At 41.9% G+C, this 130,599-nt stretch overlaps 2 protein-coding genes across 6 annotated transcripts; one reads left to right on the forward strand and one right to left on the reverse strand.

The window, feature by feature from the left end:
- Positions 1-1,337: 1,337 nt before the first annotated feature.
- On the reverse strand, positions 1,338-42,103 carry MTHFD1 (methylenetetrahydrofolate dehydrogenase, cyclohydrolase and formyltetrahydrofolate synthetase 1). Its single transcript, XM_069018477.1, has 28 exons — positions 41,948-42,103; positions 33,888-33,972; positions 31,516-31,575; positions 30,778-30,831; positions 30,278-30,414; positions 30,056-30,156; positions 29,592-29,728; positions 28,055-28,166; positions 24,113-24,240; positions 23,361-23,458; positions 22,471-22,644; positions 21,822-21,958; positions 21,486-21,532; positions 19,103-19,210; positions 18,927-19,001; positions 17,067-17,169; positions 15,827-15,903; positions 14,711-14,851; positions 12,098-12,166; positions 11,453-11,564; positions 11,124-11,263; positions 10,635-10,676; positions 9,515-9,615; positions 8,605-8,782; positions 8,128-8,235; positions 6,780-6,932; positions 2,647-2,755; positions 1,338-2,465 (listed from the first exon to the last, which is right to left on the reverse strand). The coding sequence occupies exons 1-27, from the start codon at positions 41,986-41,988 to the stop codon at positions 2,666-2,668; spliced, it is 2,808 nt and encodes a 935-aa protein (XP_068874578.1). The 5' UTR covers positions 41,989-42,103; the 3' UTR covers positions 1,338-2,465; positions 2,647-2,665.
- Positions 42,104-81,920: 39,817 nt separating this feature from the next.
- On the forward strand, positions 81,921-128,232 carry ESR2 (estrogen receptor 2). Of its 5 annotated transcripts, XM_069018483.1 has the most exons (10): positions 95,364-95,584; positions 98,231-98,343; positions 98,890-99,362; positions 103,567-103,742; positions 106,543-106,659; positions 114,924-115,223; positions 119,772-119,910; positions 122,493-122,626; positions 124,734-124,908; positions 126,077-128,232. In XM_069018483.1, the coding sequence occupies exons 3-10, from the start codon at positions 98,929-98,931 to the stop codon at positions 126,264-126,266; spliced, it is 1,665 nt and encodes a 554-aa protein (XP_068874584.1). In that variant the 5' UTR covers positions 95,364-95,584; positions 98,231-98,343; positions 98,890-98,928; the 3' UTR covers positions 126,267-128,232. The 5 variants fall into 5 exon arrangements, with proteins under 5 accessions (XP_068874582.1, XP_068874579.1, XP_068874584.1 ...); XM_069018481.1 differs by lacking the exons at positions 95,364-95,584; positions 98,231-98,343 and adding an exon at positions 81,921-81,997; XM_069018478.1 differs by lacking the exons at positions 95,364-95,584; positions 98,231-98,343 and adding an exon at positions 83,505-83,572.
- Positions 128,233-130,599: the final 2,367 nt, after the last annotated feature.

Genomic DNA, 130,599 nt, shown 5'->3' on the forward strand with positions numbered 1-130,599 from the left:
GAAATAAAAGACAGGGTCTGTGGCAAGCCAAGGATCAGGTAGGTCAGAAGTTGGGTAAACTGGACAGAAGATCCTGGCCCAGCTGGATCCTGTTTTCTTTCTGTGGTGCTGGTAACATGCAACAAGTCACCCAAGCAACACCTCCTCTTTCTTGTCCCTAGCACCACTTAAAAACATAAATCTGTGTTTTTTCTTACAGGATGTGATGCAACGCTCTCACAACAGCACAGCGTGGGGGACGATGGCCATAACACCAGCTAAGGACTAGGCCCACAAATAGCCCACAGAGAACAAAATTGTACATAATTAGTTTTTTCTCTAAGCAACAGGAGGAGAGGAGAACCATCCAGTATTTAGCTAGCAGAAATTAAGTGTCCTCTGTGTCCTATTTGATAGGACAAGACCTAGCTGGCACCCTTAGCTGCAAAGCAGAGTGTTAAAAAAATAACCTATTTATGTATCCATCCTGCAAGAGAAGAGAGAGATTGGGAGTGCAGGTTAGAAAACATTCCCCACTAATCTCTGGAGATGCTCGGGGCTATTTTTTGGCCCTTGTGCTTTGTTGTTGTGTAGCAAACCCTTCAACAGCTCGTGCCTGATCCGGCGCTGTGCCTCACTGCAGGAGGGGGACCAGCAACCTCTTGAACCATCTCTCTCAAGCACATGGCTATGATCTCATGCTAAACTAAAAGGAGGCTAATCTTAGCATAAATTTGCACTTATCCCATCTTTCATAAGCATAAAATGAAGGTGGAACACAGAGCACTCGCAGGAAAGCAGTGTAGCAGGGAAGATTAAATGTAGGAACTGACAGCAGACTTGGCAGCATCCACTCTGGCACCCTGCTTCCAGGAAAAGCTGGGCCCAGGAGCTGCAGGTGAAGAGGCACCCACATCCAGGCAGAGGGGGCTGGGCAGCAATGGGAGAACCCCTCCCAACCCCCTGCAAGGGGACTGAGCCTGCTTTGCTGGGTGCCAGGAAATCCTTGGCTGGGTAATATCCAAAGGAACATTTTAGGAGGCCGTGAATGCATCTCAAATGCTCTTTTGACTATTTAAAATGTTCTGTCTGCTTGTGCCAGAACCAGGTAACTTTTATATAATTATTCCCCCCTCCTGAATAAGGGAAGAGATATAGATCTCTCTTCCTCTCCATATATATATATGTATATATTCACACACAGTATCTGTGTACTACCTACATTGGTGCACACCTACATCCTGATCCTCCCAGCTCTCACCAAATTTGGAATGTTTCTAGATTCAGTTCTGATACAAGCAGATGGGCCTCACGACTCTTAATTCAGATATTCTGCAGTCAGCTGCAAGTATCTCACATTCACAGAATAATTCAGGTAGTTTATTTCCTACAGACAACATACATCATCTAGGGAAGGAAACCAGATTAAAATACACACACCCTGGTGCATTGCAGGCTACTTATTACTGCAATAATCACTCCTACTTGTCAATACAAGGATTGCTGTTGTGTGCAGTTAATCACAGAAATAAATTCTAATTCAGTAATCTCACTGCATACATTAAAACCCAAAAAGCACTTGAAGCATTTGCCAGTTTATTTGTATTAGTTAAAAAATTGGCAGCAACGCTATCTTCATGTTACAAAATTATTTTTGGCCTGCTGACAAAACCTGCTACAAGTCACTTGATCACTATTTATGTTGTCTCTATTGACCAAAAAGGTACCTTCAGAAACAAGGCTTGTCAATGGTGTAACTGCACTTATGGTTGAGCAGAAAATGGTTCAAAAGACATGTGGTAGAAGCCACAGATATGGGCCAGAGACCCAGTCCCCCCAGATCTGATATCCAGAGGTTTCATTCCATTGACAGAAGAATACAGTAGTCACAGCTGGGCTTGGGGTATCTGATGTGGCTCAGGTGCCTGCAGGAATAATTCACAGCAGAAGCCACTTCTGGAGAGCGCTGGGAAGCGAAGGGATTCCTCCTTGCTCCTTTGAAATGACACTGGTGCAGTGTCAGGTTCTCCCGTAGTGCGAGAAGTGGAACAGAGAATTCTGTGTGGCAAATGGGAAACAGCAGCCAGCAAGACTTTCAAAGACAATATATGCTGCAAAACCCCGATGGTTAAGACAATTAAGTCCCAAGACTGTTTCAAACAGCTCCAGCTTTAGGATTCTTAATTATTAAAAATCATGTCATTGAATCAAAAGAGGTCATTAAACCCAAGCTTCTGTATTCTGCTTCAGCTACAATTACGAAGCAGGAGGTCGGCAGAGGAAGTATGCTTTATATGCTCAGTGTCAACTAGCTTGAATACAGCAGTTTAAAAATTACTACAGATTAAAAGTTAGTGGTGGATTCTTCAGCACTCCTCCTTCCAGTCACTTCTTGCATGATAGTCTCACTCATATCTTGTTCTGACTTAAAAAGAAGATCAGAGCACAGTTCCATTTACATGACTCATCAGGTGTTCTTCTGGGAGCTAAAAACAACAAAAAAATTTAATTACTATTATATAGTACTGCAGGCAACTTTCAGGCTGAATTACAATCAAATGTCATTTGGAAACATATGGCATAATATGGGATTGGCTTAACTCCATTATCTCAAGATTTTTGGAAAAATAAAGCTCAAATATTGAAGGCCTTCAAGAAGGCACTGACCTTTGGTTAATCATTCCTTTCAGAAGAGCCCATTAACTCCTCCTGACACTGGGTCCAAGTCTATATCATAGAAGCAGGGTCTGGTAGGAAGTCCTGGCATAGTGCTCATCTGGACAACAAGAGACAGAATGTTAAAATGGCAGCAGCAGCACTTTGTGCACAAGATCCAAGAGTGAAGACTTTGATGGCAATAGGCAATGCAGCTCCTTGCACACGAACAGACCAGAAAATGATGGTCATGGACTGTTTTGAAGAACCCCATGGGAGTCAGGAACTCCTGGCTCAGTAGACAGATACAAAGTTTTTGCTTTTTATGATGAGGATTAAGTTTGGTTTCTGCAGCTGCCAAGTGACTGAGCCCAAGATTTGGCTACATACTTGGCTATCCAGCTGACCAGTTCACTGTTGGAGGAATGTTCATGGACTATGCTGTGATGAGACAATTACTTCTGGCAGTTTTCTGGGTACTAAAGTGAGGATACAATTTTTAATACAACTTTACCAACTGTAAAGTCTCAGTTGATGACTGTTCTTCGAGAGTCTAGAACTAGACGTGCTAAATAATTAGGAGTAATTACTGTTGAGAAGACAGTTTAAATAGTTTGGGGTTTGTTTTGCTTTTTCTAAACTGGGATAAAGCTTAAACAGAGATGAACAAGTGAGTTCTGACTGGAACATGCTCAGAAGGGCTGTGCAGGGGCAGAACTGAAGCTCACAAAGCATCTGCCAGCACCACTGCCTCAGGCCAGTCCTCTCCACTTGTCCCACTGCCGAGTACCCAGTTTCAGGGATGCAGAACACAAGGCTGGCAGAAACTACACTTGGCCTGATTTATTCTTGCAGCCAACAGCATTTCCCCTCCCCTAACTCAGCATTTAGCACAGCAGCACACACAGGCTGAACACGGAGGGCTCTACAAAGGTAGACAACTTGTGACCATGTTCGGTAGTTTGTGTCAGTGGTCATTAAGTGCTTTTATAAAAAGGGAAAACTTGAAAGGTCTCATTTTCTATCTGCATCACCCTGCCTCAGCTTTCACAGTCAGTATTGTTATGCCTGTCTCCATTAGATTAAAGATCTCTTTGGCAACCTGGTATTTTCTCCCTGAGCAAGTATTTTGCACGTTAATCAAATTACCTCCCCATCTTCCTTTTGATAATAAGCTAAGCAGCAAGGAGGCAAAACTCTGTTGGTGAGGCCTTTTCTGCAGTTCTCAAAACTGTTCAGGGAGCTTCTGGAGTCCCAGCCCATTTTCCTAAGCCATTTACAAGTGCTAACACCAGTCCCACATGTACTGTACCACTGCAAGTCTTTCATGGCTTACACAGAGGTAAAAATCACTTAAAAAGCCTCCTCTTTATAACGAATTCCAGGGCTGCACTAGCTTTTTGTGAGAGCCACTGCCTTCCCAGACAGAGAAGAGGGGGGGGTCACAGAAAGGACCCCCATTCCTTGTCTTTGTGCTCAGCTCTATGAATATTTTGCTCTCCAGAACCTCTCAAGCAAGTATTAAGAGGTTCAAAGGGCCCAGAGGGGTTTTCCTGTTCTCAGCTCCCAGTCTCTGGCCACAAAGAGCAAGAAGCTTCCTATTTATTTATGTACTGCTGAAGAATCACGGAGCTTTGCAGATCTCCACCTCCAGATTCAGAGGGCCACAGCAGGAGCTGAGAGAGTGACACTCAATAGAGTAGGAGGTGCTGAAAATGTGCCTGACTTTGCCATTTCTTGCACTTTATTTTGAAATGAACAGTCAATTTGTCCTCCTTTCCTATCCACAGGGCAGCCCACAGTGGCTACTCTGCTATCTATTACTTAAAGGCAGTCTGCTTAAAACCCAAATTTCCATGCAGTGCAGAATAATTTCCATCCACGATACTAATTTTCTGTACAAATGTCTACAATGCTTCATGCACTCAGTTATTTTCAGAGCTGAAGGAATGAACTTTTTCTCCTTTATCCTCCTCCCCTGTAATACCACATGTGCTCAAAAAGAACACAGGGCAATTCACACTATTTACTTACAAGAAAAACATAGCCCACATGGGTATAATCAAACCCCTTGCAAGATTTCAAATAAAACTAATACCAATTAAACATATATTATTTGTTGCCCTTATGGATCTTTCAAAATAAATGCCATTTAGGATCTAAAAAACCAGAGCTGAATAAAGGAATTGTTTTCAATTCAGCAGCAGCACCAGAAAAGAAACCGAATCAATCTGAGTCCAATTATTTATTTCACTTTAAATCCAGATAACCTTTGAAATTTCCTTTAAAAGCTCAAAGTGTTTTATTGAAGTACAACAGTTTTGACTTTGAGCCAGAAAGGAAAAATCCAAAACTCAGAAGCTGAGAAAAAAATAAAATGTGACATGCCTTTGTGATTAACTTCAGATAACAAGAACAGGCACACACCAGTGATTAATTTCACCTCACATTTATCCTAAAAGCTTCTGCATAGAGCTACATATTTGTTGCATTTTCAGCTCACAGTTCAATGGGTGCTGCCAAAAATTTATTCTGAGGCTAACACATCCCCTCCTGAATGGGTTTAAAACAGTGATCTGATGCAAAATGCCCCAGACTGCTTCTCGAAAGGCCATCCATTCCCTGGGTTTTAGACACCACAGAAGAGTGATCGTGTCCCAACCAGAAGACTTATTGTTAAGTCGGGCAGAATTAACACCATGATTCGCTACATGGCCAAGAAGACATTAGCAAACTGGTAAGGGAGCAGAAAGGAAAAAGTCCAACTCCACAGAAACTGAAGACATCAGAAAAAAAACCCCAAAATGTTAGTTTTAATGTCTGAAAACATCTCTCTTGTTTACTCATTAATGCAGTGTACTCTTTCCTTCTCCAATGCTTATGAAATAAATAATAAAATAAATCATTGTTTGGACTAAATCTTGGCTTGCAAAAAATGCCATTTCTAACAGGAACAGGCATGCTATCTTTCATTCTATCCCAAAACATACATTAATCTTTAGAACATGGATGAGCCAGACTTTAATCAGGATGCGGTTACCTTATTTATGCTTGGCAATCTGGAAACCTTAACTACCTTTTTTTTAAAAAAAAAATAATTAAAAGAAAAAGGCAGCCAATATTTGGCTCTAGCTAGCATTGGAAGAAATAGAGGACCCAACTCTTAAATCAGCAAACTTCATCAACTGAGTCATGCACCCCTAATGCTTCTGAAAATTTATTATAACAAACATGTTGCCATGAAGATTTCATAAAAAGGTTCAGGCCTAATAAACAAGAAAAAGAGCTGCTTGCTCCAACTGCCTCATGCCCTAAGGTAATCTAACTAGTTACTCAACATTTGCCCAGAAGAGATTCCCCAGGTAAGATTTCCAGTGGGATCCTTTCATCCTAGTGTTGTTTCTACGGATGCAAACCTGAAAGTGAGTTCATTTTGCAGATAGTTCCTCTTTCTGCCAGGCAATTCATATCAAAGCTGTTCCAGGATCCTGTTTCCATTGTTGCTACTCTCTCCCCTCTCAGCTGACATTATGCCAATCACATCAAAGAACAGAAACTAGAAACTCAGGGGCACAGTGAAATGAGTTGTTGGAATTGTTGCAGGCTGAACAGCAAACAGATGGTCAGCAAAACCATGAGAACTGAGGAGGAGGGGAGCCTGATAAATGATTGATAGCACAGGTCAGCTTTGCTTTGGGGCTGTCTCATCCAGAGGCATCTGCTCTGTAAGCTTAGGAAGGGTTGCCTTGTTCTGCCCTGATCCACAGGTGTACACAGAGGTCACCTGCAAAGTGCTTTCACCAGGAATGCGAAGTCACAACAGCAACCAGGTGGGCCAAGGATTTCTCCCTCTACCAGACTGCTGTTCCTAGAATTCAGTAACTACAGAGCTCACCCTTTTCTCAAAATTGAGGAAAAGAGAGATGTAGGTCCTGAGGGATATAGCAGGGGCTTGCTAATTATTCACATGTCATATGGCCTATCTCTTCCCCCTGAGAAAAATCCTTATTAAGGCATCTGATACACTGGACTGCTAAAACACCAACTGTAAATAACAAGGACTCTCCTAATTTAAGATACATAATAGTAAGTGATCCCTGGAATGCACGTGAAGTTTTTTTCCTCACCCCACAGCTATCACATACCGTTCCTACCAGTGGATACAAGAATCCAGCCCCAACGCTGGCCCGAATGTCTCGGATTGGCAGAACAAAATCTGTAGGTGCTCCTTTTTGTTCAGGGTCATGAGACAATGACAAGTGAGTTTTAGCCATGCAGATTGGCAGGTTTCCAAATCCCTGGGAAAAGAGAAAGAAAAGGAATGACATAAGTGGAAAAAACAGTAATTTTTCCAGTACAAAAATGTAATTGCTCTATTGTGCTATTCTCTGCAGACATCAGAAATTTTATTCCCCAGCAAGTGCTTCATCCACAGCCTATCAGATCCATTGATCATTCTGCATCCCCATTCCTTCTCTCTCAAACTCCCTCCCCACCCCCCATTAAGAACTAAAGAAAGAACCACCATGTCCCTTGGCACATCCAACTGAGGAAAAAATTAATGGTATGGAAGTGCTGGATATACAACCGTGATAGACAGCTTACTTTCTACTCTCTTCCCAAAATGTTCAACAGCTCAGAGTTACAACTTTTGTTCAGACGAGGTCAGTTAATTAGAAATGTTTGATCAATACAACTGCAGGTCGTGAGGAAGTGGCAATTACATGCCTTTGGGATTTTGATGGATTTATAGAGGAATATACAAGCATGAAAGTGAGAAGCTATATACACCAGTAGTAAATGGACTGCAAAAGGAAAATTGGTTACAGCAGTCTGCAACCAATGAATTGCCAGTCCTCACGTTGCTCTTCTCTTCAAAGACTTTCAATAATGCAGAAGCCAGTAAATTCACAACAATGTCATGCCAGAGAACAGCAAAAGCAACACAGCAACCAGAAAACATAGAATTCAACAACCAGATGGCAGGTTCAAAACTTTAAAAACTTTCCACAACAGGTCTTGTATAATCCACAGAACTCTTTCCCCAATGTAATTGTGACTGACAAAAATCCACATGGACTCAAAAACTAATTAGTGGAACTTGATCCCAATGGAACAAGATGAAAAAATAATCAGAGACTATTTAAAACCAGCGTAATGACTTGTAATTCCCTAATTCTCTAAATGCTGAAAGACTGGAGAGTATAGTAGAGAAAGATCACTAAATCCTCCTGCCCTTTCTCCCCAAAACTATCACAGATGGTTACTGGATGGTCCTGGGCCACATGAGTGAGTTCTGTCTTCTTCACCAGAAGACAGAGTCAGTTTCTTCTTTCCCACATCCTCTTCTTCCTCTGCCACAGCAGCATTTAATGACTCCCAAGGACATGATTTGAGTGAGGATTCCCTTCAAACACAGCTTGAACACTACTGTTTAGTATGATAATTTTAAATGAAAAGCACCACTGCTACCAGGTGATGTGGAAAACTCACCTGCTTAGTGTACAGGGCAACTTTCTCCTGTGCTTCTGGAAGCAGCTCAATGTCTCTTGCCCCATAGACCTGCTGGGCAATAAGCCTGATCTTATCTACAACAGGCAGCTAGAAAAAAAAAAGACAGGCAAATCAGTGTAGCCAAAGTACAAAGACCTGCAGCACCACAGCAGTTTCAGATCCTCCACATGTGTTGTGAAGCGCCCATCTGTAGACATAAGGCTTAATTCCATTTGCTGTAGAGCAAAATATAGAGTAATTTGAGTGTTTTCAAAACGTGTTTCAGTATTTCAGTGGGTAGCAAAACAGTAAGAACTGACTAACTATGTCTTTGAGACTGGTGGAATCAATGTTACAATTCTAACGCCACATTTCTACTCAATTTCTCAGGCAGCCTTTTAGACAGCCCCAAGCAACTTAAACTAGTGAAACCAACTGATACAAACAAAGCATTTCTGTAATAGTGCAAGTTCCTACCTCCACATTATAGAGGAACCTGAAGTTGCTGGGTGCCTGGGATGCTCTCTGAACAGCTCGGGCCAGGGCCAGGGCTCCTTTCCCTCCCTCTGCCCAGTGAGTGCACTCCACAGCATCAAATGCTCCTGCCTCCTTTGCATGTTGTACTACAAGGGCCAGTTCAGCCTTGGTATCCGTCCTGCAAAGAAGAAGTTTGCATGTTTGTACCAGAATGCACACACAGTAAACGAATGTCTGCTCTTGACAAGATCCAAAACCTGTCCAAAGAAATCACAGCTTCCAGAAAGCTGCTCAGGGGTTATCCACCACAGCCTCCTCCTTGGCTGGCATTTAACACCACATCTCAAAGTACTTCTGCTGCACAGAAAGACCACACAGTGGTTGTTTCCTGCACAGTACAACATGCAGAGCCCAGTTTATGCATTTTCCAACAATGCAAAACTGTGGCATTCCAGTATCTGAAGGGAGCCTACAAGAGAGCTGGAGAGAAACTTCTTACAAGAGCACGTAGTGACAGGACAAGGGGGAATGGTTTCAAACTGACAGAATAGGTTTAGACTGGATACTAGGAAAAAATTCTTTACTGTGAGGGTGCTGAGGCACTGGAACAGGTTGCCCAGGTGTTGAAAATGTTCCTGGAAGTGTTCCAGGCCAGGTTGGATGGGGCTGTGAGCAACCTGGTCTAGTGAAAGGTGTCCCTACTCATGGCAGGGGACTGGAACTGGATGATCTTTAAGGTTCTTTCCAACCCAGGTCATTCTATGGTTTTATGACTCTATCTGCATTCCCATTTGGAAATGCTGCCAAGAACACATCAACAGCACTGAAAACAAGAGTCTGTGTTAAACACAGTGTATGAAGTGCTAAAATGTTACACCTCTGCATCACCTCCCCATCCCAGCTCACTTACTTGAAAGCATTGACAGCCACGACCACTGGGACACCAAACATCCGTGCGTTCTGGATTTGTTTGTTTAGGTTGCTGCAGCCTTTTGCCACCAGTTGAAGATTCTATAAAGATGACAGCAAGCAGAAAGCCGATTTTATCAGGGACAGGGAAACTTTTGTTCCAAACCCACTACATCTAAAAGCTAATGGTAAAAATGTCAAACTGGGAATGAAACCACAAAGGCAAATCCCCCAGTGCTGCTTTCTGAACAGTCCAGACCACTGCATGCTCTTGGGCAGAAGGCAGGAAAAAGAGTGACTGTTTCTAATGATCACTGGTTTCAGCTATCAAGCCAAGATAAGGGAAATCCCTTTTTACCACTTTTTGTTATTCTTAAGAAGTTAATACCTGTTTTCATTAACTCCCCACAGTAAAGCCTCAGTTTCTCTCCGACACATTTCTCTTTATGTATTAAATATCACCAGCAGTGAATTTCATGACATCCGTTTGAAGTCTGTGGCAACAGCTTTCAGTTTACATATATTTACATTTTGCAGCATCAGAGACTATTCCTGGAAATTCAGACATTTCATCCCTTCCTATGCAAAGGATAATATATACAGTAGCTCTACGAGTGAAAGAGCTGCAGCAATGTAAAGAGCCCAATAAATTATCCGAGTGTATGTAACCATTCAAGGCACAAGGAGGGAAGGTGAGACTTTAGTTCACTTTCCTCACTTACTTGCAAAAACCGCTGCTAAGGAGAGAGTAATTAGAGAGGCACTCTGAATATTTTCAGAGACAGTATTTCAGCCAAGTAACTACTCCACACTGAGAGGGTTGGGGAAACAGGATAGGTATTACTATGAAAAATTGAGCACACAAGCAACTGTGTGAGTTAAGGAGGAAAAAAGAGGCTCTGAACATTGGCTAGGTCAAGGACAATAAATGCTTGAAAGAGCAGAGCCAAAGTAACATCATAAAAAAAAAAAAAAAAAAAAAGAACATTACAGCTTGTATGAAGCAGCCTTTCTGTGGCAGCTAAGTAAGTGACACACTAGTAATCCAGGCAGGCACTGCATGACACCATCATGCCATGACCACAGTTAGCTGGTCCACTGTCACAACAGCTTAAGATTACCTCTTCTGTGTATTCCTTTGGCAAAGGTACCCCAGCAGTGACCTGCAATAAAAAGGGAAGAAATGGAGCCCCATTAGACTTTTATCCATTACAGCAATCCGTGCTTGACTCTTATTAAACGGTATCAAGATACAACATCCTACTCCATGCTGATCCCTTTCATTTGTAAGAAAAAAAATAAAAGGAAGAATAACAGACTGCATGATAAAACACATGACTGACTCTGGGACTGTCACACTTGGCCCAGCATGCAGGCACTTCACTAGGGCAATAAAACCAGCAGCTATGAACCTCTAATACTCTACAATGAAGCTGTTGACAAACAGGGAAATATCAATTCCTTTTACAACTGTGAATTTCAAGACAATTTCAAGCTGATCAAACCCCACAGGGTTCTAAGTGACTAAGTGATCTAACATCTAACATCTAAGTGATCAGAACAACAGGAACAGCCCCTCAGGCCTACTGAAAACCTTCCCCAGTACTTACTGCAGGTCCTCCCCCGTGCATTTTCAGAGCTCGGACAGTAGCAACCAACACCACCACGTGAGGCCGGAGACCAGAATAGCGGCACTTAATATTAAAGAATTTCTCCATGCCTATGTCTGCACCAAATCCTGCTTCTGTAACTAGAATAGGAAATAAAAAGAAGTTTGTGAAAGATTTCTGGGTGGAGAAATCATACGCTGATCATATAAATCAGAATGTTCTTCCAAGAAAAAAAAAAAAGGGCCTAAAGACAGTTATGATAAAAAAAAGCAGATCCCTCCCTCCAACATAAAAAAGAAATAAAAATACCCCACACTCCACACACTTACCAACAAAACCGTCTTTCCCCACAAGCTTCAGTGCTATTTTGTCTGCCAACACAGAGGAATTCCCATGTGCAATATTGGCAAAAGGTCCAGCATGAACAAACACTGGTGTTCCCTAGAACAGGGGAGATGTGGGAGAGAAAGAGAAAATCAGAAAGTGCAATTTTGCAAATATGAAACACGTCAGAAGCTAAGTACTGTGGTGTCTGAAAGTAAAGAAAAACACTTTTAGAAGACAGATCTTAAAGCCTTCTGATCAGACATTTGTTATCAGCAATAAGGACTACAGGGCAAACAGGATTATTATAATCTCCACAAGTGGAGGTATTAATCCTCTTAGGAAAAGGATGGCTAAATCCCAGCAACTCTTCGTCATTCTCCTTCATCCACACCATTTAAATTCCCAAAACACTTCTTGACATTAAAGACAATGGAACAAAGACATAGCAAAGTTTAGTGCATTTCCTCAGGGTCATCCCACACGCCAATGGCAGACCTAGAAGTACCCAGCCCTCTCCCCTAGCCCTGAGGAGGAAACCACAGTAAACCCCCAACTCTGAGCTGAGCAGACCCACACTGTGATGAATGAACTAAACCACTTGCTCTAAGTGCCTTCTCAGAGCCAAGAAGCAAATCATCTGTGCTCACCTCTAGTGTCTGCATGAGGTTTGGCTTAACAGCATCTTTCATCAAGACAGCCAGAGCTCCAGTCACTCCCTGAAACATAAAAGGACAATCAGTTTCCAGCTGTACCAAGACCTTGAGATGGTTCCTATGCAGTGTCAAGGCTCTGATTTTGTCCTGGTGGGCTTTTGGTACCAGAACCAGAAGTTGCTTAACACAGAACTAACTTTAGTCAGGGCAAAGCATTCCTGTAAGAGGAGCTGTGATTTCTGGTGGGAGCAGCCTCTTGGTTGTGACCTTGCTGGGCCATCACTTCATAGCAAAGGCACAAAGAACAATTAATTCATGTTTCAATGCTATGGCAAGGTTAGCAGATAAGAGCAGCAAGGGAGTAACCTTTCAATAAGTATGGTTTACTGTAGCCCATTCAGCAGCACAAAGCAATGTTCTTAGATCTTGCTGGTGGATCTATCTTGGATTTTCTTCTTTTCAGCAACTCTGTCTACATACTGGCCTCAAAACGTCGTAACAACCTGCTACATCCTGCTCAAATCTCTTGTGCAGAAACAACTTTTAAAGTGAACCTCTGTGCTGATAAGAACAACCAGGCTGACATGAAAGGCAAACACTAGAGCCCATATTTCCTCCCAGGTGCAGCCACATACCCTGCTGAATTCTGCTTCCTGTGCAATGAAAGCCTTGTGATTTCATTCCCATATGCTTTGGGAAGAGAAAATGTGGACTTGGTCATTCTTGTGACTGACAGTCCAGTGGAAACCAAACCAGCTGTTACCCAGCACTTGAAAAAGTAACTAAATTGCAGTCATGAGTCCTGAGCCAAATGCTCACAGCAGTTATGAAAACCTTGACCCATAATGTCTTTTTCTTCCCTTTCAATTTCAACTGAATTACAGCACTCAAAGATATGAAAGACTATTTCTTTATAAGACATTCACTGCTTTGGTTCATTACTTTCAATCTTGCCACATGAAAGCTTATTTAACATTTAATGTTAAATAAGACTTCACTCATCTCCACAATAATGAAAACTACAGAGCGAGATTTCCATGGCGACATTTCAGACCCGTGTCGCTCAGTGGCACTTCGATACATCCCATCTCTAAAAACCTGTAGTCAGTTTTTGATTCCACATTTCTTCCCAGATTTTTTTTGCACTTGCTGGTAGCACAGTCATGGCATTGGTTGCATCACAGCAGTAGGACCCAGCCAGGTCTCTGCAATCACCACATTTCTGCCTGCATGAGGAGTGTATAACATGGTCCTAACAACACAAGCCACTGGCTGCCATCAGTGCAAACATGTAACAGACAAGAGAACCTGTTGGATGTCTGATACCATCCCATTCTGCAGTTGGAATGGACAGAATTAGATATAATTAGATTTTTAAAAAGTTTAAAAAAAGTTGAGATGAAAGACTTCCATCACCTGGACTCTGCAGAAAAGTCAAGTAACTCCAAAGCCAAGCACCATCTGCCTACACAGCTGATGGGCAGTAAGACTCCTGTTTTCCAGAAAAATGGTTTAACTCAGTTACTTAAGTTAAACTGGCAGCATGCTAAGTGCAGGAATTAAAATCTCAAAGCTGCCTACAGAACTTTGGCACATGGTCTTTCTCATTCCCAACAAATGTCTCACATAGGGATTTACAGATAAATGGTTCCAGCCTGGCACTTCTCCTGCAAGGTCAGAGTCAGGCCACCAATCTACTGTTACTTAGCCTTATCCTGGGAGGAAGTAAAACAAATACACAACACTCCCACATCCCCCCAAAACACAAGAAAACAAAAAACCTGCAGCAAGATAGCAAGAGCTGGGTAAGCCTTAGTGCCCTGTCCCACCCAGCTGGAAACCCAGGTCAGGAAGAAGTGCCTGGGACACAGGGCATTGCCCTGAAACCACACTGAAGCACCATTTGGGAAAGTGTTATTTGACACACTCCACAAACCTGCCAAGAATTAACAATTATTGGAAGGACAGCTGCAAAACAGTGCTGCAGCTTGCAACTGCTGCTTAGGGATGCTTTATACACTTTATAAACTGGTAACAGGCATCACCAGTGCTATGACATTCAGCATTTCATGCAGTGGAAATTAAATATTTGTGTCCCTCATCAAAGGCTGCCTTACAGAGAACACACACTTTTTTTGCAAAGGCTTTGGGTTTTATAGCATTCACAGACTCCCAGAAGAAGGTATTTCATTGTCTGTAATTAAATTTGCACGAGGCTTTGTTCCTGCTCAATGTTTTCCTCACTCCAGGGAGCCTAAGAAACAGGATGGCCAGCAGGATGCATTTTGAGTTCTTCTGATTCATAAACATGCTTTTTATGCAGAAACCACCACGTATTTCCCCCGTAACTCCTGTGGTGCCAGTTTCAACTTGACACACAGCACATCACACAGGACCCCTGTCCCTGCCCAGGTCAACACACACACCCTCTCTAGATAAGGTGGCAGCCACACTGAAGTAAAAAACTTTCATTAACTGCAGGGGCTGGGATTTTATCTTTGATCTTCTAGATGTTAAATTTTTTCTGCACAGAAGCATCTGTCTGCCTTTTAATCCAAGGACTTTCAGAAATAAGAGGAAAAAGCATTTAATGACAATGACTCTTACAAGGTCATCTGCTGTAACTGGTTGTCCTTTTTTGCTGGAAGCTACCACCATTCTGCCAAATCGCTTTTTCATATCATCCAACCCATCAGCCAGGGCTAGGACTGCCATGATTTCACTGCTCACCGTGATGTCAAACTGAGCCTGCAAGAGATGAATGAAGGACGTGAACTCATTAAGATTCCTTCCCAGCAATCCTTACCCCCGTTCAATTCTTGAAACAAGGAAAATCATCACCATCACAAAAAAAACAAGAGAAAGAAAAAAATACAGACATACAATATACAAGAAATCCAAAGCACTGATCTCAGAACATAGCTCATTTAATTTGGCCATTTTAAACTGGATTTTATTTCTGCAAAATTAAGTAAAACCTACTCATTCTGTTGCTATTACGTGTCTCTCCTGGCACGTACATTAGTGATTCATGTAAGAACACTCAACACTAACAAATTCTGGTTTTGAACACTGAGCTTACTAACTCATCTGATTATTGCTAAACAATACAGTAAAAGACAAAAAACTCCACCAACAAAAAAACCAGATTCTATAGGAAATCAAGGGTAGAATTCATCTGACATAATGCAGACACTTACACCTTAGGGAAGCTAAGCACCCTAAGGACATTTCAAGTCAAAAGAAACAGGCTTATCTGAGCACCGTTCATTTGAACTATAAATTTGACAGTTACTTAAGGGATGAGGGGGGAGTCACAGCCCAATTGCCTCTTTTACTCTATTGATTATACAGTTAATCTAGACAAGCTCAGATACTGTGCCTAGTTTTGGCCAGATACACCCCCACCCAAAACACCTGCAGTAGTGAAGATGAACCATTGTCATGTACCATCTTTAGAAAGGGCACTTGTGTACCACTGTTACGCCACAGCCATCCCAGTTTGGGAAGACAATATTCAGAAGAGAACAGGAAGGAGGGAACAGACAATAAAACTAAACACAGCACTGGTAGCAAATTTAACTGTTTGGTTGAGAAGACTTTTTGCTTTCTCTTTAACAAGACAGAGGTAAAAGAAGAAAATAGCTGGAGTTACAGAAACTTGCTTTAGGAACACCTTTTCCAAAGTACTTTTTAAAACATGCAAGAAAAGGGAACAATTACCGTTCGTGTGAAGCCTTTCTCTGTTGGAGACTGTCCAATAGTGATTTTCCTAAGGAACCTGTCATTTGTATCCAGTACTGCAAGGAATGCAGAGAAGTAAGATGTCACACTGCCAAGTCATAAATTCACATCTAAGCCCCGTGACAAACACCCAGCCAGGTCACCAATGAAGAGAAGATGGCAGTTAGAGAAACCATCCTCTCCTAAAGAAAGGCAAGTGCTTCTCAACGTGATAGTTACACAAAAACTGCAATGAAGTTAAGATACCCACAGATACACCAGACTCTGCACTGCATCCAGAGGGAGTCTGCATCCCTTTGTGTGCATTAACCACCAGACCACAGGTTCTCTGAAAATCAGAGCTGCTAATATTATTACAATTGATTTTTCACCATCATTAACCAATATGAATTCAGGAAATCACTGCAGTCAAAAAGAAACAAAATTATCACTTTATAAGTTAAGTGATAAAATGGTCAGATACTATAATTTAGTGAGAATTGTTTCACGTAGCTCCATTAAGTCAAATTACCTTGGAAACACAAACTATGAAATGCTGGCTTAAATTTGCTGTTTCTTTCTATATGCTTGAAATATTCCAAGCATTTTATGAAGTATTTCCCATGAGGCAGACTACTTTAGCCTCGTTACAGGTAATGAAGCAAATTCTGGAGAATACATGTCACGCTATATTTTAAAAGAAAGAAGAAAAAGCAATATTCATGGAGCCTAACTCAGGAAAGAAGTCCACTTTTAAAATTCTTTTGATAGTGAAATATTAAATCTGCCAGACCAGAGAATGATCTTACCTTCAACTATCCTTAGAAACCTTTAAAAAAATCTGGCCTTCATTTGCTGTCAGTCCCCAACAGAGCAAGTGGGCAGACTAAAACTGAGTTTAATCCCAGAGCAGAACCCTCTCCTTACTCACAGAGCAGCCAGGTAAAAAGGCTGTCGGCTACAGCTGCGAAATTCAACTCTCTCAGTGACTGACAAATCCAGGAACACTAACTTGCATCCATTAGCCAACTCTTAATGTTTGCAAATTCAGAGCAGATTCAAGACCTTGTGTTAGACCATTTAGAAGTGGGATCCCAGCTGCAGGCAACTATCCCACCAAACTTAAGGAAGGAGGGGCCAGCTCTGCTCTCTTTCCCATCTTCCCAGGAAACACAGTTTCAGCTGCAATTGCAAATGTCTCTTTCGACACACGTTTCCTTTCATTTAACGTCTCTAGTACCTCTTTGCCATGTTATGGTGCCTGGGTCTATGTCCAATCTCACAAATGAGTTTACTTCTTCCTTTGTCAAAGCCATAGGATCAGTTTTGTTAATGCCCAGTTTCTATGGGAAGAAAAGACAAATAAGAGGTGTAGTGAGAAGATTCACAGAAATGAACCTTATACTGCAGCACTGAGGCTTTGGCAGCAGCATCTGCATATTCAGAAATAAGGAGCCCTTTTTGGGGCCCTTTCTCCCAGACCCCACAACAACGTCAGATGATCCATATCAGCACATACTGGACAGAGCTTGCTGCTGTCCAGCTTGTAAAGGGCAAGGCAGACAATGGAGCTCATTAGGGCAGGTTGTCACCAAGCTCTGTGCAAGGCACCTACAGAAAGAGCAAGAGACAGCTCTGCAGTTCCTTCCACGCCTTGTTCTCGTCATTAGTCTCACATGCTTACATCCATTTCTCATTAGTTTGCCTGGGGTCACTGCACACAGCCACACATATTTAAAGCCATTGCTTTCAGCATGCTGGTTAAGCAGCACAAAGGAGGAATTAAACAATTCAGTCACAAGGCTGTCAGCATCCCAGAAAGCTGATCTTGAACACACTGAGAGGATGGGCAGTTTGCCAAGTTGCTTAATTGAGAGAAGAATTATCTCAAGAAGCCTGATACAAGCGCAAGCTTAGGCACGAGGGAAACGATTCAGTTGATTTATGAACGAGTAAGGTTTTCTTAATTAACTAGACAGTTAAGTCGTATTTTTCTCCAGAAGAACAGCAGGGAAGAAGAAAGTCTGTTCTTTTCCTCTTCAAGCATATCATTTAGAAAAGGAAATAAGCAACAACAATGACAGAGATATCATCTTTCTGGAGTATTAGCATCCTGTGCACATCTTGACATTTAATAACCAGAAGAGTGGTTAGGGTAGAGTTCCCTCAGCAGTCCATCAGGAACACCGTGCAGTGTGACATCATTTCTTGCTCAGCAGTGGAAGCAAACCACACATTCTCTAATGGTTAAGACATTATAGCCAATTAATAGATCAGTTTTACCTTCCCAAGTGACTATTGCTCCTGACTTGCAAATGGACAACTGATCCAGCCTGAATACAAAATAGGCTTGTACCTTGAAGAAGCTCAGCAGAGCCCAGTCTGTCCTCCTAGCTGTAAGGTTCGAGCCCAGTGCAAAACCATTCATCTGCTAATCCTCATTTTTGCAGAAGTCAATGAGAACTTGCACATGCCCCGAAGTTTCGAGGATCAGAGATGCTGTGGGCTGTTCAGGGACTGCCATTCAATGACAGGGCTACTTATCTAACTGGGAATTATTATTTTTTTTTTTTGCAGAGGAGAAATTTGCCATGTAGAAAACAGGTGTTTTTTTCACTTTTCTTTGTTTTCTCAATCTGGGTAAGACAAAGAATATTCTCTATGTTCTCTTTTTGCTGAATTTTATGAATTGCCTTTTTTTGTGCTGCATTATCTGCATAGCTGCCACATGGGTACCACTAATCTCTAGCTGTAACTGTGTGTTAGGTACAGAGAATAATTCTGGTCTTTTCTTAAACTGCGTTAAGGACACTGAACTGACATCACTAATAAAGGACACTAATCTCTGCCTCTTCCCACTGTGTTAATCACAGAGTGATTGTGACAGAGTTATATCAATGATTCCTCCCCTTGGGGCTGCAGCTCACTGTTTTCTGTGCTGTATGAAGGGTTACCACACTTCTGCACACTTTATGTAAAAAATAATGCCAGTAGAATGACCTAAGGGACAACAAAGGTTTCTGTGTAAGGTAGCTCTGCCTACCTGAAGGACGAGTAAATGGAAGAGAACCAGAAACCAATGAGAAAGCACAGAGCTCACCTGTAGTCTTCGGATCTGAATATCTGAGAACTTCCTGACACCATTAACAGACGGCACCAAACGGTTGTAGAGAGCCTTGGAGAATGAAACAAATACTTAATCAGCACTGCTGGCACACCCAAAACAGACTGGCCAAAGCAGGCTGGGATCAAATGCATGGCAAGAAAGGATTGTACCTGGTCAGACTGAGTCAGCTCGTGGAATATACGCGCGTCAATAGCAGCAGCGACCAGATTGTTGGCTGCAGTGATGGCATGGATGTCACCTGTGAGGTGAAGGTTAAACTAGAGGACAGAAAACATATCAGTTACCTCATCCTGCTGCAATTTTCATTTATTCCAACTCACCGTAGACAGATGGAAAGAGGAGTATTAATAGTAATGTTACAGTGGGTGAGGGTGGAGGGGGAGCGATTGCTCAGTGCAGTATGTGGAAGAGAGGAAAGAATTTCTCTAAAACATAAAAATGCCTCCCCCACATCCATGTCATTTTACAAACTTCTAGAACAAAGCTCCCAAATAAAAAGTTGTTTGTTTTTTTCTTTTACCCTCTACCAGAACAGTTCTCACAGGCTCCTTGACACTTAAAAAGACTCAACTCAGCACATTCTGTGATTCTGTGATCTGCATAGCTCCTCCTTCACCTTCCTCCTGACCCCCTCATTTGCACAGCAGGTTTCACACATACATTAGCTGAAGTGGCTGCTGCTCCCACAAGGGAATCTGAGCTAAACTGGAACTAACAACCTTGTGCAGCACTAGCAGTGGAGCTGTGGTTGCACAGAGTTCTGCTTAAGGTAACCACCCAAACAGAGAATCACAGGCAGAACTTGTAGACCACATACTACACAGTGACACTGCTAGTAGTTTTCTTAGTTCTATCTCATTAAAACATAGTTTGAGTGGGTTTGCCTACATGAGTTATCTGGCTGCACTGTAGCTGTGAAGCTGGTGAAGGATCTAGATTGGGTATGAGGGAAAATTTCTTCATGGAAAAGGTTGTCAAGCATGGGAACAGGCTTCCCATGGAAGTGGTGGGGTCACCATCCTTGGAGGTATTTAAGAAACATGCAGTGGCACTTGGGGACACAGTTTAGTGGTGGGCTTGGCAGTGCCAGGGGAATGGTTGGATGTGGTGATGTTAAAGGCCTTTTCCAACCTAAATGTTTATGGCAGGTGAGTAAAAGGTGTGGTTAAAACAACCCTCTTCATCTCTAGCAAAGCAGCAAAGAAAGAAGATGAAAAGGGGATATTAGAAAAGGTGATATGACAGAATACCTTACAATACCATTTTATTGAAGCCTTTTTACTGTGGTCTCAAAACCCACAAAGCTGAAACAGAATGCAGCTAGTCACACACTGATTATAAATCCTAATTCGTAAATGCTAATTGTTGTCTCATTCTGCATACATGCAACAAGAAGCAATTATTATTACCTTGGTTCTGAAGTATGCACTCAAAAGTTTTTCACTGGCTATATTTTTTCATAGGATGAAAGCTGCATGCAGAATTATTAAATGATGTATCAAGGTCATTATTGTAACTAGTGACTCCAGATTCTTTAATTTTACCAGATGTGCATTTACTAAAACACCCCCCCAAAACTATGTGTATTTGTACCATGTGGACTATACTTTAAGAAAGTCATTCCAGCCAGTTTGGCTCCTAGAGCGTGGCTGTTTCCCACTGCTGCACACAGTCAGGTATTTTGGCTTGTCTTACTAACACTCCCAAAGAGGAGGAGGTTATTTTTCCTGTCACATCTATCCTTCGCACATGTTCTTGGCACATGACTAAATCAATATTCTGCCTCCTGAACATCTTTATCTTTTATGGACTTGCTGCATCAATTAGAACAAACAGCCCTTTTGATCATTTCTGCTTTTCTTCCTGAAATTGTCCTGTGTCAATCTACAGTGCATGAGACAAAGGTACAATTCTACAGGCAATTACTCTGAGAACTGAGAGAGGCACGAGAGCACATGCTACACGTGCTTCTTAATTCCCTGCCTCCAGACACAGAATTTTACTTGTTGCCAAGTCACACCACAAACATGCTCCAGTGCCAGCCCCCCACAGGCTGAGGTCTCAGCATTGCTGATTCCCAAATTCCCTTTTCCCAGTTCATGACAGTAATCTAAAACACAAGTACACCAAAATAGCGCATGGAAAGAGTCGGTGGCCACCACAGCTGACAGAACTATGCAATATTCTTCCAAAATGCATTAAACCATTATCATCTTCATTTCAGTGCTGGGAAAATGAGGCACAGGATGTACTTTGCTCCAGGCTATACAGCAATTCACGGCAGAGAAGGGAAGGGAACAGAGGAACTGGGAATTCCTGGCTCTATGAAGTTCCCTTACCATGAAGGCACACTTCTGAAACAAGCCAAGGATGATTGTTTGCTAAAAAAAAAGCTTTGCTGAAATCAAGGACCAAGTTCTTGCAAGTGCTACACTAGGTCATCAACTTATAGATTTTCTAAGTTATCTGACTGCAGTATCTCTCCAAGGTCTGTGAGCTGTAAGTGCAATGAGGCTTTGTATAAAGAATTACCTCTTCCATGGGGACAACTTGACAATAGCCACCACCTGCAGCTCCACCTGCAGAGAGACAACAGTCAGACCACACCAATCCAGGTGTCTCCAGCCCAGAGTGCTGTTACATGTTTGCTTAACAGCTCCAAGAGGGCAGCTACCACTGGGCAGCTGAGTTTAAATCCCAACACAGTACCTCGAAGACAAAACTGAAGAACTTACCTAAAGCTCTTTTTTTCTTAAAATAAATGCAACTATAACTAGAAATAAGGTAAAACTACAGTGCAGCAGAATAGTAGTTCTGAATGTCATCTTTGCCCATTTAAGACAACTGCAAGCAACAGAACAATCATACCTTTTATGCCAAAAGTTGGCCCCTGAGAAGGCTGCCGAACACAGGCAAAGACGTTCTGGTGAAGGTGTGCTCCTAAGGCTTGGACAAGGCCAACAGTGGTGGTGCTCTTCCCCTCTCCCAGGGGAGTGGGAGTTATTCTGCAGCAACAAAGCAGAAGAGACACAATTACACTCTTGTAGAGGGTGAGAATCAAATCCCAGGCATAAAACAGTCACCCAGTGATTGCAGTTGTTAATGAGAATTCAAATTCTGAACAGGCTCAGACTTCAGCTAATGTTCATCAGTTCAAAACTGGAAAGAGATTGGCAAATTATCACATAACCGCTGACAACTTTCCTCTGAAACAATTTGCTTGTTCCTACTGAAGGCAGGCTACTAGACCAGGAGAAGTTTGGCCAGCAACCAGTCTACTCTTCATAACCCTGACCTGTAGACCAAAACAATTCATCTCCTGGAGAGAAACATTAAGCTACATTCCCACTGCTTGCCACAAGTCATCAATCTACTTCCCAAACTACTACATTTTCAGTGTGATTTATGAAAACCCAGAGCACCTCATATAGTCACCCTACCAAAAGAAAATACAACAACAAGCCATGCTCATAAAATCTCTTTTCATCTTGTAAGTGATGTCTCAGGAAACACCTACCCAGTAACAACGACGTATTTGCCATCTGGCTGGTTCTTCAGACGGTTCAGAGCTGAGAGCTGAACCTTGGCTTTAGTTTGGCCATAGAGCTCCACCTCATCAGGGAAAAGGCCAACTTCTTTTGCAACTTGATCAATGGGCTTGGGCATGCAAGACTGTGAGATTTCAATATCACTTAAAGAGAAAGAGCAAGATGAGTTTATAAGTAAGTCAAGGACTTACCCCAAATTCCCTGCTTCTGGATGGCATAAACTACAAACACCTAATCTATATTTTAGAACTCAACCTTTAAACCCCTTAGTTAAATGAATCAATCCCACCAATATCAGGTACATTAGAATAGACACATCTTCAGATTCAGAGTTGCCTTTTTAAAAATAAAGAAAAAAGGCAAAACGCAAACCAAACAACAACCCCTCTCCCCAAACTCCCCATTTCCCCAAATCCCTTTTGTAGGCAATGTGTTATGATCCCATATGGTATTTTACATATTTTCAGCTGCTCCTTGGGGACTTGACACCAACAACTTCTATTTGAAGATATTAGGATTTTGGCATGCCAGATTGAAAATTTTCCAAAATACAAGTTTTTCACTATCTCCTGGATCAGCAACCATCTAGCTGGCCTGAAGTCTGCGAAAGTCCATGTTTGAGCCTTAGCATTATCAGAATGACCCCAGTGAAGCTGACTACACTTCAAGAGATAGCACCACTGCAGGTTAGCTCTGCTCCCTCAAGAAGACTCAAGAGTGCTTTCTCTCTAATTCTCTCCAAACTTCAATCCCAGCTACAGTCTACATACATGTAAGCCCTATATTACACAAAGCCCGAGAAGAGGAGTGAATACTATACTGCATCAACACTGCCAGCAGCTTGATTTGAAAGCATTACCTTGGAACAGGCATCTTCAGGGTAAGCTGGTTGTATTGGATGGTCCATTTTCCAGGCTGGAACTTCTCCAGAAAACGCTGGGCACTCTCCACAGTGCTCTAAAACGAGCATGGGAATACATTAAAGCAACCACCACTGCATGAACCACACTGGTTAACAAAGAGACCAGAAAGGTGTGCCCCTCCTATCTGTCTCAGTTTGGGATTAAACCAAAGTGCTTTCGTTGAAGCGTTTGCTAATAATCCAAAACGAGATTCTGCTTGCAGTTTTCTTAAGAAGAAAAAATCCCACCATATCTATCTCTCTACCAATCTTCCAGTGTGCTGGATTATTTTGGGTGTTCTGTGCCAGCAGGGTCTCTTAAGCAAAGCATGGAAACAGAGGGAGCTGGTTTATACTGTTACTCTCCTTTGTATCCAATCACCCTATGGATAGTTTCAGAATTACAGCCAGAGCATTATAAGACAAGCCCATTTCTTATGGTTTTGAGCAACCACGCTCAAAAACCCCTAAAAAATCTGCCAAACCCCCAAAAAACCAAACAACTAGAAACCTTTCTTCTAGCATTTCCTTGAAGTCCATCTTCTTCCTCAGTTAACTGAATCCAAATTGTCTGGACTAGAAGTTAGAAATCCTAACTAGACCTCTGCAAGAGCAAGAAGGGAGTACCAGCTGCTTTGGTAGTGTGCTGATGGTCAGCAGCAACATCCCTCAAAGCAAACACAGAGGAGATGACCACAGTCATCTGTTACCTGCATTAACATGGCCACAGTCATAGGCCCAACACCACCAGGAACTGGGGTGATGAAGGAAGCTTTTTCCTTTGCTGAAGTGTATGCCACATCTCCCACAACTCTTTTTCCACTGGCCTTTGTGCTGTCTGGGGATTTAAGGAGAGAAGTAAGTTACACATCACAGTTCACCACAGCAACAGAGGAGACAGCACTGACTGAAGCTGAAGTCTTTAATTCTGCTGGGGCAAACAAAATAGAAGCTGAGTACCCAGGAAGCTGCAAAGAAAGATTAAAAAGCTAAAACAACATCACAAGATGAAGCTGTTGTCACCATACTTCATTCACAGAGTGTCAACAGCTCATATAACACATCCTTCCATTAAGCACCATTTATCCTCAGCCAGACAGATCTCCCTTTCCTGCAGGATGCAAGTCTTTTCTCAGTGGCTCATGGCCCACAGGGCAGTTTGAATGAGATATAAACCAACAGTCTAGAAGAGGTGAGAGATGAAACATGGCTGACTGCTTCCAAACCCCCAGGTTTACATTTGCTCTGTTCCATTTTGGAGGACATCTGGACATTATTATTGAATGAAATCACCTGCCTTTACAGAAACTGAAGGCAGAAAAGTGCTGAGCTTTTCAATTATCACTGCTAGTTTAATGATGGACCAGTAAATACTGCAGTTCACAGATATCAGTCTTGTCAAAACAAACATCACAGGTGGTTTAAGAAAGATTATCCTACTGAAGCTTTTTCTCAGGCAAAATATTTTGCTATATCCTGCTGCACTACGTGACAATTCAGAAGCAGACATAGCCCTTTTTTCCAGTGGTGACCTTTAAGCTCACCCATAAAAAGAGAAAGGGACAAAATGTACTAGTAAACTAGCACAGTCATCTAAGGAAGTCACTGATTACAGCACATAAAACCAGAAAATTTGAGTTGCTCCCAGAATGGCAGATTCTCACTTCAGATAAAGGACTCTAGGGAGCTTCTAAACAGTGTGGAAACCTGAAAATAGATTTTAATGTTGTTATATTGAAATATTATATTGCATACAATCAGTGTATGTTTGAACAGAACACAATAACTTTCATATACATCTGGTGAGGGGGAGGAGTGGAAGAGAAACCAAACTCCTAAACAGCTGATTATGTTAAAACCAAAGAGAGAACAAAAGCAGCTCCTGCCAACATTATTTCTTAGCTGCATTGTTACTGACAATTAGCAGCTTGGATGCTTTGCTGCTGTGTTTTAAGCAACACTGCTTCTCCCTAAAGCTCAAAGCCTGAACAACGTCGCAGCTGTTAACCAGTGTTTCTGCAGCCGCTGTCAGCCTGGCTGCCTGAACTGCAGACCAGTCTGGCCTTCCCCACTAGAGACCAATCTAATTAAGGCTGCAAAAGGTAAATAATGTAATTTTATTTTCTTCCAAGGATGCCAAGCAGGCTCAACAGCCATCCTGGCCAGGAAGGCTCTTGGCCCAAGAACGAAGAAAACAAGCTGGCACTCCAAACTACCTCATCTATTACACAGACATAGAGATGAGCACACACCAAACAATCCCCCAGTCCCTGCTTCTGCATCTCACACCAAGCACTGCCGAGCACAGCCTAGCAGCTATTCAACTACCTGCAAAATATTCTTTTGAAAGAAAGCTCACATGCAATACTTGCCATCTCTCCCCATAATTTCACCTTCTCAGTATTCACCATCCTACTCTTAAAAAATACAAACTAGTTACAGGGAGTATAAGTGACACTGTAACCATGTTGCAAAAAGCCACCCTCATATTCCACTTTCAAGGCTCCTTGTTAGCAAGGGCTGCAAAATCCCATAGCTGAGAATTTTGAACAAAGTTGCTTCCTCCATCAGGAGTCAGAAAGGGACATTCCAGGGACTGCCATCTCTGGGAATATCCTCTACCTGCACTGCTTTCCCTTTCTGTAGCAAAGCAACTTCTACAGGCCTGGGATAAGGCATCCAGAGTATTTGCTGGACCAGCTCTCCAACTGCAGCAGTGAGGAGAGTCAAATACAATACAGGCTGGAAAGTAAGAGACACTTGTCTGCTCTAGTACAGGTTTCAGGAGATCGTTTTTTCCTCTCTGTCTACCTGGAGACCTGGAAGCAATTCTGTTCATTGCAGTAAACATGAACACAAAGCCAGATGTGGCTGAAGTGTCTCTTCTAACCTCCAAACCAGCACCCTTGAGAGTATTCAGGCCACCCTCCATTCAAAAGCACAACAGCTGCAATTGTATGGTGCTACATGGCCATAACTTGTCCTAACTCCAACTTGGCAAGACTGCAGGAAGTTAATGTACTCATAAATCAGATTGGCATCTGCCTGACTAGCAAACCAAAGGCATATCCAGAGATTGCCATGTCCTCCAGCTGCAACTCACAGCTGCACCTGGGAGGCATTAACCTGGGTGCACTCACACCTGTGGTAAGATGTATGTGCTCTCTCACCCTATCACATTTAAAGCACCATCACAGCTAGCAGCAATATTCTATCTGCACAGTGACTTTGCTGGAGAAGCCAGCAAATAGGCTGCTGTTCTTTCTGTAGCACTGCAATTCCCACAATTCTGGTACTCATTTCCCAAAAATCAATCTGGAAACGTTTTGCAAAAAGTCTCTCATACTAGAGAGAAAAAAAGTCAGGAAAACTCAGCAGCTTCAGAAAAAAAAAAAAAAAGTCTGTGGCATCCATCATTTCAAAATGTGAAAACTTCCATGATACTCTATCAAGTCTCAATTATCAAATCTCAATGCCATTAAGTGTATTCCATGTGACATTGACTGGGCTGGGTGCACAAGAAGCTCAGATGTCAATGCACTGCTCAAGGCAGGCTAATTGCTCAGGAACAGGGATGTGTCCTCAGAGCTCACATAAAGCCTGAAAAAAGTCATACCATCATATATCAGAAACACAATGGGGATTATATGTGCAACATGTCAGTTGGGGAGACTCCAAACCATTCTGCTTCATGCACATCAGCAGTGACCCTGTGGGTTTTGGCAAATGGCCTAAGATTGGGTAGCTTGGAACAAAAATATCAAGCAACAAACAGCAACAGCAGATGACTTTTTATTTTTAATTAGATAGAGGACTAATGTTTTTAAATGCAGTCTAATGTCAACTTTGAGTAACAGGACCACTGAACAGAAATTTCTTTACATTCTGTTAAATAATGGCAACAAAATGACTGATTAATTATGAAAACTACCTTTTAAAAGCCTTGTGGGTGTAGCACAGAAAGAGTGACTAATTTTCCATATCATTCAATATCTGTAATTTGGATTTTAAATGAGATGAAAACAGAAATTGCCAGACTGTCTGTACCATCTTTACAAGGAAGGAGCAGCTAAGTGAAACCCTACCCTAAAACCCATTATGTTAAAGCACTTTATTCTATGCCTGAGCCATTGTCACCAATACTCTTGCACAATCTGCTTTGTTTCAAGACAACAGCCATTCAAGCCTAAGAAGTTAATGCTGTGATTCAACAAATCCACAGCTACTTTAAGAGACTGCTTGTCATTTCTGTATTTCAAAGAGAACAGCTTCTTCAGATCCAACCACGAAGTAATGACAGCAAAGCCGAGTGCTCCGAAGTGACAACAGTGACAAGACTTCACCATGTAGCTGGGGCAAATTAAATGGATATTCTGTTGCAATATATCTTAGGCCTCCTCCTTCCTCTATTAATCATCAGCCTTGTTGAAGGCAGAATCAAAACTGCCACTGATCTCCTTTAGGAGAGTACTTCAGACCAGTGGTTCTTGACTTTGGCATGGTCAGAGGTTGCCATCACTAATTAAGACAGACTTACAAGAGAAAGAAGTCCATATGGACCAGAGACACCAAGGAAACAGTATTCATGAACTTAGCAACTGCATTTACATACAAACAAAGACATCCCCACTTGTTATACATTACCCACGCACCTGGCACATGGTTAATTCCACAGTCTATTACAATTGCACCAGGCTTGATCCATTCACCTTTTACCATTTCAGCTCTACCAGCTGCAACCACCAGGATATCAGCTTTGCCAACCTATAAAAAATTTAAAAAACAACAAACAACTGTGTATCACACTGGCAGTGGAAAAATGCAGAGCTGCTCCTGCAGCAACTTAGATCAGCCTCAGCTGCAGTGAAACTGTGCTCACCCATTGCCTTGGGAGGCATGGAAGGGCACTGTCAGCAATTAAAGGTAGCTGCCAGTTCCTTGGCAAGGACAAATTCCTGAAGCTAGAAATTATGGCCTATTTTCACACTCCTACCCTGAACTATTGCTAGTCAACACTTCACAACCTCCTCTGAACTCCTCCATGATTCCCAAGTGGATCATACAGGCTACATTTAGATAAAATTAAAGCCTTCTGAATATTCGTCTCTTCCTCCCTTCAAATATCCCTGCACATTCAGTGCTAGAAATATACCGAGCACTCATCAGACAGCAAGAACTCATCTTGCTCAGCCAAGAACAACCCCTGCACAGAACTAAGCAGCACTTCACTTGTGACAGCACTGTCTTGTGCTTTTCATGTCCAGGACTGCATAACACACAACTCCAGGGGAAGCTGACTGTATTTCAGCACTAATATTCATTCAGGGACTACTCAGTAAATTTGACAAATTCAGTCATGAAGCTCGTGTTAAAGACTCCGACTAAAGCTTGTTGTCAGTTCCTGCACTGCTTCATTCACATTTGCTTAGGAAGCTGCTATCCCTTGGAATTTTTTTTCTTTTAATCTTCAAGGGAGGTAAACTATTTTTAAGATTTCATTAAGTATTAGTACACCAATTTTTAATCAACCTAATGATGGTCTTACTGAACAGCAACTTAAGGGCATGAAGCATTGCAGTGTTTCTGATATACTTTGTGAGTTATATTCAAACACTCCTACTCCCTCTTCAACTTTAATACTTGCCTACAGAGCCTGGCAGTGCTGATAGCTCTACGAAATCCAAGTAGGTGGCAGCACAGCAAAACACTATTTCTGTCACTCTCACTGCTCAAGAGGAAAATGGTACCAACTCCCTGTCATAGAAAATCGACCGAAAAAAACAAACCAACTGAAAAATCATCTGGCCTAACATTTCTCAGCCATTAGAGCAGAAGACCACCTGGCCTTTTTGGTAAAAAAAACAAACCCCAAAACAACAACAAAAAAATGCTGTTTTGCCTACCCCTATATGGAGATTAGGAAGGGATGATTAAATTCTCAGCACTTGCTCAAAGACAACAAAAATAATAATTTTATTGTTATAACTAAACCCCTCTACTTAAGTGTCAAAAATAATCAAGATCCTATTCCAGCAGAAGTATTTACATAACCACGTAACGAGCAGGACTGGGAAACCAATTCAGATGAAAGACACCCCAGACCTAATGACCCACAGCAGCAACACACTGAGCAGCAATGTGCATGGAGCAGCAGTGGCCAGTGAACAAGTAACTCCAGCCTGCCCTTACCTCCTCAGCCAGGGTGGAGGTCTTGGAATGGCACGTGGTGACTGTTGCATTATTCCAGAGCAGCAGGTCGTGCATAGGAGCACCCACGATCTTACTGCGACCGATCACCACGGCTCTCTTCCCTGCCACCTGGACACCTGCACCACAGAGAGTCAGCAGAGAGCAAAAAAGAGGTCACTGTGCAGCCTGGTACACACTAACTCAGGCAGCCCTGGAGTCTTGGTCAGTTTAAGTCTGGCCCTGGTACTTCAGAATACTATTTTGCTTTGCTGTGTGTGGTAGGGAATTGCAGTTGGGAGGGAGGAAGGAAAGACCATTTTAACCTAGTTCTTTTACTATCTAAGGCAGCAGAGATGAAATGTGGTATCTCAGCAGAAGCTGTGAAGCTGAGCCTTGCAATGTGTGTAATTTCTACACTTATTGAAGACTACTGCACTCATGAATAATGTATGAAACCTCCTTACCTGTCTGCCTGATAAGTTCCATGCATCCCTTTGGCGTACAAGGAATAAAGCAGTCACCGAGGTCCCCTCTAGAGAGTTTTCCAGCATTGATGCTACTCAAGCTGTATTTTGAAAGAATAAAGGCCAAGTAAGATATCCAACCTCACTGTTCAAGAGAAACTAAAGAAAAGAGGTTTCTTTCTGGAGTAGCTGTCATGCTCTCCAGGGGTGAAGTCAGTTTACCCATCCACATCCTTCTCAGGTGCAACAGCATTGGTTATTTTTTCTGTGTTGATGGGTTTGTCAGAGTCGAGCGGCAGCTGCACTATAAAGCCATGGACAGCTGGGTCTGCATTCAAAGAGGCAATGCACTTGAGCACCTACAACAGCAAAGACCAGAAAACTAATGGCTGATAAACTGAAATATGACTGATGCAAAGGAAAAAACATAATCCCACCTGGATTAAAAGATATGCACTTTATGCTTAGTTTTTCCACCGAAAAGTATAAACCACTTAATTTTTTTATTTTAAAAAAATAGCTCTTAAAGTCTCTAAATTTTACATTGTAGTGTTTTAGTTTTCTTTAAAAAAACCACAAAAACACCTCACCAGGTTCCAACTCTTTTTTCATGAGTTAATATTGATGGGCAAGTAGCCCTTTTTTATACAATGACGGGGCAAAGATATCTTGAGCTCAACACTGAAGTTAAGTATTTTTTCATCACTGGCTATATTACTTACATCAGCTTCTGTTGCTGTGTTTGGCAGTTTTATGTGATTGGCACTGATCCCAATCTGCAAATGAGAATAACAAGAAATTATCTGATTTCTGAATTGACATCCAATTGATCTGGTTAATCTCTCTATCCAGCTAAATCACAGCTGCATTTTGTCACATTTCCCAGGTCTATCTCCTGTTCCTGAGGCTACAAGTTCTATGATTTAGAAATACCATCAGAGAAAGATCAGTGCTTTGCCTTCTTAGTCTGTCCTTTAACCATCCTATTCACCTTTTGACATGAACAACATCAACTTTGCTTGACAGCACACTGCCTTGAAATGCCAGCAGAAATGCCAGGTACCACCTAGGGAAAAAAGGACTCATCTGTGTTCCTGCCTTGTTGTAGCATGTAATGTTGTACCTGTGACAAGCACAAGGCAACTGCAGGTACAAGGCATTCAGGGAAGATAAGGACAAGGCCACAGGTCAGGAAAGACATCAGCACCTCAGACAAATGTAATCTGTGATGGTCACACAAAAAGTGGCACCAATCCACACTGCTGTGACCAGAGCACCCCACTTGGCTTCAAGGTTACACACCTACACTACATCCTTGTAACGGAGAACTCAGGCCAGCACTGGTTCCTCCAATACTGGAAAAGCTTAGACAAAACTATTTGACTTGCATCTGGTTTTTCAAATTCAGATTTGACCGACTGTAGGAGGGTAAAAAGTAGTCCTGAAAGTCCAGGCATTACCTCAGCAGCAGCCTTCAGCTTCATGTTAATATAGAGGTTCGAATCATCCCGATTTCCAACCTAAGGATGAAAAGACAGTTGAATTACAGCATAGAATAGAGACACAGGCTGAGATGGGCTTAACCCTCAGCTTCCTTGGATCTACATCAAGGACACAGAGTTATTCCTGAATAACTGTAAAACACACTGACAGAGGATATAAGTAGCTGTAGCTAACAGGAAAGTTCTTTCAAGTAAGAGGCAGCTAAAGACAAGCTGTCTGATCTCCTGCACGAACACCATTTGCATCTGTTGAAAAACCTTAGAAACACAGTGGTCTCCAAAGCAGAAAATACTGCCTGCCATCTGATCTGAGGAAGTTAAATCCTCAGCTAATTAACATGATCAGCAGGTGCTGATAACATTCAATTATCTGATTACTGCTTTCAGAAAAGTTGGGCCTCTTTGATACCCAGGAATCTTAATTTTATGCACATGTGTGCTTTGATGGAGACATTTCTTCCACTGCTGTTTTGAAACTTGAGAATTTTCCTGCCAAACAAAAAACAAAACAAGGACAAAGTGATGCACAGAGAGAAATCAGCAAGTAGAACAAATGCCTGCAGTTTTTGGCAGTATTGGGTGCTTACAGTACAGCTGCATTTCAGGAGACAACTTGCATCATCCAGTATGTTTTGTTAAAGGTAATACTCCTTCTAACCTTAAAAAAATAGGGGTCAAATAAGGAAAAGCTGATAAGGAAGCTCTTGAAACCCTGTTCCCTGGTACCTGGGAGCTATCCCAGGTTCTCACATAGATTACAAGCTGCAGGGGTGACTGCATTACCTGACCCCCCAGAACACACTGGTTCTTCCTCCCTAGGTATAGATAAAGGGGCTGTCTCCCTGTAAAGTCTGCTGGATTTAGGAAAAGGTTTGCCTCACACAGGACAGAGAAGCAGGAGATGGCAGCAAACATATATTGTGTGAATAAGGAATTACTGACTTCAGGACAAAAAGCCAAAGGTTAACTGACTCTCTGAGCTCAGAGGACACCAGATGCCTCCCAAGTAAAAAGTACATAATGTGTGGGGTGCTACGTATCAGAAACAGCTCATTGTCCTGACTTCACTGAAAAATAGATGGCTGCAAATATCAGTATGAGGAGATGAACCCCAAGCCCAGACTTTGGCAGCTTACAAAAGTGTCAGACAGCCAAACAGGTCGTAAAGGACTCTGAGACAATCCAGGACTGAATCCAGGCCCACCATGAAAATGATCCAATAATGCTACAAGACAGCAATTTTTGAAGACAGTTTATGAGGTCAACAGTCCAGCAGCTTTCATCAAAGCACTACTAAATTTTAAATAAAAGACGCTCCTTCCTTCCTTCTAAGCACCCGCAGACAAATTTTCTGTAGAGACAATCTTCTTAAAGTTAATGGAAAAGAAAACCAGAAAAAAAAACCAAAACACAAGCACAAATTTGTTCCTGGCATCAAAGAGGAGCATGGCCTTTGTGTGCTATGGTGGTATTAGCACTGGAATCCACAGACAGGCACCAAAAGCTCTGCAGGAGCCCAAAACACTGAATCAGGACAGAAGTCACTTCTGTAAGTAGCCACTTACATTCCCCCAATCCTTTGTGGACACACAGTTCCTTCCTGTTACATGACACTTGCTACTGCTAGCCACCTTCTGACCTAAGCACAAAGAGTTCCCACTTTTTATAGCTGCAGAGGAAAAAAAATCTGCCAAACACAGGTCAAACTCCTGTACTTGACAAGTGCTTTTCACCTCTGCAAGCACTTCTCTGTAGACTCCTAACATTTACTTCTGAGAGATATCCAATTCTACAACTGGATGTTGTTCCATCCTCTGCACTCAAAGTCATCTTGGCCAAAGGTAGTTTTAGTTTTCTTTGGGTTCCCTCCCCTCCTCTGCCCCTCTTATCTCTCCATATTTTGACATAACAGCAGACCAAATCACTTAATAAACATCCCAGCTGGAGGATTTCTGGTACAAACACCTCTGAAAGCTGCCAGACTTCGGGGCTCACTCAAGTGTAGAGATTTGGAATAGAGTCTACAAGCATTGCTTGCTCTTAATAGGCAAGCAGCTTGATTTCACTATTTCACAAACACAACACTCCAACAGAGAACAGGGTCTGAAAAGAGAAATAAAACAATTGAAAAACCCAAAAAAATTTTGGGCCCTGATGCTTGGCAAGAAGGTGTAACAGGACTGTGTTACCATCCCACAGAGAATTCAGGGCTTCTGCTCCTTATAAAATGCCACCAACTGCAAGGCAGCTTTGATGAAGCTCATCAGCTGTGCCCTTACCACTGCAAAGCAACTTGCATTTTCTGTAGTTGTAATTAAAGAAAACAATACCTGCAAAATGGCAAGTCCTGGTCTGAAGCCTGGAAATTTCTCAGCCATCTCAGCAACTTGCTGCTTTAGTCTGTCTCTCACTTGCCTGAAGAGGGGAAAAAAATGAAAACAAATACAAGGTAGAAGTAATCACAGGGTTGAATTCTGATACAGTGATTCTGATACAGACAGGAGCTGGAAAGGTGACAGATGGGCAGACTGGCAAACACGTAATTATGCCTCAACTACACAGCTCCCAGCAATCTCCAAATAAGATTGATGTTCATAAATCACTAAGACTTTTTGGAAACAGGTTCATTCCAACTTATTTAAATAATTTTATTTTATTAAAGTCCACATTGTGCTTCTTCACTCACCTCTTCATGGTCTCATAGGACACAAGGGTAAAAAAAAAAAAAAGTTCAAAATTTGGCATGGAAACTCCTGGGATCTTCAAACACCTTTCTAAAAAGGAAATCCTCTTTCCACCTATGCTGTACTAAAATTACCTGAATCCCACAGGCACCCGTTGTCAGTGTCACACAAGCAAGCTGTCCTGGTAAAGGATTATGAATCCACAATGGTAAAACTCTGGGATATAACTAAACAAGCAGGAGGTACCCAAAGATAGAGCAGGGAGGAGAATGGGAGGTGGAGAGAGGGGAGGAAAAGTCACCAAACCCTGGTACACAGCTCAGGTCAACTCTTTAGTAAAGGCAAGTTGAAGGATACAATTATAGAAAACATAACTTTGAAACAGAGCACTGATTAGCTGTTCTAGTTCACATGTGAATTCATACCCAGTTTACTATGGAATGTTTTAATAATGAGTACCCAGCACTGAAATTAGCCACTGACAGCTTGGAAGCCACTGTTACCACCTCTCTCCAGCCTCACACTCCTCTCTAATTTCTCAACCACTCTCTGGCCCCACAGGCATGATCCTTCAGCAGGGAAGGTGCCAGGCCCAACTGCTCTGTCTCCTCACCAGAAGCAGTCAGGATTCAGAGAGAAGAACTGACCAGTTGTGTCCATCTCATGGGCTCGTGGCACTGGATGGAGGCTGTGGCACTGCACTGCATATGTAAGAGACACTCAAAAGCAAATGCCAGGTAAGCAAAACCTCACAGAACACAAGAGGCTTGACAGGTCCATCCTCCATGTGATCTCCATCCTGTGTCCCACCCCTGTTCTCAGAGATGAGAAGGTGCTACCATCACACTCAGCAAATCTACCCTGAACCAAACACCCTTTTGTTTAAAACACAGATGGTCTCCTTGTGCTCATCTATCCTCAAATCAGTATCACCAGGTCTTCCCAAGTGGAACCAGACTTCTCAGATGGGAGGAGGTGCTGTTGGTGCACATTTAAAATGTGAACAGCAAGGGTACAGGGACAGAGTACATGGCTGATGCTAGCTGGGAGGCTGTGATTCCTGCATACAGGGAAACTCCAAGAAAACAGATAGCCAGTGAGGCAGCTCTACCCGTCAACTGTGAACTCCAAATTAGAAATGCCAGAGGCAGGAAGACAGGGAAATGGAAGCAGCACACAACTCTCTCAACCCAGCAGCACTGATCCCAGGGGACAGCTGCAGCTGGCCCAGCTAGAAGCAGCCCTAAGGCTGTTTTAAGTCTCATCTCAGAGGGAGTCACAGCCTTCAGCTACATCCCAAATCATGCATCTCTCCTGCTGCATCCTGAATCACATGGTCAGAGCTCTGCTGTACCTGAGGAGTGGGTTCAGAGTATTTATAGGTGTTTGCATCTGGTCAAGTGGTTCAAAGTCTCTTAACAAGTTTCAGTGGAAGCAGCAGCTTTCAGCCTTACTCAAGAAACAGTAGTTCTGAGCTTTCCTTTGGCTGTCACCTCTGTAGAAGACTTGACATCAAGACCAGCTGATGAGTTCAGAAAACAGTGTCATAGAAAACCTTATCCCAGCAAATCTTTGTGCTTAAGTGACAAAAATTCATCTGCTGGGTAGCAAAATCTACAACTGCCTCTCCTTACACTCCAGCTGGAAGCCCCTAGGGAAGGCACCTGAGCTGGCTCATGAGCCTGTAACAACAACACAGCAATCTCAAGGAGCATCAGAAACCCCCTGCACGTGGGCTGTGAGTGGGGGCTGTGGGCAGCTCTCGAGGGAGCTATGTCTGAGAACAATCTCCGGTGCTCCAATAATGAAAGGGAAGCACTGGTTTGAAAAAAGAAATGCAAACAATTATTAAATGTAATATAATTTATGATGCAACAAAGCCCTTGTAAGGGATAACCAATTAGAAAGGGCCCCAGGTTTAGTTACTACTTTTATTCCAGTCTTCTCAGCTGAAGAGAAATGAGCCCACCCAATTTCCTCTGTCCTCTGTGAAGCAGGACTGTGGTGTGCTTTTACGCCCAGCAGCCACAACTATTCACACGTTACATTGTTGTCGTTTTCTGTAATTAGGCACTGGCTCGCTTCCCCTTCAGCAGAAGAAGGGTAAAACACAAGCATACAAACGTGGTGCTGTCAGTGCTGATTTGCTTTAGGAGCCTTGCATCAAGAAATCACTTGTTAGACAGCCACCTAGCGTTGGGTACCACTGCTCTCCAGTGTCCACAAAAACCACAGGGGCAAAGGTTTGAGAGAAAATTCAAGGAAAAAAGAAGAAATCATTGTTTTAACTCCACAGACTCACCAAAACCATAAAAAATAATCTTTACAAGCCAGCAGCTATTTAGTCACACAGTCTGCAAAATTCTATTGTGGACCTCAGGCCTACCCCAACATAAAAGTTCATATTGATAAATCAACACTTTGTTACTAACTGTACGAAAATTCTTTTAAGTCTTCAAACAAAAAAATTTGCAATTCTATGTGGCCGCTTCTCCAAAAGCCTTCCCTCTGGCTCTTAAGCCTCCTCCTGTGCCCACGTGCCCTTCCACAAACAAACTCATGCAGAAAACAAAAGTCCAGGGTCCACACAGGTTAAGGACAGCACATGGTTTTAAGCATACACTGCAATAGCCAGCTCTAAAGATTAAAGAACTTGTTAGCATTTCTTTCTGTAGACTGCAACAATGAGCTGAATTTAAATTTATTAAGTTAATTTCCCAGAAATTCAAACAAAGGACAAACCACACTGCTCCAGCTCTGCTGTAAATGGAGAGAACATGGCTCCCACGTCAGCAGAACCCCAAAACCTCCTGTGGTATTATGGACACACACTGCTCAGCTGGTGAGCACACACAGCACCATACTGAAGATGACACCAGGCTGTGTTTCTGTCCCTTCTGTGAGTAACAGGGTCCATGCAAACAGTGCCAAACACAGGACCTGGCAAATACCTGCTCAGAGACAGTGATGATCCAGAAGATTCCTGTCCCCAAAGAGGAGGGTTTGGCTTTACTGCCTGGATCACAGATTCCCCAAGGGTTTCATAAACATGCAGCAGAAATGCTCCTGCTGCAGCCCTGCAGAAATGGCTGCATGAGGCTGATGGTCCTCCCCAGGTCCTGCACCATCCTGGTCAGAGTTGTTGTCCCTGCAGCCATTCCTCCTAGCAGCCTGCAGCACTGCCACTGCTCACCTCCTGCTGCTCCCATGACCAACACCATAATGTGGAAAAACAAGCTTTCCCATCTCCAAACCACCATGGCACCATGTCCTAGGCCAGGACAACTGCATTATCTTAAAATGCTGTGAAGGAGCTGCAAAGAACTGTCACAGAACATCCCACTTGTACCCAAAGGAGGCACAGAGGAGTCTCTCCTCAGGGAAGTCACAGGCTGGCTCAATGAAGTGGCAGTGGGATAGGAAATACCTTGGGAAAGACCATTTGAACACTGCTGGCAATTCAACAGATGGCTCCAGTTGCAGGAAGACATCATTTAGACAACAGAGCTGGAATGAGTTCACAAGTCTCCCACCCTCTTGTCTCATGCTCCACCACTGCATGCTCCTGGCACACTGTCATTATCTCCTAGGAAAATTGCCTGCTACTTTCTACCACTTCCACACTCACAAGGTTTTTTAACCACCTTTTTGGTTGTGTCAGCTCAAATACTTCAATAAGCTCTCTTCAGACCAGATAAATACAGGAAGACATTTCTGCTTTTTTAAATGCCTCTTCATCATTTCCAGAACTTCAATCCAAGGTGGGTCTGAGAGACAGGCAGCAATTGAGGCACTTTGCAAATGTAGATGGCTGATAACAGAACAACAGCATTTAACACAAAGCTGAGTCTTTAAAACTTAAAAGAGTTTTCCCCAAAGATGAGTTATGATACCATGTTCCCATGCTGCAACATCTACGACACTAATCACGTCTGCTTCCCAAAATGGATACTGCATACAGTACCCTACTATTGGGTGATTTCATCAAAGGGAAACACAAGAGCAATAGGAAAAGACTCAATCCACCTTTGTGGGGCTGCAAGCACTCCAGACAACACTCAAGACCTATCTACAATGATTTGTCTACACAAGGAGTGATATCGAGATTTTATTCATTCCAAAAGGGGACATGGCAGTCCCCACTTGTTCTTTGCCTTTCCTGTAAGCTGGTGCTGATGTGCACAGATCTGTGGCCCTGTTGTCCACCAGACAGTGTTCTCTCCTCTCTTATCAAGTCTTTGGAGCAGGGTCCCATTTTTTTAAATTCAGTGTCTCCACAGCCCTGAACACAAGGGGTTCTTGCTCATATTTGGGGCCACCCAGTGGCACTAGCAGTTCACTTTAACTCAGCCTATTCACAGTGTGGGACCCTCCAGTGCAAGCCTGAAACATGGTGGGTAGGATCTGGTAAAAGGGAGCTCAGAGATTGGGGAATTTTTTCCACTTCAGACTAGACTTACCTGGAGTTTCAATAGGAACTCAAAAAAAAACCATTTAAGGCCCAGATTGAAAAGGCTGAGGAGTTGTTTACTGCTCTGTTATCTCCAGTTATAAGCTGAGCCTGATCATCATTTTATTGAGCACTTTAAACCTAAAGCACTACCTGGCCCATCCCTAGTGGCTGTGAGGGGTGTTAAGTCTTCCCTGCCATCACAACTCATCAGCCACTCTTCCAGACCAGAAACGTTGGTCCACCCCTGGTGCTATCAACCACTTCAGGCCAAGCCAGAGGTGTCCAAACCTGGGCTCTTTCAGATGGTAAAGCCTGAACACACAGCTCACTGCAGTGGACATAAACTGTAAAGAAGAGCCACTACCATGTTTTGCTCTGAGTATCTCTTTTAGATACAGAAACAGAGATTGTTTTTTCATCAGGGAATACCAGCAATAAAAGGTGGAGAATACTGCATTTTTATTACCTTCAACCTGCCATATCATGCATACTTAAAGCACTGCTTCTCTTCCTCTTGTTAGTCATTTGTTTACTGTAGTGTTATACAATAACTCATATTTTGTAATTCATTTGCCAATGAGGCAAATTTAAATTGTCACAAAATCTAAGGCAGGATTACTAAACAGCCACTCAGAGAAGTAGAGGAAAGCCACCCTAAGGTCACCAGCCAACTCAGACTGATGCATAACCCATCCAACACTTAATGTATTTCACACACTGTCCAGGCTTCTTGCTTGTACTGACAGAAGCAGACTTACAGAGAGATGCATTAACATCAAAATCCTACACAGAAAACAATGTCTGCTGTGTTCTCCTAACCATGCCCAGCCTAACTACATTCTCCATCCTCACAGGTAATAATACTCAAAGCCACTGAAAATGTCAATTTTCCTTTGTACTTCTTCTGAGCCTTCCAAGACTTTCTAAGGTGGGAACGAGTTTTATCACCTCATCAAGTTTTCCTTATTTATGGAGGCAAGGAAACTCTCTGAAAGTATTTATTCTCTTTACATGTTTCACAAGAATAAGAATGCCAGTATCTACATGATTTTTGTTTAAATAGCTGCCATGACTAAGAATTAGGTATTTTTTTCATCTCTTTTGAGGAAGGGGTGCTTGGTGGCTGGAGGAGAAAGTTCACAATAGTTATGAGCTTTGATTTAAAACACACACAGAAACACAGCATTACATAGCTGGAACACTACTTGTTTGATTCACCTCATTTGTCAATATTTGACTGACTTACAAACAAACATTTTTCTCAATTAAAGGGTAAAGTAACAAAATCCACCCCCTACAAGATAGTAACTGAAAAGGTTTTGCAGTTGATGTAAAGTCAGGGGCCTTCCCTTTCTACAACAGGCAGCTCAGTTGAAAATTCCTAGAAAAACCACATGCCTATCACTTCTGCTGCTGCTGCCAGACTCATGGCCTGGAGGTGAACTCTGGATAGTGAGAATCCTTTGGACCTGCACTTCTCTAGGGGTCTGGAAGAAAGGGACAGGTGTCTCCAGGGTGCATAGCCAAATTCCTCATGACTTCCACTAGGAAAAGGCAGAACTACCTAAGGCCCATGTGGAGCAGGTGATGCTTCTGCTATACTGGACATAAATACAGCAACTGAAGGACAGCTGGACAACTGCAATTATTTTTCCTCCAGGTCAAGATTTGATGATTCAGGAAGACAGACTTCAGCCAAACACCTTAAGAGATGTGCTGGAAGTTAATCAAACCTTTCTCCTGTATGTGCCTGTTAAAAGCTCATGTCTCTTCCCCAGTATTTGCACATCATGAATGTCCCCACCTCTGAGAACTGCTAGTTTATAGCTGCTTCTGTAATACAGAAAATGAACAGAAATTAAAAAAACATCACCCCTATATCGATAAAATTAATTAAGTAATGCAACATGCCATGTTAAGGAAGCTGAAAGTTCTAACATGAATGATCATTGTACCCAAACTAGCATCTTTCCAGGACCTATTGAACTTCAGGGTGACTTTCTATGACAGAAAAAAACCCTGCAACAGGCAAATCATGAAGTCCCACCAGCAGCAGGCACAGGCATTGCAGAGTGTGCTGACCTCAACACTGCCAAAAGGATCAGGTGGAATCAAGCATGTAAGACTGAGAGACTGCAATACACAGGTGGTACTGGTCCAAATATTACCAGGTAAAAAACATGCAAGCACCCTTTCCTAGTGGATATTCAGTTTCAAGGCACATTAGGCCTACTGTTCAGAACTGTTGGTTACATGTAGCTGTGTCATACACAGCAATACCTAAGAGGAAGACTAAGTGCTTTGCTGAGACTGCTTTATACCCTTCCAAATTTACCCTTTCTGTCTGAATTCCCTGATTATATCAACAGGAGGTACCCAATTAACCGACCTAACCAAACCCTGTTTGCACAGAATATAACAAAATCATTACACTGCATTTTCCCCAGGGATAGGGAAATCTATTTGGCTGTTTTAGAGATGTGTATGTAGAGGGGCAGCAGGAAAAACAAGCAAATTAAAAGACACAACACAAGCTCACCTACACCCAGGGCTTGCTACCTAAAGAAATGCTGAAAAGAACGAGAACACTTCTTCCTTCAAGGTCTCCCAAATCTTTTAAATAGCTTTGGCAAGACACCTGTGAATATTCAGCTATGTGTTATCCAACACGTGGATTAACGTACTTTACCCTAAAGAGGAAGAACCGATGTTTGTACAGGATGAACACAGAGCCCATACCTAAAGCACATGTTCCCAACTCCTGCTCGTAAAGCATCCCAACAGCCCAGCTTGCACACACAGAAGCTGTAGGTCAGCCAGCGGCTACACACCTGCCTGGGCTCTCATCTCATCGATGCTGAGCGGTCACCAGGTGCTCTCTGGGGCTGGGGCTGCCAAAGAGACCCCACCGGACGCACCGCTGGTTTCTGGGGAGCACTGACAGCACTTTACATTCTCCTTATGACCTTAATACTGTACTTCGTCTAATAACTTCCAGTTGACAACCAGGAAGAAGCGAGCTTTGGCTGCAACGTAGTGAAAAAGCTTTAGGGTGTCTCCAAACCTGCTTCGTCCACAGAGCCAGAGCACCCCCACAGCCCCATCCCGCTGCCAGCACACCCGGGGGCCGCCAGGGCACGCCTCGGCTTCCCGGGTACAGCGGTCCCTTCCCGAAGGGTAAAACCCCCGCGGCTCCCAGACTTTCCCGCCCGAAGGAACCCGGGCGAGCTCTGCGGGCGGCCCCGCTACGTACCCGGAGACAATCTTGCCGCTGAGGATCTCGGCGGGAGCCATGGCGAGGGCCGGAGGACGGGCGTGCGGCGGGCGTGCGGCAGCTGAGCGCAGCGGGGCTCCCGGGCCGTCTCCGGGACGCGCTGCCCCCGCGGCCGCCCCACTCCCGCCCCACGTGGCCCCGAACTTTCGGCGGCCCCAGCCCCGCCGCGCAAGCGCTGCCCCTGCCCCGCCCCGCCCCAGGGCTGTGGCGGCGCGGGCTGGGGAGCGGGGCCGTGCCCGGTCTCTCCCACGGCGCGGCTGCAGTCGGAGGGAGCGAGGTCCGCGGCGAAATGGCCGCCACAGCGGCCTCCAGAACGCTCTCGAGGCGGCGCTCCCGGGCGCGCCCGGCCCCTGCTCCGCGGAGAGCTGGGCCGGCGGAGGGAGAGGGCAGCCCCGGAGGGAGCTGAGGGTGAGGGGTGCTGGTGCTGGTGCTGGGCTGTGCACGGCGAATGCATAGGAAAATCCCAAATCGGTGTAAGAATTATCTGTGTTTCTAGTCCTGTGGTTCTCGTAGGAGGTTATGCCAAGAGTAGAAGTTGAAGAGTAGAATCACAGAATCACAGAATGGTTTGGGTTGAAAGGGACTTAAAAGATCATCTCGTTTCAACCTCCAGCCGTGGGCAGGGACACTTTCCACCAGGCCCGGTTGCTCAATGCCCCATCCAGGCTGGCCTTGAGCACTCTCAGGGATGGGGCAGCTACAGCTGCTCTGGGCGACCTGTGCCAGGGCCTCAGCACTCTCACAGTAAAGGATTTCTACCTAATATCTTACTGAATCTACTGACTTCCAGTTTGAAGCCATTCCCCCTTGTCCTATCACTACATGCCCCTGTAAAACAGGCCTCATTCTTTTCTGCATGAAAATAAGTAATTTTATTTTTCAGATCTTCAACACATTTGTCCCAACATAAAGTCACCAAACCACAGGCTGGCCAGAAAGGGTTCCTGGAACTGGCCTTCAAGGGATGTATTTGCACAGAGTAATCCCATTAGAACTGCTGAAGGTGTAGCTTTCTGTCGGATCCATACAGTTGTCCACATGTAGTGTTATTTTCATAACCAGTGCATTTCCTTACTCTGCAGGCCAGTTCACATGTTTTAGGACCTTTCTCAGAGAGTTGGCTGTCAGTGGTTTTCTCACACATAGGCAAATGAGTGATTAACATCCAGCCAGAGCTGGGGATGGAAAATGCAGTTAAATATCACTGAGGCAGACTTGTCCAGGGAAGATAATGCTGTGACCCAGAGAACTGTTAAGGAACTCATCAGTGTTCCCTGCTAATGTCTAACACATGGTTAGAGAACAGGTCCATGACTCAAGAAACTGGTGGTAAAAAGTTCTGGGGCAGAGAACTGGCAAATGGGGATGGATGCTGGGCTGACCCCACAGTGTTAGATTGCTGTTGGGGAATAGTAGCACATTCCTGTGCTTCCAGTAAACCAGTGCTCTTACTGTTTTGGGACCCAGCAACATGTGCCATGTGTTGGCAGTACAGCAAAGAAATGGGATAATCTCACTGCAAATCATCAAGCTATGGAGAATCAGGACTGAATGCTAGAACAGCAATGTTCCTGCTGAGAATTTGAGGCTTAAAAGGCCTGTGGGAAGTGCTTTCACAGAGATTTTTGCTTTACATAGAATGCATAGGTTTGAAAAAATAAAGTATCTATTCCAAAGACTTTGCTGAGAAAACTTTCAATCCTGCTGTTCCATCATGTAATCAGCTCACAAAGGGATTTGGGGAACTCTCGGATTTTGGAAGGGAGAAATGCAGCTCTTGCAGCTTCCACCTAGTGATGCCTTTTCTTGGTCTTAAAATCAAGAGTCAAACAAGGTTAGAAGGGGAAAAGGGATTTTACCTTGGTATTTATTTTAAGGATCCTTAGGTGCACACGTCCAAGTCATATGCATCAAGATGCACCCCGCCGAGTCTATCTATGTCTCTCTGTTTCTCCCCAACATTGGGTATAACATTATAGGTTTTACTAATTAGCATATCTATCAAAGATTCCCCAATGAGAGGCTCAAGTGAGCCCCCCTCCCCAAGGAACCTTTCCCTGGATGGTTCTATCTTGGTTTACAGAATGTGTTCTGGAGAGGACCTTGGGCTCTGGGGCACACTGATCTCTAGCTACGCAGCTTCTAAAATGTTTAGTTTCTCAGCTTGACAAACAAGTCCAAGAATGTAGGCAAAAAGCAGTAGGAATACAGAAGTTGTAAAAGGTATAACAGGGGTATAAAAGAAAAGGCAAAAAATCTTCATGGCATCACTAGGGCACAGAACTGGAGGAAATATACAGGAAATATACAGGAAATACACAGGAAATATACAGGAAATACACAGGAAATATACAGGCCCTTCTGTTTCAGCAGCTCAGAGGCTTTAAGGTTGCTTCTTTGGCATTCTAGGAGGGGAATGTAAACCTACATAGTTCAAAACTTGTCTGAGGATAAGGTTTTTCTCCTTTGTGTTTCTTCTCATACACTAAAAGGTGACATATTTTCTGCTTTTTTCTGCTTTTTCTGTTGAGGGTAGAGATTGCTGCCTTGAGTGATTAAACTACCTTAAGTTAACAACATGTTGTAGTTGTAGGATTAAAGGTCAGAAATTTCTCTTCAGGAGTGACTTGGAAAAGAGAGAAAACATTGTAGTTTAGGGCTTTTATCTGCTAAATGAAAAAATGTAGGAATAAAAACAAAAAGCTAGAAGGAACTTCTTTCCCCCCTTCATTATGTATTCCCTGTATTTCCTGGAATGCAGCAACAGGCACTTGCAGTCAAAACTAAGATTACACAATTGGTCAAGAGGAGGGTTTTTTCTAGACTGCTTAAAATTCTGTGCCTTAGTTGTTTCTTCTGTTGCCTTTATCTGAGGCGTGAATGAACTCTTGGAGGGGAAAATGACCCAGTGTTAAGAGAAAAACCCCACAAAAGATGAACTCCTTCAGCTAAGGACTGGATAAGCTCACAAAAACAATTTTTGCCAAAAATAGACCCGACACTCAGGATTGCAGCATAAAAATATCAGGCAGGGAAAGAAAAAAATGAAAGCCCTTTTCTTTAAAATATTCAGGTGACCTTATTTGCAGAGTGAGCAGAAGATACCATTGCCATCAGGAGCTGTAGCTTCCTACCCAGAGCTGCTAACTTGCATGACATACATGTGTGTGAGCAATAAACCTCCTTGCTTTTCTACATGCCCCAGCTCCTGAATAATAAATGTATCATGATGACAGATAAAACTTTGAAAAATACCCAAATTTATTGCTGGAAAGGAACTAAGAATACTTCTAAACAACTTCTTCTATTACTTCTTTAGTTTTGATCCAGATTCTAATTTTTGGGAAAGGACAGACTAATGAATTTTACATATACTTATGCCAGAAAATCAGACTAACCTTCTTTTCTCAGAGCAGGAAGTCCTTTTGTATTTCTAACTTGTCTTATGTGGCAGTCAAGCTGGGATTGTTCCTCAGTTGTGCACATCATGTCTCTAAGTAAGAACATGTTGTTTAACATTTATTCTTAATTTTCATCCTGAGATCAAAATGCTGGAAAAGGAAAGGGAAAAGAACAGAAAAGGGATTATGTGATGAGAAATGCTTGAGCTTCTGCTCAGCTCATATCAGAGCCATATGCAATTGCAATAAAAAAGTTAAAGCTACTCTTTACATGTAGGAGCTTTCAGAGAAACACAGTGGGGAAGGAGACAAACATTGTGAAAATGTTTACAGAGTTTACAGCAACGATCAATGCTTTATGCATTCAGTACCAAAGCAGACTTACTACCTAATGGTTGTTAGGATAAAGAAGGATAAAAGCAGTTACTTCAGGATAGGCTGAAGCCTCAGTGTAAGAGAGTTCTCTCTGCTCTGAGTGTTGCTCCTGCACAGTTGTTCTCCCTCACTCACCTCCCTGCCAACATCCCTGGGTTTGATTTGGCATCTCCCACGGTGTGACTGTTTACCTTTGCATCCACCCCCTCTTACCCAACATGTCAAAAGTTATGAAGGTTGCTCTTTAAAAAAACCCCTGAAGGCTGCAAAATATATGCCAGAAAGACTTTCAGTGTTACTGGTGAGCTAAAAGCTGTGCCCCTGATGACACAGGGCCCCAGAACCTGTAATTTGTCATGAGAAACTGACCACAAACCATCAAAGTGAGAAAGAACATTAAGCTTTGCTTTACCCATTAAGTGGGATGGCTAGGATAGGACATTGTCTCCAGTAAAGGGGTAGGACCAGAAAAGTTAGATTAGTTTCATAAACCTTGGTCAGAAAAGAGATTTTGAGAAAACCTGTTTTCAGGAGCACACCAGAAAACCAGTATTAGACTTTGATACTTCAAATATTTATGGGAAACTTCTCCTGCTTGGAGACGCCTCTCTGAACAGTGAATGACATTACCCAAGAATGTACCTTTATCTACCATGATGAGAGACACAACTTTGTCACGGGGTTAACAGTGACACATTTAAACACATGCTATTGGTCCATTCTGCCTTTGATCAGAGGATGACTGAACTTTGACGTAAGGCGTGAGATTGATCTCATGTACACACTTTGAGACAGCCCTTATAGCTAAGCTGTGTTAATGAAATAGTAGGTGGCTTGCACTGTGATTTGTTCCATCATAAAGTGTTTCCCAAGTGTAGTTGTCTCCTAATCTGTTGAGCCATATCATGTGTTCCATCACTGAAATAAGAAGGTGGTGCAAAGCCAGCTGTTGGACAGTCACTACAGAGGTGGCTCTCCTGGGTTAGGATGGTGTTTGCTCTCTGGCTTTCTCAGGGTTCCTGGTCTAAGGGCTGAACCAGCAGAACAGATACTTGGAGTGCTCATTGTCTACTTCAGTGCAAAAGCAGACAAATTAACCAAATCACTTCTGAACACAGATTTAACTCCAAGAAACTGTTTTTTTGTAAAACCTGTGAAGGGAACTTTCATCATGGCTATTTCTGGCAGGGAGGTAAAGCTGGTTGTGTCCCACAAAGTGACAGTAACAGACCTCTGAAATGCTTTCCTGACCCCTGTCTCCAGCTTGCTGATCACCTACCATGCAGGGGTTTTGTATTGACCATTGTTTATCTGTCACTCTAAAGACAGCAATATTCAGCTCAGACTATCTCTGTATTTCCACTTGTGTTACTATGCCAATGACACAAATTTGTACATAGTTGCGTGAATTTTCCATTGGCTGTTTTTCTTGTCCTTCCATCTAGCTTCCTTAACAACATCATCTTACCTTCACACAGAAATCCAACAGTTCCCATTGACCTCTTAGGGATCCCACAGAAGGTCTTGGTAACAGTTTGAAGAATTCTGTGTCACACTTGATTCCAGTGAGAACAGTGCCAGAGTGCTTGTTAAATGTGGGCCCTAGGTTGTCCCAACTCTTCGATGTTAAGAGGGAATTCAGAGCAAACAAACCATTTTCTAAGTAGTTCCCTCTCTCACTAATACTTCTACACTAATACTCACTAATACTTCTACAGCATGTTGGGGCACTCCGTGCAGTAAACAACAGCCTAATTCACTGTCCCAACCTGCCCGTGAGTCGTGTATTACCTCATTTTCCAGATAAAGTAGCTGAGAAAGAAGGGAATATTGATTGCCTAAAGCAGAATACAAACTGAAGCAATGGAGCTGTGATTAACTACCTTGACATTTCCACCTCCTTCTAATTCTCTTTGGCTAAAAATTTTTAGATAACAGTGTGTGGCTGCAGGGGACTTCCCCCCTCCCCTCTCACCTCGCCCCCCCCCCCTTTTTTTTTCAACTGCTAAATATCACTAGAAGACTATGAAAAAAGTGTTTCCTATATTTTTCGAAGAAATACTTCCAATACCAGTTCCACCTTTCTAACTGCATAGGGAGTTGTACACACTGACACAGGCAGAGGCAGGCAAAGGTGAGTGTCAGGGCTGCAGGTAGAAGGATGTCCAGAAGACAATATTTCCATTGCAGTTTAATCCACACTGCCTCCCAGATCATTCTCCCAGCCCAAGCAAGAACATCCTGGCAGAGCAAGATTGCAGAGCAAGTTCTATGCCATCTCTGCAAGAGCTTTCACGGGGCACTCTCTCAGCCAAGCAGATCCTGCTCTTGTAGTAGGAGGGTGAAAAGATCCTACAAAGTCTATGGTGGGGGAAGTCCAAGAAACCAGCTTTCCTACAGACCATAATTCCAGCAAGTGAGATATCTGGAGATAAAAATAGGTATAAATGCATTTCATTTGCACTTCAAACTTGGGTGATGCAGTCTTTGTGCTTCTCTTAATACCCACACACAGTGTTTGATGGTGCACACAGTTCATAGTATGAAACAGGCTTAAGGAGTTGTACTTTCAGTGTGATTTTACTTACAGGATTCCTGATTCCAGTACATATCCTTTCTCTGTAATTGCCTCTACATCATAGGACTGCCTGTAACAGATCAGACAAAAGGTAACCCAGCACAGGGTCAGGGCTCTGACAGTGACCAGATGTAGATGTGTAAGGAAGACCATAGGAACAGGGCAAACATGATATTCCTGGTCTCCAACCAGTTACAGCTGAAAGAATTTCTAAGACAAACAGGATAATGGAAGTGGGGGAGAAATAGGGTAAAGTTAGGTACAAACAACTGTTTGAAGCCTGTGCTTTCTGTTCTCAGAGGTTCATGAGAGACATAGATCCTTTCCTTATGTTATATAATATATAGAATGTCTCAATTTTTCTCAGTAGACAGGATCTTTGTGTTCTTCTCCTTTTGCATAACAGCTCTTGCCCCTGTGAGTCTGTTGGTTAGTTTTAATAGTAAAAGCATTGATGAGGCACCTCTGCATCTGTAGTGAATTATTTTTTTCCCTTATTTGATACATGCATGTTTTTTTCTGTCTCTGAAATATGGATACATTTGCCCACTGTGCTTCATTATCTCCCTTTTGGGGTTATTCATAATTAGACTTTAATTTCTTCTACGTAGCAAGCAACAGGTCACGAGGAAATGGCCTCAAGTTGTGCCAGGGGAGGTTTAGATTGGATATTAGGAAAAATTTCTTCACTGAAAGGGCAGTCAAGCATTGAAGCAATCTGCCCAGGGAAGTATTGGAATCACAATCCCTGGCAGTGTTCAGAAAGACATAAATGGAGCTTAAGAGTATGATTTAGCGGTGGATCTGGCAGTGTGAGGTCAGTGGCTGGACTTGAGGTTGTTTTTTTCCAACTGTAATGATTCTATGACTCTTGGCATTAAAAATAAAAATCTGTATTTATCTTTCATTGGCCATGTTTGATGGCTGCTATTTGTAATTAGAAAGAAACAGTAAGTTGAAAGGAGGAAGAGGCCTAACTGAACTGCTCTGGAAAAGCAGATCTTTGTATGATGTACTGTTCATACAAGAACATGGCCACACACATATGAAACAGATTTTTTTTCCTTGAAGGTCTCGTAATTGAAGTATTTGGAGCTGAGTTTAGCTTTGTGTGAGCACAGTTTGAAAGGACTTAAAAAGAAAGACTTAAATGTGCATCTTTTTAAACTATCTCATTTTTTTTCACTCTAAATAGTATGAACATAATTGAACTCAGTGATAGCTTGTTCCACAGTCATTTATATATGTGCCTATATACACGTGCCTGTATTTCCCAGCTTGTATGCCTTATATTGCAGCCTTTTGTATTCCCCAAGTTTTTCAGTTTCTAGTCATAGTGATCACGTTTCTGCCCTTTCCTTTTGCCTATAAGATCTGAGTGATGTATCTGCTATTTACACCAATAACTGCTCCATTTATAAATGAGGCAGAGCCTGGTGAGGCACATTGTTTAGAGACATATTGCTAATGTTTGCCCTAAAGCTGTGGAGTGTCTCCCTTCCCTCATGCTCAGCTGCACCAGGGAAGAAAAGCAGTGAATTAACCTCACAAGTCTGCAGAGCTCTAGTGCCTGTCCTGCACATCTGTGGGAGAAAGATTTCTCAAAAGAACATCAAAGCATGCTCACATCTGCTACTGTGAGCTCTCCCTGTGCTTTCTGATTCATAAACCAGCTGGAGATCTCGTTAGAAAGTCTGTGCCATGAAATGGTCCATCCTTTACACCTGTCTCCAAGATCTTTAAATAAACCTGCAAGGCGGTGGTAATGTTTTGTCCTATGTCAGCCATAGCTGGCAAAAACCACAATAAGGACCATTCTGTTCCTCTCTATTGTTTGAAGCTTGCATTTTGACATCTGTAGCCTGAGCCCTCTGGTGAGGATGTTTGTGTATGTAGTAATTCTGCTCTGGAGCCCCAATGTTTTGCAGATAAAAACATGACAAGCCTGTGCTCCAAACTGTTCCTGAGACAGAGACGGTGGCTGGTGCTGCCTGGGCCCACAGGAAGATTCAGAGCCTGTAGTCTTGTGGTGGAATGGAAATATGGTGAGCTCGGCAGGGAGAAGTCTGCTTGGCCTGTGTTTCCTCTTTATGGCCTAGAAGCCTGGAGAAGAAAATTAATAATCCTTCCAAGAGGAGCTGTGCCAAGCTGGGATGTTACTGGTGTCCCTTGTGCCCGCCTGAGCAGGGTAGGACTGGCAGGCAGATTCTGAAGGAGGCTTGAGTCCCCCTACTGATCATACAGGATCAGCAAAGACAATACTGTAGCAACGAGTCAGACAGCTGATAACAAACAAACAAGACAAACAGATTGTGCCCTGAGACCTCTCCTGCAGTGTAACATTTACATTGGTGCAGGCGTTGACCCTGTGGACGTTCATGGTGGGATGTCAGTATAGGAATAGGTAAGCAGTATGATCTGAGTTGCTGCCATGGTTTAGAGCTGTTTAATTTGAAATGTGCTTACTAGCTGGTGTTTCTGGATGGCAGGGGTGCACAAAGCATGCTGAGCCTTAGGACTCTGAAGAAAATTTCTTATTTCTTTTCCTCAGCCTTGGAAAAAAAAATGAGCAGAGAGCTCCCCACAGCCTGCACCCACAGTGATGCTGAGTGCCCAAAAATGGCCTTGAGTTCAAAGGATCAGGCCTTGAGGATGGACTGGAAGAAAGACACCTTTACTTCTACAGCCATCTGTTACCCATGGCCCTATGTGGGGTGGTTTTTGCCCCCATGTCACCTTCCCAGCTGTGGCTGCAGTACTGTTCCATCTCCTGCTTTCCATGAAGATTCACAGCTTTGCAGGAAGAAGGGGAGTATCCCAGAATTTGTTGGATGGAACCTGGGTGATTCTGTTTTTGTTGTTTGTGCAGGAATACTTTTCTAGTTTGGGAAAGCACTTTGAAATATGTTTTTGGCCAAAATCCCTCTCAAGAAATTCTGGCTTAGTTGGATCCAAGTGCTGTTGAAATTGGTGAGGTTAATTCTGTGCCTGTTGGTTCAGGAAATTTGTGTGTCATCATGCCTCCACCCCCTTATCAGTGGATTTCTCTTGAGGTGTGACATTATTGTTCATCACCATTGATGTTAGCAACATTAATGGCATTTTAAGAGTGAAAAGTACAAAAAATAGTAATTGGTTACCCTATAAAGAGAAACCACCATCCAGGCTGAGGCCTTAGATTTTGTTGAAAAGGAGTCTGTCAGTGGCATTATTAACATAAATATTTCAATTGATTTTATGTAGATAACTTTTTTTATTTGCACCAGTAACAGAGTTAAGCCTTTTAAACTCAGCATATTCAGCTGTGCTACTGCTGTACATCAGGGCTGGATTACTGAGAGTTGGGAGAAGCCTCTCCACTCCTGTGGCATTGACATCTCTCACAACTGCAGCTAAAGAACCATAAATTCAAGCTTAAAGTGACTCTATGCTGGAATTGAATTGACCAATCTGTCAATAACCTAAGGTGGTAATCACACAGGAAAGGATTAATTTGGGGTGTTTTCTCTTGCTGCATATGGGGAAGCTTTAGGGTGATGCAGGGGTGTGAACCCTGAGAGGTCAGGGGTCTGTGTGGTTGCAGACTAGAGTCTGGCCATGAGGAAGTGTGTGCATCTGCACAGCCCTCAGCTTGTGTCTCAGCAGGTACAACTCCTGCCCCTCGCACTGCACCCAGTGTGAAGCATTCCACAATTACCTTTGAAATATAAGAACTGATGGTGGTAGCTCTGTGTGAGGTTTATTATCTCTTATTTGTGATTATTACGAGGGGAAGAACATCCATGTTAAAGCTAAAATTGCTTACAAACACAAAAATACACTCACACTTTCCTTTAGTCTCTGTGATTTACCATTGTCAATTGCCCCAGTGCTGCTCAATGAGCTGGAAAAACAGTTGGGATATGGAGCTTGGCCTTTGTCCTGGCTGTTTCCCACCAGTACCCATCTTATCAGGGATGCAGGCTTAGACTTGGAAGATTTATATCATAACAGAAGACTTCTATGAAGGAGAATTGGCCAATTTGTCTGCTTGGTACTGGGCATATGACATCCCTTGAAAACCCTGGGAAGTAGGGAATGGAGGAGTCTGGTGGGCTGCTGGTGTCCTGCAGGGCACTGCAGGGTACATGTGGCAGAGCCTGTGCTGAGCATCTGGATGAGCTCAGGCTTTCTTTCTAACTGTCTCAAGTATCACCATGAGATAAACATGTGCTTCTGAGCTTGAACTTGAAACCAGGCAGCTTGACTGCGAGATGAATTTGGGCTTAAAGCTGAACTTAGAGTGAGTGAACAGCATTACACAGGTGTAGTGGGTGACCCTGTCTGGGTGCCAGACACCCTCCAAAGCCTCTCTTTCACTCCCCTCCACACCTGGACAGGGGAGAGAAAATGTAATGGAGGTTCATGAGTTGAGATAAGGACAGAGAGAGATCACTCACCAAATACCATCATGGGCAAACTGAACTTGAACTAGCGAATTGAATTTATTACTAACAAAATCAGAGTAGGATAATGAGAGGTAGTATAAGACCTTAAAGACACTTTCCCCCACCATTTTTCCTTGCCAGCTCTACCTCCTCCCCACCAGTGGCACAGAGAGATGGGAATGGGGGTTTTGGTCTGTTTCTCACAGGTTGTTTCTGCCACTGCTTCAGGAGAGGAGTCCTTCCCCTGCTCCAGTGTGGTGTCCCTCTCACGGGAGACAGGTCTCCATGAACTTCTCTCATGTGAGATCATCCCATGGGCAACACTTCTCTCCAGACTGCTCCAGAGTGGGTCACTCTTCCATGGGGTCAATCCCTCAAGGATGAGGTGCTCCAGTGTGGGTCCCCCACAGGGTCACAGCTCCTACCAGGACACCTGCTCCAGTTGGGCTCCTCTCTCCATGGGTCTGCAAGTCCCTGCCAGGACCCTGCTCCAGCACAGGCTTCCCACGGGGTCACAGCCTCCTCTCAGACATTCCCCTGTTCCAGCATGTGTCTCCTCCTGGGGCTGCAGGTGGATCTCTGCCATCCCCGTGGGCCTCCATGGGCTGCAGGGGCACAGCTGCCTCCCCATGGGCTGCACCATGGACTGCAGGGGAATCCCAGCTCTGGCACCTGGAGCAGCTCCTGCCCCTCCTTCTGCGCTGACCTTGGTGTCTGCAGAGCTGTTCCCGTCACATATTCTCATCCTGCTCTTCTCTGGCTGCAGTTACATCTGCACAATAACTTATTTCTTCTTCTTAAATATGTTATCACAGAGGTGTTACCATCATTCCTAACTGGCCCAGCCTTGGCACATCCAGCTTGGAGCTGCCAGGGATTGGCTCTGCTGGACATGGAGGAAGCTTCCAGCAGCTTCTCACAGAAGCCACCCCCGCTACCAAAACCAGGCCATTCAAACCCCATACAACAGATCCATACCAAATCTCCCAGCCCATGGTCTTTTGTGCTGATCACTGCAGCCCTCTGGGTTAATGGAAGATCTGAAGACAATTTGCTCTAACAACTGCCAGCTTTGGCATTGTGCTTTCATTAATCTAAAATTTAAGGTGTTTGAAGCCTTGTTAGTAGGAGTACTTTCCAGGTTTTTATGGGAACAGTTCTCCCAGGTGCCTACTGCATATTTCTTTCTTAGTCAGTCAGAATACTCCAGGCTAGAAGGGTAAACATATGAACATGAGCCAGTGTCCTGTTTCTACAGTGCTCCCTATAGCTGTACAATCAGGAAAGTCTGAAAGGGAGTGTCTTCATGTGTGAAGAAATTAGAAAACATGGGCATAGTTCAAGTGTCTGTGCTTCCCTGATACTAAGGAAGATAGGGTGAATTCTAGAGCTTTTAGCACTTCTTATGGGGAGTTGGGTGCTACACGTTAGGAATTTGATGGTATTGGTGGTCCCTTCAGAAATCATCTATTCCCAGAATCAGCAGTTGAGAACAGCAGAGACATTCATGTCATAATCTCTTTGTAACAATAGCTCCTGGCCTTATTTTAGCAAGCGTTGATAATGTCTTTCTTCTTATCAGTCCTGACCTCTGGATCCAGCTGATCTCTCTGCTGTTGTGCCAACAGCTGAGGCTGGAAGGCACCTTTTGAGAACCTGTGGTCAAAGTGCTTTACTCAAGTAGGTCGGCCAGATCAGTCTGCCCAGAACTGTGTGCAGTTGGGTTTTGAAGATCACCGAGGATGCAGAGCCTATAGCCTTCCTGGGCAACCTATTCCAGTGTCTAGCCACCCTCACATCTCCTTTATTGTTGTTGCTTTTCCCCTTTTGACTCACTATTGCCTCCTTGAACCACTTATGCTGAACTGTGCCCTCTCCTCAGGCCCACCTCATGCTAGGAAGCTCTGAGCCAAACCTGAGCAGGTGGTAATCCCACCACAGGACAATATTCCTAGGAAGTTTTTCTTCTTGGTGCAACCTAAATGCTTTGACCAGTCAGGAAACAGAATTTATTTTATAAACACAGAGCATTGCCTATCAATAAAGCCTCTCTGAGTCAACTTTACATGGCAGAATGAGCAGTTAATTAATACGTGAAAAGGACAACATAACGTCCTATCAGTTGCTTCTTGTAAAACTTCATACCTTTTCAGTACTGTATTTTAAGAAGTGTAGAATGTTACTTTGTTTTCTTTTGTGGGATTTGTTACAGCAAGGTTGCTATCATCAAGGAAAGAGGCTAAAATTCAACTCAGCTTGATTACTTTTTAATCTAGAGTTTACTTAAGACTTTGTACACCCACATTAAGTGCCCAGTGAGAGCTGATGTTTCTGATGGGAGGAAAAGGGGTTTTCCTGATGATACAGGTAGCAAACACTGCTCATGACAATGCTGAAGTAAAAAAATCATGTCCCATGTCCCAGAATTAGCAGATCTCAAATACTTCCTTATGGCAGGCTAAGAAATGAACAAATAAAGAGCTGAGTGATATGAAGAGTACCCACACCAAACCCCATCCTTGGGCCAACCATTCAAACTTTGACCAAGATAACGGGCTAAAAAGTCCCTTGTTTGGTTTTGGGTGTCACTCTGCTGTGGCAGGATCCTAGGATAGTGCTGGTCCTGCTGTGGTATTGTGATGGAACACACTATGACATCCCAGCCCACTGAAGTGGGTGGGAATCTTGCCATTTGTTCTGTGACTGTCAGTGACTTCTGTTATCACAGGTGATGCAACATCTGTGGTACAATGATACAAACATCACAATGTAGGTGCTTGACCCTCTGGAAAAAAAAAAGTGCAAACAAATAGTAACAGTAGCTGCCAGCCAAGGCAAATAAAGACATGGAGGAAGGTAAGTTGCTCAGGATTTTTTAAAACTTTGTAAAAAGTGTTCTGGATGCACACAGAATTACTATTCTTGTTAATTAGCTCTGAAGAAGAGTTAGTCATCTTTTCTTAAATAGTGAGAAGCATTTTGGCTATAGCACAAGTTCAAAGTAAATGCTCCTCACACAGCAAGAGCAGGAATCAGTGCTTCTTTCCTGGAGAAATATGAATTTCACAAAGAACTTATTTAATTTTAATCTGTGAGGTCTAGGTTGGGTCACCTGTCAGCTATGTCCATAGGCTGCTTTCTGTGGGCTGAGCCCTCTGAAAGCCAAGGGGCCAGCTGAAAGCAATCACTTCAAATGTGGTTTTAGACTTTCTGAATATGTCCCTGACTGCGCAGGTTTGGCAGGTACTGCATCTGGTAATGGTGAAGGTCAGCACAAGCTGAATGTCTGCACAGAGCAGAAAGGACATTTTAAGCTGTGTGTAATGAATGTCACAAGCTCACTCTCTCTGTGCTTTTCCACAAAACCCAGCAGCTGTATTTAAACAGTCCTGAAGAACTCTCTTGGTAAAAGGCAGTGCTGTTGCTTCCAGTCCTGAGGGAGTGATGGATATGAACTGAACCTTTCCCTACCCTCTCATGACAAGTGGCAGTGGCAGCACATGCTGAACACATTCAGACAGTGGCAGTATTCCCAGTGAAGCACATGTTCCCCTGAGCTTCAGGAGTGGAACTGGTTGGGCCAGACAGCATTTTGCCCAAGGCCTTTCCATGCTCCCAATTCTTCTTGGAGAGAGCCAGTTATTTATAGAAAGCAATGTGAGTTCTCTTGTATCAGTCTCTTCCTTGCAAACCATTGCTCTTCAAGAAATGTTTTGGCAGTTCTATGTCCTGCAAGTGGTAATATTGTCAGAAGTCTCTCTTGAAAGAGTCCAGATATCCTGCAGCTTATTGGGAGAGTCCTCCACACCATTAAAAAAAAATGGAAGCATGTTAGACTGAATTCAGCAGGTGCTGTGAATTAAGCATAACCTGCCACTCAAGCCTGTTTTATGAATATTTATAGTTTCCATTATTTTGATCAAGAGCCTTGTGGATCTAACTGTTTATTTTGCTATTTGCCCTAGTACCAAAACCATTTGTGGAATTAATCTGGTAAAATCGAAAATGTTAAAAGGCAAAGCAGTTTCCAGGTGCCTGGTGTGAGATCTTTAGACTGAGAGTAGATAATAAAGTGTTTTTTCTTGTGAGGTGACCTGCCTTTTGTTTTCTCCTCAGAGCCCCTCCTATAGCTGTAAGAATAAAATCGGTTGCACACTTTTCCATCGGAGTATTTCAGTACTGCATTTTCACTCCAATATGGAATAAATATACTTCACTGTACATTGAGTTTAGTGACCACATGGCCTTTGAATGCCAGAACCTGGAAGACAGGACCCGAGGGAGATGCTCAGTAAATTGTGCAGCTAAAGCTGTTATTCAGATGTTTGACACGAAGGGGAGCTCTGGTAACAGAGAAGAGAAACTTGCCCTGCATCATCTGCGGAACCTGAACGGGAAAGGATGGTGTAAGGCTGCTCCCAGCATTAGTCTGGTCCCATGGCCTTATTTGCAAAAGCTAAGTGTATTTATCTCATTTGTTAATAAAGAGCTCTTTTTGTGCAGTCAGCTAAAGCCTCTACAGCTGGTGAGATAATCGCCTGTGTCTGTGTGCTACGGAGCTCCTGCCTGTCTGGCTGAAGACAAAAGATTTCTTTTTGTCTTTCTCATCTTTTAGGTTTCAGCCCTGCTTCTACTGACTACAAATTAGTTCAGTCCCTACTATTCCTTGGTTTGTGCCAAGTCTAAAAAACCGGGTACATGCTTTATCAAGGTCCTGTTATAAAATGTTATAAAATGATCTCATGTTATAAAATGACTCTTAAAGAGGGAAGCAAAGTAGTATCATTTAATTCATTCTTTTCTGTTTTCTTATGGGCAGAATAAAGGCAGAAGGAAAGTTAAAAATTTTTGAGGATTGCAAAATAATTTTCAGGGAGTAGCAAGGGCTGGTTGCTCCATAAGGGAAGGTGAGCCAGGAGCAGAGGGTGATTCCAGCCTGGTCAGTGTCCTCACTGATGACTGAACTTAGAATCACAGAATGATTTGGGTTGGAAGAGACTTCAAAGACAATCTTGTTCCAACCCCCCTGCCATGGGCAGGGACACCTCTCTCTAAACCAGGTTGCTCAAAGCCCTGTCCAGCCTTTGAATCCAGGGATGGGGCATCCACAGCTTCTTTGGGCAACTTGTTCCAGTGCTTCACCACCCTCTGAGTAAAGAATTCTGTCCTAACATCTAATCAAAATCTCTTTTCTTTTAGTTTAAGACCATTGCCCCTTATCCTATCACTTATCTGCCTGTGTAAAAGGTCACTCTTCCTTATTTTTATTACCCCCTTTGTGTACTGGAATGTGCTCTGAGGTTTCCCTGGAGCCTTCTCTTCTCCAGGCTGGACAACCCCAGCTCTCTCAGCCTGTCTTCATAGGAAGCATGTCTTCATGTCTTCATGTCCTGTCTGAACATGGTGGACAGAGATGGATGGTTGTAACAGAGTCCATCAACAGTCCCAGACCAGACAAGTAATGAATGAAATCCAGGGTCCAAACTGGGATCAGGAGCAAATGGAGACAGGGTTAAAGACAGGGCTACCGCATGGGTCTGAAGTCGATCCAGGATACAGGGACAAAGATAGGCTGGAGACAAGCTAAAATGTGCATTCTTGGGGTCCATCCACCTATGACACAGCTCCATGGCTTGTCTGGGACACTGGGCCTGAGACTGGACTGGGGACATGTTTGAGTCTAACTCAGCTTGGGCAGGGGCTGCAGTCCCTGATGGGCCTGGTCAGGACTGTTCAGTTGTGGTGCAGGGCCAGCAGCCTCCCCTTCCCTCAGAGCTGCCACGGGGGCAGGGTCCTGCATTTGCTGTGGGACAGCCACCAGCACAGCATGTAATGAATAGCCTGCCTGGCAGCTGAAAGCACACTGCCTTCAGAGGGAGATCTATAAAATAAATATTGATATGCTGCATTGTGGGTCACAGATTCTTCAGAGACTTGGTGAAGTAGGGGAAAAAATCATCATTTGGGCCTTCTGTAAGATTAGTTTTAGTCATGATAGTGAAAAATGATTATCAGTCATGACTCTTCTGGATTTTTGTCATTGGGCTTTTAAAGCACTGCAATCTGCATTGCAGGCTTTCCCTAGCAGCAGCTGGAATGCCAGGAATTGTTTCCTCATTTACACCCAAGTGATAACTTGCTTAATACTTCTCATTTGCTTTTCACCCGAAGAGCACAATTCATGAGAAACAAACTCTTATGCTTTTCGAAAGAGCAGGACTTAGTTCTTTTACATAAGGCAGTCTATTGTAACTGCACCCTTCCTCTAGCATCTGGAGAGGTTTGAGCAGGATATTAAGCAGTTTACATCTTGGTATGGCAGATCATTTGTTGATTGCTCACTTGCTATACATTTGCATGATGAACTGGCTCAAGGTTGAGGATTCTTGTTCTGTCTGCATTTTCAGTTCAAAATCCAAACAGCCCAGGTTGAATTTTCATAGAATCATAGGATATCCTGAGCTGGAAGGGACCCATGAGGGAGGATCATTGAGTCCAACTCCTGGGCCTGCACAGGACACCCCAAGAATCACAGCATGTGTCTGAGAGCGTTGTTGAAGCACTTCTTGAGGTCTGTCACACTTGGTGCTGTGACCACTTCCCTGGGGAGGCTGTTGCAGTGCCTGACCACCCTCTGAGTGAAACACCTTTCCTCCAACCTAAACCTCCCCTGATGCATCTTCATCCCATTGCCTCGGGTCCCATCGCTGGTCACTAGAGCTGCAAACTTACACTTACACTGTTATCCTTTATATCATTGTATCCCAGTTAGCCCAGTAGCCCTTATCTCCTCTGTCTGTCCAGGTTGTTTAAGGAAGACACTGCTCAGTGTAAGGGTCTCACCAAAAGTTTTTATCTGTGAAAGACATGTCTAAAGCCTGTAATCAACAAGATGAGATGGGTTCTTGTTTAACTAGTACTGTCTTCATCACATCTAGGAGGTCTCTGATATTTTCCTGTGGGTCTTAAAATCCTCACATTTTATCAGGTGGAACTGTATGATTGTAGCAGGGAGATAATGGTGTCTGCAAGAAAACCTGGTTAGTTCTTCTGGCAAATAAGAATTTTACTTATGAATTAGGTTGCTTGTGTCCTTCCTGTTTTAGATATCCTGCATTTCCAGTAACACACCTCTTATTTCTGATACTAAGCCATGATTACTTGCTCCTGTTATATGGATTGCACCTGGCCTACTTAGTAATTCACATGTTTCATTTCACCTTATGATTTTGGGTTTTCTGCAATCTAATCACACTCTTCATAGGTATGTAGCTACATTAAGATTAGGTGGACACCCACAATCTCCCAGATTAAACTTGTATATCATCACAGAAGCCAGAATTTCACTGTTTTTCTTTCTGGCTAGCTGGTTGTCTCCTCTGTTAGGTCAGCTTATTGAAAAAGATTCCACAGAGAAGCAGTTTTGGTTTTGAAACTGAGACCAGTATTGCCTTTTGTGCCAAAAAAAAAAATCATGGATCATCTGCAGCTGCTCTTCTTTCCACTGGTCAGTGGATATTACCAGACTGGCTGAGGCTGGTGGGACTCAGCCAGACTTGATCCAAATAGAAGTGACTTTTGGTACTCAGCAAGTGAAGAAAGCCAATCTATTATGGTATGACACTGGTCAAACTTCATCAAAAAAAGAAGCCAGCAAGTAACTAGGAGTGACTGATTGGATTTTGGGTTCAGTAATGTGCTAAAATAGATTAGAATTTCAAAACAATTGCAGTAGCTCTAGTAGATTCATACTGCATCAATTATACAAAGATATGATAAGGACTGGTAATTTGTTACCTGGAGACTGTACCAAGCACCTCACACATGCACGGATTGGAACTCGTTAGGTCTCACTCCAATGAGTGCACCAAAAGTATAGCAAATAATTAATGGAGGGAAAACATCTATCAAAGATCGTATTAAAAAAAAAAAAACAGAAGAGGGGGGACACTCATACATAATCACAGTTTCTCATTTTTTACATGAAACTGTGATTAGTTTAAAAGTACCTAATTCTGACACCTGTTTCCATGACAACAGGTGCAGCAGCTACAAACGGCATCCTTGGAGTTCTTGTTGGTTGCACAGGCACAGGAAAGTGGAGGTATCGTATAAAGGCATTGGGACCATTCAGCAGAGTGCTGACAGGAGAAGAGGAAGGTTTCATGGTGTGTTAATATCCCTTAACACACTTACAGAAACTCCCTATGGCTAATAATATTATTATTCTTTTAAAAAAATAAAAAAATTAAAGGTAATTTTCAATTTAAAGCTAAAATTATCAGCGAGAAGTACATTTTGCCTTGAAAAACCACACCTCTCAAGCAGCTAATAACATGAGGCTTGGAAAAGAAACACTAAATGTAACAACATTGTTGTATTATTCTGTGCCTCTAAAACTGCCTGATAGACACTTACTTGCCTTTTATCACATCCTTTCCTTAATGGTAATGCATTACATCTAATTTCAATATGTGCTGGCAAAACATCTTTTTATGTGTTTCTGAATCATGTATTTACTTGTAGTTTGTTACAATGAACAATCTTAGTTTTCTATGTGACTTGTCTAAATATTTTCTTGGACCAGAAGTGTTTTGCAATGGAAAACTTAGGCATGAATTTCTACTTAGCTGGGTAATACTGTAAAATCTGGAAAGGAACACCACCAGCATGATGGAGTGTTCTACTTCTGTGGAAGTTGTTGTTGAGATGTCTCCCATGTAAAATGGATGTGTGGACCATTTGTACAGAATTTCTGAATGTTTGCAAAGTATCAGATCTGAGCAGCCCTGGACTAAGCATGACAGCTTCCTGCTTCTTCCACAAATTCACTTTCTCTCCTAACAAATGCAGACTGTTCCTTCATCCAGAAAGTGTATTAAAAAACCTGATTTATGAGTCCTAACACCTATGAGTTAATACATAGTTTAGAATAAAGTTCTACTTAGAAAAATATCTTGTTTCTAATGTTGATCAATAATTGATGTCCAAGAAAAAGTGTGAGGAAGGGTTCCTGTATGGAGTGATCCTTCCTTGCTATGACTATTCCTGGCAATCAGTAATCTAAGCTTAGTTTTTGTGTGAAGGTATAAAACCCTTTTGTCTGTATCTGTTTACAGGTACTTATTGTGCAAGCTTTTTTCCCAAGCTCATTCTTCAGTAATCTGCTGCATGCAACGTTTAACAGGATTGAGTTAATTGGCAACTTTTTTTTCCCCAAAGGGAAAACCCCTTAAGAAAACAAGGCACAAAGCCTCGAGGCTGCAAGTAACTCAGGTGCATGCTGGTTTTGCAGGGAGAGATTTGACAGCTTGTAATTGATGCAATTCCTTGCAGTAACAAAATTATTCCTGGCCTTGTCTTGATCATTTTTATTGCTGTTACAGTTATTAACAATTCAGTTGCACCAAGTGGTGACATGTGGTACTCCTAATGGAAGGGAGCCATCAGAACCTGTCCAGATCCAGCTCACCCATGGTGTGTCTCTGCCCAGAGATAGGACAGGGTTCAGGCCTCACTCAGCCCCAGTGCAGATGTTAGGGGCTTGCAGGGAGTGGCTGAGGGATGTGCACCATGTGGGATTGGAGCATGGTTACCCCTGGAGTGACAAGATGTGGATCATCCAAGCTTTTCTTGTGATTAATGTCTTAAATGCCATGAGTAATAATTATAATCAATGACATTTTTATTCTTTCAGACAGTGTCACAGTGACACTAGGCAGGTTTCAGTGGTGTTTCAGAGCAGGTGGTGGTGGGTTAGAGACTCTCTTCCAGTAGAAGTCTGGGGCCCTTCCTGGGGACTTCATTCTGCATTGGAGGCTGCACCATGAGGTTGGACTGGGGGCACTGGTACCCTGCCCTTCTACTTGTGGTACAGAATTTTTTACCTGAGCACAAGCTCTCTTGCCCCCTTCCTTACCACTGGAGTGGTACATCAACACAAATAATGCTGGCAACCTCTAAGAGCAGGACATATGAAGAGACAATATGACAGGCTGGTACTGCTTAGATGCAGGCTAGACCATGGAAGGCAGCACAGGAGGTATATGAGATACTCTTTCAAATTTTATCAGAGTATGGATACGCCATAATTTGGTATTCAGTGCTATCATGTACATTTAAGAACTATTATGGTACCAAAATATCAAGGGATTGCCTCTGGCTAATAGAAGTGACTGGGAGAACAGTGTGCGAACAGTTTAATTTACTGCTTTCTCTAAGGAGATGCAGTTTGAACAATGTTAAACTCTCAACACTCACTGAAGCAATATCTTAACATGCATTTTCAAATATTTTAATTAAAAAATAACTATTATGGACTGTCACGTATAGTCTTATTATCTTTGGGAAGATGTAGGCTGCAAAGATATTCTAGCCCTCATACATGGGCTATGCTGCAGCTCATTGTAAACAAAAGTAATTATTCCTTGAAAAGTTTTCCCAACTTAAACCAGCTTTCTTATCCATGAGAAGCCAATGAATATCCAAGAGATGTGCAATTTTAACTTTCTTGGTATTTGCTTATCCCTAGATACCATTTTCAGCCAATTTTGTTCTGAAGAGTGCTCATTCATATTTTATTCTTGATATCCCTGGAGAGGGAGAAAAAGAAGAGCAGCAGCAGCCTAACAAGAATCCAAGAAGCCAGAGGCAGGTTATCCTCTTACATGACGTTAATGGCAAGAGGATCTGCTGGGATTTCGGGTAATAAAGGTGAGGGTATTCAAGTCCATCTTTATTTGCAGAGATTACGAGGGCAATCATTGCAGTGACTTGCTGTGGCAGTTTTCATGGCTGTGCTCTTCTGTACTGCCAAAGGAAAGAAACTTTTGTCCATTAGACAACTCTTTCCAGAGGGGACATGCTTTTTTTGTTGTCTCTGGTCAGATCCACCTCTCATTTATTAGATAATGAGGGAACTTTTGTGCCCAGCTCAGAAACTCCGGCAGATGTGGAGCTTATTTCTGTCATTGGATGCAATTGACTTTCAGCTGAAATAATGATCCTTCAGGGTGACAAGGACTGAGCAGATGCTCCCTGCTGTGGGGTTTTGAAGTCTGGAGGCTTGGCTGTTGAGGAGGTGAGTTGTGATATCCAGCTGTGAGTAGCATTTGGGTAAAGTCACAGGTGAGTTTAAAGCCTCATGCTCCAGCTTTGTAGTGATGCTCAGTAAACACCCCCGTGGGCAGTAACAGCTGAATGGAAATGTGAAAACATGCTCTGCATCATCCCTCAGCTATTAGTGCCAACTCCCACCTGAGACCAGTGCTTTCTAAGAGTGGACAAGTGGACTTAGCTGTGGGTTAACATTCCAAATCTTCCTGTACATGCAGTACCTCCGCAGTCATGCTGTGTCTGGGACCAAGACCTCAGTAGGTGTGATGAGAGTCAGCAGCTCCTCCAAGAAACCAGCAGTATCTCTTCTATAAATTTGAAGCAATATGTCTCCCTGCCTGCCTGAGGTGAACTCTAGCTAAAAAAAAGACAATGCTGGCAGGGCATCCATGGTACACATTTTTTGTGCTGAAATAAAAAGTTCTAGGAAAACCTTTTGAAGCATTATGTGCATGGATTCCTCACTGCAGCTGACATGTTCCTGTACAGTAATTTCCAGCTGGTGAAATGTCCCTAGAAAATACATCCTCACCAACTGCTGCAGGTCAGAGTAATCAATGGTATCTCAGAGGTACAAAATAACTCTTTTGTTGGCTTGCCACTCACTTGTTATATCCACAAGTACATTAAAGCTTTCTGTAAATAATGAAAGGAATTTGCTGTTGAGTTACAATGGTGTTTCCATATTGTATTATGTCCTGTTCATTACTTTCATTCCCTGACTTGAGCCGTAAGTAGGACAGCAAAATGTGTCGCTTTCCCTGCACATCTGCCTTTTCTTGCTCTGTGATTCACAGTACCTTGAAAGAACATTGGCTGCAGAAGACCAGCACTGCACTCTCTAAAAGGCATTGACTATTCAGGAAATTAAATTTAAAGTTAGTAGAGAAGCTAACGTGACTTTATCTTGAGAAACAGAGTAAAGTGAACAAGCAGCAGCAGCTGGCTTCATTGAACAAGTGATACAATGAACAAGTAGTAAATTCTTCTTATTTATCTTTCCTGATTGCTATCAGTTGGCTGTCTCATTGTGAAGAACTATGTTATTTAGCAATAAAACGAAAGCATGATGCCCTTTTTTCCTTGTGAGAAAAACAGCATTAATTCAATGGTGCCTTGAAATGCTACCAGTTGATGTTCAAGGAAGTACTTATCAAGGGCAAAGTACTTGCTGTTCTCAAGTTTAACAGTAAGTCACTTTCCACTGTTGTTGGGTTTTAGTGCTCAAATACTTCCTGGTTAAAAAGTTATGGGGTACTGGATGATGGAGTTCCTGAAACCAGTCCTTCAGTAAGGAGCACAAAGAACGGGTACCAGCCTTGCCACAGATGTGAGCAAACTGTTCTGGTTTTCTCAAATAAAGCAGACAAAACAAAATGAAACAGAAAACCAAAAAAATCAAAATACTATGAGATATGAAAGGGTTTTTATCTTTTTTGGAGATGTACAACTTGCAAGAAAACAGAGTGCCTTCTATGAAAATTGCCTTGTGGGAATACTGGTGTATTTATGAGTCATAAAAAGATATAGAAAAAATGCAAGAAGTCACAATCTCTCTCTTAGAGAACATGAACAACATGCAGTATTTAATAGGCAGGAGAAAATAATTGCTGGTTTTTTGAGTGAAGTTGGTAGTTGGTGTTAGTTGATCATGACCGCCTTCACAGCCTGAGAAGCAATGCCTTGATGTAGTTTGGTCCTGTTGACAGAGATGAGGCTGTACTGACCATGCAAAATACTGAATGGAACAGTAATATTTTTACAATGACAGGTAAAATATTTCCCAAGGTCTAATTCCAGGAAAAGAAAAAAAAAAGTTAAAATTCCGAGCTTACTTTGGTTGGCTACATTTGTGAGCAACAGATTATTGACAAATTAAGACAAAAACCACCAAGAAAAAAAATACACTAGATCTGTGGCAATGAATATTCCAGAAATTTGCAAGATGGATTTGTCCAATTTAAATTGCCATTTCCTTTAGGATTCATAGTGAGTCCTCAAACTCACAGAACTTTTTATCTTCCATTTTAACTCTGGCTACATCACTTTTCTGCAATTCTACAGTATAAATTATTTTCAATAGGATTTGAAGTGCTGCAGTTACATGAGTTTGAAAAATAGGGCATACAGAGCCTTTTTTTCTAAAAAGGTCTTTGTTTCTGCGCTTCACTCGAACGTCATGAAAATCCACAAGCAGCCCTGTGGAGAAGGAGTTGGGGGTTCTGGTGGATGAAAAGCTGGACATGAGCCATAGCAGTTGACATTCTGTGCCAGGGTGACCATTGATCTGGAGTGTGGTCTAAAAGCCCAGCACAAAAAAATTATTATTTTCAGTTTATTTATGAAAACATACAGATAATCAACTGCGTTAGAGGTGAGAATTCCAACTCAGCACAGCAATAGGGAATATCTTTTCAGTGCCTTTGATGTTATTTGCAGTCCATTTTGAGCATCTTCCCAAGGTCACCAGCAGTCCATGACCCCTCAGACCACCTTGTCCTTCCTGTCTGTGTGCCTGGTGTGCCTGGTGTGCCTAGGTTACATTCCCCAAGGCTATTTGTGGTGCAATAATCAGCTTTTCTCCATCATTCTTTATCATAGTTTTGGGGAAATCTGGTCATTCCCAGAACTTGTCCCCAGGAAGGACTTCTGGGAAGCAGGAGTAGCTAGTCCTGCAGTGAAGGCATGGCCAAAGGATTTTCAGAAGCAAACAAGCCAAGAGATGGCCAGCTGAACTGTCAACTAATGTAAGCTCAAGCCGGTCATAAAATCATAGAGTCCTTAAGGTTAGAAAACACCTCCAAGATCATCAAGGCCAGCCTTAAACCAAATAGCATTATGCCCACTGAACCATTTTGTGAAGTGCCATGTCTACTCATTTTTTGCATACTTCAAGGGATGATGACTCAGCCATTTCCCTGAAATGACTGTTAAGCACTGACTGATTCAGTGCTTAATCACTCTTCCAAGAGAAGAAATTTTTTTGTAATATTCCAATTCCCTGGAGCATTTTTCACAGTACTCACAATATTCTAAAATGCAATATTTAAAAAAAAAACAAGACCAAAAAGAAAACCCCAACAAAGCATGACAGTCTTGAATATGTATCACTGAAGATCAGCCATGCAAGTTTTGGACACCCAGCATAAGGAAGGAGCAGACACTTTGCTGTCTCATGACACACAGGCTGTTTCCCCCTCTTTGTAGCACAAAATCTGCTGTTTGCTGCGAGGAGAATGCTGTGGGCTCCCCTTGCCAGCAAAACCTTTCTGGCCCTTTTTAATTAAGCTTGAAAGGCTAAGGAGTGTATGTGAGGAATGAGAAAATGAACTAGTCAGCTTTGAATTAATATTTTTTTCCTTTTTAAATTTTCATCTAACAGCAAAGCTGAGAGCCCTGGCACAGGCAGTGGCTTTTCAAGGGGTTGGAGCTTCTCCGACCCTTGTCCTCTCCACACAAGGCATCACCGTGGCAGGCTGCAAACTAGCAGGCCTGCCAGAGTTCAGAGTTTCCTTTGTCCCCCAAAAGCACCTCACCTTGTAGCCATGGCAACTTGCTGCCAGGAGCAGGCAGCATCCCTTCATGAGCCGCAGCCTCCCCTCCTGGGTCACAGCATCCCACATCTGTGCCAGGGCTATGGAGCTGGAGATGCTGGACAAGACTCCACGTTAAATCTGAGCAGGGGAATGGGTCTGTTCTCTTTGGAAAGGCCATTACCAACATTTGAGTTTGCTGCTGTCACAAACAGTCCTGTACCCACAGTGCCCATTCTGTCTCAAAAAAAAAAAAAAAAAAAGCTCAATTGAGATGTGTATTCTGGGGTGAAAAAGGAATCTGATCCTTTTCCAGCAGCAAGGTTAAAGGTGTTAAAGGGATGGAATAACACACCCTAGGATTTTTTCCTAGGTTTCTTGCTGTTTGTTATTGCAGACATTTGTTACACCCTGCACTAGTCGGGTTGTCCTTTAAGATACCTTCTCACTACAGCAGCACTCTCCCTTAGTGACAATTTCTTAATGAAGATTTCTTAACGAAAACCCTTACTTAAGGTTTCCAACAGGTTGCTCTTTATTTACACAGCAGTCCAAACCCTTTCCTTTCATTGTCTTGAAGCATCATCCTCCTGAGGGCCTGAGGAAAAAGAGGAGGTAAGAGAAGAGCAAAGCCCCACGCTCTTGATTCTGACAGGACCTTCTTAAGGCTGTGAGAGGAGCTGGGGGCAGCTCCCTCGAGGCACCATCCTGCGGTGATGAGTGGAAACCTCACTGGGCACATCCTGACCTGAGCCAGCATGACAGCAGCCTGGTGTGCGGCGTGGTTCTGTCCTTGCTGCCACCTTCTGCAGTTCATCTCCTGCTGCCCAAAAGCATCTCTGTAAACAGGAGCTGCAGCTCCACAAGTCTCCACATTGATCCCTGTGGAATCATTCTGGCTTTGCTGGAAGTGGCAGTGCTGTGCCTGCAGAGCAATGTGTCCCAAAAGCCAGCAAGAAGGCTACACAGGAGTCTCGGATCTGCATTGCTCATAGTCTGCAGTGCTGATATTTCTGTGTGCCCAAGTACCCACCCCTGGGTTTCACACCAAGTGTTGTTTCTCATATAATGATATCCCTGGAAAAGTGCAAATCTCCAGATTCACACATGCATTATGACAGCAGAGATGGGGAGATGCCTGGAAAGAGATGACACTGTGATGACACTTATAAAAAGAGAGGAATCCATAGGGTTATATTATGCCAAAGAGAGGAATCTGTTGGCAGATTACCACTGCCACCATGTAGAAACCTGTGCCTTCTGGCTCTGCACAGATCTATTTAACCTTGTGAAGGTGCACAAATGATTCAAAGAATCATAGACTAGAGGCCATTGACAACACTTTCTTCCTTCAGCTCCCAGAAGCTTTTTACTCACCGAGTATCAGCTTGATTTCAAACTCAGAGACATCCCATGGGAGACCAGAACAGTGGGCTGTGAATAATTGAGGAGGCTCATGAAACACCCCTGGCCTGGCTATCCAGAAGACCATAGTGACCAGAACCAGGGCTGCTAGAGCCATCCAAAACAGGCAGTGCCACTGCAACGTGGAAAGAAGCATGTCTTCCTCTGCGCTCTCCTCAATCTCCTGGAGCAGGCGAATCATCTCCTGACGCAGATACACCTCACGCTCCAGCATCTTTCTGGCTATGGCCACATCTTTTGGGGGATCCTGCTTCAGGACAGGCTGGACAGCCAGCAGAAGTAGAAACAGCGTCACTACCAAGGACATGGCCTGAAGGAGGTGAAAGGAAGATACTCCCATCAGAGTGGGAGGGAGTAGGGAGCTGGGGGCACCCAGCACATCCTCAAAGTCTCTCTGGGCACTCAGCTCTCCCTCTGGGTTAGAAACACCCTTGGGCATCATCCTGGTCCCCCATCCAGCCCAGGCTTCCCCCTGCATGATGACTTGCCAGTAGCCCAAGTCCAGTAGGAGTGGGGCTGAGACTGCCTGTGGATGCCCCTGGTGACAGGTCCCATTGTGCCCTGTCCTCAATGATGTCACAACCACCAGAGCCCTCATCTCCTGGCTGACAAGATGGCAATGGCCCTGGGGACAGCTCCCATTGTGTGCTGTCCCCAGTGATGTCATAGCCACCAGAGTGACATCACCCAGCTGGAAGCCCCAGCCTTTGTCCCACCCCGTTCAGCAGGTCCCAGGCATCATCAGACCAAGTGCAAACCCTCCTGAGGAATAAGGTCCCAGGGGCTTGTGGATACAAATATTGCTACTAGCAAGAATTTCTCTTGCTTCTTTCCAGTCCCGTGAGAGACTTTTATCTCTCACGGAAGATATTAGCAGAGTTCTATAAACTGTGAACACCCGCGACCTTGCAGAGCTTTGCTTGTGGTACAGTAGAAAAATATTTTGACAATGGATGTTTTAGGATTTTAGCCAATCACCCCAGGGGGTGGCTGATCCTTTGACCAATTAGACTATGAAGAAAAAAGTCTATAAAAGAGTTTGTAAAATAATTAAATAAGTTAATCTTGCTGCACAATTCCTGCCTGTTGGATCTCTCTTCTCCTCCCTACCGCTGCGGGATACCGTAATAGGGGCTCTCTGCACAAAGTGGGCAGACCCCCCAAAGCTGTAAATGCAACAAAATGCCAGTTGTCTCCCTAGTGCAAGTGTAAAAGAACCACCACTGTACCATGTCCCCGAGTGCCACGTGTCTTTTAAGTTCCTCCAGGGATGGTGACTCCATCACTTCCCTGAACAGCCTGTTCTCCAGTGCTTGATAACCTTTTTGGGGAACAAATCTTTCCTTGTATCCAACTTAAACCTCTCCGGGTACAACTTGAGGCTGTTTCCTTGTCCTACCACTTGTTAACTAGGAGAAGAGACCAACCCTCACCTGGCTACAACCTTCTGGCTGGACTTAAAAGCAGACCTTTAAATTAGATTTGGCAGGGAAAGTGGATGTACTCCCAAGTGTCAGAGGGGAGCCACACCAACATTTTAGGAAGCAGCAGGGAAATATGTGTAAATAGGTGCATTTACAGAGCTAGGCTGGGAAGGAGGTGTGTGTATGTTGTGCTCTGTGTTAAGGAATGGGTTGATTGTGAAGAGCTGCATCTGAGAAACAGCCAGGAACAGGTTGAGAGCCTGTGGGCACAAAGACCAGACCAACAGAGGCCACCTTATGCTTGGGGTCTGCTCCAGGGGTCTGACCTGCAGGCCCTGTTGGTTCTCTCATTTCAGCTATAGAAGCATCTTGCTCCCAAGATCTCATCTGGTGGGGGTTTCAGTCCTCTGGGTTGTCTACTGGGAGAGCAGCACAGCTGGCTGGGAGCAATCTGGGGGACTCCTGGAGGGTGTTGAGGACAACTTCTTGGTCCAGGTACTTCCAGAGGAGAAGTGTTACTGGAGCTGGTGCTCACATACACACATAAGCTCATGAGAAGTTAAGTGTGGAGCAGCCTGGGCTGTAGAGACTGTGCCCTGGGGGAGTTTGTGATCCTGAGGAACATGGGCCTGGTGAGGAGCACAGTTAGGACCCTGAACTTTGGAAGAATAAACTTCCAGCTCTTTAAATAATTAGCATATGGGCAGTGGGCAGATCTAAACTGTTTTGTAGCCCAGTGCTTTTTAGAAAAACTAAAGTCAGGATTTGAGTAGAATGTGGAATATTTACTTCAGTGAAGCTTTCTTGCTTTTCAGGCTTCCTTTGTACCTGCTACAGCAGTTCTGTTATTTGCTTTTTCTCCACATATGAGATTCGGATTGAGCATAATGACTTTACACAGATGTTGCAGACATCCCTGCTGCTCTTCAGCCTTTCTGATAAATCTGAAAGCTATATATCCTGCATGATACATGATTCTGTTGAAAAATGCTTAGTCTCCAAATGTCTGCCCTACTAGTTTTTGGACTGACACTGAGTAACAATGGGCTAAATTAATCTATAGTGAAATTTCACAGATTATGAAGAAAAGGTACAATGGATTAATTTTTCCTGAAAACCCTTGATAAAGACATTACAATAAATTAATTCCTTTCATAGGAAACCATTCAGTCTTCTTGTTTTTTTCCTAGAAGTCAGGAAGTTTTCTTTCTTTTCCTTCCCACCATCAGTTTTTACCCCATGCTGTTGCTTTCTTATAGTGTCCTCAAAAAAATACTTTATTCCCTTTCCTTGTAGTTTTTGGAATAAAAACAGTTTATAGAATGCAATCATAAGGTCAGTTCAGATACTGTTTGCTCTCAAATTACATATTCCTTACATTAGGGAAGGGATAGATATAAGAATGTAATCGAATCACTTTGCCTTAAATTAAAAATGTCTCTTTAAAAAATATTTTGTGAGTCTAGAATAATAATGTTCACAGTTGGCAAAATGTCACTGATTTTTTTTTTAGTTCTATCATATTGTGGACAGATCCCTTCATTAGTTATATTTTTCCTGAAATATTTAAATAACATTTTTCTCAATGATTATTTGGAGTTCTTTGCCTCCTCTTCCCCACTGTATTATAAAAGAAACAGACGAGTAATTGTGTAATATAATCTTGATGAAACCATGCCAGAGATAAGACATTTAGAAATATTTTCACCCTTTAATCTATTGTATTTGCTGTTGTTCTCAAAAATTTTAAATTGCAAACAAACCCATGGCCAGTTTTCTGTGAAATTTTAGAATAAAATGCACTCCTACACAAATTAACATGGTGTCTGCTCTCCCTTAATTAAAAATAATTATCTTCAGAATGCACAATGTAAATTGCTGGTCACCAGGAAGATGCTGCCTATAGTGTTAAATACTGGACAACCAGTGTGAAACATTGTGAATGGTTTTATTTTCCTTGGGTTTTGCCTGTACTGCAGCTTCATACAGACCTATTGGAAACCAGCTGACCACATCAGAGAGGTTGGGGCTCCTTGGGGATGAAGGCTGTGTGAAACACCAAGTTGTCACAGTTAGGTGCCCCTGAAACTTGCACTTACTAAAGCTGTTTTGAAAATATAGTATAAACTATTTGATAAAGTGATGACTGCTTTGAGGCAGAATAAGTAAAATAATGGGTAGTTGATTTCCCTCACTGCTGCAGTCCACTATTTCTGAACTCCTTGTCTTCTGGAGCAATACAGTAGTACTTTGGATAGTCTCTCCTCCACCTTGCAAATGCAGATTAATAAAGGCAGAGCACAGCTCTTTTATCCAGTGGTTTTGGAGGGAAGCATTCTCACTTTGCTGCTAATGAGCATCAGGCAGCAAATGGCTACCAAATTACCTCCTGAAATATAGTCTCAGAAGAATTATTAGTTATCTGGCAAGTGTTGCAATCCCTTAATCACTGAGCTGCCCAGTTTTGTGAGCAAAAGCTGGGTGCAGGCACACATGGACTGACCCTTTTGCAGAGCATCCTCTGCACTACCCTATTGAAATATTATCAGTGGTGGCAAAACCTTCCATGATAGCATTTCCTGCATGGATTTGTTTACAAGGAACATAGTCTGTCAATGTTCTTAGAGGTGAACAGCCTGAAAGAGGGAAGACATGAAGGAACTAGTGTCCAGTACCGGAGAGAACTGATGGATTGCTGCAGCCCCATAGTCACCCTACACTGAGCCCAGCAAATGGTCACCAAGATGATTAAAAGGATGGAGAAAATGACCATAGAACCCTGGAATGAATTGAGTTAGAAGGGACCTTAAAGATCATCTCATTCCAATGATGGGCAGGGACCTCTTCCACTAGACCAGGCTGCTCAGAGACCTATCTAACCTAGTCCTGGTGCCTGGAAAAGCCAACTGGCCCGGAATTTTTTCAGCCTGAAGAAGAGTAAGGAATGATCTGTTCAATTCAAATGCAGCTATAAAGACCCACTAGAAAACAAAGCCAGACTCTCCATTCATGTGAACATGGAAAGGACAAGAAGCAACAGAAAGAAATTGCAGCAAGAAAAACTCCAATCAGGTATAAAGAGAAAAATTCATCATGAGACCCAACCAGCACTGTTACAAGCATCCCAGAGGGGTTCTGGAACCTCTTTGGAGTTACTCAGGATTTGACTGTGCTGAGGAGCCTAAGGTAACTGCTTTAAGTAGTGGACTTGGACCAGATGACCCCCATTATTCAGTTTTTCTAAAAAAAATTCATCACTAACCTGGTATCTAGGATAGCAGTAATACCCCTACCACAGGGCTCTGAGAACAACTTGTAAAGCCACAGATGTACTTCAAAAATTTGAAACATTGGGGAAAGGAAGGTTGAAGAAGAAAACTTGCATACAAGAACAATATTAAAAGGAGAGAATGAGACTGAAAAGAAAGAGTAGTGGGCCATGTGAAAGGCACTGTCTAATTCTGGCAATAGCAGCCCTGATACCCTGCTGACTAATTTAAACTTTATCTAGCTCTGATGAGGCAGTGACACGGGGCATAAAGCAGGAAGGGACCAGCTCTTAAAACTCTGGCAGCTCTCAGATTTCCTAGGGGTTTAAAAACACTCAACACTTCCAGGGAGAAGTGGCAGATTTTAACAAGGCAGAAGAAGACCCCAGTGGGCAAATAACCTGGGAAGTTACTCTTTCCTTTCATTATATTCTTTCCCTTAGTGCTTCTTTTAATTGTTATTCATGACTCTTCTAATTTCTCTTGCCTATTAATTTCTCTGATGCTTTATCCAATTACATACATCCATTTCTTCTAGGATGTTACACATGGGTCTCTGGGAGGACAAGAAATAAATACATGTGGTACTTATGTTGATTTCAGGATTCTTCTGGCAGTATCCATCTTCTCTCTTCCCTTTGCTGCTGTACAGAGTATAAAGAAACATCTGATTATATTCTTTATGCCTAGGTACAGCTGTTAACTCAATTTAACTAAACAATTAAATAGAAGTGAGGTATTTCTGTTTCTTGTGTGATGCTTTGGGATTAATCTGTGATGACATTTCTTATAGATACAGTAGACACCATCCATGTCTTTGTACATGGAATCTGAGATAATGTAATAAAGGGGATTCTAAACAGATTTCAAAAGATAGTTGATTTCTTACTAACCTTGCCTACAACAATGGAAAAGTTATGCTGTTTACTGTTATGTTTTCTGCACAACACAAAGTAGAAGAAAGGTGGTGGATGCTGAAGATAAGGAAGTTGAGTTTATCAGTGCTCTGGGTTCTTCTGGTGTTCTTGGAAAAAGTGGAACATCTTAATGAACAAGACCAGACTCTGTCTATCACTACTAATTGCACATCTAACCTAGTCAGTGTAAATTTTCAACTTCACATGCAAAATCCAGTGTAATTGATTCCTCCTATTTTAGGATGATCAATCACTGTTATTAGGAGGTTGCAATCTTGTGTCAGTTGCTGTGATTCCATGGGATGCCAGGCAAAAACTGAATGAGCAGAAACCATTGAGCTTTGAGCAGAAACATTGAGATGAATACTCATTAGTTAACATTAGAATACAAACATGTATTCCTCTTTCCTCTACAAACTCTTCCTACAGTGTACAGAAATCTGTAAATTTAATTTGCAAGTACTTCAGATACAATCTTGGGCCACAAAGTACTAGTAAAGGCAACAATTTGTTCCATATATTAATTCAAGGTTTCTTGAAGAAAACTTCAGATTAAAAATCTGGTGAGTAGAGTGGAAAAAAACACCCATCTTTGATAATCTCACCTGAGAGTAGGGAGGAAGCACAGCACACGACTCTCACACAGGTCTCTGGCAATATATTCCTGGTGAGCCTCATCATGGGGGACTTGGGTCTTCCTGCTGTCTTACAAGAGTAACAGACTGCTTTTCTCACTCAGAGATTGATGGAGCACTAGGATATTTTCAGTACTCAGAAACAATTCTACTGATGTTTACTTCCCAAACATCACATAAGTCATTAACTATTACCAAAGAAGTCAATTCATACATTCATGAAAGCACTTTGGAATAATAATATAGGTGTGTTGAGAAGAAACTGTGCCATCCACCCCTTTCATTCAAACTTGTTCATCAGTCTTTGTTTTAGGTAATGTGAACAGGAGGAATTCAAGCTTTTCAGGCTACATGCTCTCTAAAATTAATTCTTGTAATATGGGTAAGGTTTCCTTTGGGGGAAAGGAAGTAAGTGTGCAGAAGAGCATATAAACAAATACCACAGGAAATTTAATCAGCCTGAGAGAGGCAGAGGGAAACAAGTCTGTTTCAATGCTGAAAGTTTCTCAGAACCTCAAAACTCACAGTGGTGCTGAGAAACTTCAGGAACAGCTCAGTGAAAGGATGGTGTCAAATCCACAGCTACAGCCTCAATTTACAACCTGAACATTAAGTACAGCAATCCTATTCTACTGATCAGGTAGAGGCTATTGCTGCAGGTTGCTTATACAGGAGCATCAAGGCAATTTTTAACAGTTATTTTCAAGTCAGATGACTGAGCACAATGTTACCCACGTCAGAGCAGTGCACAAAAGTTATCAGCTGATGCAATTTTAATATTTTAACCCAAATCTGTATTAACTGGAACAAGATGTTTCCATTTGACCACAGGTGCTTCAAGCAAATCAGGTACAGCTGTTTCTTCCAACACCTACATATTTCACAAAATTTAGATAATCCTTTGCAGATTTGCCCCATCCTATTCTTTCCACATTAAACAGTTTATTGGATTAATTACACCACAGATCTGTCTAACAAAGCCACTAGCTTGGGGAACTTAGCTCCTTGTTCACAATTTGAATGTTTGAATGCAAATTCTGATTTATTTCCTTCATTTATTAACTATATTTTTCAGAAAAAGAACCACAGCAGAACCCTAAGTGTTTTAGAAGGATTTTAGAAGGTGAGAGGAAAAAAAGTGCCTGGAAATGTGGTCAGTTTGAAAACAGATTGAGTCTCTACAGGCTATGAAATAGAAAAATATGAAGACAGCATATGTTGGAAGCAGTCACTGATGAGCAGTACTTGGCCAAAGGAGCACTTGATGAAATAGCAAGATGAGGAACTAAAGAGCCAGTTACTTTTTTTCTCTGTATTGCTATTACAGTGAGTTATTAAGGTCTCTTAAGACACTCTTTAAAACCTTAATAAACAGGTTTTGGGTGCTCTAGTTAATGCAAGTTGGCTCTCTGTTCAAACGATGGTAGCTTAAGGAGTTTGTAAGTGACTTCTTCAGCAATCTGAAAGAATGAGTTTTGTCACAAAAAGGGTTAGAATACAGTGCAGAAACTGAACAGAAGAACTGTTTGTAAGAGAGGAGTCACAAGAACTGTATTGTTCCTTTAAAAAGCAATCAGGAGTTGGTTTATTGAGAGTCTTAAAAAAATGAACAAACAACAGTTTTAGAGGTTTAATCAAAAACAATTTTGATCTTTTATTAAAAATTATTTATTAACAGTCTCACTGCTTTCATACTACTGCTATTATTAGCACACTGCTGGGAAAGTAATCATGCTCAGTGGTTCACGACAGCATGCTGGCTTCACAGAATAGGTTATGAAGAAAATGTGCTTTAATAGCAATGCATTGCTTGTATCAGATGCAAACATTAGTTGCATAGAGTAATATAGAGTTGCAGTTACTTGAACAATTGATTAGAACTTTCAGCTGTTGGGTTCTTTGGCATCAGAGCAACTAGGAAATACATTCAGTAAAATCAGAGTTGTGATGATATGTGCACTAATTTCAAGAGATCAAAATAGAAGACAGTACTCTGTATGGCTCTGCTCTTATTTGCAATACACAGAGTAACTCTCATGTGTAAAAACTCCCAGGTGGATTTCTTTGGTTTTGTTCTGCAGAACTATATGTTTAAATATATAGAAGCAAGTAAAAAATACATATAGATGTGTGGGTACATGTGTATGTTTAATTTTATGTTTCAAGCAGCCTTTTTGTTAAGTTGGTGGCATCTTCAGGTTCAGGTGGATAATGATGACTGTAAGAGATGCAAAGTTGCTTTTCAAGAGAGAAACCTGGAGATTACAAACTATGTGGAATATTTTAAGATCACTTATAAGGCATCAAGGAAAGACTCACAGTTTAGAAAGTCATTTAAACAATGTTGTATACAGATTAACATCTCATATTCCATTACATGGAATATTTCTAGTGTACTTTTCCAATTAATGTTTGTATGAATCGTCCAATCTACTTTTCACAGTATGGGAAATTGGAAGGAACTAAAATGAAGTAAAAATAAAAATGACTGCAAGGTATAGTCAGGAGATAATGAGGTCTATTACATGTAGGTCTAATATATGTATTTTTTCTTCTCAAAAATGTAACTGAAGAAGTGGTAGGCAAGTCCAGCCCTACTGCATACTACATCATGGTAAAACAGGCTATTTCCACAGAGCCATCTCAGAGAGACCATGCCCTTCCACCAGTAACAGCTTCATGCAACTAAGAATTTAGAGCCAGGTCATAAAAATATATAGAAAGGAGGTTACATTCCCAGAAAAGAATCACTGAAATAGTTTTGAAAATGATTTTTTCAACACTAATAAAGAAAATGTAATAGACCATTTTATGCTCCTGTCCTTAGGCTGTGCCTTATACCATGATCAAGATAAAAGAAAATTATATTTCCTTGATTACTCATTCAAGCAGAAAATGAGTTCTGTTACCTGAAAATTTAGAAGTTTCCTGAGTAATTGGATAGCCTTTGTACATCTTCAATTTTTGATGTTATTGGATAGTTTATGGTATTTACTAAGATGTTTTAGTCTAATCATTTTTTGACAGGTTAAAATATCACTATTACAGTGGGAACATTCTCCTGACAGTGGAAACCATTTAACAAATTAGATGCTGAATGCAATTTGCTGGTCAGTGATGCAGAATATACAATGCATGTGCAAGAAATAGTTTAAATATCAACTAGAAACTAACTATGTAAATTACACAAAAGGATCCTGCATTGTGCTGGCACTTTCTCCTTCTTCCAAGAGTGCAGAAGACACTGGCAGAAATAATTTGAGCAAATAAATTGTGTAGAAATCTGTCTGCTCCAGAATTACAGGCTCTTCTTTCAGTGCTGAGCACACTTTAAAAAAAATAGAGTTTAGGATTTGAAGGAGAGTGGATTAACCAGGAGTATTCATCAGTTCTCTCTGGTACTCATACAATAGTCATCAGTCTTGAGGGGTGTCTGCCAAAGACAGGCTGGTACCTTTCAAAGTGTTTGTAGAGAAGATCTGACACCTTGGCTCACAAGAGTGTCCCTGAGGCATCTTAGCCCTGGTGTGTGTCCTGGTTGGATTTGTGACTAGTGCACAGCAACAACAGCAAGTCATCTGTGTCAAAGGGAGTTCTCCCAGTTCCTGCACCTGCTGAAGTTTCAGCAGGACTGGGGTTTAAGTTCAGCCAGCACATTCCCACATGCTCACTCTTTCTTCCCCCCAGCTGGTGGAATGGGGAGAGAATCAGAAAAGTAATAGTGAGAAAACCCATGGGTTGAGATGAAGACAGTTTGATGGGAAAGCAAAAGACACTCACACAAGCAAAGCAAAACAAGGAATGAATTCACTGCTTCTCCTGGGCTGGAAGATGTTCAGCCATCCCCAGGAGAGGAGGGTCCTATCACATGTAACAGTGACTTGGAAAGACAAATACTGTCACTCTGAATGTCTCCTCCTTCCTTCTTCTTCCCCCAGTTTTATATGCTGAGCATGATGCCACAAGGTGTGGAATATCCCGTGGGTCAGTTGGGGTCAGCTGGGCTGGCTGTGTCTCTTCCCAGCTCCTTGTTGCATCCCTGGCATCCTCACTGGTGGGATGGGGTGAAGAGCAGAACCCCTCAACTCTGGAAGAACTGCTCCATGGTACTGAAAACCATGAATTATTAACACTGGTTTGAGCACGAATCCAAAACACAGCCCCATAGCAGCTACTAGAAGGAAAACTGACTCCACCCCAGCCCAAACCAGCAAATTCTCCTCATCTTATCCCTCTGCATGCAATTGCATGAAACCATTGTCTATCAGTGAAGTGAGGAAGTGGGGTGGGCTGTGGAGAAGCTCAAATGTCTTCTTTAAAATTAAAAAAGCAGGGATAATATGGTAAATTCTAAATATGTTTAAACAGTAAATGCCTGTGGGGCTCTTTTTAAGTGTGCTCAGTGTCCACTAGATTGAAATGTTGACAGGAACAATTTTATATCCATATATATATAACTACCTTTGGAAAAAATTTGAGGATGCCTCAGGTAGGGATGGGGGAGACAGGAGGATTAAAGAGTTTTGTTTTCTAGTTTACACACCGAATCACCAAAAAGAAAAGCAACCTGGTGAACATCCATTCCTTTCATCCTCGTACTTCTCCCCTAATCCATTTCTGATGTCTTCAGGCATCCAGCTCTGGTGTTTTCTTCTTGGCAATTTCCCCACTAGCCCTAGACTGGATGTATTTTATCTTGTTTCTTTTGACTGTGTCTTTGTACATGCACATTTCTGGGGTTTTTTCCCCTGTAAATATTTCAAAAGAGGTGTATTCGCCAGATAGTTCTAGTTTGCATGTTACAAAGATTTCATCTGTATAGAATAATCGAATAGAGTCATTATTTTATGTGTAAAATTTGTTCAGGCATGGGCTTCTATTGAGAGGCCTATTCCATTCCTTCCTAATTCCTACCATCACTATTACTACATCTCTTCACAATGCTGCCCAGGCAGATATTGACAAAATAGGAGATTAATTAGTGAGATGTCTCTGATGTTCATTATTTTTTTGGCCATTCAAGATAAAATAGCTTTGAGAGATAAGTAGGAATGCTGTTTGTATTCAATTGCACCGACCACTTCTAATTTTTGACGCCTTTTTATTATGTTCATGACTGGTGCAGCAGAAGGAAGTGACTGCTGTCTCTGCTGTGGATTCTGGGAATATCCTTTCCCAACTTTCTTCCTGCCTTGTTTCATGTGAGGATCCCTCAGAACTTTGCTCTTCATCTCATAGATGAGGAAAGTGTCAGAAAGAGATTAAGGTTAAAATGTCAGGTTTCTCTCATTTTTAGGTGTTGATTTTATGTGTCCAGGCCCCGATCCTTTCAAGTGCACTCTGCATTATGGAACTCTCAGATGGAAGCTGCCCTTTGAAAATGAACCATTGTTGCTTCTTTCTTTCCACCTCCTTCTTGTTAAAAATCTCTTTAAGATGATGGGTCTGCTAGTTACTTTCCATTCTAGCAGAAAGTGGGAACAATGGTGAGCCCCTTTGTTTAACAATAATTGGAACATGGGAAGCTACTTCAGAGACCACTCTGAATGCAAGTAAAAGCTGGAAGTGTTGATCTCCTTATGGGTGGGTTTGTGATCAAAATAAGCAAGGAAAGAGTCAACTGAAAGGGGGAGCGCTTCTAGTAAGAACTTGAGAGAAAACCAAAAATTTCTTGGAGCTTTTTGTAAAAAATATTTCTGGAAGAATAAAATTAACTTCCAAATGAATATTTCCCTCATCAGAGAAGAACTGGTTTACATGTATTCTGCAAATAGTCAGAGAGAGATGACTGCAGACCCCACATAGTATAGAAGCATGGGCTTAGAACAGAACTAGACCCTAAACATTCACCAAAAAATGGTTTAATGAGCACTTGGATTAAAACCATGGTAGATTGGAACTGAGCTCACCAGGACAGTCTTCGTTTATGTGCTGAGTATCTTCTCTTTCCTGTAGCAAAGTAATGTGTGACATGTTCTCTGCCAATACATTGGCAGCATATTTTCTCTAATCTTCTATTACATTTAAAGCCTGTTTGAATTGAAGACGTTGCCTAAATTCCTAGCGGTTCTGAAGAAAAACAGCCCCTCTCTCCCTCCCTCTCCTTTTGCTGGGATTGCTTCCTGAGAAATACCCAAGATAAGTGGCTTCTCCTGGATCAGGGGAGCTCCAGAGCCAGCATGAGGGACAGGGAAAGACCATGTGGTCCTGAGAAGGCAAGAGAGAGACACTGCTGCTGGTGATGGCAGTGAGCTGTCAGACAGGAGGAGATGTTCAAGCCAACCTCTGCCAGTAGCTGCTGCCACCAAAGACCTGAGTTTTGAGGGAAAATTGGTCTAAATTTGCTGCAAAATGAGATCTGATTTAGAAAACTGTGTATTAAAAAAGATCTGTGGTTAGAGTTACCAGGTTCTTTATCTACCTCTTTGTGGTGACACTGAAAAGAGAAACAGCAGTTTCACCACTGTGGTCTTTGAGGTGGCAAATTGTTTTTAAGTACCTGCAAAGATCAAAGAATAAAGCTCAATTGCTTCAATTGTTGTAAAAACTTTGGGAGCCTTTCAGCCACTTCAGGTGCCTTTGTAACACTCTCTCTTCTCTTGTTCTGCTGGCATCATCTTTTGCGTTTGAACTTTGCTTTGCTAGTTAGGTCAGGTTATCTGCTGTGGACCGAACATATATTTCAGCTTACTTGAGTATATTCGTTTTCTTGTAAGAGAGACTGAATTCAGAACAGCTGTTGTGGATGTCTGCTAAAGAACTATTGAAGAGCAGTGGGTGTGACCACTACCCCCACACCAAAGCCTCTTCATTAGTGATTGCTTTAAGCCAGCAGGCCTTATCTGTCTTGCTCAATTATTGTCTCCCCTCCCATTGCCTATTCTCTGGTAAAATCATTGCAAACAGAGGAGGCAGCAATCACTTGCCAGTGTAGGTAGAACAGATCTCATAAAGCGGTGTATGACGTTAGCTGTTCTCTTCTGGCATTGCATGGTTCACGTTTTGTGTCACCTGCCAGGTGTCTGTAAGGTTGTTAATTCTCTCTGCTAATTCTTTGTGGCTTTATGGGAAGAGCAGCCTTCTCCGAGGACTCCTACACGATAATATATGTTTTTGGGGGTTTTTCCTAGCCTTGTCCAGTAGACTAAATGTAACTGGATGACTAAAATGAGGAATGACTAAAACCCTCCTAAAAACATACTTTTGATGAGTGTAACTGTAGGGTAGATGGGAAATGAATCCATTGCCTTTAGTCCTGTGGTGTATAGGGAGGAATTCCTTTAGGGAAAAAGTAGCAGGTTGGGGCCCTTCAGGGCATATGAGGTTTGTGAAAAGGAGGTGAAAGAAATGAATATTTATTTCCAGGACAGCAAGAAACAAAATCCTTCCCCATGACCTGACTATGGCTATGTATTGGAAATAAACAGCTTAGGTTTGAAATGTTTGTATGAAAGGGCTTCATTTCTGTCATCTCTATGCACCAACTTCTCAGCAGAAAGGCTGGAGAAACAAGGTTTGCTTTTGGTTTTGGGGAAGTAGAGTTGCCTCCTTTGTAACACCTGCCAGTAAGTTAGGAACTCAGAAGAAATGCAATATTTATTTATAATAGTTTAATGTATTAGTTTAATTGCTACTTCAGGACTAATGTGCCTGCATACAGGTCCTACTCTAGCAGTATATTCAGGGCCAAGGAGACCAAGGGAAGACAGAAGAATCTGCTGTAAAGCCATGAGCCATGGCTAGGAGCTGTATCTGGAAAGACATAACAGAGGGCAGAAGGGAGTTTGAGCTGTGGCAGTGGGGGAAATCCTTTGGACCCAAGTGACCAAGCCTCCTGTTCAGTACTATCCTATACTCTGTGTGTGATACACAGACTGCTGGTTTTTTTCATATATGATTTATATAGATGGTTTAGATCCATGTTGAGTCTCTGGAAACCCAGGTTTTCTACATTTAAAAGCCAGCTTGAATTCAAAATTACCTCTGTTGAATGCGTATTTGATGAGGTAAATTGGAGGAAGAGAAAGTTCTCTCTTGCACAGAATCAAGAAACACAAGTTCCACATTCTCAGCCAGTGACTTTCAGCCTTTACCTTTAGTTGTGCCCTGCCAAGACTGCAACTAACTGAAAAGAGAATAAAATACTGCAGCAATCTTCAATCCTAATGAATGTTGCAATAATTCAATATTTAAAGAATTTAAAACTTTAGTTGCTTTCTTCTGTGTGGTACTGGGGTAGAAGCTGTGGTAGCAAAGCAAGGTATTCACCCACTGGGTACTCACAGGGGATGAGGAGAATATACCTTTGCACAAGATAACACAGGGATGGGTAGTTTCCTTCAAATTCTTTTAGGCATAATTGTGTTATTTATTTCTGCAAATTTAATGTTACGTTCTTCTTTTTCTTAAAATCTGCATCATTTTATTGATATGCGAGATAAATGTGGAGCTTTTTTACAGCTATCAGCAAGTGTCCTTAAGAGAATGCCACAGCAGTTTAATGAGGTATGTAAGAACCTGTAACCACTGATGAACAGTGTCCAAGAAGATTCTTTCTGCATTTCTACCCTGGCCCTGCTTCTTCACTCCTCCTTCAGAGTGATCCTTTTACTATAACACCTCTAAAACTTGTGAGAGGTGGTAAAAATATTCTTTGTTAGGTGAATCCTCAAGTTAAGCCACTCTTCAAATTACTTAGATAGTGTGAATTTGCTGGACAGCCAAGTCGTGACTGTCGTGAGACTGGGGTGCTAAATATAGTGGGGGTGCTGAGGAGAAAATTTAGTGATTTTCTGGGGACTTTATGGACAGTACACACCACAGAATGGGCACAATATATGCTGTGGTCCCAAGAGCTGCTCAGCCTTCAGTAATTTTAGGTGATAATGACATAAGTAACTTTTTCTGTATGGGACAAGACAGTCATCAGGGATGGGCCTGTGTTACCCACCAGGTAAATTTACCCATTTTATTCTCTATACCTCCTCTGTCTAAAGGAACTGCTTTTTGAATCTGTTGGCACTAATGTATTTTCCTTCATGCACTTGGACACACAGGGGAGTATACCATCCTGAACTACATCTGATTTGGATTATTTTTTTCTTGTGTATTGCCTCAAGGCTCCTTGTAGCTGCTCCCCATGTCTGCTAGGCAGGTGCTGCTCCACTTACAGACTGCTGCAGCTTGGAATCTTATCCTCCCTTTCTATGTGTGGAAACTCCTATCTTGACAACTCCCCCCCAAAAAACCTAAGTGGGTAATACATTAATCAAACACCTTCGTTTTATATTGTTTTAATTAATATTAATTTACATTATATATATAAAAAAGAGAGAGAAGAGAACTTGACTTATTTTTCTTTGTCTGCTGCCAACCTGTTCTGATCACTTATCTAGTTACTCTTTGTTCCATTTGGTTATCTAACACATAAAATCTTAAAAACAATCTAAATTTTCCTTGATTGAAGGGTTTTGTTTATATTACCCAAAATAGCTGTGGCTCCTGACTGAGTGAGGATCTGAATGGAGAGAAAAGATACAATCCACAGGTAACCACTTCTGCTGCAAATAAGCTGCTCCCATTGCTTATTTGGTACCCAGGTATTTAGAGTAAAAGACTTGCAGGACCAAGGTCTGGTACAGATTGTTGAGGGGCTATGTCAGGATGTGAGGGGAATGCAGCCCTTACATGTGCAAAAAACTAAGGTGCACTTCTATAGTGTTTAACAGAAAACCTTTATTATCTGTCCCATTAGCCCTGAGGGTGGCAGGGAACATGACCTTGTCCTTAGACATAAATAGGATTGCATAGACACAGGTCACACTCCATATAAGAACTAATCATCAAAAAGCACTGGCATTTAAATACCCTGTAGCTTGCCAAAGGCTTTATCTGTTAAAACAAAAGGAATTTCAAATTAAAAGCAGCAGTGTTTAGACTTGCAAAATAGTAATGACAGGAGACAAGGAGGCTCAAGGAAAGCACAGAGAAACAAGGTAGAGACAAATCTGATACTGAGAAAAATTGTATTAGCATAAAGTCATTATAGGAAGGGCTGACTGAGTGGACAATAACATTAGCTTGGTTTGGTCCGGGCTGTGCTTGCAGAGAAGCTATTGATAGCAAAGGGGGCAGAGCTGTTTCACCTCCTAATTCTGACAAGTAGTTTTGGGAAGTTGTATAGACTTGAAGGTGTTTTGGGGTCCAAAATCCAAGGATGAATACAGTGAAGCTTTATCCAAGCAAATTTATAAGCATGTTAATTTCTCTTGAGTAAATTAGATTAATGCTCTGCCACTAATCAGGCATTTTGAAAGACATGGCAATGGATAAATGAGAAATGGACCTTGCTGCCTGTGCTCAATTGTTATTTTTTTGTTTGTTTGCTTTTGGTTTTGTGTTTGTTTGGTTTGGTTCTGTGTGAGTTTTTTCATAAATGCTAACTCAGTACACTGGTTTTGGCTGGGGTAGAGCTATTTTTCTTCATAACAGCTAGCATGGGCTATGCTTTGAATTTGTGCTGGAAACACAATTTGTGCTGATAATTCATGGATGTTTCAGTTCTTGTTGAGAAGAGGTTTTTCATTGCACAGCCTCAAGGGCTTTCCTGCTTCTCACCCCACCAGTGAGTGGCCTGGGGATGTGGGAGAAACTAGGAGACAGAGCAGGGAGAGCTGACCCCAAGTGACCAAAAGGATATTCCAGACCATATGGTGTCATGCTCTGCATATAAAGCTGAGGAAGGAGAAGGAAGGGGGATGTTTGCAGTGATGTGTTTTTCTTCTCCACTCACTGTTACACATAATGAATGCCTGCCCATGGGAAGTGATGAATGAATTCCTTCTTTTGCTTTGCTTGTGTGTACAAGTTTTGCTTTGCCTATTCAACTGCCATTATCTCAACCCACAAGTTTTCCCACTTTTACCCTTCTGATTCGCTCCCCAATCCCACCAGGGAGGAGGGAATGAGCAGCTGGGCAGTGTTGGGATGTGCTAAATTGAATTTATAGCTGTCAATGCTGTTTAGCTATTGATTTGGCTCACTTGCCTGACCATGTATTAGCATCTGGTGCTCATTAGTGGCTGCTCTGTGCCTTGGCTGCTGCTGTAGTGCCAAGGTGGTGATTGCCTCCCTCTGCATTGCCTGGGAATAGCCTGGGAATGGCCACAGCAATGCCCCTGGGCTGGCAGGTGATGGGGCCATCACCACTGTCCCTGTGCTGCTGCTGCACTGGACTGGCTGGAACTCCAATGTGAGCTCAAGTCAAAGGGACAGTGACCTATGGACGAGTCCACGTGGGAGCAGGACACTCCAAAGTGGCCATGGCCATGGATAAGCCCTTGCCAGAGTAGGTCCTTTCAAAGCCCCTGTGGCCATGGTTATGTCTGTGCCACAGTAGCTGCACCTGTGAAGGGACTGCGGCCCAAAGATGCATCCACACTGGAGAAGGGATGTCTTGAAGCATCAGTGGCTGTGCATGAAGTCATGCTGGAGCACTTCTGCTTGGAGCAGGTCCAACCCCAAGTGGCTGCAGCTTGTGGATAAGTGCAAGCTGGAGCAGGAACAAAAGGAGGAGTCCATTGCAATGTTAAATCATAAAACCTCACTCAAAGGGATCAGGAGTGGAGATGGTAGTGGAAATACCTTTACATTTTTGTAACCCATGACTTGAGTTGCTTGTTATGGGAATTGCTATAGCCAGAGCCACCAGAACCAGTGGGAAATCCATACAATTGCAGCAAACACCCAACCTGAGCTGCCTTTGGTGTCTGATAACTCCACACAACACAGCACCTCTCACATCCTGAGTGATCACCATAACAGATGGAGCTCAAACTCATGGGCTAAATGAACCCATTGGGCATTTTGTGGGCACTTGTGGTCATTTATGGAAGTTTTACAGACATTTCACAGGGGTGGTCCATAGACTAAGGGAATGTTATCTATGACATATATCAAACAATAGGAATGAGGATGGGTAATGATGATGTGTAGGACCTGAGCATGATGTAAATGGGATGGGATGGGAAGTGGAGAATGTGCTGGTTTGGGCTGGGGTGCAGCTAATTTTCTTTATAGTAGCTAATATGGGGCTGTGTTTTGGATTTTTGCTGGAAAGAATCTTGATAACTGAGGGATGATTTTATTATCACTGAACAGTGCTAACACAGAATCCAAGCTTCTCAACACCCCATCAGTGAGGAAACTGGGGCTGCACAGGAAGCTGGGAAGGGACACAGCTAGGACAGCTGACCAAAGGTATATTCCAGACCACAGGGTGTCATGCTCAGCATATAAAACTGGGGGAAGAAGAAGGAAGCAGGGGGACATTAGGAATGATGGCATTTGTCTTCCCCAGTCACTGTTAGATGTGATGTAGCCCTCCTTTCCTGCCTGCCCATGGGAAGTGATGAATGAATTTCTTGTTTTGCTTTGCTTGTGTGGGAGACTTTTGCCTTACCTTTTCAACTGTTTTTATTTCAACCCACAAGTTTTCTCACTTTACTCTTCCAATTCTCTCCCCCATCTCACTGAGGGGAAGTGTGTGAGTGGTTGTGTGGTGCTTAGTTGCAGGTTGGGGTTAAACCATGATATGCAGTAAAACAAAGATAATACCCCAAGTGGGTTCCAGTTAATTTTCTTCTCTTGAAAATGAATGTAGTTACATTAAAGAAAAAGAAACACCCCATCATCTGTGTTTATGCATCTGGTATTTAAAAAAACAATGCCAAAGGAGTTTATTTATTGTGCTGCCCAAAATGTCTAAGATGAGTACATTTCTGCTTCAGAGCAAATGTTAATTATGTTTCAGGTTTTTCTGTGACAAAGATAGAAAAAAATTTGATTTAGCCTTTTAGAAACCTCAGTGTTTGGTGCCGGAAATTGCTGGTTAATTAACCTTCAGATTTCTGTGCTGCATATGAGAATGGCTTGTAAAATGATTCCATCATGTAAGAGCCTTAACTGCAGTGAACGACAAATTCAGAGGCTTGTTATGTCAGAAAGGAGGAGGAGAAACTTCTGTTTAGGTCTTGCCTTCACAGGGAAAGGAAACACTGATAGTATCCCTGTAACCTTGCACTGATGAGCAGGCACCACATTGCTTTGGAAAGATTTCTATTTGAGATCTGATGACTAAGTGGTGGTGGGCACAGCTGCTTTAGGATCAGAGATAAAGGAAAGAAGGAAAACAAATCCAGAATTGCTATGAGAAAATCTTGCTGACATGTAATGCTGTCAGAGCATTTATAAAGAGCAGAAACCCTATTCAGTGTCAATCAGGTATGTGCTATATTGAATGAAATGTTTATCATTGTAAATGTTGCCAAAGCTCTGCAATTGATAGTCTCTGGATTTATGAACAGTAGCCTCTGTGAGTGAAATGAGATAGTTAAATTATCGACAGTTTTAATTTTGGTTCCAGTATAAATTTGTTCTTAAAGTCTAACAGTTTATGCAGATTAAGTGATTTTTCAATAACCTTGGGGTTTTTTAAGTATTTGTGGATACAGAGAAAATGATGGAAGTTTGCTATACTTTAGGTCTTTGGCTTAAGAATCTTATTAGAATAGGATTGCTGCACTGAGAGCAGGAGTATTTTGGAACATACATTAGGAGATTGATTTTTTAAGATTTTTGGGAAATTCCACAGGTAAATATATTAATAAAAGGTAAATGCCTCTTCCTAGCATCATAGTAATTGGTATAACCTGATCCAAAGCAAATTGGGGTTACTGTAGGTCTCCTCATTGACTTGACTTTTGAAATTCCAAGTCTCTCACTGATAAATGTCTCAGGTTTTGTTCTTACAGTTCTGAAGTAGTTTTCCCATTGAAGTCGGTGATTTACACTCTTTTAATAAGATCTTCGACTTTAAGAAGGATCTTCCTAATTAGACAATGAGATACAAGCCTGTTTTTTAAGTTTGCTTTTGGCACTGCTAAAATGTTTATTTAACAATAACTAAAGATTGGACAGCACATGTGTAAATCTTCATCAAACCCGTCAGAACCTTTGCCTGAATGCTCATAAAAGACTTTTGGCTAGCAATGGCAAGAATGATCTGGTCTTTAATCTTGGATGCTTTATAACCAAGGTTTTATTAGAGAAAATAAATTTCAGTCTGGAGAGAGGATGGGATAAACAGCAAATTGTGCAGTTTATCCCTTGGAATGGTTGGTAAATGTGCTATTTCTTTCTGGGAAGGGGTTCAGCCTTGTCATACGGAGAATGATGCACAATTACCATTTGTGTGTAGAGAAAGTTTTGATATGATTATGGGTTGCATGAGGAACTGCTTTTGAACATAAACTCATTTACCATTTGCTTCTGATGTGCTCAGTGTTACCAGCAATGTGTTTCCTCATCTATATCCTTGAAATTCCCTGCTCATCTGTTGTCCCCACAAGAGGGGGAGAATTCTAAGACCAGTGCTTTTACTGAAGCAACAAATACAGGTTGTATTTCTGATTTAAAGCTTTAGAACTTCTATTTGCTATTTGAGAACTTCATTAAAATCCTTCTTTCTGTTTGTGGTCCAAGTTCAAGAATAGAATCACTCCTCTTTGGCTGTCCTCCTTTTTGCTTTCCCTTCTGAACTTTGCTGCACCTTTTTAAATAAGATGTAACTCATACTTTGCAGACACAGTGACTGTAATGCAGCATTAGTGGAAAACACCTGTAGTGTCTTCATTCTCAGGCTGGTAACTCTGTGTCTGTGTAAGTGAACAGCTGAGCTTCCTCAGGCTTTTAAAGGAGAAATAACAATAAAAATTTTGGACCGAAAGGGATGGAGCAAATCTGATGCATCTTTGCAGTTTATGTCTTCAGTGCTGCAAATGAGAATCAGTAAATTGAGAGCTTCAAGTACTGCTGGAGAAAGTGGAAACACACAAACTATTTTATATCCTTGAGAATTTGTTGGCTGATAACCTGAAAAACTTTAAATATCACAGGAAGAAAATGCTCTCATAGTTTTAGAGGTGTTCTTAAAATGTTGCAACTGCAGAATTGTCTTCAATAAGTCAGACAGTGTGAGTGTCTATAATGATGTTCTGATAAAGAACGGATTAAAATATATTAATTAAAACAACTATAAATCCACTTAGTATATGATCTCTTTAAATACTCTTAGTTTTAATTCTGGTTCTTGAATATTGGCTTAAAGGTGAAAGTAGCAAAGAGGTTACAGTGACAAGGGATGGTGACCCAGGGGGCTGACCAGATTTTATATCCACTATTTTACTGTGTTTTTCTTCAATTATCTGCAGCATGCTTTTGCTAGCAGCAAGAAATATTCACATGAAAGAGTTTGCTGGTCCATTCGTTGAGAGACAGGACATAAAAAGCTCAGCAAGCAGAAAACCCAGGATAATTTCTCAGATTTCACTTTAATAAGACTAGGAGGACAATACAGTTTTGTCTTAATTAGTATGTTAAACAAATGTCCATCTGTGAGAACCATAAACAAAATTCTGACTGACTCAGCTGAGACAGAATTTTACTCACAATAAAAGGCAGGTTTTCATGTCTAGGTTAATGATGAGATAAATCTAGAGCAGCTTCCTCTGTTTAAGGGACTAAAACATATACACAAACTTTTGTTACCTGTGGATGGTGTTAAACATGTCAGACCTGGGATTTCATGCAGCATTATAAGAGTGTTTCATGGCTTGAAAGGCAAGAATAAGCAATGCTTTGGTTTCTGTGCTCTTTCAGTGAATTAGTGATGGGGGAGAAAAAGTAAAGGCATAATGACTCATTTATTAGGTGCTTATAAGTCTTTTAAGTCATCAAAAATCTGCATCGAAAAAAACTTCATTTTAAAGTAGTTAAAATTGCAGAGACAAAGATATTTGATCTTGAATTTGCTGTTAATGTGAAGATGCAGAACAAAATTAATACAATTGGAATAGTCTTTTACAGAAATTTCAGTAAGAAAATCAATTTACTATAGCTAAAATCAGAAAAGCAGCCAAATGAGTTCTGCATTTTGTACATATTCACACATAGATTTCATTTCTATACAATTATAGAAAAGATTCCTTATTCAAGTTTTATGACTAAAAAGACAAAAGTTTTACACTTTTTTATTTACTCTTTGGCTACCTAAATTAATCCTATAGCATGAATCATTTGCATAGTAAAGAGGCTGTCTGGAAAAAACCCACAGTAAATAACACCATTTTATTTGGGGGAGGAGAAAGTGGAATAAGGCATACTGCAAATTGGTCTGACAGGGAAAAGTCCACTGATTTTTCTTCACTCTTTAGGTCACTGAGATCTGAAAAAATTGTTCCCTGACATTTCTGCAAGGAAGGTTTTCTTTTGCCAAAGACAGCTCTGGTTATCACCACTGCTTCTCAGCCTCGAAAAACAAGAGGTCATTTAAGGAGCCTGAGGCATGGCATGCTCAAGGGAAAGCAAATGCCTCATGTCTGCTTAGCCAGGGGCAATGAATCCTGCATTTCCTGACATACGTGCCAAACAGAAACTCCCACCCTGCCTTTTGGAGCTATGGCAGGTCAGATCTGCCAGGGTGGTAGAGCATGAACTGCAGAAATAAATGAGTTCACATCATTTGGGGGTGTGTCCCGCTTGTCATCAGACTTGTTGGCTGTAGACAGCCAGGGCGCAGGTTTAGGGGCAGTAATGACTTTACTCGTTTGTCCATTGGCCAAAGGACTTTTAATCTTATCACACATCTTTACGCCTAGTGAGGGACAGCTGCTGCCAGGGAAAGTCTCTCTGCTTTCATCAGAAAACAAGACAGTATCTCCCCAGAGAGTGTAGGAATTTTCAATTCCTGCTCTATCCCTATTGCCTGATTTACTTGTTTTGCTTCACATACTGACTTTTTTAGCCACAATCCCTTTCCTCTCAAATTTCTGTCTGGCATGAGTGCATTGCTGCAGGCTCTGCTCTCTGCACGCTGCTGTGTATCCTCACAGACCTGAGTGGGGAAACTGCTGTGGAAAAGGGAATAAATGAGGTGGAATTTTCAGTCCCCAATGTACTTATAATACAAGAGATGTGGATTTGTTGTAAGAGTAAAGACAAGGAACTTGATTTGAGTCAAAAAATCTCAGCTCCTGTGCCAGCTCATGTCTATACCCTGCCAATAACAAGAGACAGTTTTTCAGTAACCCTCCAAGCTGTGTAAAAGTTCTATTGGGCAAAATGAGGTATTTTATCCATATGTTTTTTCCCTTGTTGAGGGCAGAGGATTGAGTGTGGCACTGCTTCTCAGCAGACTAGAATTATCTAACACCTTTGTTGGTGACACGGGCCATGGGATCTAGGGCCCCCTCCTCAAGTTTGCTGACAGCACCAAGTCCTGTGGTGCAGTCTCTTCTCTGCCTTTGTAAAAGCCCACCTGGAGTGCTGCATCCATCTCTGGGACCCTCAACATAAGAAGGATGAAGAACATAAGATTCAGTGAGTCCAGAGCAGGCCATGAAATTCATCAGAGGGCTGGAGCACATCTCATATGAACACAGGCTGAGAGAGTTGGGGCTGTTTAGCCTGGAGAAGAGAAAGCTCCAGTACCTAAAGGAGCTCCAAGAGAGCTGGAGAAGGGCTTGTTATGAGGCTGTGTAGTGATAGGACAAAGGGGAATGCCTTCAAACTGAAAGAGAGCAGGTTTAGATTGGATATTAGGAAGAAATTCTTTACTGTGAGGGTGGTCAGCCACTGGCACAGGGCGCCCAGAGAAGCTGTGGATGCCCCATACCTGGGAGTGTTCAAAGCCAGGCTGGATTGAGTTCTGAGCTGCCTGGTCTCATGGAATTGTCCATGGCAGGGGGGAGGGTTGGAACTAGGTGATCTTTAAGGTCCCTTCCAACCCAAACCATTCATAGATTCAGTTATGACTCTATGAAGACACACTTTGCAAATGACCAGAAAGGAATGGAGTAGAAGAAGGCACATGTACATTTGTTTTAGGACACTGTCATTAAGAGAGAAATGGTGATTGAAGGAATTAATTCCTCCAGGATCCAAGGCACTGGTGTATTCCATGCTGTTGGGACAGAGCTATGGTCTGGCAATCAAAACAAGAATAATTTTTTTAGAATTAGCTTCATTTATTGGTATGTGCTGAGAGACCCAAGTGTGCTTCAGAGATGCTGGATACAGATGCACATCCCAGCTCCATGAAAATGTAAATCCTGTGCTGTTCTTCCCTGCCCTTTCTTGCATCAGAGGGAGATAGTTTTTTTTAATAATGGGGTTCCCACTGGATAAGGGTGCAATTCTGTGTACTGTCTTCTGCCACAATACTGCTGCGGATTGAAGCATGATTACAAAATCCTCAGATAGATCCTTGTAATTGTTGCTTGTGTAATAGTTTTAATAGATGTTTCTTTTCTAATGGAACACACTAAAATTTTCATGCTGAAATGTAAATATTCATTTTGATCAAAAAGTCCACACTGTGCTTTGAAAAAATTACATGGAGAGTAAAGGAGCTGAAGTGTCTCAGTTTGCATTTGTATTCTTGAGCAGGACAATGGCTTTTCATTTCTGGTGTCTGAAACCCTAAGTCTATGAAACATACTTAAGAGATGCAAATCATAGAAAGCTTAAATCCATTCTCATGTCTGGTAACATTTTAATGGTCTACAAATTCAAAGGCTAAAAACTAGTAAAGTCAACCTTAACTCTAGTTTGAACTGAGATCTGGAAATATTTTCCAATTTTATGGATACCTTCTGTTGAACTAATCCCATTGTAGTGTATGCAAGGCAGCTGGTTTTGTGCATCACGAAGTGTTGAATGTTGGTTGTCTTTGGGCAGAACCCAGAGCTCTCACCTTCTTGAACAAAGGTGACAAATTGGTCAGTGTCCATGATCCTTTGATATGCCTCACTCTTTCCAGCACAGGTAAAATGGAATTTCCTCTGCTGTGAATGCCTCCAGTAATGGGAAGGTGGGAAGGGAAATCTAAAGAGCAAGTAATCCAGCACACTGCTCAAAGTGAGTCTTTATTTAGTCTCTCCAAAGATAGGGATTTCACAGCCTTTCTGGGTATCCTATTCCTGTACTTAATTCTCACCGTGGAGAATTTTTCCTATGTTCCACTGGAATTTCCTTTGCATTGGTTTGTGACTGGGATCTCTTGTCCTGACTTGTGCACTTTCTGTAAAAAGAGTCTGGATTTCTTGTCTTTGGAACTCCACTTCAGGGGGTAGAAGACTGAAGTCGTGAATTCCTCTAGTGGAACAAATCCAGTTCCTTTGCTGCCCCCATGTCATATTCATTCAGCCCTGAAATGTATTTAGAAATGTTTAGAATAATCTAGGAGTTGTCAGTGTCCTGAGTAACTCAAAGGCTAGCATAGGCTAAAGAGTGCTCTTTTTGCTTGTTTCAAAGTGTTCTTTCCTGTGTGCTTTAGAGCTGCAGTGTTTTCTTCAGAGAAGGTCTTGATGTCATTGAGGACAGGTTATTAATTTTGGAGGAATGAGTACAATATCTGAAGTCTGGACAGATAGCTGTGTTTGCATTTTGCTTCCCTTTCTCTGCCCTACTTGTTGCAGCCAGTCCTTCTCAGGCAATAATAAACATGTTTACTTGTCTGCCTTCTGTTGGCAATATCTGGCACTGCTGTGTTTAATGAGTAATAAGTTTTTCACAAAACCTGAAGCACAAGTATCCCCTTATGCATCAGGAATGACTTTCCTTTAATAATCATGTTTCTAGAAGATGATTCAGTTTATTATTGCAGTGAGTTGTGTAAAATGTAACTTAACAGAATATTAATAGCATGCTCTGCAAGATGACTGAGGATCTTTGGCTGTGGGGTGGTGGAATGCACGCTCACTGAATCACCTCTATTAAACCCAAAGGCAGAATGATTGCACTTCAGTTTAAGCCTAGCACAGAAAATGGTCATCTTGATTCTCTATTGCAAAGGATCTTTACTAAAAATATATATAAAATTCTAAGCATGTTGTGGTGCATGTTGATGGAAGGGTGCCTGAGAACATCCATCACTCCCTTGCTTTTTGAAGTGGTGTACTTTTCTAGGAAAAGCTATTGTATTATGTTCCCAAGCAGGCACCCTGCCCTCTCTACCTATTCTGCCACTTTCCAAAACTAAAACTAACAAACAAACAAAAAAATCCAAACAAAAATCAAATTAGCTTTTTTCACGCAAGCCTTTTAAAGAGGTACTTGGTATAGGTAATGTGCAGTAAGTGGCTTTTGAGTTTGTTGAAATACGTCAGATGGCTTAATTATTTACCCATGTGTCTGTTTGACTATGACATCTAAACCAGTTCTTGTGCCTCATCTGGTGTGTCTTGCATGGTGGCTCTCAAGATACATTCAGTTGTTGTAGAGTTATTCAAAGACAAGAAACCTGATTTTTCTCTTTTTTTTTGGGTGGAGAACATTGATAACATTCCTTTTTTCCCTACATCCTCATGGATAGTGGTGTCATCCTCTGAGTACTGGAGCAAATGAAGCTGTTTTATGTCAGAAGTGAATCCTGCCCGTAATGTCTTAGATTTGTGAATGGTAAGTGTTATTCAAGGAACTGGCCAGAATGGCTGTTGTTTACTTAGTAATGGCATTTCAGTTGTTGAATATCTTGCTAAGCTAAACTGACTTCAGTGGATTGAAACATTTGCAGACTCCCAGGAAACCAGAGTATAAAAATAATAGACACCTGTTTTGTTTCTGTGTCTGGTACAAATCTAGTGCAGGGCTGATAGACTGTGTCTAAAAAATTTATTTTATCATTGATTCTTGCTTTTAAAATCTTTCTTCAGAGGAAGTGTTGGGACAGGAGTTCACTTTAGGAAGTAGCTCATTTCTGTTTAATGAGTAGTCTTTAAAATATGAGGACATTATACCAGGATGGAACAAATTTATTAGCCTATTGCACTACTTATTGTAATCCTTGTATTAAATGTGGTTGTGCTTCCTTCTTTGTTTGTGGAGTCTGTTTTCTCGCAAGCTCAGATCCTGAGGTTTGTTTCCCTCAATCTTCAGTCCTTCTTTAAGATACACAACTTCAGAGTCCAGCAGCCAATTTTTAGGACCTTCTGAGCAACAATGGATAATTTCAGCAGTTTCATTTTATTTGTGAGGCTCTGGGCTTCCCATTTTAAATTCTCTGCGTGTAAAGAAACGTCAATGTGATCTCATGTAGATCCATAGTCTACTGTGGCTGAACTATTTCTGCCACCCAAGTTAATTATCTCAAGTCAATGCTGTTATTTTTTCACTACATTACAGCCTGCTGAAGACCATGAGTACAGTTTTCTTTAACTTGCTAGACCCCAGGGTCTCCTTTTCTTGTAAATAAGTTATGAGCAGCGTGTTTTTCAGGAAGGCTGTACTGACTTCTTATGCTTGTGTGAACTCCTACCCCTAAAACAAGCTTCACTCTTGTTTCTGGTAACTTCTGTGTATGTTTCTAAATACTGTGTGTTGCCCTTTAGAGACCATATCTCCTTCTGCTAAACAGGCAGTTACCCTGCACACACACATCAGTGGATTCCCTCTGCAGAAAAACATTACTCAAATCTCAGCTGATTTCTGTTCATAAAATTTCGTAGTAGCAGCTCTGTTTCTACAGTGTACAGGCATTTATTTGCTAAATGCTGAGGGAAACTACACAACCAGTTTCCTGCTGCAAAAGCTGCCACAGCAGAATGTCTCTAGCTGACTGTAACAGCGATGTTGCTGTAATGCTGCTCAGGTCCTTCTCTCTGAAGGATTTGGGGTTCCCCTGCACTGTGCACCCTTCCAGAGGAGGCAGAGGGATGAAGTGAGCACAGACAGCTTTTGTTGGACATTCCAGATCCTCTGGCAGAGTGTCCATGCTCACCCTGAATACCTGCAGCCTCTGAGATTGCAAGGGGAATACAGCTTTGCTGACACTGAATCTTTAAATGTGTGTTGAATCCAGTGTGCTCACTGGGCCCACTCGTAGTAACCCCTGAAAATACTCCTAAGATAATTTTTTTTGTTCCATCATTTGCTTCTAAAAAATTACCCATCCCATAATCTGGGAGTGAAAGTGCCTTTGGGTTTGTCAGTGTTCTTTTTGCAGTGATGTTTGCACAATGCTTGTTTTTTCCTAGAGGGGGCTGTGAAGCATCTGGTGGGGGCAGATGAAGTGTGTAGGTTGTGTGAGGAGTGAGGTCAGAATCCCCTGCTTTGACTGCTCTGGAGTTCCAGTCCAAGAACTGCTGGACACAAACAGCTGCTGAGATATCTCATTTTCCTGTTTCCCACAAAGGAAAAAACAGAAGCTGCGTCTAAAGTGCCAGAGCTGATTTAAATGAGTTTCTGGTTATTTCTACATATTATCTTCAGTGTCATTGCCAGGGTGCAGAGTGAGGAGGAAGGATGGACTCTCAACTATCCATTTTAGTCAAAAAGACTTTTTCTTACATTTTTGGTTAATGCTTCTACTCTCAGTCCTCACCCTAGAGGAGAAAAACATATCAATGCCCCAAGGTGGCATACTAGAAATGCCATCTGGCTGAGAACTTTGGGGACAGGGAGGTTGCTGGTACTTCAACAAAACTGCTTGAATTTTCCTTATCTTGCTTTATGGTCATGTGAGGCAAAATAAGGTAAGAACATTTAGCATCTATACCTTGGCCACTTGTGGAATAGCAAAGCTGTGGGTGAATGTTTAGGTATCCTGTGGCTTTTCATGTTAAGATCTTATTACCATATGTAAAAGTACATTGTAATATCAGTTCATGGGGCTGGAACTTGCTGGTTTGGATACAGAATTGTTTTGAATTGCAAACTAGGTCTGTCTTCAGAGCTGGAATGAACTGCAGACGAAACTCTTAGTGAAGAACAAAGAAAAAATGTTTTTAAATGCTACAGTCAAATAACACTTCTAGGACAGAGATCTGTCTTAAGAGGATAATTTTGGTGGGCTTTTTTTTTTTTTCTTTTCAGAATACTTTTCTCTTAAATCCCTAAACCTGTCAAAGAGTATTTGTTGTGGGCAATGTAAGGTCTTTTTTTGATAGTGAATCAGATGGGAGAAAGGACAGGGAGTAGTTGGGATGGGGATGGAGAGTGGCAGGGAATTATAAAACTTCTGGACCTTATGAAATCACTCAAGTTGTGTTGTCAGCTTTGGAAATATCTGCATTTTATGACTTCTACTTTTCTAATGGCTCTGTTCAGAGGTGCCGTATCCAGGGACCTCTCAGAGATGAAGTTGCACTGCTTGCTGACATCCACTACCTGTCTTCCTCCTCTGTGTAGAGGGATGTGCAGTGGAGTTCTGGATTTGGAAGGTATAGGGGATATGCATGTGTGTGTGTATGTCTGTTTTCAAAATACCTGCTGTGACATGTTTGTGATGGAAAAGGGAAGCACCCTGAAGTACAAGGCTGAAGACTGTAGTGCAGTTACAGCAGAAGATGGTGAGTTATAATGGGAATTGATTTCTCCTCCACAGCTGTGGGTCTTGGGGTAATTTTGTCTCTGATATAGAGCAGTTTTACCCTGGTTGTAACTCCTATTAAGATCCAAGTTGTCACCTTCATCTTTGTTGCAGGCAGGCCTCAAATAGTTTTCTTCTTAAAATTATTATTATTTTTTAAGGGAGTCTGAACTCTGTGTGTGTTTTAGCCTTTATATTTAAGGATATTCTAGAAAGCTTTCTTTCTCTTAAAGGTAGTAAATTTGTACATTGATTATTTAAGTGCATTTGGTATGTAGCCTTTAACAAGACATTTTTATGTTTTCTGGTTTACTGGTTCCTTTTATCTTTTATAGAAAAAATGCAGAGCTTTCTTACATTTTAATTCTTTTTTTTCTTAAATTCTTTATCATCTTAGGATGAATATTTAAACAGCACTCTTCAATCTTGCTTCAAAATGTCCCTGTGCACGTCTTCTCACAAGGACTTTTCTCAGTTGCTGCCACTTCAGGATATTGGATGCAATAAAACAGAAATTAAAAATTCACCTGCTGGTGTCATCTCTCCAGTTCCCTACAGCTGCAATCAGTCCACGCTGACAGCAGAGCACAGTCCAGTCTACATTCCCTCATCTTACATGGAAAACAGACACGAATATTCTGCAATGGCATTCTGCAGCCCTGCTGTGGTGAATTACAACATTGCTAGCAATTTTGGGGATCCAGAGAGCATGACTGCAAGGCAAACCTCCAGCCCCAGCACGCTGTGGTCTGCTCCTGGCCATCTGTCCCCTCTGGCACTGCACTGCCAGTCCTCACTGCTGTATGCAGAGCAGCCCAAGAGCCTGTGGTGTGAGGCACGACCGATGGAGCCGGTGCTGCCCGGGAGCAGGTCAGTGCTGCTTGTTGCTTTAAAACTTGGCTGAATATAATTTACAGTTTCCTCAGCTCAAGTCTTTTCTTTTTACATTTGAGTTCTGTGTGTTGGTCCCTCTGAAAAATAAAACAATGCCAGAAAAACTCCACTAGACACCAAATCAGTCTTGGGGTGTGTGTTTGTTTGTTTTTAGTGTAACTTCTGAAATGACATTTTTTAAAAATACCTCCTTAGAGTACTATACACCAACACAAAGCATTACAAATACCTTCAGTGTGGGAAAAGTTTACATTGTGTAAACAAAAGTTCAAGACTTCTAGGTACTATTCTGTGTAATAAAATTAATTTTGCTCTGGCAGATTAAGTCCTTTTGAGGGAGAGAGGTAAAAGTTCACTCTTTTTTGCCTTTTCATACAATGTTGTTTGAATTCCTTTTTATCCAGATTACTTTTTTTACTGCTTTTTAAAAAAGCTTTTTAAAAAAGCAGTAAAAAAAAAAAAGATGTGAAGGCTTTTTGTTAACCTGAAATTCAAGGGAAATATTTTCTTTGCTTTTAGTATGAACAGTCACACAGCAGCATGCATCATGTTAAAAGGTGGCTGCTACTGAAAAAGCCTGACTTTGTTTCTTGCTGCTGTTCCCAACTGACTCTGTAAAGTTGTTGTGAACAGCAGAGTCACAGGCTAAATTTTCAGCTGACAATAAACTCTGTTTGCAAAAACACATTCTTGTTCTGCACATTTACTGGTATTGCAAACCCTAATCAGCATGTGGATCATCAGCTGATGGAATTGCTCTGTTTGTGGGCACAACACCTGCTGGATGGATAAAAGCTCAGGGTGTGCAGGTGCTGTTCCTGCTTCAGCAGCTGTATGTTTATTCATAGGCTCCCTTATTAAACTTCAGCAGTCATTTGGAGTATGAAAAATAGTGTGTCCTGGCAACAGTTTTAGTTCAATGGTTAATAGAGGATTTGTGCTATTTTTGAGACTACCCACATTCCTTGTGCAAGGGGTGGGCTTTATGCAGTTCTGGAGTGCAAATATGCTTTCAGTGTAGGTGTGTGGATTGGGAAAGACTCTTTGGGTAGCACTTACATACAGAAGAATTTCCTGAACAGCTTTGATGTGAACAGGGGTAACATCCAAACTCTTTCCACTTTGGTTAAGGTTCCAAAACTTTGACAGCCCTGGGAACATTAGTGTTTCAAACTGTCCAGATGCTGGGACAGCAGCTGGAATAACCCAGGAGCAAGAGCACCCTGTCTGATGCCCTGCAGTGCCCTCTCTACAACAGACAGAAGGGAAGCCAAACCTCTCCCACTGGAGTTTAAATAAATAAATCATCAGCTATTTGTATAGCTATATAAGGACTATTGCTCATGCAGCTGATGATGACCTAACTTAAAGAGAAATCAAGAAAATCTGGAGTATGACCTCTTTTTCACAGTATGGATTGAATTGAAAGGGGTCTTAAAGACCATCTAGTTTCAACCCCATGCTGTGGTCAGGGACACCCTCCACTAGACCAGGTTAGAAGGATGACCAGGAGAAAATCAGTGACTTACAGCTTTCAGTGAAGTCTTAGTTCTTTTTTAGAAAGGTAGTATCCCAATATAGAAACCACGATCCTAAAACAGAGAGGAGTACTAGGAGGTGTAAAGAGATAAATATTTCACCATGGGGCTCCTCAGTAGCCACCAGGCTACATCCCCTATTTTCCTGCATCCTTTGGTGCCAGGAGCATTGTGGACATCCATCCAGCCACTTCCAGCTCACTTGCAGGACCTGGCAGCTCATTCCTCTGCTGAGCATCCTGGTGTGCCCCAGTCCTACAGCAGCTGGGATGGGGTCTCTGCCCACATGTGGGCTGCCCTCTCTGGATTGCCCTTTGTGTGGAAACACTGTCGGAGCAGGAGAGTCTCGGGGTATGGGATGTTTACCTGAAAGCCCTGACTGTTTGCAGGGTCTGTTGTCCTCACAGACAGCAGTGACAAACTGATGGGGTTTGGGCCTCCTGGTGCGAGGCTGCAGCTGTCACAGATGAGTGGCTCTGATCCTGTTTGGCCCACAGGAGGAATTTGTTCCAGATGGTTCCGCTGCGTGCAAGCTGTTTGCCACAAGTCTGAGGAAGCCTTGCAGCTTCCATGTGTGCAGGGTGGCTGTCATTAAACTTTTAAGCAAGGAAAGAAAAAGTGCTTTTTAAAACACTTGTCATGACTGGGAGGTAAAAACCAGCAATCCTCACCGAGATGTTACAGTGTGTGCTTCTTCTTTATTTTCATCCATAACCTCAGTGCTTTATCGAGGGCACTAAACATTGCTCTCCACAGCCTATCAATCAGTCACAGAGAGCCTCTCCAGCTGATTTTGAGCCTTTTCTGACCCTCACAATTGGATAATGATTCCCAAGTAAAGCTTAAAAATGTATCTCTTTTGCTAATGTGAAACACCAAATTACTTTTGCTTCCAAATACAGGGGGATAGGAAGGATTAGCAATGCTTTTCCCTCCTTGCATTAGCAGCATATTAGGCACGTGTGATACAGTCCCTTTGGTCTTGGGGAGAGTTTCCCCCTCACTGGTCTTTCCAGCATGGCAGAGAGGGAAGTAACTCAGTGATTAACCAACCCATTAATGAGGTGTGTGTCTAATCAAAGACCGAGCTTGTTAAACACCTAAACACTCCTCTGCCCTGCCATATCTAAATGAATTAACATTTAAAAAAATCTCTCAGGAACTTAATTGTACAACAACTACCTTAATTTTTCTGTTTTGAAATTTGCTCTGAGAAGCACCTTTTCTTCCTTTCCAAATTTTTTACCAGGAAATTGGAGCACGTTCTCCTCAAAAACTAATGAACTTGGTGGTTTTCAGTTGGCATGTGGGTGTGTTTGTCCTTACCTTCTGTCATGAAATCAGCACAAAATCTACTTTTAATGTATTAGTTAAAGCCTCTTTGACAGCACTTTTAGCATGTTTCCACTGTTCTGTTTAAACTTGCCCTTGTTCTGTAGAAGTCATAAACCATGCTACCTGCTGTCTGATCCCAAGAGATTTTTCTTCTCCTCCCTAATCCTTCTGGAAGGTGGGATGAGGAAAATTCTAGAGTTCCCAAGTTCTGCCTGTGTGCTTAAGTGTTTACATGTAAGTTGGCTATGTACCATTCCTTTTCTCAAACTCTGAGCTGCTGAGAGTTTGCACATGACACTGTTTTCTCTCTGTCTAGAAATTGTATTGACCCTGGAAGCACAGTGTGCAAAAATCACCAAGAAAATGAGGTCCAGATAAAAAGGATACAATGGATGTACTTCCTATACCTAAACCAAACGTTACTGATAATTTAAGTTCTGTTCCTCTTGTGTTTGTTTACAGGACATTGGTGTCAGGAATTGGCTGTTTTTTCATGGTTTTATCCTGTTTTAATTTTAATCCAGTCATGAAGAATAGTTCCTGTATATTGGAATTATTTGCAACACTTCAGGAATGTGTATATCTTACTAATTTATATAGAGCACCAAGTTTTTAATGTATGAAAGTATTTTATTAGTTGTGTTTCCCCATTCTTCTTGTATTCAGGCTTCTTTTCGTTTAGCATTAGGGTGATCAACATGGGATGTCGCCTTGAAGAGAAAACTTTGTCTAACATGATGAGCTGATCTTGTAGGCTGAGATTCACATCTCAGTTATTCGTCTCCAGAATGTCATTGAATGAATAAAACTTCATGTAAAAGAGGAAATACTTGAGAATGGATGTGTGTTGTAATTTTGCCTTACTACCAGAACAAAGCAACTGCAGCTCTGTTCATTGTAGCATTTATCCTGTCAGTCTGAGCTGTCTGAGTTCTCCTTTTCCATGTGAAGCTCCCAAGAGGCAAAATCCCCTTGGTTCACAAATCCCTGGACTTGCACATTCCCAATAATTCTTCAAGACCCATCAGCATTCCATACGATTTTCCCAGGGCTCATGTGATTGATAGAGCAGCAGTCCGGTTTTATACCTTTGAGTATTTTAAATCTTTCTAGTGTGTCATCACTGGGATCAGACTACATGCTTTAAATTACCTTGTCAGAAAAGGCTTTATGTTTCACACTATCCTGTGCTGAGGAACATGAAGACTCTATAGAGAGAGAATAGAAGAGAATGAAAAATTATGGAACTCTTTGCAGTGCAGTTTAAATTTTCCTCTTTTGTAACAGATGTTTTTCTTTTCTATCAGAGAAACATTAAAAAGAAAAACTAATGGCAATGACTGTACAAGCCCAATTGCAAATAATCCTGGCTCAAAAAAGGATGCCCACTTCTGTGCAGTCTGCAGTGACTATGCTTCAGGATACCACTATGGGGTCTGGTCCTGTGAAGGCTGCAAAGCATTTTTTAAAAGAAGCATTCAAGGTAGGACAAACAGGGTTTGATAATTTTGCTTAAATAAATTGTTTCATGTGACTACGGGCTGCAGCAGTTGACCTAGTAATGAGTTGGTCTGAAATCCTGGTGTCTGGTGCTCCATGCTGAAAATAGAGCAACACATGATTTGACAGTTTTATCTCTTGGCTTTGATGTTATCAAGATCTGGAAACATTACAGAGTGAGCAATTGATTTCTTTAGAGGAGAGGTGGAATGCATAGCACAGTGAGGCCCTGCAGCAAAGGCCTGGGTGGGATGGCACTGCAGACCTGTGAATCTGATGGGAGTTTGTGGCCCAGCTCAGCTGTAGTAATTGAGAATTAGTTTTCATAGACACAGTAAGAGTAGGCAATTATCTGGAGACTTTGCTTGCCAGGAGCTCTTATTGACAAGAGTCTATTTCCTGGAGCTGTTGAGTTGCAGTGCATAATATCTACACACTATGTAGGATGGAAAAATATGTGTAGCATGTATCAGGTACTAACCTGATTATTGTTAATGCTCAGCCTCCACCCCTCAGAACCTGCACTGCAGTATCTCTTACTCTGTCAGATCTCTCTATCTAAGACTCCCACTTCCATGTTTAAACTCTTAAATATTTGGTATTTAGTTCAAGCTTGCTGTGTGGCTGCAGTGTGAAGTAAATGTGGGGCTCCATGTTTGTTGTCACAGTCAGTGGAAATCACTCAGGCACCCTACTGCAGCTTTGGGGCACTTTGGTTTCTTTAACCTTGGTCTAGTTATCCTGTTCTTTGGCCTCATCTGGGATCATTTGGTGGAAAATAATGTCTATTGACATTGGCTGCTACACATGGATACCAGTGCAGAAAATCCTGTTGCTGTTTGGTCTTTAATGTTCCCCTTCCTCTTCTGCCTGCAAAGCCTTTAGCAATCTTCAGATATTTTCTTTTGGCTCAATATGGCAGAATTGGTGCCACTAGGAGAATCAACTTTAATTCAGAACTTGTTTTGCCCTTTCACTTCATTGTGCAAATTCTGCACAGGTGAATAGCAATTTCTACAAGCTGGTGCAAGTACTTTTGATTTCTAAAATAATTGAAGAGAACTCTGTGTCCAGTTTGTAACAAATGGAGACTGAATTTGATCTCAAGGTGTTTTCTGTCAAGTAAATTGTTTGCCTTCTCTGTGTTGCTCACATGTGCTTGAGCCACCAGCAAGTTACCCACTGTGGTCTTTTGTACACCTCAGTGTATCCTGTCAGGTAACAGTGTTTGTAATTCAAATAAAAGGATAAAAAAGACAAATAAAAGAAAGTGCTTTATGCCAAGAACTGGCTATCAAGCACTCAGTTGAAACAGTTGTTATGTTAAAATAAAAGACTTTCTGGACCTGCCATAGACCAAAATGTTGGGCTGATGTCTAATTAAAATTAGAAGGTAGGACTGAGCAACTGTGTGTGGTCTGAGATTGTAGTGTTGTCTGTTTGTCCCACATCACTGGACGTCTGCCTGCAAGTTAATCTATCCCAAGGCCACAAGAGTTTTAAATTACTTTATACTCCTGTGTGCAACAGAGAGCTTCCTCCTTCTCTCCCCCTATGTTGTGTGAAGAGTCATAAACAGTAATTTGTTTTTCAGTCATATCTGCCAGTAGGAAATGGGACAAACTGTAACCTGATCTCTTCTTTTTAAAATTGCTGGTTCAAAAATTCAAGGTTAAAATAATTCTAATTTTGCAAAGAAATAGTCACAATGGTTTAGTTAAATAATTACTCTTGGGGACATGAACTCTTGGATTTGCACCAAGTGAAAAAGAATTCACTCAAGTAGCAGTATTTTTGCCTGATCTTATTCTTGGTTGGGGGAAAAAAACCCAAAACCAACTTAAAAAGCAGCCTGGGAGAAAATATATTAATAAAAGTAAATGAGTGAATATTTTTTGCATCCTTTGGTAATTGGTGCAAGAGATAGTCCCAGTATTTGGCAGGAGATGATTCAACTGTGTTTACACCAGGAGCGTACCCAAGTCCAGTTTACAGTAATAAACCTTTGGACCAGATTATTGATTAATGAAATACAGTAAGGTAAAGGGGTTTGGGTGGGAATGAGATGAGATGGGAAAGAATAAGAAGAGAACAAAAGAGGATGCAGTGAAAACTGATGAAAATGAGATAAACTCTTATCCAGAATATCTAAAACTTACACCCTCTACTTGTGCTTTTCTTTGCAGTTACAGGATGCATTATTTACTCCCATTCTGCTTTCTATCTTGGCTTTTTTTTTTTTTTTTTTTTTTTTTTTTTTTTTTTTTTTTTTTTGTTAACTTTGGTCCGGGGTCAATCCTCCAAAGGCTTCTTCATTCCTGGAACTCACCACATCAGAGTTCAGTAAATAGAACTGTAGTTTACTTAAATCTTTGCAGGACTGAAGCTGCTCTTTTCAACTCTGCTGAGGGAAAAAAAAAAAATAAAATCTGGTATCTGCCAGCTATAGGCTCCCAATATACAGTAAGAAATTGGAGATTGAGAGCAAATTTCCACAAGAGTGTATGTTCCATTGTTCCATTTTCAAAAAATTAGTTGGTTTTAGAAGGTGCTTGGTTACCTGACAGTCACCAGTATAAAGCTGAGCTATACCATCTGGTTAATTATGAAGCCACAGGTTGATGTTTATAATATAGGATAAATAAACATTTTTGTATCAGTTAATGGAGATTAGATACATGCACGTGAAAAAGTAGAGCTGTTTACAGTCAGGAACATTCCTGATTTGGGAAATGACCAAGATGGTTGGAACTGCTGAATTTTCCCTTCTTGCCCTGCTGCAGGACACAATGATTACATCTGCCCAGCCACCAATCAATGCACGATAGACAAAAACCGGCGCAAGAGCTGCCAGGCCTGCCGGCTACGGAAATGCTACGAAGTGGGGATGATGAAATGTGGTGAGTTTGGCATGTCCACGTTCTTAGCTTGGATTTTGCTGGCTTTTTCTTTCTTCCCTTCAGCCAATTCTGTGTATTTTTCCCCCTTGGAATCCTAAGAAGGCACAACAATTAAGTCAAGGTTTAAGCTGGTTTTATAGGAAGGAATTAACTGATTCTTAAAGCTGAGGAAGACTTGTCATTTTCAGAAGAAAACCTGTGGGAAGGGGCAAGGTGTAGGTTAAGCATGTGAAAACCATATGACCTCTGCAGAGCTTCGGGGAGGCAGGTGACTTCCATGCAGAATGAGAACTCAAGAGCTGCTGCTTCCAGAGCCTTCCAGGGACAGTCTCTGCTAATGAGAGGTAAACGAGCCTGTGTCTGCTCTGCTGGTTGGATGCACTGCAGGACCAGCAGTGTCACATGGAAGCAGCAGCTAATTCACCTGTATTCCACCTCTGACAGTGGCAAGGGTGGGTGCCTCGGGAGGAGTATAAGAATGAGGCCAGCACCTATGTGGAGCTACTGCTGGCAGCTCTCAGCTTCCAAAAATCAGCAGCTGGGGACATTAGTAGAATGACAGGTTTTCTATTGTCTCTCTTTTTAATCCCATAAAGGCTTAGCATCTACAACATTCCTCAGCAGCTTGGCCACACAGCCTGTGAAGAACCAGCTCTGAGGTTGCTGGGCTTTTGTGTGGGGCTTTGGTGGGGCAGCGAGGGGAAGGCAGTGGGAGGGCAGTTCTTTTTTTTGAACTAGCTATCTTTAGATGATGCCCCACATCTCTTCCACCAAAAGAAATAGTGAACAACCACTGTTTGTCACTGCACCACTCAGAATTATCCAGCCTTTTCTCTTATCTCATACTATCTCATACTTATCTCATACTATCTCATATTCCTATCTCATACTTACAAGTGATGTGACTTCAATGTAGTTGTGCATTTAATAGATGATATTTTAAAAGTTACTTTTAAGAAGAAAACAATTTGAAAGATGTCTCAGTCTAATGTATGTTTACAGTCAAGGTTTGCTGTTTCTTATAGATTCCCCAATGTATGTAATAGAAACAGGCAGGAAAAATATCCCATAAGAACACTGGAGTGGAAAGGAGAAGGTCACTGTGCTTTGCTCTCCATGATTTGCAGGCGTGCATCTCATTTCATCCCATTTAATGTAGATACCTATTTCTGTTTCAAAACTAGGCACTGTTTTCATCCTCCTACAGCTTTGATCTGAAGACTGATTGTAAAATATAACTTCTTTCATTAGGAACATTCTTTAGAATTCCAGCCTGCATTTATTGCTGGACAATTAATGTTCATTTTTTCTTGTGATAACATTGTCTTTCATCTTAAAGGCTCCTCTTCTCTTTGTTGTTAACGGCTTGGTTTTGTTTAAGGACTGCATCATATCCCCTCACAACCTTTGTTTTAGTTGGCTAAATAAACCAAGAAAACTTCTCCTCTTGCAAAATAGGAAAGTAGACAGAATCTGGAAATCATCAGGGTAGCTTGTCCCTCCACCTGCTCCAGGCAGAGATAACCCAATTTGCTCTTGGATGCCAGAATCATGGACAGCATTCCAGTGACTCTCCTCACTGCAGTAACAGTAATACATTTCTGTTGCTGCAGGAGCTTTTCTCTGTGCCCAACCCAGGACCCTTGTTGCCTTTTTCAAGGTAACATCATGCTGGCAGTTCATTGTCACACCTTGATATGTTATGATTTCTGTCTCCCTGTTCATTCCTAGCTGATAACTCCCAGTGTAGAACTGAAATTTCTACTGTTCCTGGTATTATTTTTGTACTCCTAAAGTACATTTAGTTTCTTTTGCTCAAGTCAGACGGCTCTTTCTATGTGAAGCTCCTGTCTTTTCCTGCAGTGATTATGGATCTCAACTTTTATTGGTGTTTGTTCTTATCTCCAGAAAGGAAAGCCTTACACCTGCAAATAGGACTCCTTTCAAAACCTAACTTTCTGAATGGTGCTACTGGTCATCTTTATGACTGAGAATTTTGCTCAAAGTTTTTCCAATGGAGGTTTCTACCAAGCCCCAGTTCTGGAGTTGGAAAGGCTTTGTCAAGACTGATTCCAGAATGATCTTGTAAGGTAGACCTCCACAATGCTTGCCTTAAATTAATAATTTTATTCTAGCTGCCCAGAAAGTCTAGGTGTGTGATTATACCTCATAGGTACTGTAGTATTACAAGTAAAAAATTATAGCATACACTTATATCCAAGCCTGTGTTCCTTTGAATCGTCACATACTCATAAACATGTCTTCCTACAAAAATTATTGTCTGCAGGACATTGATGACTATGCCAGATGAAAAATGACAGATTGAACCTATAACTAAAACAAAAGAGCTGTATTTTTAAATAATTAGTTTTTAAAATAGTAGCACTGAAGTTGAAACTCTCGAGAATTTGAGAGTCTGAACAATTTAATCTCAGAAAAAAGAACATAAAAATAAACTCAGAACTGTCTGAATCACCTGATGAGTTAAGTGGCACCTGTGAGTAATGAAGATGTATGGACACATGGTGACAGACATTTAAACCAGACAGATTTTAAGAGAGTATTTATTGAGTGAAATGTAAATGCCATTTCCCGCAGACCACAGCAATTATCTCTCAAATGTTTTCTCACTAGAACTGTGCTTTAATAAAAAATTTTTATTGTAGAAAGCCATAAAAGAGAACACTTTGTTTTTAATGAAGGCTTTTCTGCATCTCTGCTCCTTTCTGAGGTCACTTGCTGAATGGATTGGTTCACATCTACTAAAGCCCTGAATAGGATAGAATGGTTTGTGAGTGCATTTTTGTTCAGTGGAGACTTGTGTCCAGCACAAGTGATAAAAGAAGTTCAATTACCACTTTGTACTCTTCTTAAAATCTCAACACCATTCCCATCGTATCTTTAAATCCTCCCTTTGCATATTATCAATAGACACCTTGAGAAAAACCACACACACAGATACTTGTGTGTTTAAAACATACATTTCTGTGTCTAAATGTGATTAAGCAGTACATGCCATCTTCAGTGCAGTAGGAGGCAGTAGAAAAGCGTTGCTCTGGAGTTTCCTGGTCTGAAATTCTTTAGGATGTGGTCACCTTCAGAAATGTTAAGAAGTCAGCCCAACAAGCCACTTGTATTTTAGTGGAGGCCAGCTTAGGGGTGCCTATCACTAAGGTGATAATGGATTTTCTTACAAAATATACCATCTTTGCCAAAAGCATGAGGGTCTTAGACACTGCATCTGCCTCTGCAGGAAGTCCATGTTCTGTGCTGTTTCAAACAAGGAAGGTACTGCTAAAGTTTGGCACCAGGACTACTAACAGTGGTAGAAAAATAATTACCAGAAGAATTGCACTGTCATCAGGAACAATGAAAACAGAAAAACTGCAATAAACTCTGTCCAGCAAACTTGAATTAAATAGATCAGTTTAAAACTGATCTCTTTGAACTTTCTGGTGTTTACCTGGGGAGCTGAAGTGGACTGTTTGTCAAAGGCAGTTTCTTCATCACTTTGCACTCTTGGAGCAGCTATGCCCTGCTTTGCTTTGTGTTTGCTTCCTGAGGCTCAAATAGACTTTCTTTCATAAGGAGTTTTCAGTTTCCCTGACTTTTATTTCCCTCCTATGCCCTGCTCCTGTATCTTTTCCCCCATGTGTCACTTCTCAACATGTTGAAATTGTTCCAAAGATAAAGCTCCTTTCAGTCCCGAGTGAGGAGGCTGAGAGGCCACACTCAAAAGTGATGGAGAGATGCTGCTCTTGAATCCTGGCATCATTCAACAAGTTTGCAGGAAGGAAAACGGATTTCTCTGTGGGCTGGTTCAGGATTTGGCTCTTTCTCCTGTGTGTGGCTGCTGTGTGCAGTTGAAATACTGTAAAGTGCTTTTCACACAGAAAATAAGTGAGGACAGAATGTTTCAAGACATTCTCTGGAGATCAGATGTATTAATTGAATTTTAGCTTTTATAGCAATCACTATAATTGTGGCTCATGTTTTCATGGGCACACAGGCAGAGGGCAGCTCCTTTGTCAGTAGCTCTGCTCTGGAATATGTAGTCACCAGAACATTTACATTTGCTTTCAAAGGCAACTGGAGTGATAATGATTTACTAATGTGTATTGGAGCCAGTTTTAAGCTCAAATACTTTCAAAAACTGATTATAATATATTCAGTGGTAGAATCTGCAGTTGCTACAGAACTGATTAGTTATATAAGCCATTGCCAGGGACCAAAATCAGCATGAAGGGCAACATGCCATGTAACTGCCCACCATATCAGACAGCATTTGTAATTTTCAGAGAATTTGCAAAGCTTGAAAAATAGTGTGCTTTACTGCCAGTAGTACCTGCTGTGGCTCGTTCATGGCTGAGTGAACAGCAGGCTCATTTTAATGACCTTTTTTTCAATGTGCCTTATTTCTTATATCTTGGGGTCATTTACTCATGTGGTCTGTGGTGCTGTAGCTCAAGGTCTTGCCCTTGGTCCATCATTCTCAGCTGAATGCAGCAATTTTCTTGCACAAAATAGCTCTAAATAAGGAGAGCATGGTAGGAAGAAAGAGGGATTTGATCATTTTGCACTTCTGCAATTGCCTGAATTACCTTAATAGAAATGAATATAAGCTATTAAGTACAGTTAGGGAGTTTGTGGTAAAGTTGAAGGTAGTCCCTAATCTGGGAAGCTGTATTTTATTGCTCTGCCTTTACACACATTTATCCACATCTCTGTGTCTACTTAAGCAAAACATTAGGCTGGTTGATAATTATTTATAATATACAGTTTTAGAAACACTTATACATGTCTGTTGCATGCTAATGGATGTATAGGTGGAATTTCTCAGTCCTGCCTAAACTTTGGATTTTAAAAGAAAATAAAGAAGCTCCTTTATGTCATTGAAAGTTGTTGGTTTAATTTGAAAGACTGGTGTTCTCTGCCGTGTCAGTTGACTAGCAAGCTTAAATATAGTTTTCTTGTTCTTTAAATGCAAGCAGAAAAAAATAGAAAGTGTTAATAAATGGTATCTCTTTTAAGTACCTTTTATGCACACACCTCAGTGATTCAGCCTAGTTCTGCTTTGGCAATATATGGTGAATAAAAACCACCACAAATAACTCAGAATCTGCTTTGGCTGGGTTTTTTCCCACCTTGCTTTTGTCATCAGTTGTCTTTTCTTTAGTAGCAAGTTTTTAATGCAGAAATCTAGTACTCCTAATCTGTCTTTTTGCACTGGTAATGTGATTATAGAAATTTGGTTTATGTTTTAAATGGAGCATATTTTTATAATAAGAACTGGTTATATAAGAAACTTGATTCAGTTAAACAACCTGAAGTAATTTAAAGGGGTTTACTAGTTCCCAGTAAGAACCCTCCCCAAGTATTGAGACCTTTAATACTCTCAAAATCATAACCTGACTGAATTATCTTCAGATGGAGCAAGGAGTGCAGCTGTGCAGATGGAAATTATTCAAGATTTTGTCAATTAGAACAGAATGCTGGACTACTTTTTATATTGTTTTTAAATTTGATTTCTGTGACCTTCATTAAAGTATCTGTTTGATTACCTGTGTGATTATATTTTCTGTAAGCTTAAATTTATATTTATAGGCTACAAAATGTTAACTTTACAACAGTGAATTGGAGAGGATGACTCAGATCATGGCACCAAAGGACTGATATCTTCAGTGCCACAGAGAAGTTCGGGTGACAGCATGACAGAGCCCCACAAGAGCACACTTGGTTCACTTCAGTGCCAGACTCTGACCTAGAGCCAATAAGCTGGCTGCAAGTGCTTCCTTGAACACATGTTGCTTCTGGCAGGTGTGTCAAAACTGTTGGAATTTCTTCCTTATTGTGTCATCAGGCACATCAGGCTCCTCTCTCCAGTTCCCTCTTAAGCCAGTAGTTTTTCCGACATTATCACTTTAGATAAGGTCCCCAACTGAACAACTTTCCATATGTGCAAAGACTGATGCTCTTGCATCTTCTTTTGGGGTGTTTCACAGCTTCACCAGATACTGGAGAACAAAAACTGTTCATGTCACAGAGCGTTTGGTATTTTTTGATAGCCCAAGAAAGTTTTTGCTCTACCTTGCCTGTGGCTTCTATTCCCTCTGCTATTTTTCTTGTTCTGTATTTCAAGGTGCCCACGGGAAATGTGCTTCAGCTTTCTGAACAGTGAAAACAATGTGCTGTGTTTCCTTGTGGTTATGGTCTCTCCCATGCCATGGAGATCAGAGCCATGGATCTCTCTAGCCCTGGGTACCTCCTCATCTGTCTCCAGCTGTACTATTGTTTCATTTGCCTACTTCACTGTTAGCCTTTCCTCTTTGTCTTCCCTGATGGAAAATACATACTTACTGTGCACTACAGGATTTCAGAACAGTCTGCAGCCCACTGTGCCATTCTAGTGGTTTTTGGTAGCTGACAAACCACTTCAAGATTTTCCTCTTGACCTTTGTGCATTAGCCAAGAAATGAGGCTTAGCAACAGAGTTCACAGCATTATCCAGGTGTCTTTGTAGAAAATAGTCTATGCCTTGGTGGCCTTTGCCTCTCTTCAGGAAAGAATTGCCCAAGTGGGAAGAAATTGCTCTGTTACTTTTGTAGTTCTGCAGGGAACCTTTTCTGGGGTATTTTCATAAAGTCTCATTCCATGAATCTACATAAAATAATGTCTCACGCTCTGTCTGTCTCTGCTGGTGTGTAACCTTTCCTTAACTGCTGCTCATCTGCTCTGGAAACTTCTAGCTAGTTGTCATTTGGCTAAGCATTTGGTTCTACAAATTATTTATTTCCTTCAATGCATTATTGGTGCAAATATCCTGACTGCACTCAGCCCATTTCATCATACCCACATCCCTTTCAAAGTTGCAAAACAGTCTTTGCTCCAAATGGTGCAGGCCTTAAGCCAGACTTCCAGCTGAAAAATACTTCCAGTTGCAAATGGCTTATCCCACTTGCTCTTATCCCCACTCCTCTTGCCTGAGGTCTGTTCATTGAATCAGCTTTGCCTGTTGGTCTTCTCCAGCCTCTTGGATTTCCAGGGAAACCATGTCCTCTAATATTGAGAACTTCTTTAATGAGGACTTCTTTAACTTTCTTCTACATCCAACATGGTTTACTGAACAGGCAGCAAGTGAGAGAATGAGAGCCACGTGCAACTGAAAGGTCCACATCCTAAAAGTCCTGGAAGACTCTGTTGGTCTTTATTCAGTCAGGTTGTACCCGACTGGCCTTTGCATTCACCCCTCCCACAGACTGACCCAAATGCTGTTTGACAGCTGCTGAGGATGTGACAGGTCTATGACCTAAAAAGCCACTTCCACCTGAGGTTCCTCTGCCACATGAGCCTGAGACTCTGCATTCACCCAGCATCTTATTTAGCAAGACAAAGCCTTGTCAACAGTATCTGAAATCAATTTTTTGTACCCCCACTGCCCTTATTTTTATTTGGCTTATGTTTGGACCTCTTTGCTAACTGGAGTAGAACTATAACTGAGTCTTTTATGAATATTGTGGTTTTGGAGAAACTTTTAGACTCTTTCCTTGGCAACTATGCAAAAACAGGTAATAGTGATGCTACTAATAACACTGACCAAGAATTGGACAATGCTTAGTTTTGTCAGAATGAACAAAATTAATTAAGTCCAGGAATGTAAAGGACTGCTCTTTGCAATAGCAATAGCCTTCTGCAGACAGCTCCAAACAGGGTGTTTGCTCGTATTTGTAGATATCTGAACTCACTTTGGAGAAACTTCTGCTGGCTTTTTGGGAGCATGGGGAGAAAATGGGTTGAATCTTGTAAATCCCTGGCTGAACATCCAGCTAACTCTGAAGCTCAGCTGTGCTTGTTCCTGAGGCATTTAATCTGTAACTTGGCCCAGGCTTTCAAGTTTTTTATTCCCCCAGTTTACATATAAAGCAGAATTTACAATCAGCATTATTTATTTATTTGCCTTTAAAGATCTGATTTATATCTTTTTGATGTCAGTGGGAGTTTCCCACTGGACTTTTAAATCGAATTAACCAAAGTTCGAAACCAAACATTTTTAAACTTTATTTTTGTTTAGTAGAACAAACAAAACCCCTCAGCCGAAGTCAGCGGGAACAAAGTTAAGTCCATGCTGAATGTCCTAGAAACTTAATGATCATTATTAGAACATCCAATATTAAAGGGTTTTCACCCTCCTCCCCAAGTATTTGGGTTTATATAATGAAACCTGAGGGGAAAACTCTCCAGTGCCAACCACGTGCCTCTCGCACCAGGCTCAAGAAGAGAACGCTGCGGGTACCGAATCCTGCGCAGCCACCGCGGTTCCGAGGATCGGGTGCATTGCCTTGGCAGGGCCAAGAAATACAACGAGGCGGCCACGCGGGTGAAGGAGATCCTGCTGAGCACGGTCAGCCCGGAGCAGTTCGTGCTAACGCTGCTGGAAGCGGAGCCACCCCACGTGCTGGTCAGCCGGCCCAGCAAACCCTTCACCGAGGCCTCCATGATGATGTCCCTGACAAAGCTGGCGGACAAAGAGCTGGTGCACATGATTGGCTGGGCCAAGAAAATTCCTGGTGAGAAATTCAGGCTTGTTTTTATTTGTTTCAGGCAATGGTTTTACTGTCAGTGTGTCCTCCTCTGCTCTGAAAAGACAGAATAGCACAGTAGGTACATGGTATGAAAGTCAAGCTTTCTGTCCTGCAAAGTAATGGAGAGTTTATTGCTCTCAGTAACTAACCTGGGTGTATTTTGATTTATACACAATATAACCCAGAATTTGCTGTCTGTCCTTGCTCAAATACTTCTTCATTTTGCTATAAAGCAGAGCTGGTGTTGTATGTAATTTCTACCTCATCAGCTATAAATACATGATTAAGCTGATTTAGAAGGTTCATTTAACACCAAATTCTTTCCTTGAGTCCTGATAGAAGGTTTCTGGTAAGTTAGTGATAACTGAAGGGTGTCCAAGTCCTGGGTCTGAAATAGTTTCATTTGACAGAGCCACTACAAAAAAACATCAGTGAAGCACAGTATTGATCTCAGATTTATCATGTGCACTCCTCCAAAACAAAAATCAGTAAGGGTTCTTTTGGTTGTTGGCAACAGCAAGAACATGCACTGCAATATAACTGTCTGTGTTAGAGCCTGGAATGTCTCAAATGTGTCCATGGCATCATGGCAATGAACCATTTAACTTCTCACAAACCATTTCAAAAGAAACGGTGAGCATTTGCAGTTCCTTCTCCATGAATTACCCTGACTAAAACAGGCAGAATAAAAATTAAAAGCGAGTTAAAAGCATGGAATAATTGGTGGACTCATAGCAGTATGGGGCTTGATCCTGAGCTTCAGATAGAGTGCACTGCTGGGAGCCAGCACTCCAAGGATCCTCTGCTGTGTTTTATGCTGAAGGTGTTCAGAGCGTGCTGCTGCGTGCCCTGCCCTTGTCACAGTGTGCACTGCAAAGAGCTCCTGCTGCTGGAGTACCCACATGGGGAAACATGACAGGAACCCTTCCCTCCAGAAGCACAGTGTGTGCACAGTGCACGAAGCAAACTCGGAGGAGAATGTTTCATATAATCCTTAAATTAGGAATTTAGCGTCAGGGAAGCACATCCTGTTTCAGGTCTAGGTGGAGTGGCTGATGTTCTTCCAGCTCCAGCTGCTGAACACAGCTCCCAGGAGCAGAGCAGTCTTAGCCACTGTGTTGGAGGGTCCAGGTGTGATGGTTTTGGGGTGTGCAGATTGCAGGCCAGCTGCTGAGCTGCTGGGGAGGAGATGTTTGCACCCCAGAGCATCTCAAACCACACTGGACATCTGCAAACTGATGATAGTTTTGCAGTTAATGTGGGATGTTTTAAACAGAGAGGCCAAATCCTTTATCCTTATTTTTCCTGGCTTAAGAAACTCTGAAAATAACTGTGAAGTAACCATAAGGGGTTAAATAGTATCTATTGATATAATTTCTTGTCTAATCATAAAAACTTGATTAAAAGGTGCCATTTCAGAGGACTCCACACAGTCATGTTTATCTGGTAGGAAGTGAATTGTGAAGGAAGATCAGTCTTAGAAAATGACCTCATTTTAACCAATATTTCAGTGGGGAAAAACCCCAGCCTAACCTTTTCCATTTTCTGATTATTATTAATTTCTATTTTTTAAGTCTGTCACCTTTTTTTTAAAAAAAACCAAACCCATAAACCCAAAACCTCAGCTAGTTAAGATTAATTATTTTTATTTTTTACAAGATTATTTTCCAAACCACCCCCAATTTTGGCATCAGTCACTTTAAGTTTATTTTCAACATATGTCAGAAATAAAAACTTTTTCTTGGCAGTAGGAGAACTGTATGAAGAAAACCCATTGAAGCAACCAAACCCCTTCAAAAGAGTTCCTGGGAATGCTGACACTATCTCATCTCTGTTTATTTTTACTGATCACTCCTTTTACAGAGGACAGAAATAATCAGCATTTTAGAACAATGACAAAAATAGATGGAATGTTTAATATGCACCTCATTGGAAGTGACACTGCCATATTACATGGCAGCTGGAGCATTTACTTCAGTGTGGATTGATTTTTTTGTTTTTCATTTAAAAAACTGTGATGACTAAAGCTCAGGATATGGAATTTCATTTTTCAAAATCTCTTGCCTGAAGGTAATCATGTTGATCCCTGCCTGGTTGCTGGAGGTAATGTCTAAGGAAAAAACAGAGAGTTCTCGACGAATGGCCCAGTGAGCAGTAATTTTACTTTCTGAAAAGCTGAGTATTTGCTTTTGTGCACCTGGGTTAGAAGCCCATTTTCATCTCTAAGTTATTATTGGATATTATTTTAACACTCCCTGGGGGGGAAAAAAAAAGAAAATTCCTTATTCTATTAACAGTAACTTTTTGCTTAAATAGGAAAAAACCATGTTCATATTTTGTGGAGATTTCATATTTAATATTTAATGTCAGTCTTTTGTTATGAATTTTACTCTGTGGCTGTATTTTTGTCTGTACTTTCAGCCTAATGGATTGTATTTTTTTGTTGTTCAGTAAAATAGAAGCTGACATCTGGATTTTTTCCTCCTGCATTCCAAGTATTTTAATTCTTGGTTGTCAGGCAGCAGAACACAGCTTCTATGATTGCCTTTTGCTTTGTTGACCTGGTCTAAAAGAGTTTTACATGGTTCATTGCTGAACCTGTATTGCAAATCAATAGGATGTTGTCACAATATTGAAATTTGGATTCATTATGCAACCTAGTGTGTTGCTGACCAGAGCAGTCTGTCTTTCTCTAGTTTTTACACATCCAGTACAAGTTTTTTTCTTGTCTGTCTTAGCAATTTTTAATTAAATGATGAGGTACAGAGCTCACAATTTAAAGGACATGTAATACAGTCACAGAAAGAGTAGTAGTTTAAGGTACTCTGGAGGAAATTAAATGGGGCTTCTGATGCTTCAGGTTGTTGTTTGCTCTCCTGGATCTTTGGAGCATGAGATTGTTAGGAAAAGGAGAAGTAGAGTCCTTCTAACAGCTGTGCTCAATGGCCATAGTTCCTACTGCTGCTGCTGCTAATGTGAGTTTAGCAGATGACATCTGTGATAAATCTGTATCATCAAGAACCTGTAGATTGAATGTTGGGACATGGTCTGATGCCTCACTCAGCTGGGAGAGTTTTAAAACCTGATAATTCCTTGTTTATGCCAGAGAAATCAGTACAGGTCGGTGCAAATATTTATTTAAATATACTCTGAATTGTCTTTGGGCTGTTGTTTCCCAGGAAACTGACATTGTCAGTTCTTATGCTACTTCACACTTTTTGTGAATATTTTCCTAAAAGCAGTTTTAAATGATGAGCGTGTGTGGCAGATAATCTGTTGTTGGCTGTGCATTCTGTAGTAATTCTGTGATGGTGGAATCCAGGAGGGAAGGTACCACTCCCAGGCTCCTGTTTACCCTTCTTACAAAATTAGAGGCAAGGCTGTACCAGTTTAGAAAGGCAGCACGTTCAGTGATGATAAAAGTGAGCATTGCCCAGTTCATGTCAGCCCCTGACTGTCACTGACTGTCTTCCAGCTGAGTAGTGTAATAAGATTAAAATACATGGAACATTTGTATAAATTACTGACAGAGAGATTCTTTGGCAGCCCAAATGCCCTGTGTGTATTTTAAGACCTCAGACAACTGAGAAGAACTTCAGGAAACCTGGCTGCCATGGCCAGGCTGTAAGGATTTGTCACCATGCAGTGCAGAGATGCCAGCTCATCTGAAAATGGAGCACCTCTGCAAAGGGCCCGAGCTAAAGGAGCCCAGCTTTGAAAACTGTGGCCTGATCTTGGTTTTGATCACTGAGCAGCTCTTCTTCATATCTGTATTTTCTTCCTTGACTAAACAGTCTGTTTTCCCACTTGTATTTTTAGAACTTAGACTTCTGATCTTCTGGTTTGAGGTGTGTAAATTTTATTTCTCCTTTTTTCTTTTCTTTCTTTTTTTTTTTTTTTTTTTTTTTCCTGCAGGGGAATAGGAAAGGTGGGCTGTGACTGTCTCTGCCTTCTGCCTGTGCTGCAGTGTTATCTGAGGCCTTGCTATAACTTCTGTAGAGAAGTAAATCATAGAATCATGGAATGAGTTGGGTTGGAAGGGACCTTAAAGATCACTTCATTCCAACCCCCTGCCATGGTCAGGGACACCTTCCCCTAGCCCAGGTTGCTCAGAGCCCCATCCAACCTGGCCTGGAACAGTCCCAGGGATGGGGCAGCCACAGCTGCTCTGAGCAACCTTTGCCAGGGCCTCACCCTCACAATAATTTTTCTAACATCTCTCATCTTTTAGGGCCAGAACGTAAAGCAGGTGACTCTGCAGTCATTTGAGTTTTACCAGCTGTGGGGGACTGATGGCACTAAAACACCACTCTGCTTCATTCCAAACATTTTGTGGAAGACTTGGCAATGATAATAGCAAATGTTTTTGTTCCTATTTTTAATGGGAGCCTGGCACTTTGGATGTCAGTGCTCCCTTGTGCTCACAACTCATAGTTCTTTCTGGTTATTTTTGTTTCTCATATACTCATTCTTCTTTATCAAAACAGAGAATTTAACAAGTTGATTTATTTTATGCTATTTTCATCACTTTAGGCTTCATTGATCTCAGCCTTTATGACCAAGTAAGACTCTTGGAGAGCTGCTGGATGGAAGTTCTAATGATTGGTTTGATGTGGAGATCAATCGACCATCCTGGGAAACTGATTTTTGCACCAGACCTTGTATTAGACAGGTAAGAGGAATAAATTTCTTGAGAACACTTCATATTAGCATGTTTGAAGATGGGGTGAACTGTAAGAGGAAGAGGATTAAACATGGCAGATGTTATTAGTATTTCATCTAACAGTATCATTTGCTTGTGCTTGTAACAATAATGTCCTGAGGTTCCACATCCTTACAGGGGCTTAAGGAGTGCTAAGCTTAAAAAGCATTATTGAACTTGCAAATTCCTGAACTCCTGTGGCACTGTGAAGTTTCTTTGCATTTTTCACATCTTTTGCTGGTTTTGTTCCCTTTGTTCCAGGTCTCTAGATGCTGAAACTGTAGATACAGCAACACATTGCACTACGTTGTCCATGTGTCCCTATGTCCCTCATTAAAAAGAAATAGTGTCAGGCAGTATTTTAATTATTTTAAATAGGTTTCCCACCTGGTTTTGTTCCTGCCACTACAGCAGGCTTCATAGTTAGCTATAATAACATCAGAGCACTAGCCAAGAGAGATTTAAAGACCCCTAGCTTGCTGTTGGATACTAAGAATATTTTTTCAAGGTAAAGCAGGGTGTTTCCAAGTTTAAAGGTTATTTCTCCGTGGTATCATGTACCAGGAAGGAAGAATATGGATTAGTAAGGATGTTTTTCTATAGAACCCTGGAAGGATTTGACCTGAGCTTCACATTGATCCATAAGTCAGGGAAACAATCTACTCTCTTGGGTAGTCTTAAAATGTCTTTTAGCCTCTTCAGCCTGGGAAAATTCAAATTTGGACCAGTTCTGTGGCTTGGAATCAATAATTATCATTGTAGATACAGATAGACAAAATTGGCTAATAAGAGAAATACATTTAATTTATAAAACAGAGGAAATAAATATTATTTGCTCATATAAAATTCAATGCAAGGACATGCTGCACTGCTCAGTGCAATGATCAGAAATTGCTGAAAATATATGATACATTCAATTGTTCAGGAGTTAATATGTACTGAATAGAGTAAGAATATTTGATGCATTTCTTCATTTCCTCACGACATGGCAGAATGGGACCTTACAAGTGTCTGGGCATGCTGTAATTCTATTTAGGACATCCTTACATGAACCTGGTCTGCAACCTGATTGTTTTTATCTTAGTTGAACTTAGAATCCTAGAATGGTTTGGGTTGGAAGGAACCTTAATAATCATCTCTTTCCACCACCCTGCCATGGACAGGGACATGTTCCACAGACCAGACTGCTCCAAGCCTCATCCAGCCTGGCCTTGATCAGTCCCCAGGTAGGGCAGCCACAGCTTCTCTGGGCAACCTGTGCCAGGGCCTCAGCAGCCTCACAGTCAAGAATTTCTTCCTCATATCTAATCTAAACCTACTCTCTTTCCATTTGAAGTCATTCCCACTTTTCCTGTCCCTCCATGTCCAAAGCCCCTCTCTGGCTCTCCTAGAGCCCCTTTAGGCACTGGGAGGGGCTCTAAGGTCTCCCTGGAGCCTTCAGATACATTTCCTACATAATCTTTGCTGGCAATACTTCTCTGGTACCTCTGTCCTTGTTTTGAATCTGGCAGCTGCCTGTCCTTCTCCAAAGCTTAATATTCCTCTTTGCTATGAGGAACAGAGGAAACTGGGCAATAAAAAATACTTTTTTGCTGGCAGAACCTGCTGCCCCTGGGTGGTGGTATCTGCATGTGCCTGCCTCCAGCTGTGAGGCTCAGCACCTTTCTCTTGGAATCCAGTAAATTTCTTTAATTCTCCTGCACTGCTGTGCTTAAATCTGTCTCATCTTAAAAACACCACAGAGAAAAAAAATCTCCTATTACAAATCGTATAAAAAGCCTCCCTTTGAATACTGTGTTGCAGAGCTTAATCACTTTTTTAGTCCAATACATGTAAAACAAAATTAACACAAAAAGTGGAGCAGGAACTTCAGTGGTTTGAAATTTGCCACTGCTGAATTTTAAACACATTGGAATGACTTGTTTGGTGTGTTTTTCAGATCAGAAAACGGGACCACTTCTAATATCCAAAATGGAGAAAGTTGCATTCTGTAAGCACTTGCAAATACAAAAATAACCAAACCACAAAAAGCCCAAATACCTTTCAATACCTACACAGAAAAACATTCTAAGAGATAGGGACAAGACTTGTTTTATTATTTAAAAATGTTTTATTATTTCAAGCAACTTATTTTAGGAAGTCTTTCTTTTTCACCTAGTCCTGAGGGCCTCCATTAGGTACAAACGTGATATTATTGGTTGTGGTAACTCCTTGTGAAACAAAGCTGGAAAGTTATTCAAGGTGGTACTGTGCCCTGCACTACAGCATTTCAAACTGATTATCCAGAATTATACAGGCTGAGAGGATACAGAAATATGATCATACTTATGGTCCTGCTTGCACTTTAAAGAGAAAATCAGTTTCTTATAAATGCTGACCTTTCATACCAGGGTAATTTTCAATTTAGATTTCATGATAAAGCCTTTTAAATTCTCCTAAGGATGAGATAGGTAGGCCTCTTGCAGCCTCTTTCATCTGTCTGAGACTTTTATCTGTCTGAGTCAGTTCCTTAATTCTACTTTTTGGGTAACATTTTGAATGTGTTTCCATAGGGATGAGGGGAAATGCGTAGAGGGAATTTTGGAGATCTTTGATATGCTCCTGGCCATGACCTCGAGGTTCCGAGAGCTGAAACTGCAGCACAAGGAGTATCTGTGTGTCAAGGCAATGATCCTCCTCAATTCCAGTGAGTATTTGCTTGGCTCTAATACTCACCAAACTGTACCTTTTATTTTGAGGGTGGCTGGGAAATCAACCTCGAAAACCCCAAAAAGTCAAATGATAAAAAATACTGTTGGAAGAGAATAATAGGAAAGGAATTCTGTGTGATAGATTGTAAAGATTTTTGCTCAAGAAACTTCTAAGCTGTATAATTTGCTGGATTTAGGGCAATGTCCTGTTGTAAGAAAAGCATGAAACACCCCAAGTCTGAAAGCTTCTCACAAGGTGGGGCTCATGGCTCAGGCTGTGGATCTGTCCTTTCCAATGGGATCTTTTGCTCCTATCTCTGTGGATCCCAGTCGTGTGTAAAGTTGCTGTACAGCTCTGAAAACCTGTCCTTAATTCTTAATTCTAGTAATTCTAGTATTACTAGTTACTCAACTGAGTGATGATTAATGGGACTTAAATGTTCCTATTTAATGGTAATGAGTTGGTTAGAAACAATTGAAAGTATTCAACAGTTCTGCAAGATGAGTTTCAGGACAGGAGCTTTGCTTTGTAGCCTCTTACACAAGGCAAGTGTTTGCTAGTTCAGGGTAGCCTGCAGTAAAATGATTTTTTTTCCCCCAGAACATTTTGTAGTTAATGTTGACCAAAAAAAAAAATCCAACAAAATAGCAGCTAAACTATTTACATCTGTTGCTTTCAGCAAGAAACTGCTGCATAGTTCTCAGTCCTGTGTTGAAGGGGAACAGTCCAGCTGAAATCCCATTTGTCTGCCCGCTTGTTTGGGTTGGAGTGTTGGTCTGCTGGAGGGTAGGAAGGCTCTGCAGAGGGATCTGGACAGGCTGTATTGATGTGTCAAGACCAACAACACGAGTTTCAACAGGACCAAGTGCTGGGTCCTGTGCTTTGGCCACAAAAACCTCCTGCAGTGACACAGGCTGGGGGAAGAGTGGCTGGAACTCCGCAGTGATGATGAGAGGAAATGAGATTTCATGATGATGATAGGAAATGGCCTCAAGTTGCACCAGGGGGGGGTTAGATTGGCTATTAGGAACAAATTCTTCACCAAAAGGGTGGTCAGGCACTGGAACAGGCTGCCCGGGGAAGGGGTGGAGTCACCATCCCTGGAGGGATTTAAAAGGGGTGGAGATGTGGCACTTGGGAACACAGTTTAGTGATGGCCTTTGTAGTGCTGGATCAAAGGTAGGACTTGGTGATCTTAAAGGTTTTTCCAGCCTAGATGATTCTATGATTGTGTGGATAACACTATTTCAACAAAAGCAGGGTTTTTCCCCCCAAAATATCCACAACAAAATACAGGCAAAAAACCCTAACAAAACCCCACAGTCTTCTTCAAAGTTCACATCTCAAAATATCTCTCCTTTCCCTTCTCCTACTCTCCTTTCTTGACAAAATTAATAATTTACTCCTAATTTTCAAGGTGTTCCAGAGCTCTGTCCTTCCATAGGTATCTCAGGAGGGACTGTTGTGGTTTTATCTTTCCCTTTTCCCACGTCTCTTCTGCTTTATCAATAATGTTATTGTGTGTTTCTAGTCCTTCAAGATGATTTCTTTTCTTCCTTGTCCATACCTCCAAACATCTTCTTTTTTTTTTTTTTTTTGGTTTTTGCTGACTTTCAAGGTTTCTCAGTGCAGACACATGCTGTATTACGACACCCTTAGTGATCTGGAGGGAGACCGTGACCAGCTGGGTCATTATGAGCAGTGTCACTGACATGTTCTCCTCCCTTCCTACCCTATACTCAGGGAAAAAGAGTTTTTTTCAACAAGAAGGAATTAGAACAAGCATAATACTATATAATAATAGTTTAAGATAAAGGTGCAGGGGTAAAAAACGCTGGACAATGGAAAGTACCTCCATTCAGCTGACTGAAGTCTCTGTGTGCAGCACATCTTGGGAGGATTTGGGAGAATTTCTCACTTTTCAAATGATGGGGCCATCAAATTCAAGCTTGATGTGGCATATGGAGCATCATTTGTACAGTCTGACAAGGAATGTATGTTCTCTAATCATGTTGAAATACTACATATTAAAAAAATTCACAGTTGTAGCTTTTTTTTCCTTCCTCATTAGGAGCAAATATTTCTTTCTCTTCACTGGTTAGGCATGTTCCCCTTGTCAGCAGAGGAACCTGAAAGCAACAGGAAACTGCACCACCTGCTCAACGTGGTCACAGAGGCTTTGGTGTGGGTTATTGCCAAGAGTGGGATTCCCTCACAGCAGCAGACAACTCGTCTGGCCAATTTGCTGATGCTCCTCTCTCACGTCAGACATGCCAGGTACAGTTTACAGAGTGTGTGTAACACTTGTGTTATGTTAGTGTTTGTTTATTACAGCAAAAAAGAGGTGCCTGGAACGCCATAGTGCTCCTGAGGGAGTCCTGATGCTGCTCTTCACCTCTGTCACCGTGAGGCTTTGCTTCCTAGTGCAACAAAATAGGCAGTAAAGTCAAGCTTGCTGGCACTCAGTGATGTGATGATACTAAAATGCTGTCTTAACCTTATTACATTAAATTATTCATTATGTGTCTGCCTGAAATGTTTAACAATAACACAAATTGAGCCCTTCAGAAAAACAACCCACCCAGCCATCAAAAGTCTTTCATTCAAAATGAAAATCTCTTCCAAAACTGATCTGCAGCGTGGGCTTTGGTAGAGCAAAATGGATTTTGGGGGCCATGTTTCTCCCAGACCAAAAGTCTTCTGTGTGGAGCCACAGGGTTTTGCCAAATGACTCATGCTACAGCTATCTCAGGCTCCTGTTTTCTCCATGGGAAGTGGCTCCTCTGCTCCCTGCCAGTTCCTGGACCTCCTTGAGCTGCTCATCTATGCTTGTGGGACTGCAGAGAGAAACACAGGGTCTTAGAGACAGAGGCTTTAAATTTCATTTTAAATTGTTACCCAGAGGCCAGACATTCACTAAACTGTCTCATGGCTTGACTTTGAACTGTGTGTCCAGGGAAGATGTCCAGGGACTGGGCTGGAGTACACAAAGGAGAGCTGGGCATATCTATAAGGACACTGAAAAGGGGATGGCCACCTTTGCAATAAGCTTCCTGGGAGAGCAGATGGCAGCAGCAGGGACCTGACACTGCTGAAAGGCAGCTTTAACAGTCAATTTGTGAACTGGGGGTGAGTTTGAGAGGGGGCCTTGCAGAAGCTCCAGCACCAGCCAGACCTGAACCTGTCTCATGGCTCAGATCTCTGCCATGACCTGGACTGTGTGATGTGACTCCACATCACAGCTTTGCAAGAGCTGTTTTGGCATTCTGTGAACAAGTATTGGGGTGTTGTTACTGTTGATAGTGCTAAGTGATCTCAGGGACCACAGCAGCTAAATCCTCCTAAACCCAAATTTAAAAAAAGGGACTCTCTTGAAACTATGAGCATGTTTTTCTTCTCTGCACTGTTGGAACCAGATTGCTGAGTTATTTTCTGTTCTGCACAGTAACAAAGGAATGGAGCATCTCCTGAGCATGAAGTGTAAAAACGTGGTCCCAGTGTATGACTTGCTGCTGGAGATGTTGAATGCTCACACCCTCCGAGGGCAAAGGAAGTCCCCAGCCACACACCCTGAGTTTGGCCCACTGGAGCAAATGGAGCCTGGGGACAGCCTGTGGAACGGGGCACCCCAGTAATTGTGTTGAGACCTGGAGATGTGAGGCTTTTTCAGAGCTATGGGAGAAAACAGAACTGCTGTGATGGGGCTGCAGAAGTGTGACCACGTGTGAGTTCTCATCCCTTCTGGATTTGCACATCAGTGTCTCGGGAGAGGCCGTGGGGCGCTCGTCTCTGTCTGCGTTTCTGACATTGCAGCAGCTGCACTGCTATAGTGCCTTTTCTGAGACTCTGCAAAAGCACCTTATGAAATCAAGCCTCAGAACAGCACTGTGGGACAAGGAATTGCTGCCTCTCCTTCTCAGAAGCAGAACTGAGAGGGAGAGGTAAAGGGACAGGTTTGAAATGGCAGAAGAAGCCTGTGCCAGAGCTTGGAGAGAGCACCTTGGTCTCTGTCTCCCTGAGCAAGACTTCTAAGCACTGACTGGACAATGTCCTCTTTCAGCACGGGATGGTGTGAAATGTAGAACAGCACCATTTGGGACAGATGTTTACCTCAGTGTGCTGGTCCCTGGGGAATGCCTGCTCTGCAGCTGATCTAGATAAAGTGCCGAGATACAGACAACAGTGAAAAGGAGCTTATTCTCAAATATGCAATGGCTGCAAGGGCCTCCATTTGAAGGTCATTTGAAATAGGTTCTAGGGTCAGTTCAGAGCCTCTGCAGAAAGTTTAAACTGAGCTTAAGTTTGTATTTTGTGAGCCTGTTCTTAACACTCACATTGTTTTCTGCTTATAATTCTTCAGTGCTTTAAACAACGACCAAATTATCTGGATATTTCAGCCAATGCCGACCTTTGAAATGTGTTTTGTCTGTGAGATTAATATGTTGTTTTATATATTTATTAATGATGTTAAATCTATTCTAATAATTAGGTACAAGAGGTTGCTCTGTGAATATTAACTGTTTGTGTTTGTATATGATCTGCTGATCAGGCCTTGTGAAACCAGCTAGAAACAAAATCTTCCCACCCCTTTGACTGGTGTGTGGAATTACATCCTGCCCACCCAAAACCTCTTGCAGGGGGTGAGGCACTGGATGGGGACATGGATGGGGATCTGTTTTTGTCTGCTGCCCTGAGGTTTGCTGCTTGCTTGTTCTCAGCATGCATGGCACCTTGTGCTGTGGTCTTCATATCTTTATAGGAGCCCTCAAAGAGCGAGGATGGGGATAATGGTAAATGTAAAGATAACATAAAGATGGGGATAATGTAAAGCACTACTTTGCTTTGCAAGTGTGATGACTTGTTTGAATTACACTGAAGATGTAGTGGTTTAAACTTCCTTTTTGTGCTGATACCTGCATGTGTTTAAGCTGCACTGAGTAAAAAAAACTGATTAAATGGCCTGGCTGATGACCCCAGAGATCAACAGGGTGGCATCATTCATTCTGGTAACTCTCTCTCTAAATGGAAACATTTAAATATAGCACATGCATGTTCTGGGCATTATGGTGAAATAAATTGGGATCACACCAAAAGTCTATTTTGAGCCAATAAGTCTATTACATTAGGGACTTTGATTAGTATGCCATTTACATATTTTGAATATTAGTCAAACCATTAATCTTGGTGGTTTTTTTTAAGCCAAGGACAGTATTTTTTATAGGAGGTGCATAAAGAGTTTTCAGCGAGTTACACAAATCTATTGTCTGTTTGATCTTGTACTATACCAGATGCTGCTGCTGATCTAAATTTTTACTCTCTGCCTTTTTATTGTTTTTAAGAAACTGTAATATAGCAGTGTCCTTCTAAAGAAGTGTAATATTTACGATGAAAAAAAGGGAAAAAATGTGAGTACAGTCTGGAATTTATTGGTGCTTTCATTTTGAGAGATGTTTTGCTGTGAAACAAACCTGTCTTAGTATTTCTTGGGCTTGATTGTGTTTTGGCCTCATTGCCTGTTGTGTTGTTCTTTCTCTGATTTTCCTTATCCTGTGTAATCTTTTGGTTTAATACAGTTTTTCAAATAAATGTTTAAGTGATTTATTTGTTTGTTTTGCTTTAAAAGTGCTGAATTTATGTACAACCTTGGAACAAACTTTTTGAAGAGAAAATGGGAATGACGGTATAAATCATGAAATTACCTTCTAAATAGAAATTTGTTGTGGATTGACTCTGTAAAAGGGCAGTGCTGCAGTTCTGTGCCACGTGTGTTGTTCATACATGGTGTTGTTAGCACAGTGCAAACAGGAAAATGATGTGATTTTAACCTACTTTTTGTCTTGTTGAACATAATTTTATTAAAAGTTACTAACAGTGTTTTAAAATGAGTGAAAGTCAACAGCTGTGGAGTCTGGATTAATGTAGCTGTGTTCACATCGGGACAAGGAGAAGATGCACATCTCCAACAGCACAGGGAGTGTGTGGCAGTGGCTGAACGAGGCTGCCTGGGTCTCTTGACATGCTGGGTTTGTCTCAGGTCTGGATCCCCCAGGCTCTCTCAGATGCTGCACTGCTGGTGTGGAGCACATCCCTGTCCCTGCCAGCCCCCAGCAGAGCTGTCACGCTGCGCTTCCATTTGGATATCAGGGGCTTTTCCAGTCTCAGTGTGAACAAGTGGAGCCCTCAGGACCTGCAGGGGCTCTGAGGAGGGGCTTTATCAGGAGTGTTTTATCACTTTCCTTCACTTCTTGGCTGTAACTCAGCTTCTGCTGGGACCTGGCAGAGGTGCTGCTGCTACTTGGAGAAATTGTGCTGCAGTTCTGGGATGTTCACAGAGGTGAGTGAACCTGGCTCAGGAAGGAGGGACAATTGCTGTGGGTTAAAAAAAAGAAAAGGGGAATGACAAAAGGAAGGAAGGAAGGCCAAACTTCTTAACAGCACACATAAGGAAAACATCCTGAGCTTCCTCTCAAGTCTGGAACTGGAACCAGATGGTAAAACAACCTTGGCTGTTTTTCTTTTTTTCTCTTTTTCTAAAGAATCATGGTTTCAGACAGGTGAAATGCTTTGTCTCCAGGAATGTGAGACCTTTTTCACACCTCTGTCTTCCCTCAAATTACCCATTTTTAGTGCTGTCATGTTTCCAGACAGAGAAGAGAGAGTGGGGGAAAGATATGTAGATGTGTTGAAACATTCTCCCTTGAGATAGTGCCCAACAGGGTAAGTGCTGCTATAAAATAGCAAACTAAGGTAGCACTTGAAGATATTTTTTAATAAATATGTGTATTTCCAAAGTCATATTATGTTAATTCCTTGCTGTTTGACCGATAGATCTATATAGGGATCATCGTGGTAAAAGGAGAGCATCCTTTTAAGTGCTGGAATTTTTTATTTTACTCTTGATGACCTAGGGAGTATGAAAGGTATCTGTTGTATTTGCATTATTACTGTGGTTTAGCAGAGCCTAAAAATGCAGTGAGCCCCAGAACGCTGACTGTTGATCCTATTTGAGCTGTCACCAGTGATCATCCTCTTTTGAGGTAAGAATTTTTGTCTTGTTTGGACTTTTATCATAAAATTGCAGCATGGGTTGGAAGGGACCTTAAAAATCATCTCCTCTGCCATGGGCAGGGACACCTTCCACCAGACCAAGTTGCTCAGAGCTCCATCCAACCTGGCCTTGAACATTTCCAGGAAAGGAGTATCCACAACTTCTTTGGGCAACCTGTTTCAGTGTCTCAACACCCTCAAAGTGTCCTGTCACTCCAAGTCCTTGTCAAAAGTCCCTCTCCATCTCTGTTGTAGCCCTTTCAGGTACTGGAAGCTGCTCTAAGTCTCCCTGGAGACCTCCCCTCCCTGCAAGGGTTTCTACAGAGCCTGGCCGGGTGTCTCCACTCCACCCCACCCTCCATTCCATCCCATCCCATCCCCCTTAGCAGGTGCTGGCTGCAGATTGTGGGTGTGGGGACTCATTGTGGAATAGTTCTGAACATGCCAACCATGTTCCACCCAGGGAGTAGCAGCTGCATTTCACCCCATAATTTCTGTACTGCTGGGATGTGAATGTAACTTTTCAGGTTCCCCTAATTTTACCACAGGTCTTGTCACACTTCCATACACTCAGAGCTGGAAACCATGGAAGCACCTTTGCTATCCTCACCATGCAGCTCAGAAAAAATGGTTTGACATTACTTAGGTCCTGTGAGGTACTGAGTCAGCAAAGCAGTTAAGATGTGGTCATCTGTTGTGCTGACCCAGTGCCTAAACCAATTTGAAAGAGGCTGTTGCAAATGGGAGTATGAAAAACAAATGGATTGCTAAATACAGAATGTAAGCATAATTTACATTATTTTTTCACAGTATTTTACTACTAAACTGAAGTGTGGTGCATTAAATGGCACACTTCCATAGCTAAGACTTCAGTTTGTGATCTGTATATTGTTTAACTCCACCTTTACATTTAAGAGTCAC

Source organism: Aphelocoma coerulescens, chromosome 5 (genome assembly GCF_041296385.1).
Source record: "Aphelocoma coerulescens isolate FSJ_1873_10779 chromosome 5, UR_Acoe_1.0, whole genome shotgun sequence".
NCBI classification, from domain to species: Eukaryota; Metazoa; Chordata; class Aves; order Passeriformes; family Corvidae; genus Aphelocoma; species Aphelocoma coerulescens.

Coding starts and splice junctions, on each gene's coding strand:
- MTHFD1 (XM_069018477.1), bottom strand. CDS start 41,988: ATGGCTCCCGCCGAGATCCTCAGCGGCAAGATTGTCTCCGG. Junction 30,157..30,277: donor CCTGAGAAGGATGTGGATGG/GTAAACTGACTT, acceptor TTCAAAATACAG/CTTGAGTAGCATCAATGCTG. Junction 12,167..14,710: donor CAGTTACAGCAGATGACCTT/GTAAGAGTCATT, acceptor TTTATGTTTCAG/GGAGTGACTGGAGCTCTGGC.
- ESR2 (XM_069018478.1), top strand. CDS start 83,552: ATGCCACAGCAGTTTAATGAG. Junction 99,363..103,566: donor CCGGTGCTGCCCGGGAGCAG/GTCAGTGCTGCT, acceptor CTTTTCTATCAG/AGAAACATTAAAAAGAAAAA. Junction 119,911..122,492: donor CCAGACCTTGTATTAGACAG/GTAAGAGGAATA, acceptor GTGTTTCCATAG/GGATGAGGGGAAATGCGTAG.